The 134215-nt window shown below is 33.2% G+C and overlaps 18 protein-coding genes across 24 annotated transcripts; 7 read left to right on the forward strand and 11 right to left on the reverse strand.

Moving 5' to 3' along the window:
- Window positions 1-9330: 9330 nt before the first annotated feature.
- Window positions 9331-13373, forward strand: LOC108224618 (protein SMAX1-LIKE 4). Its single transcript, XM_017399291.2, has 3 exons — window positions 9331-10804; window positions 11449-11641; window positions 11742-13373. Exons 1-3 carry the CDS (start codon window positions 9519-9521, stop codon window positions 13266-13268), a joined length of 3006 nt encoding a protein of 1001 aa, XP_017254780.1. The 5' UTR covers window positions 9331-9518; the 3' UTR covers window positions 13269-13373.
- A 2401-nt stretch (window positions 13374-15774) lies between these two features.
- Window positions 15775-18124, reverse strand: LOC108224426 (large ribosomal subunit protein uL30w). Of its 2 annotated transcripts, none has more exons than XM_017399048.2 (7): window positions 17997-18124; window positions 17200-17390; window positions 17014-17111; window positions 16871-16928; window positions 16490-16569; window positions 16269-16371; window positions 15775-16178 (listed from the first exon to the last, which is right to left on the reverse strand). In XM_017399048.2, the coding sequence occupies exons 2-7, from the start codon at window positions 17383-17385 to the stop codon at window positions 15963-15965; spliced, it is 741 nt and encodes a 246-aa protein (XP_017254537.1). In that variant the 5' UTR covers window positions 17386-17390; window positions 17997-18124; the 3' UTR covers window positions 15775-15962. The 2 variants fall into 2 exon arrangements, with proteins under 2 accessions (XP_017254537.1, XP_017254538.1); XM_017399049.2 differs by having other exon boundaries at window positions 17200-17411; window positions 17997-18079.
- Window positions 18125-18961: 837 nt separating this feature from the next.
- On the reverse strand, window positions 18962-23699 carry LOC108224719 (choline monooxygenase, chloroplastic). Of its 2 annotated transcripts, none has more exons than XM_017399418.2 (10): window positions 23293-23699; window positions 23138-23183; window positions 21752-21887; window positions 20816-20890; window positions 20506-20715; window positions 20269-20364; window positions 19934-20055; window positions 19726-19819; window positions 19367-19417; window positions 18962-19289 (listed from the first exon to the last, which is right to left on the reverse strand). In XM_017399418.2, exons 1-10 carry the CDS (start codon window positions 23567-23569, stop codon window positions 19149-19151), a joined length of 1248 nt encoding a protein of 415 aa, XP_017254907.1. In that variant the 5' UTR covers window positions 23570-23699; the 3' UTR covers window positions 18962-19148. The 2 variants fall into 2 exon arrangements, with proteins under 2 accessions (XP_017254907.1, XP_017254908.1); XM_017399419.2 differs by having other exon boundaries at window positions 20506-20593; window positions 20793-20890.
- Window positions 23700-24631: 932 nt separating this feature from the next.
- On the reverse strand, window positions 24632-29211 carry LOC135147112 (uncharacterized). Its single transcript, XM_064079742.1, has 9 exons — window positions 29065-29211; window positions 26504-28941; window positions 26343-26423; window positions 26043-26195; window positions 25684-25847; window positions 25459-25606; window positions 25262-25384; window positions 25076-25163; window positions 24632-24988 (listed from the first exon to the last, which is right to left on the reverse strand). The coding sequence occupies exons 2-9, from the start codon at window positions 28565-28567 to the stop codon at window positions 24789-24791; spliced, it is 3021 nt and encodes a 1006-aa protein (XP_063935812.1). The 5' UTR covers window positions 28568-28941; window positions 29065-29211; the 3' UTR covers window positions 24632-24788.
- A 4066-nt stretch (window positions 29212-33277) lies between these two features.
- Window positions 33278-36433, forward strand: LOC108226656 (plant intracellular Ras-group-related LRR protein 6). The gene is made up of 3 exons (XM_017401648.2): window positions 33278-33625; window positions 34541-34710; window positions 35507-36433. Exons 1-3 carry the CDS (start codon window positions 33401-33403, stop codon window positions 36207-36209), a joined length of 1098 nt encoding a protein of 365 aa, XP_017257137.1. The 5' UTR covers window positions 33278-33400; the 3' UTR covers window positions 36210-36433.
- Window positions 36434-36571: 138 nt separating this feature from the next.
- On the reverse strand, window positions 36572-38039 carry LOC108226882 (WRKY transcription factor WRKY51). The gene is made up of 3 exons (XM_017401879.2): window positions 37380-38039; window positions 37084-37206; window positions 36572-36989 (listed from the first exon to the last, which is right to left on the reverse strand). Exons 1-3 carry the CDS (start codon window positions 37883-37885, stop codon window positions 36854-36856), a joined length of 765 nt encoding a protein of 254 aa, XP_017257368.1. The 5' UTR covers window positions 37886-38039; the 3' UTR covers window positions 36572-36853.
- A 2335-nt stretch (window positions 38040-40374) lies between these two features.
- LOC108227573 (glutaredoxin-C4) lies at window positions 40375-43080 on the forward strand. The gene is made up of 4 exons (XM_017402793.2): window positions 40375-40672; window positions 41921-41994; window positions 42605-42703; window positions 42794-43080. Exons 1-4 carry the CDS (start codon window positions 40518-40520, stop codon window positions 42865-42867), a joined length of 402 nt encoding a protein of 133 aa, XP_017258282.1. The 5' UTR covers window positions 40375-40517; the 3' UTR covers window positions 42868-43080.
- A 1952-nt stretch (window positions 43081-45032) lies between these two features.
- Window positions 45033-46537, forward strand: LOC108227572 (homeobox-leucine zipper protein HAT22-like). The gene is made up of 3 exons (XM_017402791.2): window positions 45033-45696; window positions 45825-45904; window positions 46040-46537. The coding sequence occupies exons 1-3, from the start codon at window positions 45364-45366 to the stop codon at window positions 46314-46316; spliced, it is 690 nt and encodes a 229-aa protein (XP_017258280.1). The 5' UTR covers window positions 45033-45363; the 3' UTR covers window positions 46317-46537.
- A 294-nt stretch (window positions 46538-46831) lies between these two features.
- Window positions 46832-50462, reverse strand: LOC108227571 (protein trichome birefringence-like 5). Its single transcript, XM_017402789.2, has 5 exons — window positions 49681-50462; window positions 48702-48894; window positions 48149-48342; window positions 47615-47770; window positions 46832-47372 (listed from the first exon to the last, which is right to left on the reverse strand). The coding sequence occupies exons 1-5, from the start codon at window positions 50385-50387 to the stop codon at window positions 47045-47047; spliced, it is 1578 nt and encodes a 525-aa protein (XP_017258278.2). The 5' UTR covers window positions 50388-50462; the 3' UTR covers window positions 46832-47044.
- A 4179-nt stretch (window positions 50463-54641) lies between these two features.
- LOC108224506 (RING-H2 finger protein ATL43) lies at window positions 54642-56883 on the reverse strand. Its single transcript, XM_017399148.2, has one exon. It carries the CDS (start codon window positions 56125-56127, stop codon window positions 54898-54900), a length of 1230 nt encoding a protein of 409 aa, XP_017254637.1. The 5' UTR covers window positions 56128-56883; the 3' UTR covers window positions 54642-54897.
- Window positions 56884-60373: 3490 nt separating this feature from the next.
- On the forward strand, window positions 60374-66026 carry LOC108224574 (protein OSB4, chloroplastic). Of its 3 annotated transcripts, none has more exons than XM_017399238.2 (10): window positions 60374-60975; window positions 61882-62020; window positions 62716-62797; window positions 63537-63724; window positions 63854-63998; window positions 64085-64188; window positions 64279-64414; window positions 65157-65221; window positions 65354-65478; window positions 65611-66026. In XM_017399238.2, the coding sequence occupies exons 1-9, from the start codon at window positions 60542-60544 to the stop codon at window positions 65459-65461; spliced, it is 1401 nt and encodes a 466-aa protein (XP_017254727.1). In that variant the 5' UTR covers window positions 60374-60541; the 3' UTR covers window positions 65462-65478; window positions 65611-66026. The 3 variants fall into 3 exon arrangements, with proteins under 3 accessions (XP_017254727.1, XP_017254729.1, XP_017254728.1); XM_017399240.2 differs by having other exon boundaries at window positions 60408-60975; window positions 63854-63989; window positions 65611-65750; XM_017399239.2 differs by having other exon boundaries at window positions 60409-60975; window positions 65608-66026.
- A 1363-nt stretch (window positions 66027-67389) lies between these two features.
- LOC108225294 (pentatricopeptide repeat-containing protein At5g18390, mitochondrial) lies at window positions 67390-70052 on the reverse strand. 3 transcript variants are annotated; one of them, XR_010284892.1, is made up of 3 exons: window positions 69928-70052; window positions 68103-69619; window positions 67390-67810 (listed from the first exon to the last, which is right to left on the reverse strand). XR_010284892.1 is itself a non-coding variant. In XM_017400130.2 (2 exons), the coding sequence occupies exon 2, from the start codon at window positions 69607-69609 to the stop codon at window positions 68203-68205; it is 1407 nt and encodes a 468-aa protein (XP_017255619.1). In that variant the 5' UTR covers window positions 69610-69619; window positions 69934-70052; the 3' UTR covers window positions 68068-68202. The 3 variants fall into 3 exon arrangements, 2 of the variants coding, with proteins under 2 accessions (XP_017255619.1, XP_017255618.1); XM_017400130.2 differs by lacking the exon at window positions 67390-67810 and having other exon boundaries at window positions 68068-69619; window positions 69934-70052; XM_017400129.2 differs by lacking the exon at window positions 67390-67810 and having other exon boundaries at window positions 68068-69619.
- Window positions 70053-72625: 2573 nt separating this feature from the next.
- LOC108227499 (villin-4) lies at window positions 72626-88811 on the forward strand. Its single transcript, XM_017402668.2, has 24 exons — window positions 72626-72785; window positions 74821-74941; window positions 75218-75317; window positions 75626-75694; window positions 75778-76014; window positions 76095-76272; window positions 76355-76487; window positions 76756-76918; window positions 77010-77157; window positions 77302-77402; window positions 78389-78544; window positions 79641-79709; window positions 79807-79875; window positions 79976-80113; window positions 80748-80876; window positions 81262-81409; window positions 81552-81559; window positions 82576-82716; window positions 83536-83661; window positions 83747-83812; window positions 87390-87714; window positions 87802-88004; window positions 88099-88286; window positions 88392-88811. Exons 2-23 carry the CDS (start codon window positions 74886-74888, stop codon window positions 88210-88212), a joined length of 2877 nt encoding a protein of 958 aa, XP_017258157.1. The 5' UTR covers window positions 72626-72785; window positions 74821-74885; the 3' UTR covers window positions 88213-88286; window positions 88392-88811.
- A 112-nt stretch (window positions 88812-88923) lies between these two features.
- On the reverse strand, window positions 88924-90218 carry LOC108227500 (replication factor A protein 1-like). The gene is made up of 4 exons (XM_017402669.2): window positions 90095-90218; window positions 89848-89999; window positions 89471-89765; window positions 88924-89374 (listed from the first exon to the last, which is right to left on the reverse strand). Exons 1-4 carry the CDS (start codon window positions 90155-90157, stop codon window positions 89144-89146), a joined length of 741 nt encoding a protein of 246 aa, XP_017258158.2. The 5' UTR covers window positions 90158-90218; the 3' UTR covers window positions 88924-89143.
- Window positions 90219-91254: 1036 nt separating this feature from the next.
- On the reverse strand, window positions 91255-91957 carry LOC108226330 (uncharacterized). The gene is made up of 3 exons (XM_017401272.1): window positions 91814-91957; window positions 91452-91725; window positions 91255-91346 (listed from the first exon to the last, which is right to left on the reverse strand). The coding sequence occupies exons 1-3, from the start codon at window positions 91955-91957 to the stop codon at window positions 91255-91257; spliced, it is 510 nt and encodes a 169-aa protein (XP_017256761.1).
- A 2048-nt stretch (window positions 91958-94005) lies between these two features.
- Window positions 94006-99057, reverse strand: LOC108226331 (uncharacterized). Its single transcript, XM_064080217.1, has 2 exons — window positions 98148-99057; window positions 94006-96911 (listed from the first exon to the last, which is right to left on the reverse strand). Exons 1-2 carry the CDS (start codon window positions 99055-99057, stop codon window positions 94006-94008), a joined length of 3816 nt encoding a protein of 1271 aa, XP_063936287.1.
- Window positions 99058-103971: 4914 nt separating this feature from the next.
- LOC108192895 (putative glucose-6-phosphate 1-epimerase) lies at window positions 103972-109097 on the forward strand. Its single transcript, XM_017359426.2, has 9 exons — window positions 103972-104214; window positions 105352-105426; window positions 106217-106273; window positions 106354-106514; window positions 106627-106767; window positions 107036-107138; window positions 107237-107336; window positions 108131-108375; window positions 108859-109097. The coding sequence occupies exons 1-8, from the start codon at window positions 104122-104124 to the stop codon at window positions 108340-108342; spliced, it is 942 nt and encodes a 313-aa protein (XP_017214915.1). The 5' UTR covers window positions 103972-104121; the 3' UTR covers window positions 108343-108375; window positions 108859-109097.
- Window positions 109098-122477: 13380 nt separating this feature from the next.
- Window positions 122478-125916, reverse strand: LOC108224946 (uncharacterized). The gene is made up of 3 exons (XM_017399715.2): window positions 125617-125916; window positions 125118-125303; window positions 122478-122884 (listed from the first exon to the last, which is right to left on the reverse strand). Exons 1-3 carry the CDS (start codon window positions 125763-125765, stop codon window positions 122656-122658), a joined length of 564 nt encoding a protein of 187 aa, XP_017255204.1. The 5' UTR covers window positions 125766-125916; the 3' UTR covers window positions 122478-122655.
- Between the last annotated feature and the right edge of the window lie 8299 nt (window positions 125917-134215).

The following is a 134215-nucleotide window of genomic DNA, read 5'->3' on the forward strand; positions in this document are numbered from 1 at the left end:
AAGCTGTATATCGTCTAACTTAGAATGGTAAGAAAGCTCTAGGTTATTATTGCAGTGGCTGAACGAGGTACCCAAAACTCCCATCTTAGTTTGAATTTTAAATTTCAATATACATAAATTAATTCATAACTCGAGTTCAATATTGAATTTTAAATTTGGTTCGGCTTTACGTAGTATGAGGTTCCTTATTCGAAAATAAAAGATTAAGTTGAGATGGTAATAAACTCGAGTCCACGATATGAACTTTCCCAAAAATCTTAATAAATTATTTGAATTTGTTTCGTTTACAAGTCCATGTATTATAATCGTAAATGAACCAAACTCTGTGTTCGCTTTTTTTAATTTTACCACATAGTTTAAAAAACATTATCTGTATATATGTATGATGTATGCGAGTAATCCGTAGAAGATGCGGAGGTATTTAGAGAAGAAAGCGAGGGTACGTAGAGTAGGGTAAGAAAGACAGTGATGTGTTTCCCACGCTAGAGCTAGGGCTAGGGGGCATTAGATACCTTAAAAGTGCTTGGAACCGGGTCACAAGTGTATCAATGTCAAAAGTTGTAAACTATTTTACCAGATCTCCTCCTGCCTTTTCAACTAACTGACAATCTCTGCTCTTTTTCAATTATTTTCTGCATGCCTTCCCACACCACAGTTTTATATACAATCGAATTTTAACGCTAAATTTATTTACGATGAATTTCTCACATCAAATTCATCCTACATGATTTCTGACTATAAATTCATGACGTATTTATGGTTTTAAAAAATATTTTCCCCTAAATATTAAAAATTAAAAATCTCATATGCCAGCTATGACATCCCTTATATCTTGGATCTGGATCCAGTGTTACTAAAATAAAAATAATTTAGAATATTTTTTTTTGACAAAAAAATAATTTAGAATATTCATTTTGAAAAGAAGGCAAAAATAACTAATTTAAAATCTATATATTTTTATAAAAATTAAAAGAAAACCGATTTGACACTGAAAACAGGATCGCACGTACACTTGAGTTATCTAATTGTAGTCTCGTGTACATTTTCTCAAATCTTCTTTTTAGTGACTCAAGTGGTGGGTTTATCCTCTGTTGTCCCGGAAGACCCCAGGTTCGACTCTGCCTCGTCCGAAAAGTATTATAACAGATAAATTTTAGTCTACATTGTCAAATAATATAATAAAATAAAGTTTAGTCTTTATTTCGTACTTTTAGTGACGATTTTTTCCTTCAAATATTTTGCTCAGCTATTCAATTAGTTAATTAGCAAACTTAAGCATTTTTTTTTGATATTATTGTATTATAAAAATTCTTTTTATAGATACAAACTATTAAATTAAAATATACTTGATTCTGTTTTTAACGAAATATGATTGATTTTAATGAAAAAATGTTTCAAGGATGCAAACTAAAACGAAATATAAAGTTAGGGGTGCAAACTGTTGTAAACTATTTTTAACATCAAAGTTAACGGAAAATTTAACGGAATGGGGCAAACTGCTAACGGATTAGAAGTTTGGACGGCGAACTGACACGTTTAGAAGTCTATGTACCAAAGTGTTTTTCGAGCAAAGTAGAGGGTTGCAAAGTGCAGTAAGCTCTTTTATTTACCATGAATTTCTCACATCAAATTCATCCTACATGATTTCTGACTATAAATTCATCGCCGTTTAAACAAAATATTTTCCTCTGTCTCAGTGAAAAATTAAAAATCTCATATGCTAAAATTAATCTCACGCACAGTTTAAACAAGCGAAATAGCGAATCATCAAATCTCTGATTAAAATGGTTTTAAAATAACAATAAGAATAAATAAAAAGTGCTCATCAAAAAACATGAATCGATTGTATATATTAATTATATATTTTTTAATTAAACCAGAGTAGTTAAGAGTAAATAAAAACTACTCATCAAAAAATTTGAAATAAGAGTCGATTGTATATATCTTTTAATTAAACCAGAGGAGTTGAAGTAAAAGACCCAATTTTCAATTTAACAGGGATAAATTTGTAAATCAAGCATTTCTCGAATATATATAGCAAGTCCAAACTGAACAGAAACAAGATGAAACAGGGGCTGGGGTATTATTATGTTTCATAATCAGCAGACACAGAGATTGCAAGTATAGCTATAGATACAGGGCAGAATCGTTTGGTTTTGTTGTTTATATGCAACACACAAGCTGTAGTGTAGATGTAAGAAATAGGGGGCATCGTGAAGAGGCATAATATTCTGAGTAAAAATAGGAGGGAGCTGGCAAGCTTTTTTGTCTATCAATTATCAGCTCAGTTTGTGTAAGCTTTTTATACATCAATTCTGGACTAGCTCATCACTTGTGCAAACTTTAACTCCCTTTTGTGTCTATAAATTCTGTCTCTCGAAAGATGACAGAGTGAGAGTGCCAAAAACAGAATATTACACTCACATACCTTCCAATTATTTTCTCTCTTTCCTGTTCATCGACTTTATTAATTAATAAATGATGTTACTTTCTTGAACAAACTGCGGTCTGGAATATATGGTCTGTGGGAAGATCGTGACAACTAGTGATGCAATTGTATTTGATGAGTTACGGAACTAGAATGTTAATTCGTAGGAGGAGGATTTTGGCGGTACTCCCTCGGTCGGTCACTATATTTTGATTGAAATTTACATGTACTATCTAATTGAAGAAAATAATAAAAATTATAATATTAAATAATATATTTAGTCTATTTTAATATGCAACTTTGAGATTCTGAAAATAACAAAGAAATAAATTTTAATGTTTAATAAAAAAATTATAACATTAAATAATATATTTAGTCTATTATTAAAGAACTACATGTATCTTTTGTTTTCTAGTATCATAATAACTTTTACTTCCTTTATATGCGGTTTTAATTGATATTTTACATAAATTGATCAAATTTTGACTAAATTTAATTAATTTATATATATATCGATTCCAAAGATGAGGTCAAAAATGACATTTGAAAACTGAAACTTAAAATCAGGATTTGTAGTTGCATATATGGTTGCATATGCAACCACGGTATTTTTGAAAATATTTTAAAGAAGATAGTATTTTTGAAAATAAGATTGGAGAAGGTAGTATTTTTGAAAATAAGATTGAAAACGTGGTTATGAATAAAAAAAGCCCAACATTTAATTCAGAATAATTATAATAATTATCGGTCGAAATTCAACCAATTTGATTTTATAAAAGTTTTCTTTTTTACTAATTGACTCTATAAAGTCAAAGAATTCAAATAAATTGAGAAGACTATTACACAAAAAGTTACCAAAGTACTCCCTCCGTCTCAAAATACATGTCACATTTAACTTTTAACTAGTCAAATTGACTCATCTTTGACTATACATAAAAAATTATTTATTTATTATTTTTAAACATAAAAAGTTATATCTTAAAATAAATTAGATATATTTTCTAATGATATTTTTTTGTTTATTTTTTTCAATTATATAATACATATAAATTGCTGTCAAACTATAGCCAATTTGACTAGCTAAAAATCAAATGTGACATGTATTTTGAGACGGGGAAGTATTGAAATTGTTTTCGTGTATAGAATTTCATCCCAAGATTTTGAAGAGTACGATGACAATAACAATACACAACGATAAAACAACATTCAACGCTGTCTATACAGCTCCGACTTGATTTGTTTGTTTTTGGTGTGAAGAACCCCTGGTAATAAAACCAAAAACAACTAATGCCCCGTGTTTTTTATACGGTTTCACTGCTATTCTTGACGCAGCTTTTACCGGTTTCGTTTTGCGTTTTTTGACCGCTTCATTCTCAATATATTACTACAAGAAAGAAATTGCTATAAACGACACAAAAATGGGCGACACAAGGCTCTAACGGTCGCAAATAGCGTTAATTAAATCGACCAAGATCCAGTCATACATACATGCATGCATATATACGTGACCCGTTGTGTATAAATACGTGTTGTATAATTGGTTACACATGAACGCATGGGATTGTTATTACAGCTGGCAAACTTCGTCTCGATTGGCCTAGCCTAAAATATCGTCAAAAAATTCGCTCTGCTACGAGACGAGTACAATTCGGTACTGCTGGTTTGAATACGCGAAGATTAGAATTAGAATTCGTAGATCATCTCATATCATATCGTCTGTATCAGCTCAAATTCGACACGTCCTGTCGACTCGTTTCATCACCATCAAGACGAATCCAACTCGTCACGATCTTTATTTCTTTGAACCTACTTCAGAGCTAATAATAGTCTTATTCTTTTGCTCACCAAACTATTAAACAAGAGTCATGTAATCCACCTTAAAAAAATGTGTTCCGCAATAAAATGCTTTATTACTGGATATTTATATTATATTATTAAAATTAATTTAATATCTAATTCTACTCAGCTATTCATAAAATCTAATCGATATCAGTTTTATTTATTAGGTAATAAATTAATAAAATTAATCAATAAAATAAGAAGAAATTAATATCGATAATTCTACAGTGATGCCTATTTTATTTATTTTTCTTTTGCAAAATACCTATTTTATTTATTACTGTACATAACAAATTAATAAAAACTAATTAATATTTATCTTATTTATTACATAATAAATTAATAAAAAATAATTACATCACTTAAAAATTTAGTAACTCGCCAAGTTATATACTAGTTGAGTTAATCAAGACTCACCTTATCTCGTATCAAGACACCTCTAACTGTTACTACTATCGCCATCCTTTGTAACTTTTCACCTTTCAAAAATTGAATGGAGATTCTTCGCGGTCTTAATAAAGAGAAAGGAAGATTCAGACACAGCGTTAACAGTAAAACAACGAGCTAGAGTCCCAGAGATCATACATTTGCTGTCAGTTAAGCAATTGTTGAAAATATGACATAAAATGAATTTGAAACTTTATTACTGATATTTTTAAAATTTTACATAAACTGGTTGTCAACATGATATCAGAACTTTGATTTAACACACAGTTATATTACTAACCTTTAGAATCGGGTTCTGTCATCAACAATATATCATGTATAGAAGTTGTAAGTAAAGGAGTAATATGAATAAAGACATGGTGCATCGGGATCAGAGCAGAAAGAGAAGGTGGCAGCAATGATGGGGGTTAGGGTGGCATCGTTTTGCATGCAGCAATTAGATGAAATCAGGATGACAATGGAGGAAGAAAGGAACAAACTGAGAGAAAAAAGAACATCTTTTCTTTTCTTTTCTTTTCTTTATCTCTTTTCTCTTTATTTCTTTCTTTACTTTTCTTTCATTCATTTTACCACTACACTACATGACTCCTTTATCTTTTTCTCCTGCTTCTCTCTTTCACTTTCTCTGCTTTCCGGGGCTTACTCCACCTTTCATCGCTCGCCTAGCTTACTCAGTTTAGACCCCTCTCTATCTCACCCTCTCTTTTCTCTTTGATTTCAGCGTCTCAAGCTTTTTACAACTTATTGCCCTCACCTATTTTAACTTTTCTCCTTCCTCTCGCTCTGCTTACCATCTTCTACACTTATCCGGCAATACAAATCCATATTCAAATTGCGAGCTATATTATGAGATTTTAATAAATTATATTTAATTTTGATTTTATGCAGATTTTGCAAAGAATTGGTATAAGTTTTTACACTTAATATATATTAACGGTCTAACAAATTCATTATTTTATTAAGTCCAAAATTCTTTTATCTAACATATAAAAATAATTATATTTTAATGAATTTTAAACATTCCTAATTGAATATCATCAAAATAAAAAATATAATTTAAAATCCTAAATGTACCAGATTTTGTATCATTATCTAAGATCTTAACTAAATATTCCGAAATTCTTATATATATTAAAATCTGAATTGAATCACATGAATTTCATAAATAATATTTTTTTAAATCTCAAAAGAATACACCTCCTAAATCTTTACTTTTGACTTTACTGGTCAAGTTAAATTTAATTTTGTCTGAATTTTAAAATTATTTTTATCTAATTTTTGGAATCTGAAAAATATATTCTAAATAAATAATCCATATTTTCTAATAATGTATTTAATTTTATAATTATATAATATGTATAAATTTCTATCGAATTTGATATTAAAACAAAACATTAATTTGAAATGAAAATATTAACATAATAATTTTTTGAAAAAAGTGAATCACCTGTTATGCATTTCAGTCGTCGCTTCTAATACCGCACTTATAAGTCCGTCACTTTGTATTCAGTTATACTGTGTTTTAGCTAATTTCAATCAAATTATTTGAAGAAATTTATAATTTATATTGTACGGCAATATCTATATTATACTCCATCCACTCCCATTTCGGTCCAATTGATTAATTTAATAATAGAAATTCTTTATATAATATTATAATTATAATTATTATTTTAAAGATTATGATCAAAATATATGCAATGTATTTTATTTTTTTGATAATTATATTCAATGTATTATAAAATTCAATTTTCAAATTCAGAAAAATAACTAAAATCTTTTATTATTTAAAATTGAAATTTAATCGAACCGACCAACAAATTTTAAAAAGGCCAAATAAATAAGAGGTGAGAGCTGTGGTTGAACCAATTCTAGTATATACTTTTTGAAAGAAGAATTGGACCAACAATTTCCCAAAAGTTTGTTCAAATAGCCACATGTGTATAAGAATAATTAATTATGAATTATAAAATTTGTGTAATTGCAAGTGATATGACTAAAGGAATTTTTATTTTTATATTGAAACAATATAACTTAAGGATTAAAATGCAAGTACCTGGTAACGCAGTTTATCAGGTATTAAAAACTAATCCTTTCTACGAATTCAGTACAAAATATATATTATGTCTGTACCTCCCAGCATAATGAAAAAAGAAATTAATTTATGACGTCATAAAAAAGAAATTAACTGGTCAAGAAAACACAACACAAGTAAAACTGATGTTTACCTGTTTCCACTTTTAGAGGTTGTGGCCCTAAAAAATGTGTCCAACTCAGATGGGCAGTCACTCATAATCCTTTGTTACTTTCTCAAAAAAATTTAACCCCCCAAGAACCAAATCATTTGACTCCCAAATCTGAAGAAAAATGGGCACAAAGGAATCAGTCAATTGATCCTTTTCTTGTGAGTAGAGGAACCTAAGCCATGTTATAGATCATGATCATTTCATTTCCTATACCCCTTTAATTTTACTGATCATGTTCCAATCATTTGTTCACCACTTCTTGACCAAACCTTTTCTTTCAAAGCAATTTTACCTCTATATCTCCATTTTGCTTTTTTGTTATATATGTTCTAAATATATCATAAATTTAAATGAATTTTGCAAATCGAAATCGTGTTTGAAAAATAATGTTATCTGATCAAATTCAAAATATTTATATAAACATTTTAGGTAGAGCTCTTGTCAATATGTGTACAAGGTGTGAGGTGCAGGCACAATGAATTTTCCAAGTTTGTTATATGTAAAGGCATCACTTGATAAAACTAAAAGAAAAGGAAAAGAAATGTCCCACCTCATCACATTTTGTTCATCTCTTTTCAGCTTTTCTTGTATTTGAAAGGACACTAATCAGTTTGATCTTAGACTCTATGAGGCTTTTAATGATAAGCTGCAGGAGATCATACTATGATTTATTAAAAAAGTACTAGTATTCAATCAGTTTATTACTTGGGACTGCTTGCCAAAGCTTGTTAAGTGAATTCATGACCAAAGTTAGAGTTCAAATCTCTATAAAAGCCAAACATTGTGCACAATAGCTTATACAACCATAGTTGCTTTGTAAAAACAAGGGATGAGTTGGTCAAGACAGACATTGTCGCAGATCACTTTGTTACAAAATTAAAAAAAAAAAAAAAAAAATCTTCTGCGGATTTTGGAAGAATTCACTTTGTTTGGTCATGGTTAGTTTTGCGCCGTTTGTTACAAAAAAAAAAAAAAAAAAAAAAAGTTCCGAACCCAAAGCCTAAACTAATGTAAGTAGCCTAATCTTATTCTTAAATGGGATGCAATAATTCTACTAATATTATGAATTATTTGTGTGGGCATAAAATAGAATATAGGCAGGACAAAGACAAATGGTTATTGCAGACTGCAGAAAAAAGATGAAATAAATCACAATAATGGTAGCCTACTGGATAGGAGAGGAGACAGATGATTGCTTTTTGGGTACCTGGGGAATAAAACTCTGTCTCTCTACAAAGATTGGCGTGAGCAAAACTTTTCTTTCCCACTTCAAATATAACAAGTTGTATAAAACTATGTCTGCTAGTCCCTGTGAGCAGCTCGAAAGATAAAAATCTTAGAATGGGTGATTAAAACGCTCATAGGTCACTTAGACCCGTATTCACGTAAAAATTTAGATGGTTGTATCAATCACTTGTCGAGAATTTAAATCCGAAAACAATGCAGATGTTCTGATGTACTAATCTGTGATTTGTATGCAGAGGTTAGCTCCTTGAAAAATGATGAGAACATGAGAAAGGAAATAAAATAGCACTTTGCTTTTTTATCTTTCATCACAATAATCTACTCTCTTTCCCTTCCTTTTTTTCCTCTTTACCACTTTATACCAGTATATTTTGAATATCTGCTGGCCTGTCTGTCCATTCAAAGGCTGGTCTGTGAATTTCTTTTTATTAAAGCAGTGTTCAATTACTCTATTTTTCATAGTTAAATTTTTTTGAATGGGGTGCTTTGTAGTGGACCCTGATTTACATAAAGTTGTGTCATTTGCATGAAAGAAAAGAATGACAATGTGTACTATACATTAGTACCCCTACATATTTGGTTTGGATTGAGATCTTCTGTCTGCAGCTTTTCATTATCTTGCTGCTAAATTTATCTCAGTTACCAATATTTACCCCATGGTAATATTTATCATGACTCCGCAGGACTTTGTTTTCGACACAATCTCTGCGTTTAAGATTCAATTAACTCAAATGCAACCCGAAACGAGAACACAGAAAGCTAAATATACGACTATTAACGTTCAAAAACACGATCTGAAACCCGAAATGACCATTCATATGTGATAGTGGCATAGCCCCGGGAGTCCAGGATAACTAGAATGATCACTAATTTAAGCTTTTGCACTAACTCAACTTTAACAATAATCCATAGAGTACACTTTCCAGGAGCAGTCAATCTAACAATAAACTCAATAGAGAAAGGGGGAATCTTAAGTTTTATAATTAATAGTAATTTATAGTTTGCAGAAAAGAGAGACAAAAAGAAAAAGGGAAAAGTAATTACCCAATAAATAAAAAAGTTAGAGTACAAAAAAAAGGTTAAAGAAGCATGAGTAACAAGTATAAAGAAGGTGGTTAGTGTTCTAGTCTAGTTCTGCTTACATTCCTCAAGCTTTCCATATATTCTCTTTAACTTGAGTCTTGAAAACTACAAGGGGAGGGTGTTTTTGTGAAGGAGGTTTTAAGTTTGTTGAAATCTTGATTAAGATCACATAGGCTAGTGAGAAATTTCAAGGTAAAATTGTGGGTGGGGGGTGTGTCTTTGAATAAGTAATGCGTGCAGGAGCAATAACAGTTCAACAGACCCTCACTACTGAGGCTGCTTCTGTATTGAAGCATTCTCTCGGCTTGGCGAGGCGGCGAGGCCATGCTCAGGTGACTCCATTGCATGTAGCCACCATACTTTTGAGCTCTAGAGGGAGTTTGTTGAGAAGGGCTTGTCTCAAATCTCAGTCACCACAGTCTGTGCATCCTCTGCATTCCAGAGCACTTGAGCTTTGCTTCAATGTGGCTCTTAATAGGCTTCCCACCACGCCTGGCCCTCTGCTCCATGGACAGCCTTCGCTGTCCAACGCTCTCATTGCGGCGCTTAAGAGGGCACAAGCTCACCAGAGGAGGGGCTGCATTGAGCAGCAGCAACAGCAGCAGCAGCAGCCTCTTTTGGCTATTAAAGTGGAGCTGGAGCAGCTTATTTTGTCTATTTTGGATGATCCTAGTGTGAGTAGAGTCATGAGGGAAGCTGGTTTTTCGAGTACTTTGATCAAGAACAACTTGGAAGAGTCTGCTAATTCAGCTTCACCTGTTTTTCAGTACTGTTATAATAGTAGTACTTCAGGGGGGGTTTATTCATCTCCTTGCTCTCCTAACTCGACTGCTGAGGCTACTAATTATCCGACTAATTTCTTGCATACCCAGTTCTTGAATTACTCTTCTGAGCAGAACCCACTTTTCTTTTCACCTCTAAAGAAAGTTCAAGAATCGGAATATGTCAAGGAGGAGGATGTCAAGTTGGTTTTTGAGGTCTTGTTGAGGAAGAAAAAGAGGAACACTATTATTGTTGGAGATTCAGTGGCCATAACTGAAGGTCTTGTTACTGAAATCATGTCAAGGATCGAAAGAGGCCGGGTTCATAGTGATGTTCCAGAAGAACTAAGATCAGCCCATTTCATCAAGTTTCAGTTTTCATCCATCCCATTGAGGTTCATGAGAAGAGATGAAGTGGAGATGAACTTATCAGACCTTAGAAGAAAGGTGGATTCTCTTTCTCTAGGAGGAAGGGGAGTGATTATATTCACAGGTGACTTGAAATGGACAGTCGAAAACCATTACGATGATTCGAGAGAAAACAAATACAGCCCAGTTGATCATTTGGTCTCAGAGATAGGAAGGCTGCTCTTTGAGTACAGCAACTCAAACACAAAGGTCTGGCTAATGGCTACTGCAGATTACCAAACTTACATGAAGTGCCAAATGAAACAACCTTCACTTGAGATGCAATGGTCTCTTCAAGCTGTTTCTGTTCCATCTGGTGGACTTGGCCTGAGTCTCAATGCCACTAGGTGAGTAAGCTAACTACTTTATTAATCAACATTATCTTTAGTTAAAAGTACTTATGATGTGTTTCAAGATTTATTGTTATGACTACCTTGTATGATCATACATGTACTGTCTAATGATAGATATATGAGTTAGGATACCATATATGGTTAGTCTTTGAAGGCACCTTTAGTGTCTATCTGATATATAAGCTTTGTTTGGTCTGAACAAAGGTCAGGACCATGTCATTACTGGTAAAAAAGTAAGGTTGGAGGGGAGACAATAATGTGAATCATCACTGTCCTTCCTTTCTTGCCTGCTTTTGTCTATATTCATCACTTGTGACTTGTATTTGGTAAACAAGAAACTGGAAATGGAGGAAATAAACAAAACATACCTGAGATTCTGATACTGTTTGTCCTCACTAAATTACAATGCATACATAATGAGATTTTGAATTGTTTTTTTGTTTATTTGTTGTTTTCACTAATAACATTTCACTGATGATCATCTGCAACTATAGATCTTGCGTTAAACTTTATCTAGGATTCTAGTTAGATACATTACAAATAGACGTGTTTCGGATTTGTTCAACTGATCCTTAGTAGTAAATTCTTAGTAGTCCATATAATGGGATCATAGCTTAACTGACTGGTTTATGATCTAGTGTACATGAAACAAGAATGGCCCCGTCTCAAATGCTCGAGAGAAAGCTTTTCACCAGCAAAGAGGAAGTAGATGTGTTCACTTGCTGTGCAGAATGCACTATCAATTATGAAAAAGAAGCTGCTTTGTTCAAATCAGGCCAGCAAAACAAGCCTTCTTGGCTCGTATCACAGAGTTCTGATTCCCTTCAAAGGGTAAGAATTGTCCGCAGTTAAAATATCACATTTATCTTGGAGATGATTACAGTAGCTTATTGATGATTTAGAACTGAATGTAATTAATTTTCTACTTCAGGATAATCTCGCTGAGTTGAGGAGGAAATGGAGTAGACTATGTCATAGCCTCCACCAAGGCAGGATTCAGAACCACATGGATTCTTCTTTAAGCCATCGAGGTTTAATTGGAACAAATCAGTCATATACGTCAACACATCCATGGTGGCCTAATAAGAATAGCACATCTCCAGACACTAATTCAATCTCATTTGCAGATTCAGGGTTGAAGCATAATCGTGTAAGTGGCAGCACTATTCCACGCTTCAGACGACAACAATCATGTCACATTGAGTTCAACTATGACCGCTATAACAAACAAGTAGAGGAACCAAACTTGAATTCTCTGAAAGACGGGGAAGGAAAAGAAGAGATAATCACACTTGCTCTGGGTAACATTCGACCCTTGGATTCTGGGAATGATGAACGGAAGATCCAAGAAGCGGATTTATGCAAAGTGCTGCAAGAGAATGTGCCATGGCAATCAGAAAAAATTCCTTCAATTGTTCAAGTCCTGATTGAAAATACCAAGAAAGAGAATACTTGGATGATAATTCATGGGAGTGACTCGATAGGAAAAAGAAGATTAGCTCTTGGAATTTCAGAACTAGTGTTCGGATCATCTGACTACTACTTGTGCATGAACATGAGTGATAAAGGAAACAAGACGGCCTCGTGTTCTAAAATACTTGAAAGGGCATTGAGAATTCACGAAAAGCTTGTCCTTTTAGTAGAAGATGTTGATTTAGCTGAACCTCAGTTCTTAAAGTTTCTGAGGGAGGGATTTGAGACGGGGAATTTTGGCGATACAACTAAGAAGACAGATTGTGTATTCATCTTAACAAAGGCGTCTCATAAGACGCACCAGAGTGAGGACAAGGAAAGCAAGACATCAGTCATACAAATGAAGCTGGAGCTCAACGAAACAAGTCCTAGATTTGACCAAAAGCGCAAACTGGACTATGAATTTTCGGGCAGGAGCAAGTCTGCAAGGTTCAATGAGAAGGAAATAGAGGGCTTGATCATTAGTGAAAATTTGAAGAACAAAAAAGATCTAAGTAGAGAATCAAGCTCTAACACCCTCGATCTTAATCTCATGGCTGATGATAATGATGACGATGGAGATGACAAAAAAGACTCACTTTCGAGTGACCTTGAGACTTCACTCAAGTTTCTTGAAACCATCAAAAACCAGTTTGTTTTTGATCAAGAATGTCGAAAAATGAAGGACACATTCTTGCACAAGATCAAGAGGGCATTTGAGGCGGCCAAACAGGACGTCGATCACGGTGAATTACAAGTTGAGGAGGCAGTTTTGGATGAATTAGTAGGGGGGTGTGATCAGTTTCTGGAGAATTTGTTTGATCAATGGTTAACAGACATTTTTCGATCAAATTTGAATTCGGTTAAAAATGGCGGGAAAGAAGCTGGGAATATAATTAGGCTTTGTTTGGGTGACAAAAAAGAGAGTGGGGGTATACAGGAGGGGGGTGGTATACAAGAGGATGGGTTTAAGGGTTCAATTCTGCCCAAGAAAATCCATTTCTAAGTTAATTTCTGTAATGTCTTTAATTACTAGTCTTTATTTCTCTTTTGTAAAAAAACTTCTGTTGCAATGTCCCTATGTATCTAACTAATCAATGCTCTTTTCTTACGTCTCTCGCCTTTTCCATATTTGAGTAGTTTCCGTAACAAACCAAATCAAACATAACATTTTCGTAGTTTATGCAAAATGGTTATACGAGAGAAGGTGAGATGTACGCAGTATCTTTAATTCCGAAAATAAAAGTAGTCGCCTCAGGGTAGGAGTGAACAACGATTTTTTGGATTAAAAAAAGAAAGAAGGGATTATAAGTAAAAAGTGGTGAGAAACGAAAGAATAATATAAATTGAAGTTGAGTTGAGGAAAGGTCTTGATCAGCATGCCACTTATGGTCTGCTATCGGCGAATCTTGATTTGATTTTGGACGTATTTCTTGGATTAAGGGCTAGACAATAAAGAAAACTTGACCACTTTTTTCTTTGCTGCACTTTTGAATTCTAGATGTACCCAATGTGAACCTATCTTTATGTCCATCCCTGTATATATAATCCACACGTTTTATAAGCTCTTTTTCACAAAATTAAACTAAAACTCTAATTTACGCGCGACATGGAATGTAGAACAAAATATGTAATAATAGATGTTCGTCGAGATCCATACGACCCACTCTAATTTACCGCGACTGAATATATTACAACAAGCATCTCGATATATTACAACATGTTTTTGTCAGGGACCGAACCAGATTCTACATACTTATCAGTTATCGGCATGAAACACAAAGACACAAATCTGAACATGAAAACAAAATCCCCGCTGAAAGATTAAATTACAAGGGGGATACGTGGAAGTCATTGACAACAAGTAGGGCTACTTAAATTAGGCTAAACAAAGCTATCTCTAACACAAATGATCATTACAAAGCCATAACAAAGGCATCCATGATGAAGAAATTTGCTTTTGACTGCAATCACTAGCCAATCCATTCAGATGTTTGGTTATCCTGGTAGGGCACAAGTGATGATAGCCAAGGAAAAGGGAGATGATCATAATTGTTTCATTGCACAACACACAAAACACACTAACAATAACATAGACCCCTCTCCTTTTCATTGCATTCCAATCTTACTTTTGGGTTCAAATGCTTGTCTTTTTACTATGCATTTGATTAATTTGACTGAAAAGAGCTCAACAAATGAAACAAGGCATGATTACATCTAGCGGCGGATGTGGGGGGTGGGGTGGGGGTAGGTGTGCCTTTCTATGATAGGAAATTGCAATAATTCTCTAGGTGTAACAGTTGTAGTAGTATTTGTGGTGTTAGAATAAGAATGTGATAGTGCAAGTGTTACAAGGATCCTTTATACATACTGATGAAACGTATTATAGTGAGTTTAGGCACAACTTGACCCTGGCCAGAGCCAACTGAAGGATCAGTAAACCGTTTCAAAAGTCTCTAATTCTAGTCTCTCTGAGAGTATTAACATGTTTGCGAGTTGCTTCCAGGAGACGCCGCGGAGCAATGTGAATCTCGGGGCCTAACCTAAAATGCTCAAGGCAGCAACTCATCTACTACCCAGAGCCATAGTTAAACAATGTGAAAGTTTTTGCATGGCAGGGAGTAATTCTAACGAGAAACAATAAGTAATCATCAAAGTACACTACTTCATGCCATTTTGCTTTTACATTACAAGTTTCACTAGAGGTCGACCAACTAATTAATGATCTCACGCAAAGTGGAAAATCAAGTACTAGTACTACATAAATTAACAACCTTTGATGTATTAAAAAAATTTGTCCATCACAACATTATAGAGATAATGTATACTTAACCCGTCGACCTCGATTAATTACTAAAAAAATTTAATCTCAGGGCTATTAATTTATTAATGTAAATGAACATGATTTTCCTTGGGAAGTGGTTACAGAAAACCAGACAGATGATAAAGCTGTAATATCCTATATCTAATAATATCTATAATGAAGTATTGATTTAAGGTTCAACGAATCAAGTAACAGCTAATTTCTTTTATTAATTGGACCAAGACGGCAACAACATAAAAAGAATGATAGCATTATAGTCAATATCATTTGAATTTTAGAGTTCCACGACAAATAAAGAAACCAGTATTATTTATACATACATTATACAACTATTAGAAGTTGAGAAAATAAGAAGTGCCTCTGTACTTTTAACATAGAAAACTTAAAACTAAACTTAAATATGCACATCAAATTTCATATTTATAAATCAAAAACAGTTTAGGACACTTGCACATATGCATATAGATGAGTACGCCAAAGAGCTGAGAATCAACTTCTCACTTGGGATCAGTTACAAGCTGGGAATATATTTGTTTGATTTTTGCACCCACTCAGTTCCTGGAGCTCCTTGTAAGTTGTAACACATGATGGAAACGAGATATCGACGATGAATTAGTAACAGGGGATAAAATGTTGGCCTATTAAATACATCAGTCGCTACTTACTGACAATTATTGAAGTTTTAGACTTAAAAACAAAAGCATGAGAAAAAATGCATTCATCCCTGAAAGGAACCAAGTAACCATAAAATTCAACTTATCACCAAAATTTTACTAAAGCAAGGATAAAACTCAAATTACAGTCTAACACCAGGCACTAACAGTAAAAATGTAAACAGAGTACCACCAAAATCAATATAGTCCACCCAAGAGAAAGCTAATTCATCCTTCTGATGAGCTCATTGACAAAGGCCTCACGATTACCAGCATCACCTCCCTCAACATAGTGGTTTCTTTTCTTCTTCAGACCACCAAGTGGTGCCTTAAGCTGGAATGGCCAGAGGAAGTTGTTTGCTTCCTTAAAGTGAGGTCCAACAGTCATAATTTCATGGATCAAGTCTTCAACACAGAGTATTCCAAACTTCCCCAGAGCCTGTGTCAATCACACAATAAAATACACAGCCAAAATAGGAAACTTTGTGATGCAAGTATCTACCAGGATCTGATAATTTCTCCAACATACCTGCTCGACGATGGCATTGTCGGTCAAGGCAATTCTCTGTCCTTTAAGTTTTCCATGACCCCTTTTGTAAATCAACTCTTTAACACTTTTCAGGTTTGGGTATCTGAAAGGGAATGAAAACAAATTAATTACATTGCACAACAAACTTTGCAAGTACCATAAATTGCATAAACTGCCCTCAGTCAATTGATGTTCGCTGTCTAAATAATTAGGTTGCTTACCCATAGGTAACATATGGCTCCACCCTGTGCAACATGTTAAGAGTTGCTTTGTTTACTTTCAAGAAAACACCATTGAATATCTGGAAACAAGAGGTAAAAGGGTCAACTTTAAGTTATTATGTAATACACATTTTTGTAGGCAACTGTTCATACAATCAAATCACACTTCAGAATGCTGCAAGCCTCTCCCGATAAGACTATCAACTATTTGAGGTGTATCTACTACTACTCGGCAACAACACGTGTGTACTTCATACAGTTACGAACATAATTTGATGCTAGTGCACATACTTTTTTGAAGGCACTATCAACATTATTCTAATTGTAGATTACAATATTTATTAATCTAAGATGGGAACACCAATGTCATAATATTTTTACCTGCCTCAATCGCAGAAGTTGCAAGATCTTCTTAGTCTTCGGGTCAATGGCATTGATACTATAAGTTCAAATAAACAGAATGCATCAGCTTCCTCTGACATTCTATTATCAGAAATTGAAAATTTTAAGATATGATAACATACCCTCGAATCCTGATGATAAACAACAGCTTAGGCTCTGGGCTAACATAAAAACCACCCTTCAATCTTGCCTCACGCTTCAAGTCTATCAACTCTCTATCCTGGAAAAAAAGAGAGCTGATGATGAGAAACTTTTACATTTAAAACACATACTAGCATTGCACACACTAGCAATAACATCAGTCGTACCTGCTTCGCATACTCTACTGCGTATCCCTTAGCCCGATTGAAGAACAGCTTCCTCTTCTCTAGATTCTTTTTCTTGGTAGCTTCGACCTCTTGCTTCTTTGCAAGAGCCCATTCATCCGCCCTCTTCTGCTTTTTCAAGAATGATTCTGGAACCACAGCATTTCCCTTCATTTCTACCTCAACCATTTTCTCTTTACCATGTAAAAAACAAACTACAAATCAGAATCACAAAATTCACATTTCAATATAAAAAGAAACCCAAAACAAAACCTTCTAGAAATCAATTCAATTCTCCAAAACACACATCTACACAACTAGAATAACCATTTAACAATTTAACGTTCCTTGCCAATGCTCTTAATCCCCTAGAATAACCACTAAAGCAATCCATTCATTCGGCATCTCAACTTAACCGATCAACATACATTCATCCAATTAAAACCCTTCAGGAAACTAATGGCAACTAGAAATGGCAACTCCACATTTATTAGCCTCGTCGACAAATTTATCGATATCAAAAAAAATACAAACCAACACACCACCAAATTATAGACAGCGATCCGAATTTTAACAATCAGTTATATCAGTCTATCAATTCATAATAACATATCTGAGCTCACAGCAACTATCTACTTAAATCAAAATTACACACAATTATTCAGCATATGATTATTTATTTTCTATTTTTTTATGTACAGAAATTAAATTAAACAAACACAACATTCTGTAAAACCACATATAGATTTGCAGACGTGATGTATGTATATAAGTATACAAATTTTAGTATACGTTGGTACCTGGGTGCGAGTTGGAGAGAGCGAGACGCAGAGAGAGAGATCGTAAAACCCTAATGTAAGATGAGAATGATATAAACCAATGTTAACCCTATTTTTGGACGGTGGGGATCGCCTGTTAGAGATGATTTAGTATGAGCCGTTGGATTATATAAGCTCGTTTTGATGGGCCGTCTTGTATGTTTGTCGGTTTATGGGTTATCAAGGAACGGCCCATTATCTGTTTGACTTTTTTTTAAAATAATTATTATCTGTTTGACTTGTTTAATATGGGGTGATAAAAAAAAATTTATAGACGTTTATTTTAGCTGGCAATTAGGAAAAAAATGGTTTGTAATTTGAATATCGGATAAGTATTTCTTTTTTTTCAATAACTCAAGTAACTTTTATTAAGTTAATTTAAATATCTTATAAAGGCGATTGTAGAATTTTGGGAATAATTTAACTCATTTGTTATCACACTCGATAGCAAATATTTTTTCCGGGAAATAGATTTTTTTGCCACTCAAGTTATTGTGTTTTTAGAAACTTACCACCGGGAAAATAAGTTTTTTTGCCACTCAACTTATTTTTTTCGGGAAAATAATTTAACCTTTTTGCTATTTAACTTATTGTTTCCGGGAAAATTTAGAAACACGTTTAGTTGAGTGGTAAGTTTTTAAAAACACAATGAGTTGAGTGGCAAAAAAATATATTTTTCCTATTTTTTCCTGTATTATATAATTTAAACTTAATTGTACATGATTTCCTTTAAACATACTTAACATAAAAGTACATTAATTTTAAAATAAAATATTGGAACAAATACTTCGAGTAGGTTCAATTCTTGTTCACCACAGATAAGTATTGGAACAGATATAAAAGCACATAAGGTTAAATTGTTAAAAACTATACTTTGAATTTTATGGTATTCTCCTTAGTTTCACCAAAACTTGCAAATCACATCAAACAACAGTAACAAAACATCAGAAAACAACAGAGGAACGAACATGTATGATGCATCTCACGTCCAAACATAAAACCAGCAGTGGGCAGAACATGACCATAAATATTTAAGTAGTCATGTTATCAGAACGAACTTGCTAACAAGTTCCATATAAGTAAGAGAATGAACTATCCAATCATCCCAGCTCTCTATAGTCTCTACAATTTCAGTTACTCATTTACGAGATTCTTGTGCAACAGGCAATGAAAGTGATGCATGGCTTTCTCAATGGCTGGTGCATAGCGGCCACTTGAATATGCAGGTGATTCAAGACCTTTCTGAACAGCTTCACATAAAAACGTATCTTCATCCTGGAAATAGATTCCACCTCTTAGAACTAATATATTTACAGATATTTAGTATAGTGAAGGACTAGACTTGATTTTACCTGGACGTTCTCGCTGTCTTTCAGACTACTTTCAATGAATTCTTTGTCATCCTGCAATAGCACAAATTATTGTTTATTGGCTTTTTAAGTAATGGGAAACTTAGTAATTACATCGCAAACAAAGGTTGGATAAATTAATGACAATAATCCTAGATACCAGAAAGCTATTATTCTGTTGACATTATTTTCCCGTGAACATTTCACTTTCAAACATAACATTTAAACTCGATTTTGAAAATCCCCCCAATTATTTTTTCTTAACTTGGCAACATTAGTTCCAGACCATTTGTATTATTGTTGATATAATGCTCATTTTCTTTCATTAGTCACTGGTATATCAAAGTATATTCAAAGGTTACCTTAAGATTGGGATCAAGAAAGTAATCAAATATCACTTGGCATTTCCGCGGTCCAAGGGGTAGTACTAGATTAGTATCCATCCAGGGCCCATATCTGAGATCTCCAGATTAAAGCACAAGTGAATTTAAGAGAATGAGACAAGAAGGCAATGAATATAAAGTAAACTGGCACAACCAGATCACGTATAGCAGCGCTAAATCCACTGACCTATTAATCATAAAGTTGGGATAAATAAAAGCATATAGAGCTTTTGATCCAAGCCGATCAGTATCCTCGTGACTATCCACTTGACCACTATAACACCTTTGTATACTAACCTTCTCAAATACCTACTTTCGCAAATTGTGAAAAGTTAAAAAGAGAAAATAAGCAGAGTGTGAGGGAGAAACAAAACCACTTGAGAATAAGTTCAAACTAGAACAAAAATTAACTAAAGGTGAACTAAGAGTCTGCATGTAGACTTTTTAATGATGTAAATCAATATACAAGTTCAGTACCATAAATAACAAAGGATAAACTAAGAGTCTAAGAAGGATGCATACTGAGGTGGAATATGATTCAAGATTAAGGCCAGATGCAAGACCTTTATGTGCATATGGGACATGATATCCACCATCCAAGTAGTTGTCGCAAAATACCTGCTAGACAATAATGGAGAAGAACAGCTGAAATAGGCAAATAGCTATATAAAAAAGAGTAATCCCCGAAAGTTAAAGCATGAAGTCTCTTGGTACATACATGACTGTCAATAGGAAAAGGCTAAAAAAAGAGAATTTGACCTTCCAGTTGCATTCAATGATGTATTCCTGTCTACACAGATAACTCAGTGATGAATCCACTCCATTGACACTCAGGATCTCTGATGCACTACCAAGCCATTCAGTACCCACATTATCAAGAGATTGTTGATGTGGAAAGTGTTCAGATTCTAAATTCAGAAGAATAAATGGTCCCCAACTAGCTACTCCGAGGGGAACCAATCCGAATTCCTAATTCCATATGTCAATAAACATCACCAAAATTTTTCGATCAGAAAATGTGGCTATAGCCTGGGATTAGGATGCACCTACAATTAAATTTGCTGCATACTTTAACGTTGAAATTCTGAATACCCGTGATTCTAGTTGCCTTGAGAAGTGTTCCATCTAATCCATATGTCCATCCCTGCAGAAGATTATCCATAAATTTATCCTTTCCATTTTCACCAGCAAAACATATCACTCCTCTTTAATTACAGAAAACATCAATGAAAAAGGCCGGTTCAGTACACTGACCTAAATAATAAATAACAAATGTTCCAAGAGTTTTAACAAGTAATAACCTCATCATCTCAAATTTGGCTTACAAAAAAAGTTGTTCTCAAGTCAAAGAAATGAACTTGACAGATCAAAGAACTAACACTACATCAATGTATTATAGATATCAGGAGACATTAAATTGAATAAAAATTCAACGACTAACATGTATAATTAGCCAGCCATGATCAATTCTGTTATTTACTAGAAGAGCATGCTACATAGTTCAGATATAGCTCGCTTCACCCATAGAGAACCAATTAGTGCAATATAATTTGTAGAAGTTGGACCAAGTGCAGATTACATGCACTATATGTTCAAACATGAAAACCATATGCTGGTAAATATGTGCCTTTGAGAAAACATATTCTATCAAGTATCAACTCTAGTCATATCAGATAATTAAAAATGCAGCAATCAAGTGTTAACAACTAAAACTTGTGAATAGTATGACAAGACACAGAAAATGAAAATACAAGACTTGACATACTATAATTTTTCCTTTATGATTTGAATTCCTCTAATATGGGATCCAGTAAGTCCTAATCTCCTAATTCCACTAATTGAAGGATCCACAGAAGTCCTAACTATAACTTAAAATAACGATCATAGATGTAAGCCCCTGAAAGTTAATCTCACAAAACATAGGACTACAGTTTTAGTGCAGAAATTAATTAGAACAGGCGGGCAAATTCTGTCAGAAAGTAAAGCGGAGCATTAATAAACTTACATGATATGGGCAAGTAAAGCAAGCCTTCTTGCCACTTTCAAACGCAATAAGGGAGGCATGATGGCGGCATACATTGTGAAATGCATGTAGTTCACCATTATCATCTCGACACACCACATACTCTATGTTTCCTAACCTGCCACGGTTTATCATTCACCCACATCCGACTATTATATAACAAAAAAACTATTACAAAAATCATTTGTGTAAATAAAAAATACATCATATTGTTGCATGAGGTGACATGCCAAGAATAGTTGTAGCATTATAGACCAAAATTTATTTTTTCAAATTAACTTTCTATAAACATAATTAATGTGTTATCATGTCGTTGGCATCGATGCAAACACGTGATATAGAGAGGCTATGCAATATAAAAAACTATGCTTAATAATTGCAAATATGATGACTAAGCTAGTAATCCTAGTGTTAATTAAGCCAACCAACAGTTTGTTACAAACAAAGAAAAAAAAATGTTATTGTTCTTTTTAAGAATATGTCCCGACAGAATGCTCCATGATTAATATTCATGGTTGCTAAGCTGCATTCATGTAACTTCTAGAAGCCATATTTCATTTTAGAACAACACTGTCAAAGACACTTTATATACAGTCGTGGCCTTGATCTTAGTTCACAGAATTCTAAATATTTATAAGCTTGTAAAAATGGGTGAAACGGGTGCGGTTTATGCCACATCTTCACTCTTTAGAAGAGCAGGCTAAACAACTTTATATAGTTAATTGTGTGCAAAGTGGAGATTGACAAGGAAAGTGATCCGTGACACTTAAAGTAATAATCTGGACAGCAACAAACAATCGTCCTTGCACTTTTTGGCAACTCCTTCCTACAGCATATACAATCATAGACTTCAAGCATTTTTCCATGAGACCCTTCAACAATTCCTGTGGCCTGTCACTACATATGGATAGAACAACATATCTCCAACTCCAAGTCTACCCTTAAAAGTTAAAGACTCTAAGAAAAAAGTTGCAAAAACATGTAGGGGCGCCTATTTTTTCCGTGTCCAGCGATTACTTCCTCTTATCTTTGCACACAATATTTGAACTTCATTACTATCATGTAATGTTAGGTTTTTGTCCCACATTCGGTTGTGGGAGGGGCAGAAAACTGAAATATAAGTCAGCCAGAACAACTTCAATAGTAACGAGGCTTTTTGGGAGGTGCCCAAAAACAGAGCCGTGCGGGCTCGGCCCGGTCCCGTATCGGTTGTGGGCAAACACTTTTCACGAAATTCATAAGATTACCTATTAAACCCCAACTCCTCAATAAATAACTATCCTTAAAATCAGAAAATTCTATTTACCTATCGAGATAATTATACTGGCACAGGAAAAAATTTATTAATTTATCGAACAACGAAAATACCTGCCAGTGAAGAAATCGCCTACTTCTTTAACCTGCTCACTATACCCTGAAATCATCAATCAATCTCCCCATTAACACACAAATACCCACATAAATACAAAAACGAGTCCAAAAAAATAATAAATAAAATAGTACTCCTCCATAGTGATTGATACCTACGGCCTGCCAGCCCTTGTAAAAGACGCGATCAAGTTCAAGAGAAAGAAAAGAAGGGTGAGTGTACCAAGAGCTAGGTGGGGTCAGCGCTTTTTCAATTGGGATTTTAGGATTGAATTCATCAACTAATAACCGAGTAGGAGTCTGTGGTGATGAAACACAAGATATTTTTGAAAGCGATCGAGGGGATTGTGAGAATGGGCTTGTTTTAGTTGCAGCAGTGGTGTTGGAAGTTTGAAACAAGTGGAGAGGCTTGACAATCATCATAGTCGTCATCAATCCCTGGTGTGTTGTGACTTGTGAAGAGAACAAGTGGTTGACCTCGATGATACAGAGTGAAGAGTCTGTTTTACTATTATAGAGCCGGTTTTATCATGTGGCCGCAACCCGCAAGATTCTACTCCATACTAGATCAGTAGATCCTTTATTAAATACTAGATCCCAGTTTATTCCTCTCTCTGTTACTAAATAATAGTCGCTTTTACTTTTCACACGAGGTGCCATAAAAACGTATTTTTTACACGTTATTTTTAAATTTTTCTTTTTTTGAATAAAAATATAGATATCAAACTTTTATTCAGAAAAAAGAAAATTTGAAAAATAATACGTAGAAATATATTTTTTGTACACCTCAAATTACATGCACAAAGTCAAAGCGACTGTTATTTAGAAACGGAGGGCGTAATTATTGGTGAGAGTTTGGTCAACTTGACTATAAAAATTCAAACAAGACAGATAAATTGTGACGAAGAGAATATATGATTTTAGGTTATTTGATATGTTCATTTTAATTGATATTTGATATGTTAATTTTATTTCATATTCGGATACTTTCTCCGCCTTCTCATTTGGCACGTATTATAAAATTAATGTATAATTTGATAATTTATTTTTCAAATTAATTATATATATATATTAAAAAATTCATTTAAAACAAAATTTAAAATAATCTGTGACGCTATTATTTATAAAAATCTTAAAATACGTGTCATCACGTAGATATGCGCTAGACAGGATTTTAACACTCTTGATATCAACTAGAGCCAAGCAAAATTTTTAAATTTGCTGCAATTCACCATCAAGCAGCAACCTAAAAACAGGCAGAACATGACCATATATTAATTGAAGAATTTTGATCAGTTTATGGTGATTCCCTGCACAAATTGCTCACAGTCACAGAATTTATTTTATAGAACATCTCTAGCAACATCTGTTTTCATTTCCATATAGGCCTTGGAAGTGGTGCATGGCCTTCTCAGTGGCTGCTTCATAGCGACCACCGGAATGTCAGTAATTCAAGTCTTTCTGTAAACCCTAAAAGTTAGGAATGGACAGTAGTTTTGGTTTGCTAAATAGAAGGCTATGATAATTCTACAACAATTTTTACACGAGCTATTTTTAAAAAACCTACACAATATAAATGATTTTTCTTTTGCACTAATACTCACTTTTGTTTTCTTTCTCTCTTCAGTAGGAAATTACACAGGGAGACCGACTAGAACATTATTGATCTTTTAACCTTAATACGCTGCTTTGGCTGGACAGCCATCGACATTACTTGCAACCTGTTTGTTATTTCCGTAAATGATGGTCTAACTGCTGGATCAGGTGACCAGCACTCCTCCATCAGCTTTCTCCACTCAGCATCACAGTGTGCCGGTATAGGCGGTCTAAGTGTGTTATTTACGATTCCACCTTCATAAGATATACAAATACAACATAATACATATTTAGGATCATGAATTGGATATCAACAAATGAACGATGGAAGGAAGACTTTACCTATGATGGCGCCACAATGCATATTTGCATATGGCTCATCCCCTGCCAGCATTTCCCACATTGCAATGCCAAAAGAGTAGACGTCGACCTGGAAAAATGGTAAATAGATGGTTATGATGTACTATTAGAAGCCCTGACAGGTGTAATTGTTTGTTCCCATGATTTCATGATTGAGTTTGAACTAACCTTCTCAGAGACCCGACTACTGCTACCGTCGAGTAGCTCTGGAGCCATCCATGGGAGAGTTCCTCTCACTCCCCCTGAAACAAGTGTGTTACGCTTGATTCTTGACAGTCCAAAATCACCAACCTGGCGAAAAATGAGCACAGAGTTACGACAGATAAAAGTAAAAAAACAGAAGATAAAAAGTTGGACTAAGGCACCTTGCATATAGGCCGTTTAGGATCTCCCAAATTGACGAGCAAGTTATCACATTTCAAATCAAAATGAACAATATTTTTCATATGTAAATACTCCATTCCAAAGGCAGCGTCCCTTGCTATCATAAGCCTTTTACGACGGTCTAGTGCTCTGCATAATAAATATATATAAGGTCATGTGGATAAATATTCTGCAAAGGATGCAAAATCAGGAAATGATCAAGTTACCTTTCCTTCTTCAAGAGAACATGTCGCAAAGATCCATTGACCATGAACTCAGTAACGGTAGCTAACGTACCCTCAGGTCCATCAGGAACCACCCCGTAAAATGCTACCACATTGGGATGATGAAGTTTAGACAGGATGTGAGCTTCTCTCCAGAAATCTTTGATCTTTCAGAAGTAGTAATATCATCAAGTCAAGAGATATTGTTGCACTTCTCAATTTCTCTAAAGAAAATAATATGTTCATCTGGTTTTGCGATATATAGTTTTAATATAATTTATTTCCAAAGTTAGGTTGAATTAAACTTATAATTGATAACATATAAGGTTGCATATTTACAAAGTCGGTAAGAAGAAACTCACCAGGCGCTCTTGCTCTGATGATCTTCCAGCAAAACAGCTCTTTTTTATTCGTTTAATAGCAACATCTGTACCCCTCCATTTCCCATGATAGACTGTTCCATAGGTACCTGATCCTAACTCTTGTAACTCTTCGAGATCACTATTCCTTATGATCTGAACATCACATGATTTTATAAAAGAAGACATATCTGAATCAGCTTGATTGCAGTTCTAAGAAAGCATATTATATTTTCAAAGAAAGTGAATCAGGTGATGAATCAATGGGAGGGAGGTGCTAGATTAAAGGCCCAAATGTTTAACCTGAAGATTATAAATGCCTGCCTCCATTTCAGCTATCACGGTATCACTGATAGAATTACCAACATCAACACCTGTAGGATCCTAAAACCGTAGAATAACAAGTTAAATCTTTCAAAAAGGCTTCAATATAACCGATATCTAAAAAAGATCACGAAAACTACCTTGCACTTAGTGTCTAGGTTGAGGGGGTCTGATTCTGTATCACTTTCACTAGGTTCATCTTGTACAAATTGTACAACTCTGGGAGTTAAAGACATGTCAGGAGGCATGTTGTCAGTTACATCTTCAACAATAACTGACAGTCCTGACATTTTACTTTCATCGTGATCCTTCGAATGAACAGAGTCAACTAATGTGGTGGAATCTTTTATTTCAGCATCATGTTGTCTATCATTCACAACATCATCATAGGAATAAGCTACTTCAGCAAAAACAGGGTCCTTGACTAGACTAAGCTCTGACAGATTTGTCACAATCTGATCATTGTCGTCCAAGATTTTTCTGATACATGATCCATCTCGTGATGACTTGAGAAGATCAATTCTTAAGTTTGTACTGCAGTGTCGGTTCGACAACTTAGGTTCAATTCCAAATACTTGTTCACCTTTACTAGCATTTCTCTCAGCAGTATTCTGATTTTGGCCCAAAAGAGAATCGTCGTCAGTCATGAAATTTATCAAATCTTGATCACAATCGTTACATGTCTTTCTAGTATCTGACGCCTCCAAATTAATAAAATCTTTGTCCAACACTAACTCCTCCTTGCAGTAGTAGTTTGGTCTATTTTGTTGCTGCAATTCTAATTGAGATATTGTGCGATGATAAGACTGTGGAAGGCTGTAGTCAGATAATAGATCAGTTGCATTCTGATAAGGGACATTTCCGGGTGCTGATATTTTAAACTTAAGTTTTTCAGCTTCCATATCTCTACCTTGATCATATAGTGGAGAAAATGATTCAAGTTCTATAAGGGGGGTAACATCCTTGTTGCTGGATCCTCCCATATTTCTGTCTTGATGATGCCAATAGATATTCTCATTTGCTCTACTTTTTGAAGCACACAGAGTATTGCCTTCACAACCATCTTTTAATGTACCTACCTCATGGATCTTCATAGGTGAATTGTTAATAAGAACTTTCATCTGCTGCAAGCACGCAGGAGATGAAGGTGAATGGACAAGTCGTTTGGTTCCAACACGTGGTGAACTGCAAACCTGAGGATTAAGATTGGAGAGCATCATATTCCCTTTAACGGGACTCCCACTATCCTTAATCTCCCTTGGATGAAATGTAGCCGGAGAATCTCTTTCGTACTTAGGACTATTACCTCCCCAACAGCTTGACAGACTCTCTGTGCTTGAGCTTTTATTAAGATTTTGGTCTTGCATACCATTAAGAGCAATGACATATTGATAATCTGCATCACTCTGCTGCACTTTCCGTGTACCAAGAAGACAAGAGTTTTCAGAGTCATTAGTAGATACAAGAAAGATCCTCAGCCTTTGGGAGCTCTTCTGAAGATCATGATATTCATCAATCATAAGATGCAGATCCTCATCAGACGATACAGAAATAAGTGCATCAAGATCTTCCCCAGGGAGTTGGTATTTAATAGTATGAGGCTGATTACATATTGCCAATGTTTTCCGCATGAGTTCCCTATAAGTAACACTTTTTCTAATGGATATGATCCGTGTGTCACCACCTGCATATCTAAGCTTCCCATCATTAGGCCTTGGCAGAATTCTTCCCCCGTAGCTACAAAGAAACTTCATCTTCGCAGAGAGCGGATACCCCTCCTTAACTCCAGAGTTATATCCAAATGTGAGCTGGTGTGATTTAGGAGAGCCTGATTTATGAGGTGGTGAAGAGTACTGGTATGAAAAAGGAGAATTCACCTTATTCCCAGGACTCCTAGGACTTTCAGTAGCTCGATCATACATACTTCCATTAGAAAGCGATCTTTGTATAAGTGCTTCAATTGAACCACCCTTTCTAATATACACAAGGTGCGGATCATTGTCAAGATTCATTCCCCCCTTCTGCTGATAATGATCCATGTCACAGCCTCCACATTTTTGTGCCGCAACACGGTCCCTGAGAAATTCGGGTGAAAATTCTTCACCGGTTTGTACAGAAATGTTGAGTAGACCTCTATTGTCTCTATAAAAACAAACATCTTCCTTGGACTTTTCACCTGAAGTCCCAGGGACTTCACTTGCCATTGTGATCCCCGGATATAGTCTACAACCATTAGAACATTAAGATGTTAGCTATATTCTCCAACTCCAACTTCTCATCAAGAAAATACGAACATTAGGCCCTTAGCTCTATATTCTTCCAAATTCTCATAAAAAATATACGAACATTAAACCCTTAGCTCTGTATTCCTCCAAATTCTCATCAAGAAAATACGAATCTTCTTCGTAAAATTTCTCCTTGAAATTCAATTGATAAGAGAAAAAAAATCATTCGAATCAGGGTTTAATTCAGAGAACACCTAAAATCACCCAAAGATCTCGTAGAATACATAGTATCTTGAACAATGTATCAGCACAAACAGGAACTAAAGCTGCAAGAATCCTACAATATCGACCACCTGCAAATACCAATATATGTAACAACATATGACACAAATTCATGTTCATGCACATACAATATTAACAACATAATTATGTGGTAATAATAGCGAATAATTCATATATGTAATTCTTTTTCTTACCTTCTTTAAGAGCAACAAGATGATGCGTAGGTAATTTGTGGGACATCTAAAATTTAATGTGGAAACCAGGGTTTTTGTTTGTTCTTCAGGTCACAGGTAGATGGAGAAGCCTGTCTTGCAGAGTTCGGAAGAAATGGCTTAAATAACGCAGCATCAATCTTTCTATATTTTATTTTAATTAATGATTAATAATTTTACTGTAATCTATATATTATGGGGGTGTGTTTCTATTCTTGCTGTTAGTCTTTTGTAGCCTGGAAACTTGCCTTCTTACACAAAAAATTCCATCGTTATTTCATGACTGGTTAATTAATCAATTTATCTATTTGATAATTCGTTAATTTATGACTAATCAATCAATTGGGCATTTATTTGAGTATAAAATTAATCATCATAACAAATATAAATATAAAATTGCTTAATTTTTATTATAAAAATTGTAAAAATATGTTATAAATTATTTTCCTTTATAATAAGTGCAATATATACAAAAATGTATATATTACCCAATATTTTGTGCAGGTTTTAATTAAGTACTCCCTCCGTCCCAGTGAATTGTATACAGTTTTCTTTTTGCAACATCCCATCAATTGTATACATTCCAAAAGTAGTAAATTTTTATAATATAAAATATCATTACACCAACTACTTTAGTTAAGCAACTACTTTACTCGGTCGGGGTTAAGGATGAGTTCTTACAAAGTCCGACTAAATGGGTCATTAACACAAAAAATATTGTTTCTGGAGGATCCAAACACCGGATATGATTCACCCTGGGCCTTGGTCGGGCCCGGATATGACTTTTCTGGATCATGCTTTTTAAAGTTTTTCCCAATCGAGTGGCCCGTATTTTCAAGTTTTAACCAACGCTTCTGGACCTTTGGTCGTCAATAAAATTTATTAATAATAGTACCGATTACTATAATAGAAATGGAAACAGATATTAAAAAATATATATAATCCTAAGAACATTTTTTCCCATATATATAGTACATATACGTTGCTTTATAATCATCTTTACTCGTAATATACTTTTCCATGCCAACCGATTTTTTATACTCTGTATGTTTCATGTAATTTCTTACATTCCAATTTTTCAAAAATAATAAATTTTTAATATAAAAATTAATCTAACCTATTATTTTCATCCACTTTTATAAATATATCAATCAAATATTAATAAATTCCACCTATATTCACTATATCCATTTTTCTTTAATTTGTCCATTATATTGTGTACTTTTATGAATCTTCATGCCTAAACGCGCGATATAAATGGGACTTTCTCTGTCCACTTCAATTATCTACTTTGAAAGACAAAACTTTTAAAAAAATATAATTTGATAAATTATTTTGATTTTTTTAAATAAATATTTATTATTTATATTTTTATATAAAAATTTTATAAAATTATATTTTGTATGCGTTTTAAAATATGTGTCGAACAATTAAAAAGTGGACACAGAGCCCAAAGAGAATAGAGCCCGACGGTTATACTCGTATATTCCTCGAATATGCCTCATCTGATCGAGTCCTGACATGCTTATTTGTCGTGATTTGATTTTTATTTTCTGCTAGCTCTAAAATATATTTATTATTGTTACGCGAGCAATACCAAGAACTAAATGACATAAGCATGTTTTTTTTTTCTCCTTCAATCATCAAGAATCGGACTAGTATTGCTCTTTCGCAGCTGAGTGCTCCTCCCGTGTTTTGCTACAAGGGCAAAACTCAACGGTGGTCTAAAAATTCAAATTTAGATCGATTTCAGTCTAAATCCTCGGTCTAAATTTTGGTCCAAATTTAAGTCGGTGAACAGGCCCAAATTTAGGCCGGCACTATTCACTGGCCTAAATCTTTTTAATAATATAATAATAACTTTTAATCTTTTATATATTTAGTTAATTAAATGATTTTATGTTGATATAATTATTAAATATTTATAAATTATATTTAATATATTTTACTTAAATAATTATATATATATTGAATATGAAATATAATAAAATTAAATACTCTCAAAATAATTCAAATTCACAACACATTAAAATGCTCGATTTCAACAATTTCTTGGACGACATTGAAAATTTAAAAATAAAAAAGTTCATATTGCATTTCGAGATGTATTAATTGAGCATTTGTGGGAACGATATATTAATTCGGAGTAGTATTGAATCTTTGTAAATTTTATTTTAGTTAATTAAATAAAATGTAAAATTTTCTTTTATTTTCTTTGTTTAACTGTAATGTTTTTCTAATTTAATGAATTTATTATTAATATTCATATGAAATCTTATATTATTGTTAAAAGATTATAATAATAATATAAAATTGTTAAAAGAATAAAATATTAATATATGAATTTGGACCAAAATTTAGGCCAAACTGTTGGAATGGAAAGATGGTTCGGTCTAAATTTGGACCAAAATTTAGGCCAAAAACTGGTTCCACGGTTGGAGATGGCCTAAATAATACTGTACAAATTATTATTTCTAAATTTCTGAATAAAATCATGATATAATAATAATTTAAACTTCAAAAAAGATTTATTATCGTACCAGGGACTGAGTAGTAATTACTCCTCGTTTTGCTAAACTGAAAATTCAACCGTACGTTTCGCGTGTGGGACCACTTCACATCATAACCCTCCCACCTTATCACCTCGTTTTCCAGCCTTCAACACTATGCCTTTCATTATCGTTATTTAAAAATATACTCCCTCCGTCCCAAAATAGTTGTCACATTTCTATTTTTGTTGGTCAAATTGACCAAATTTTGACCAAAGATTATAAGTCAATCCCTCATCATTTTAAAAAACTGAAAATTACTTCTTAAAGTAGATTAAAAGTTATTTTCGGTGACATGTTTTTTTTTTTTGTCAATTAATAAAATATTAATAAATTTTAGTCAAACTTTAGTCAATTTGACCGGCACAAAACCAAATATGACAACTATTTTGGTACGGAGGGAGTAGTAAAAAGAACCAGATATATATTGAGTGTCCGGTTGTACTTCGGTCCTCTCATTTTGTATCATGTTTTAATTTAAAACTGTTTTTTCCAATTTTATAAATTCCAAATTTATTATAAATAATAAAATATAAAGACTAAATAAATTTAAATTTAATATTTTACTCATTAGACTCATTTTTTTATATTGAATTATCGGACGATCCCAGCTCTCTAACCGTTTTTATTATTTTATCTCCCATATCTTGTTTATTTTTTTAATTTATATTCTCAATCCAAATATTTATTAGGTATGACGGGCGAATTCATTATATAAAATAACATGATACCGAACCGTGAGGAAATTAATGTTGGATTTAGGAATCTATGTGCTGCCAGTTTTCCTTGACAAGTATTTCAAATGTACCATCATGCGATGTTTAAATATCGTCTAGTTGTACTTGATCGTTTTTAAGATACTCCTGTGATTGATTATGAATTTCTCTACTTTAATCATTTTGTCATATGTGACTTTTTTAGTAGAAAAGTAGTTATCGCTTATCAGGTGACCGGGATTCACGGGTATATTGAGAATTTATCTGTACACCTTCAATATTACTCCCTCCATCTCATCAGATTGTTTACGTATATTATTTATTTGCACGTATTTTGAGGTTATCGTAAAGTATAATTTCATAACAAATTTTTAATTTTTCCTTTTTTTAATAAAAAATTAAATATCAAATTTTTTTTTCATGAATTTTTCTAAAAATAAATATATAATGTAAGTATATTTTATAAGAGCTTTCAAATGCGTGCGAAAAAGTAATGTAAAGAATCTGATGGGACGGAAAGATTACGTGTTAAAAAGGACATTTTTAAAAATATGAACAAGAGAGAACATGATAAAAATTATATGAGATAATCATATGTACACACTAACAATTATATTTTATTTAAATGATAGATTTCTATTGCTTCTCACCTTATTAATATCGATGATAATGTTGTATATAAAATAATTTATACCATTCAAAATCTTCCAAAAAAATAATTGTTCGTGTGCACTCCCAACAAACTCAAATTATATTTGATTATCTATGCTGAAGTTTGCAACCATGGAAGATGCTCCTGACCAGGGGCAGCGTTGACTTAACGAAGATGTATAGTGGGCACGTTTAATACGGGGTTGTACTTTGTGTAACCCCGTCATGCACACGTGTGTTGTACCTCATTTGTGCTTCTCCGTACTATCCCTTCCGCTCTCCCTCCCTCGTATCTATATATGTATATGCCATCCATCACTTGATAACTACACAAACATCAACTCTCCCCCCCCTCTCTCTCTAGAAAGTTAGCTAGGCAGGTTGAAGAAATAGATAGTAAAGATGATGAACGTGCAGCAACAGCAGCAGGATGGAATAACAAGCAGTACTAGGAAGGATTATGGGATGAGGAGGACAAGGTCGCTGCCCACGAGCTCAAGGGAGGAGAAGCCACAGTCAGTAGATTTTGTCTTGGATTTGAGTGGAATGTCTCTGGACTCGCTTCCTAATCCCTCTATTAATTTAGCACTCATCTCCAAGTTAGACCTCTCCAATAACAACCTTCAGGTACTACTTCACTATATCTCCTTTACTTATGACTAGTAATATTATGCAATGACTATTGAGACTAGTACATCAACCACACATCATGCACACCATGCAGCATATACCAGCAGTGCTGTTTCAACCAACATGATTGATTTGTCAGCCACATCAGCAGCTGAGTTGTTACAGCTGTTAGTTAGAGGAACAATAGATACAGTTAGTGATAGAAGTTGTATATATAGAAGTTAGTTACTCAGTTAGTGGTGGTCTTCTGTATATATACTCAACACCACACTGTATAGCTTATCTTTTCTTTCCATACAGTTTGTAAAACAATAGCTTAAGTCTTCAATATACAGAGCTTTCTCTGCAACTTTTCTCTTCATATAGCAACATACTCTGAATTTCAATAATGACGATATCGATACCCTGTGTGTCTCTTCCATCTCCGCCCTTGTATGTTGTATGCCATGTTGTCAAGTTGTGACATGATTGTTCAATAGTATAAGATCATTTTCTACCCTTTGTTTGTTCAATTTCAATTAATATTGGCAATATTTACGGGATTTAGATTAACCGGTTACTTAAAATGAGAGCAGACCTGCCAAAATGTCAGAGTATATTGTGCGTTTTTGGCAAGCACACTTCTTTCGATAATAAGTCGATTTCTACTTTTCCTACCCCGTTTTTATAGAGCCAGAAGCACTTATAAGAAGCTGAGAAAACTAACTTTTGTTCAAGGACTTCTACTTATTTCTAAAACAATTTAATCACTTATAAGTCTTAATTTACTTCTCATTTCTAGTCAACTACATAACTTTTAAGCAAGAGATTTTTATTTTTATTTTTAAGTTTATTCAAACGGCCCATTATATGTATATAATTTGTGCATTTATTGATTAGTTGTGGTGCTCATGTATATTGTTGAAACTGCAGAGCATACCAGAGTCATTAACAGCAAGACTCCTGAATGTTACGGTCCTGGACGTGCACTCCAATCAGCTGACAACACTTCCAAACTCAATCGGATGTTTGTCCAAACTCAAGATTTTAAATGTCTCCGGCAACCATCTCCGCTCCCTCCCCACTACCATTGAAAATTGCAGGTAATTCTTTTTCTAACTCCATTTATATATTCAATCTGTCTCATCAAACCACTAAAGAGTCCTTCCACATTTCTAAGTCAATATAAATACTCCGTATATCATGCTAATCCGGAGAGCATGCAAGTTAATCCGAACACCCGGTATAAAAAATTCCACGAGGAAGGCAGTAGTAGAGTATATAATATGATTATATGAGTACTGATATACGTTGACTATTGCAATTTGCAACTTGATAACACCGAGCGCTAATATGCTTTTGGAAACTAACGGTGACATATATATTATTCTATGCACGAGACAATTCATTTTCAATGCGTAGTTGTGTAGTAGATTGAGTATTTTTTTACTCTAGAGGTTTTAGTTTGACAAAATGGTCGAGCTTATTAAATTCAACTAAAATGACCCCAACTATTTAGACCCGTTGTTTGGCAAAAATATATTAAAGTCGTAGTTTAAGTTTTACGCTGTTGTGTAAAAATCCTAATTCTGAAGAAGTAAATAGAGTTGTTTGTCATTTACTTGGAGCCTTCAACATTGATGCAAAGCCTATAATTAGTTGATGTAATTTTTTAAAATTCAGCTAATTTTTCCTAAACAATGACCTCAGGATCATGTAATATCACCCTGGTGAAATTATCAAAAAAGTTGAGGGTTCAATCTTCTAAAGATAAGAAGAGATAACTTTTTATGAATCAAAATTGAAAATTTCAGAAAAGATCATCAGCACATATATATTTTCTTATACCAGCAGCTTCTGCTTCCAATTTTATTTAATTCTTGTACTAAACTTGAACAGATCACTGGAGGAGCTAAATGCAAATTTCAACATGCTAACAAAAGTGACAGACACAATAGGGTTTGAGCTCATCAACTTAAAGAAACTCTCTCTCAACTCAAACAAGCTTGCTTTCCTCCCATCCTCCACCTCTCACTTAACCAACCTCCGCATCCTAGATGCCCGTCTCAACTGCCTCCGATCCCTCCCCGACGACCTCGAAAACCTGATCAATCTCCAAGTCCTTAACGTGAGCCAAAACTTCCAGTACCTCACAACCCTACCATACTCCATAGGCCTTCTCATCTCCCTTGTTGAACTTGACATCAGTTACAACACGATCTCTACCTTACCGGACTCGATAGGGTGCTTAAAGAAGCTCCAGAAGCTCAGCGTCGAAGGCAATCCTTTGGCTTCCCCGCCAATGGATGTAGTGGAGCAAGGGTTGCAGAGAGTCAAGGAGTATTTGAGTGATCAGATGAATGGTGCACATATGAAGTCTCTGAGGAAGAAAACATGGATGGGTAGATTAAAGAAATACGGAACTTTTGGGGGATCTAGCAGAGGACTTGATAGAGTGAATCAAGGTGATCAAGGACTGGAGAGACAAGGTTTTATTATGAATCCTAATCCTACTGGTTATAGCAGCATTCAAGCCATTGCTTCACCTAGGTACTTGAGTATGTTTTCACCGCGTCGGCTTTTCTCTCCCAAGAGGTGTTAGAATCAAATTACTAGTTCCATCAATTGTATATAATGCATGATTGTATCTGTATGACTTATGAGTGTATGCTTTTAAATTTTTTGGGTTTCTGCAAATGCTTACTCGAATGGAGCATAAAATGACTTGTATAGTTGTATGTATATCAAATTCATTTTGATATATTTGAAATTTCAGTACAAGCCTGCGCAGTGTTCAGCCAGCCAGACGAATGCTTTTTGATGTTTAGAATTCGACAATTTATTAATGCCAAGGGATGCTGCAATCTCTGCAGAATGATCAACGTGGTAAAACTGTATTTAAAATAGGTTTCGAACAGATTTGGTTCGACATGGATATCACTATTAGCTAGGAAAGCGGGTAAATTCTGTCAAAATTAGCAATTTTTCTGGTAATAATAAGAAATTTGAGCCGGGTGAAAATTCATCTTGTCACCTACAATTTACAGGAATTTATCAGATCAATGTGCATAAATGTGATATCAGATCAATGGAATACTGACTATCTTCGACTCCTCCTCCTCGTTCTTAATTCTTCTCTCTGCAAGTCAAGTCTACTAAAAGATGTTCCTGTACGAGCCACCTGATCGGTTCTTCGATCACCTGGACTTTACTAGCAACATTCAAGATCCCCGCCACTGAGCTGAGTCAAATTCCAGGCGACCGGTGATTGTGTTCTCCTTTATACGTCACAATCAGAACCATCGAATCATTTTTGTCCTTGATTACATGCTTTCTAGCAGAGCATCCTGTTACGCTATTGCATTTGTAGTATCCACCACTACTGCAAATCACATCAATTTCACAATTTAATCAAACAATTCAAGTATGAACAAACATACAAAATAATGGACACAGTGAATGATCGATTGACTCACCGCAATGAGGACCCGGTGATCGACTTGTGGTCGTATTTTTTCCAAGAGTACTCATCTGATGGAATCGATAACGATGATGATCCTTTGAGTATTCTTATTCTTCGAGTAATTTCAATCTTTTTCCTGAAACCAATTATAAGAATTTCAATACAAGCTCACTATATATGTAACTTCTTGATCACGCGATAACAATATTTATGAGAATATAATATCATTCCTGCCAACATCTTCAGGTTTTGGGAGAATTGTTCGTTAATATGTTATATTTAACATATTTTAAGGCATATTTCTAATACCTTCTTTTGCAACAATGACAACCGTGCGAGCTCAACCGATCGCCAAAAATCTGTTCAATTTCACGGCGTCTTTTCCGATGAGTAGAAGGAAGAGGAGGCTTCGCCGACGAATAACTACTCTTCATTGCCGGCACCACTGCGCTGCTCCCCGAAAAATTCGGAGAAATTTTCCGCTGCGAAAAAGGCAGCGGAGGCTTCGCAGACGAATAATTCCTCTTAGCTCCTCCACCAATCAATGCTCCTAACTTCCCATTCGAAACCGTAGCTTCCTCTCCGGCGATCAACAAAACTTCCGAGGAAATCGAAGATTTAGCGCTCTTACATTCTTCAGCATTAAGTTTAAATTGGAAGCTCTTTTGTTGAGCTTGATCATCATGAGAATAGGATGAAGTAGAAGTAGTGGATTGATCAGCCGGTCCGCGACGAAACCGGGCGTGACCGGTCCGACGAATCGAATGATTTATGTAATTGTTCATACCTCGATACACATCGACTTCAACAGCCATTACAACAAAGATTGAATAGAGTAAGTAGAGAGAGAGGTGGAGATTGAAGATACCAAGGTGAAGAGGAGTTCATGTCTTGTAGTAATAGAAGGTTTAGTATTTTAACTTGCGCAAAAAGTCAAAGATTCAATGTTTTTATCATCAAACGGTTGAGATTAAATTGAAGTGATTTAGAAGGAGTTGAATAATCGACAGTATACAAAGTTGACGAGTATATCGCACTACCCATACGACTTTTTCTTTTTTATACTCTGTGTTTCCCCGACATAAAATCATTATTATTTTGGCTGTCGACTAATTTAGTTCTCAGTTATTATTGTGTTAATTATTGTTTATGTAGTATATTAATGATTTAATCATTAAATGATGTTCTATCAATTAAAAACCTGGGTAATTACTAAATACATTTTTAACTGATATATATAATTATAATTGATCTCATTAATTTTTTACTATCTTATTAGTTTTGATGTATTTTTGTGTCAAACTATTGGTCTTTTTAATATTTATATAAAAATAAAAGAATATGTAATATGATTTGACTTTATGGTTCGCATTATATATATTGAATGTCGTCAATCGTCATACTACATTAGTTGGATTGGTTCGCTGGTGGATTCGTATCATAAGGCCACAAAATCTCCACAATTAAGAAATGGAAAACAGAAAGTTGACTTGATAAATAGGAGTATGTGGTTTGTATATGAGTGCCTGAGTTCAACAAAATTGCTCGGTGATATTGCATTCTTTATAAGCGAGTAGGAATTGACTAAGTGGGAATACACGTGTGTTTTCACAATTTATATCTCTATATTTTTCTAATTTTGTTTCCATTACATTTATCTAATTTTGTTTGGTCGATAACATGGTTTAGGGAACAATTTAGTTGACCTATTTCATTCAAGATTTATAAAAAAAATAATCTAAAATAAAGATTTTTTTAATAAATTAGAATATAATAATCAATATATAAATAAAATTATTTTAAATATTAATCAAGAATTAATCAGAATATATTTTTTAAAGAATATTTAGAACAGCTGTCAATAGTTGATACCAAAAGGAGCTGCTGGGCTGCTAACGTTTACTGTATTATTAAAATATTTAAATAATACGATCAAATATAAATAATATTACGTACGCCCTTCCATTATATATACTATATAGTGCACATGAAACAGTTGACTAACCTGTTTATACAATTCTTCCTAATACAACCTGTGCATTGTTTTTATGTAATTTTTTTTATAGATATCATTATGAAACTGCTGGATATATATCAATATATAGTTTTGGATTCAAATGATAGCAATTATTCTTAGAATAATTCTCAAAATACTAGAAACAAAGAAGGTGGTGTAAAGAGTTTAGTCCTGCCGCCGACTTATTGGCAAGGTAAGAATTCGTTTCTCGCTCCAATATTTAGCGGGCATCATATGTTTTTTATTTGATTATTTTGTTATATAATTTATGTCCTCTCTTTTACATATTTTTTTTAATTCTTATATAATTTAAGGTCCATATAAAAATAATTTGAGTTATTATCTTAATAATTTATAATTGATCATTTTATTTTTAAAATTATAAAAACTAACGATTAAAAATATTATTTCTATATACCTCAAATTGGGTTAAAAGTGGAAGCCTATGTGAAAATTGAAATAGAGACCGAGGAGTAACGCATCTGAAGAGCATTCCGATTGGCTCTCCCGTATGTTTCCCTATCCTCATAATTTAGGGAATTTCTTAATTTTTTATCAAAACTGAAGCTACATCCGAAACCCTAAAATAAGGTTTAGTTTTAGGGACCAAAACTCAAACTCCATATTTGGGGACTCACTGTACATACCCCATCCTCTTTTCTTTCATTTTTTAGTAGGGATGGGGTAAGATAGGATGGGGAATGAGATGTGGAAGATTTTTAAATTTATGAAGATAATTTTGGAGAATTACTAAATTTAGTAAGAATATAGAAATATGAATGCTATGAGCAACCTAAAGGTCGTTAAGTCGTTTAGTTGGTGTGTTTAGTGACCACTTATATGTTGTTCGTTCACATATCTTAAATTCCAGATACCGAGATATTGGTTTTTAATTAATATCTAAAGGATTAGTGATATTGGACTATATGAGGGTAATAAAAACAAATTTTTAGATTTTTATCATTATTTAAGTAATCATATATTAATATTTAATAAAAAATTAAATCTATAGCGTAAAAATATATTATGATATAATAATTTTATTAATATTTTTAACTAGTTCAAATTATTTTAAATTAAATAAATGGTTTGACTTCAACCATCAACCAATTACACGATATTCTCTTATCCAACCTCCTGTCATGAGTAAATACATCTACTTGTACTTGGGCCTTGATGCAACTTACCACTACTATTTCAAACCAGACTCTCACATCACTAGCCCAAACTCAAGCCCAACAAACATCTTCAAGATCCGTTGAAACATTTAAAAACAAAAAACACAGACTCGCAAACAGAACTTGACTTGTAATTTGTAAAACCAGACCCATCTTCATCTCAGTTGAAACTTCAAATTTCATTTAACATAGAGATCAGATCTGTATAATTTACCCTCAATACAAATAAATCTTGTGAGAAGCTCAACAAAAATGGCGAAAATTTCAAAATCAACCGTAGTAATACTACTAGTATTGACTGTGGCGGTGTCCATGTCAAATGGTGTGGAGGCGAATGCATCATCGGAGTTCGTGAAGCAGACGATATCATCTCACCCCATCGTCATCTTCTCCAAATCTTACTGCCCGTATGTTTTAAGCCTAATACACTTTTTACCGTGACAACAATTATTCTGCCCTATTATACTCCCTCTGTTTATCTGGATTCTATACGTTCACTGTTTGATACGCACTTTAATGTTTCTATAAAATATGGTTTTATGACTTATTCGTATGGTCCTGTAACTTATTTTCAAGTTTTCTTTTTTCCTGATATAGAACTATATATTTAGAGAAGCATTAAAGTGCCGCTTCCCCTGTGTATACAACTCAGGGGGGCGGAGGGACTATGTATTATGCCCTACTTGTATAAGCTTGTTGTTTAGGTGTTTGTGAGGAATAATTTCGATTAGGTTTGATTATTTATGTTTGTGATCAAAGCAATTAGCTACCGAGTTAGGCTTGTACACAGTGGCGGATCCAGAATTTTACTAAGGAGGGGGCTTCATTAGTATTAAAAAAAATTGCCGAAGGGGAAGCACACTAAAGACTGAGGTTTGGAGGCAGAGCAATGAGAGAGCAATTTTTTTTAATCTTTTCACTTCACGACATCCAAGTCTGGTATATTTAATGTAAATAGTTTTAGTTAATGGGCTGGGCTCAATATGAAAATGGATGCACTCATTTTAGTTGGGGTGGGCTCATTGCATAAATAGACATATTTTAAAAATAAAATGAAGGTGGTATGGACTCAGGGGGGCTCAAGCCCCCAGGGGGGCTCCAGCCCCCTGAGCCCCCCTTCTGCATCCGCCCCTGCTTGTACAGCGTTTTTATAGCACTGCGATGAGGTTAATTTTAGTGTAGCTAGTTCATGAATGATGTAAATTTGAAGAATAAATTTTGATTCCTAATAGATTGATTGAATTGTGTGTTTATCAGCATTGTATCAGGACAACTGTATACTACTTGATGTCGTTGTAAGTTGTGTTTTGTATTTATTTCTGTTGTTATGTTTCGGAATTATTGGTGTTGCTTTGTTTTGTCCTACATAACTACTATCCGGTAATGCAAAAGTCGAGAAATTATTTGCTTTATTTTTCATTTAGCAATATACAGATTCTGATAGCTTTAATTTTATAATGGAGATGCAAAATTCATTTTCAATACAAAGTTATACTCGTACTATATAACGTTGATCCTTTATTATCAACTTAAACAATCTGTTTACTGATTCGATGTTAATATATTGTCGGACTAATTGTTTTTTGTATACATTGTTTCATAACTTGATATGTACTGATATTTTATCAGTAATCACTTTGTCTCCTAATGTGCAGGTATTGTAGAAAGGCAAAATCTGTTTTCAAAGAGTTGAATCAAGTGCCATATGTTGTTGAGCTCGACGAGAGAGGTTTGTTATTTTCTCATTAAGCGGCTTGGTGCCTCCTGTCATTGATAAACGGGGCTTCCTGGGGAAAACTGATATGGACTTTTAATATAAAAATGTTGTGCTAAAGAATGATAATCGAAATCTTACAAGAGATTGGACTTTGAATATAAGAAAGTTGTATACTAAACAATGATAATGGAAATCTTGCAAGAGTTTAAGGGGGGAAGATACGTGTAGAATTTCGTTTATGATAAATGAACTCTGTGACAGGGTTGGGACTTCTAATCCCATGTTCGTTGTGTTCAAATGGGTAGATTGAAATGGGAACCTCATTTCCGTTAACGGTTAAATCATTACTACAGGTCCTTGGGTTTCAAAATCATTCCCATTCACCCTCATTTCCATCAACAATCAAAAAGATCACTCCCACTCACCCTCATTCCTATCAACCCAAATATCCCAAAGTTTTTTCTTTTGATTGTGCTAGATCGATTTTGATGTAATTGTCATCTTTTGTAGAACAATATCTAATCTATATATTCCCTGTTGGTGTAAGTTTTATCATGATCCAGTGAGGCTTCTATTACTTGATTGTAAAAAATGTTGACATGTAATGATTTATGTTTTACAGGAGATGGCTGGAATATACAGAGTTCTTTAGGTCAGCTTTTTGGGAAGCGTACTGTACCTCAGGTATTCATCAACGGAAAGCACCTTGGAGGCTCAGATGGTAACTTCATAATCTTTGCATACTTTTTATGAATCTTTTTAGCAGTTCATACACTGTATAATCGCATAAAACTTTGAATCATTGTAACAGATACAGTGGCTGCCTATGAAAGTGGAGAACTGGCCAAGCTTCTAGGAACTTCCGCAACAGGCAAAGAACTTTAAACCAAGAATGTCAAACCAAATTCCGGTGATAGTAACAGCAACTTGATATGTTATGCCTGCAATACATGTAAACCATATGTATGAAAAAGTTCCAAATGTAACTATCACCAGTGCACATTAGTGTCACGCTGCTTATTTTTATTATGGCTAATCATGGTCACTTGAATCAAAAGACCATTTTTCATTTAAGCTTAATTGAGAATCAGTTGTATCTATTCTTGTTGACGATTACATAGATTAAAGCCGTACATAATAATCGCAACCTCGTATTGCCTTCATTTTTTATGAATTGCCTTGTTTTTATTAAAAGCTTCTTGTTGCATTAGAAGTTAGAACTATGTATCTGTGCATTTGATGCTTCTTGTTGCATTAGAACTATGTATCTGTGCATTTGATGTTTTAAAATATTCTAAAGTTGCTTTTTACATAATGGTAGAAAAATTTGGCCAAGTAAAATCAATCATGTTATACAGATATGAGAGATCATTATATCGGAGGACAAGGACTTGACGTCTTGACATGCATTTTAATATTTCATTAAATTACAATTCCATAAATTATTGAATTTTTTTCTTTCTTAATAAAAAAGTTTCAATAAAAAAGAAAAAAAATTAAAAATAGATTATGAAAATTGACTTTATATTCATCTTAGAATACGTCTCCTCCCGATGGGAGAAAAATTTGTGATTATGCTTCCTGGACCATAGCTTGTCGTTTAAGTGTAGTTTATCTTGTCGTTTAAGTGCAGTTTATCTGATTCTCGTAGTTTGCAGGCCATTGCATGAGTCCGTGGGTTTATCCGGTGCGCACCTAAAAGGGTAGCAGCTGCGGATTCCTACGTTAAAAAAAAAAAATTCATCTCGAACACTAGAAAAAACAATATACAATTGAACGGGACAGAGATGATGGCCCTGTTTGGGAACTAGCGGTTACCTGTCAGTAGATTGAATTAGATATTTTGAATAGTTGATTTAAATAGATGTTTTGACTAGTGGATTGAATTAGTGTTTTCTTGTTAAACTGTTTGGTAAATAGTTGTTTGATGAGCTTTTTGTGACACATACCCAACCGCTAACCCAAAAAGCTCCTCAAACTAGCTTTTTGAAAATTAGCTTTTTGAGCCCAAACCTCTATTTCAATCCACTAACTACCAAACACTAACATTAGCGGATTGAAATGGTCAAAACTCTAAAACACCCAAAATCTCTAATTTACCCCAAATTTTTAACTTTCAAACACCCCTGATATTATTAGAGATGAGATAATTTGGACCCCGATATTACTAGAGATGAGATAATTTGGAATGGAGGAAGTATAATTAACGTTGTTTCCTTCGCACATCACACATTTCATATCAATTTTGTAATGTTTAATAGCACATATTTTATATAAAATTAATTAGCGAAGTGATATTCTAGACCCGATAATATTATATATTCATTTTTTTTTTCTCTTTTTTAATTAAAGGTACTATTAAGAGTCGTTCTTCTAGTGTTCAGTTTTGAGGAGTAACCGACGGTCAAATTGCTCCATTTTTACTCAAGAATGTCAATACTTTAATGGACTGTGAACCCATCAAAGACGACAAGTAATAACCAATCATTCGACTCTTTGACTGTGACCAACAGTTATTACTGTCATTATTTCAGTAATCAAATTCAAAGCACCACGACTTTGCCCATACAAACACCGTTTTAACTTGATTACTCAATGGAACTAATCACTTTACTTCATTCTTAAGTATTTTCCGTTAAAGAGTTACTCCTATATGCTCTCCTTTTTCCACACCAAAAAAAAAAAATTAAAAAAAATGTAGAGTTACTGAATGAAACCTGATTTTTGCTGCATGTACAACACTTCACATCATCTCAAAAAAATAAAATAATAAATCAAATATATAACTGATGTTATATTTATCTAACGGTTTGGCTAGTGTGTGCCCATGGGCACATGCTAAGCGCGAAAATTTTTGTATTTGAGAGATTTTGATTGGTGTGGTTGGTGTATTTGCAGGGGGGTCCACCATTATCATGAGATAGGAGCCAATCAAAATGATCCAAGCCCAAAATTTTCCGCGCTTAGCATGTGCCCATGGGCACACCATAGAAAAACCCTTTATCTAAATTAATCATAGCCAGGACTGGGTGTAATGAGAGACCCTGTAAAGAGCATGAGTCAAATGGCCATAATATTCTTGTGGAATTCATTCAAGTCAACCATAAATGAGGAAGTTATATGTTTCCTTCCATGTCACATAATTCTAACGCATGCTTTTAAGTACCCTCTCTCACATATAATTAAACTTTTGTTACTCAATTAACACATTTAATTACTACTAATCTCATTTCCTTGTTGAGGAGCACCCCAGTTATTTATAACTCTCCTCAGTTAATCTTGTATAAACTCCTGTTTTCCCCACCTATCATTTCCCATCTCCACTTCTCTTGATTTCTTTTTAGCCTCCCTGTCTACACACACGAAAACACACAGTTGACAATGGAAGATGAGGAAATGGGATTGGGACTGGGACTTTCGATTGGTGTGGGAGATGAATATGTTCCGAAAAGGGATCAGCAGAAGAATAAGCGTGTTGCTGAGTTTTGCTTAGATCTTGCGTTGCCACTTTGTTTGGAACAGGAAGGGAAGGAAGGGATGAACTCCGAATATAGCAAGGCGGAAGGATCAATCTCATCATCAGAAACATGTAAATTTAGAGATTGTGGCGATGATATGGAAAACAAGAACAGCAGCAATAAAAAACTTAGGCTTACTGCAGGACAGACTTCTTTGCTTGAAGACAGTTTCAATCTGAGTAGCACCCTTAACAAGGTAATTATGAATCTTAATTTTATGCATGCAAGTGTGTGATGCGTTATGATGTGTGTAATCATTATGAACATGGATTGATCATATAAAAACTGAATGGCAAGTTGATATGTTATAAATTAACAATGCAGGCTCAGAAGGAAGCACTGGCAGAGAGGTTGAATTTAAGGCCACGCCAAGTTGAAGTCTGGTTCCAAAACCGAAGAGCAAGGTATATGCATATAATTATAATATTGTGACGGATTTGGTTATTGTTTCAAGATCACTATATTAATGTTGTTAGTGTGTGTGTGTGTGTGTGTGTGTGTGTGTGTGTGTGTGTGTGTGTGTGTGTGTGTGTTTGCAGGACTAAGTTGAAGCAGACGGAAGTTGACTATGCGTTCCTGAAGAAATGTTGTGAAAGCTTAAGTGATGAAAATCGAAGATTGAAGAAAGAATTACAAGAACTACCATCGGTAAAGGTCAAACAACCACCAGTGTACATCCAGCTTCCCAAGGCTACCACACTAGCAATGTGTCCCTCCTGCGAGAAATTTGTTCAATTTGGCGGTGATCCAGATGACGACGACACAAATAAAACGACTGCATCCATTGCCAACAAATACCAAGGTCATAAACACTAATGAGATCCACAGCTAGCTTAAACTAAGAAACTATAGTCAGGAAATGTGACAGAGTTGGTTTTAACAATATAACCATGCAGATGCAGTTATACATGACATATCTGCCAGACACAGTATTACTTATGCATAATATAGTTTGCAAGAGTTCTTGCTTAGAGAATGGAAGACCTGACCCTTATGCAGCTTGTGTAAATTTTTACTGATCACATCTTGTTTATTAACTCTGTATTTACTGGGAAGGTTACATCCTATAATTAAGAAATGGAATTGGATACCTATGAATTAAACTAAATGACCGATCATACATAGCTTCGATTTACGTTTTATCTATTATATAATATATCTCTATTGAATGTTTAGTTGAAGTTATTTCCTTTTGTTTATGTCAAAGAGTCAGATCCAAATCAATAGAACCAGCCTCTCACATCTTCTTAAAAGGCACGACCAGGGGACGATTAACAAATTGTAAGAGAATATCTGGCATCTAGTCTGGATTCTAATTATAAAACAATAAATTGAATTTAAAAGGAAAATTTCTTCTTTTTAGATTGATAATTCTGTTAATCTCATTTACACAAGAAAATGCCATTACTTTGCTCGGCTTACTGGCTCGGGTTTCATCTATTACCCTCAATCCTATTTTCGGGATCCAGAAAATTCTTGATGAAAATACAACTACATAGGTGGACAAATCAAAAAGTACATTACAAACAGAGTATAATTGGTACTTATCTAGTCCGGAGTACCAAATTGGCATATATTAGCTCATTCCATGCATCAGGAACCCCTGGAAGACACCAATGGCTGCAATCTTGGCGCCGGGTAGATATCTTCTTACCCTCATCCATTGTTCTGTTCTTCCCATAAACTGATGGATGGCCGTCCTTGCGAAAATTTGTCAACTTTGTTATGTTTAATAGTACAACTGGAAATTTCATTTCATGGATCACATCCTGCACAATTTTCATTTTTACTGGATAGTCATCCAAAATAGCTCCAGATTTGATGAGTTCAGTCTCCCCATTACAAGATCCGCCTGAGTCCCAGTCTCCACCTCTGAATTCAAATATAGAAAATATTAATAACAAATGTTTAATGATTAATGGTTTCCAGTTTGGTTATGGATATGTCAATTGAATCAACCAGTGTCACCAGAAAAATGTTCAGAGCACAAGAACTTTTGTTTTGGACACCGAGCACAAGAACATAGTTACATAGCTATTGAAAAATAGTAGATGCAGTAAGGAAAACAAAAGAAGGTTTTTCTTCTAACAACTGGGAGAGGAAGGGGGGGTCACCTAAAGTGAGCGGATGAGTAACCACGATAAAAGACTGATTTTCCCGCATCCACATTTTTATCGATCCACTTTGCCCAGGTACTCATCGATTTCTTGTAAGCTTCAACTGCATCAAACTTGGGATAGACATAGTCACCCTCCTTAAAATAGTTTTTTCTGTAAAAACAGCATCTCATTACACTTCAGAAATATATCACTAGTAAAAGGTATCATAATAAAATTTGTTAGGTTTTCGTACTCTCTAGCTAGAAGCACACTGACATAGAGGAAGAATTTAATATTGGACCAAATTTGCGGCAAGTTGGTTTTAGCTTATGTTGCATACCATCACTTAGATTTTTCGGGATATGCGACAAATTTAATAATATCAAATTATTTTTTAATATATGGAAAACAATCATTCATGGTCAACAGAGTGCTTCCTTAGCTTACCGCAATCATAATCTGATATAGTTACATCAAAATTCAGGCACTCTTTTTGAACACAGGTTCATGTATATTAATAACATATATAAGCTGCAAATTAGATTTTACCCCCTAGAAGTCTTTCCATGAGTCCACCAATGCCCCGTATTGAAGATAAGAATGTCAACACGTTTCCATCGATTAGCTGACTTGTCAATCTTGTCAATTGACAGAGTTGGGTTGTTGTTTCCTTGACCATTGACACGGGTGCCTTCCCTGACAAGGAAATGAGATCGTACAAATTCCACTGTGCAGTTATAATCCTGGCCAAGCAATTTTAAAGTATAACAAAGTATCAGTTCTGTTCACCCTGTCTATGATATTGTAGTATGTGCTCAAATTAGGGAATATTCATCATAGTGTGTTACAAATGCTGCTTCAATAGTCAACAAACTGAAATTGTAACTCAGAAACACCTCAAAAAGTCGACCAGTAGAAGATGATTCGGCACAAATTAGAATATTTTATGAAGAGGCTCACTCAGTTTCAAGAGGGCCGCAAATTTTGTCCTCATTACTATATCATTATTAAGTATCTATCTATTCCAAATATTCGTTACCAATATACTGCATATAACCACAAACAAAAATGTAATGTGTAGATACTAGATATTTATTTATACCTCAAATTTGAAAATGTAATATCCTCTTCCCTTCGTTATTTTGTAGCCATGGATTTCATACATTTTACTCTTATTTGATAAGCCTTCATAAAGCATGCACAGTAGTGATTCAAACTGATTTCTGTTCATAGAATCCCCCACCAGCATCAACCTTTTCCCCCTTAGTCTTGTCAAAAAGTCTGTTGCATTAAACCTATACAAGTAAGGTACCCAAACAAAAGAAAAAAATTCAGATGCATAGAAGTAATTCAAATTATTCAAAAATGGTAGATGAATCTGTTACTCAATCTTTTGAGGTGATTTAAGACGAGCCAAACAGATACAGGATACCCATTCATAAAGAACATAAATTTTAAACACAGTATAGTCAAATGAACTGCAACTGTTTTAATAATTATAAATAGTGGATAAATGATCAAAAGAGGATACCACTTGATAATGCAGTAATCGATATGCCAATCCCAAACTCAGACCCAAAATAGGATACTTTAAGTACAGTCTCACTTAATTTGGGTAAATCATAGTATTGAACTGCAATAGAAGTTTCAAATATATCTTTCCACTCAATAATGGTTGTCTGATACCTTGTACCGCAGGTGAAGGACTCTTAAACGGATTCTTGAATAGCATCAACTCGCATTAAACACAAAACATCAGATGTACTCCAAGAACATGTATTTCCTCCTTTCTAAACTCACTTATACATTTAACTTAATCATTTTTGTTTGTTGAATCCTCATTCTTTGTACCTACATAATCAATCAGAGTAAGCATTTTTTTGGTACATACTGACTAGTGAGTTACATTAACATACTCGATTATTCATATTGGCCATAGCTAATGCGAATTCAATGACTTTGCAAGTGTACTAGAAGAGAGACTAAAACTACCAATAATCTAAAAAATATCATTCTAAATGTGGAAAGCTGGAAATAAAGACAGATATTAATATATTCGAAAATTTAGTAAGTTCACTAACCTAGGAATGTCACAACCATTAGGCTTCCATCTCCAATGCGTATACTGAGAATCTTTTCTCCCATTTCTTTGACAATCATAAGCCTCATCAACAAAAGGACAGCTCCCTGCTTTATAAATTGGATAATTTTCTTCATCTTTAACCCAACTCCCTGTATACAAATCACAACTTACCTTCCATTTAACACCCTCTGTTACATCACTAGCACTAAAATCTGAGATATTTTCAAGAACTGAACTTTCATCATCTTCTTGAAACCCCTTTGGATTTCTTAAATTTCCAACTGACCCGTTTGAGTTTCTTGAATTGGCAATCAACCCTTCTGAGTTTCTTGAATTCTGAACTGAGTCATTTGAGTTTCTTGAATCCTGAACTGACCCATTTGAGTTTCTTGAATGATCAATCAACCCTTCTGAGTTTCTTGATTTCTGAACTGACCCATTTGAGTTTCTTGAATCCTGAACTGACCCATTTGAGTTTCTTGAAAGATTTTGACTGACTGGAACATGAATGTTGAGAAGATCTTCAGATCTTGTGTTGAGAGAAACAGAGAGAGTTGAATAGTAGTGATCTCTGTAGAGAGAAAGGTTAGGCTCGAGAGCTTGTTTAGAGAAGTAGAGAAGACTGACAAGGAAGAGTGTGAGTAGCAAGAAAGTTGAAATGGCGTAGAGATTCTTCTGAGTGGAGAAGAAGAAGATTGTTGCCATTATTTCTCGGAGTTAGCATCTTACTTTGTTTTCTTCTTTCCTTTTTTGTGACGGTTGTATCATTAACTCAACCTGTCTTTACCTGATGAAAAATATAAAGACAATTGAATTTATAAATAAAATTTTTTAATTTTTTAAACAAAATTAGTACTTAAACTTTTACAAGTTAATTACAAAACTATGTAATACAGTTGTCAAGAATTAAGTGGCATTTTGAAAGAAAATAAATTTAAAATTGTGCAAAATAAATTTTATGCCATTAACCAGACATGTTGGAATTGGATGTAAGAGCAACTTAAGCCATTTAAAAGGGAATGCCCAAAATGTGTTAACAATTTAACATGTCATTCATGTATACTTTATTCACCTAAATTTTGCCGACATGTAAAAGAAAAGTCGCCCGATACTCTTCCTCTCTTCCATTCTCCGGTTCTTCAACTTTTCAAGTTTTAATAGCTTGTATATATAAAATATTCCGGTCTAGAATTTTAGATAACCAATCTAAAGAAGAGGAATATTGAAAAACACCTTTCCAGTTCTCTAAATATACATAATTAATACTGTATCACTTAATATTTCTGTTCATAATTATTAAAAATATGTTTGTAAATACTCTTTTGACTTTAACCGGATCTTCTTATGACTAAATGGAAATCGTTAATGGATATTAATATATTATCAACATGTCAAGAAAACGACATATGTTATTTATTTAATTATGATAATATTAAAAAATAGTGTATAAAATTTAAATAATATTTTTTTTAAAATTTTTCCGAACATATATTTACTATTTAGAAATATTTATGTAATATTTATTATTATTTTAATAATATAAATAATTTCCATTAAGATCTGTGATCAAGATATATAGGACATGTGCTTCGGTTATCACTTTTGTATTTGAGCCTGAAAATGATGGACAACTCTGCCGGTACCTTTTGCCTCCCCGGTTTTTATGCACCAAAAATAGGCTTTTTTGTACTGGACGGATTTTGGGTAATCTAGAACGTGGGCTGGGCTGGGCTGAATGGGGTGTGTCGGGTCGAGATGTGTAAAAGTGCTGCATTATTATTCTGCAATAGTACAAAGCAAACAATTCTCTGGTCAACTCAAATCATCATCTTTAATAATTGATTTCCAGATTTTTGTTATGAATGCAATTATGCAATCTAATCCTAGAGAACAATATATAGTACTCCCTCCGTTTCTTTTTTCTTTTCTTGTTTGTGATGTCGGTACCGTTCATAACATGAGATAAATTACTAATTTACATCTAATCTATAAAACTAAATATAATCATGAGTCATCTTGTTAGATTCGTATTCACAAGTACTTTAATACGATGAAATTTTTATATTTAATGCTACTACAAAATGAAAGATATTAACGATCAAAAGTACGTGTTGGCAAACATGAAAAGTACAAACAGGAAAAGGTATTTAGAGACAGAGCGAGTATAGATTAATAGGGGCCAGTTTAGTGATCAAAGTCTAAAGACAATCAGGGGGCCATTTGGTGTGAATGTGCGATCAAGTGTTTGTCTCATTGACTTGTAGGCTACTAGCACTCGAATTAGGCATTAATATGTAATATGTTTAATATTTGTTAAATTTGTGGATACTGATTTGAAAAATCTATTTTAATGATTTTTAATATCACTGTGAAGATGCACAGTTAGGTGCTACATTTTATTTTTTCATTGTGATCGAACCTAAACATGTGCTCGAGAGATAATTGTCCGTACACTGATAATAGATACATGGATTCTCGAGAAAAGAGGGGTCATGGTGGTCTCCTCGGACCGCCCGGATCTCACGAGTGAATCGAAAGTTGGATCTCACCTAAATCGTCTCATCTATCTTTTTGAGGAAAAATTTAGTTTCAAACTCCGGTTCAAACAGGAAAGAGTACGCCATGTTGATGTGCCCGGACACAATGATGCAATTATGAGGGTCGCGCTCTACCACTGAGCTAATAGCCCGTTGGGAGTCCGCCATGCCAAAAGCGAGAGAAACCCATCCCCTCTTTCCTTTTTTCGTCCTCATATCGCCACATGATGATAGGACGATGTAAAAAAAGATCCTATCAACTTGTTTAGACCTCGGATAAAAAGCTCATGAGATTAGTCTTATTCCACCGTTCCAATAACAATATAGCTAAATAATAAGATAATATCCTGATCATGTTTTAATGTACTAATTTTACGGGTAAAAACTAAATTCTGTTTTTTTTCCCCTTCCAATCCATCCAACTATATTTAAAAGCATCACCAAAAATAATTACAAAGAATGTCGTTGATATAAAAATAATGTTGCAATTACTGAAATATAAGTTTTTATTATATTTATAAGGGCAAATCCAACAGTGGCCTAAAAGTCCAAATTTGTATCAGTTTCGGTCTAAATCCTCCCAATAGTGACCTAAATCTTGGTCCAAATTTAGACCGGTGAACAGTACCGGCCTAAATTTAGGCCGGCACTATTCACCGGCCTAAATCTTTTAATAATATAATAATAATTTTTTATCTTTTGTATATTTAGTTAATTAAATGATTATATGTTAATATAATTATTGAATATTTATAAATTATATTTAATATATTATACTTAAATAATCATATATATTAATTATGAAATATAATAAAATTAAATATTTTTAAAATAATTCAAACTAACAACTCATTAAAATGCTCGATTTCAACAATTTCGTGGAAGACTTCGAAAAATAAAAGAAATAAAAATGCTCATATTGCACTTCGAGATGCATTAACTGAGCATTTGTCGGAACAATATATTAATTCGTAATAGTACTGAATCTTTGTAAATTTTATTTTAGTTGATTAAATAAATGTTAAATTTTCTTTTATTTTTTTTGTTTAAATGTAGTGTTTTTCTAATTTAATGAATTTATTGAGTTAATATTGATATGAAATATTATATTATTGTTAAAAAGATTAGAATAATAATATAAAAATTGTTAGACGAATAAATTATTGATATATGAATTTGGACCAAAATTTAGGCCAAACTGAAATGTAATGATGTTTCGGTCTAAATTTGGATCAAGATTTAAGCCAAAAACTGGTTTACGGCCTAATAAAGATATCCGGAAGTTGTACGTGATCTACTCATGTGCCGCAAACAAAAAGTAGCTGCAAGTGCCAGGCCAGTCACTTTAACAAATAACAGTACCATGAAAAGAAACGTGATCCATGGACAGGGCCTCCGTTCTCTCTGCGAACATTGCTCCGATCATATCTTGTACTTGTTGCATCTCCGATTGTCAAGCTCTTTAAATAAATTTTTAATCGGTGAAAGTAAAACAAAACAGTTTCTTTTCCAAAAAAACAAACCATAACCAAATAAACTAAAATACAGTTAGGGAAAAACATCAAAATTATAAGAGGTCAAATTAAAAAAATACTGATAATAACACACACATTATAATTTTATACTAGGATTCGCAAAAGAAAAAAAAATCAAATTAATTAGATTTCTTTTTTCCGAATATCTTTTTTTTGTAAGAACCTTTTTTTCTTTTTTCTGGATATCTGATGGTACTATAAAACGAAATTTGGAATTTTCTATTAAATTCGGCCTCCTTGGAGTGACTCCTGCCGGAAAACCCGCCTGAAACACACATTTGCCTAAAGCATAACTGTCCTTGTGAGCCACAGTACTGGAATTAATCCCTGTCGTTGTATTGTCGCCTCTGTCCATTATGCTAACAGATTATCTTAATCTACAAAACGTGACACGTGATTATGATAATTCATGCTATATGTCACATCTACGAGTGAATTAGCCAGGAGCTGTATATGCTAAATGCCTCTAAACAGTCTTGACCCTTGAACAAAAATTCCACAGAACCAACTATAATTGCTTTCAAGGTTAAACAGCCATGAACATATAACATGCTTTTTCTGCAAAAAGTTTACTGTAATATTTTTTTGACAATTCTAAACTTTACAAAATCATATAATTACATTCATGAAATATTGAAATGTAAAAATATGTAAATTTTTTTTAAAATTTGCTCGATACCTCAAAGATTTGAATTCTACGTACATCCGAATTCAACAATTTGTTGAATGTTTAAACTTCTGGATAGTTCTAGTGACCGTTCTTTTTCTCTCATATTTTTTCATGCATTTTTAGTTATATCATTGTTCATCAACTGATAATTTATTATATTATTTTAATGAGTGAGTACTAGCATATATATTTACGTAAAGGACGTACTACTAACCACTGTTAAAAAAACAACTACATTAAGGAACTGGAAATCATAGTATCAACAACACTTGAACTCCCTCTCTACATTAAAATTCACAATTTCTAACTCCAGCAAAAAATAAATTTAAATTCTAAAGAGAAATTTGTTAATCCCAATTATATCCCGTAAACTAATCACCTCGTTGGACTAAAATAAATCTGTGTATAATCATGTATACAGATGAGCCGAACATACACGTACCTACCGCTAAAAAATTCTACCGCGGTAAAAACTAGGGATCAAGAGCAGAGCGTAAAACAGGTGGGGGTAAAATGGTATTATTACTATGATGATGATTCGTAGTATCAGAAACCCAAGCCAACCACCTCGAAACGAAGCCCTCTTGCTGTCTCTGTCTTTGCTGTTGTACCTCATTACTCATCAACCTCTTCCTACTTATTATTTCCGACACACTTCTCTCTTTATTTACCATTTTGCCACTCCCCCCCTCGCTTCTCTCCGACGCCGCCGACACTCTCCGGCTCTCGCTCATCAACATCTCCGACTTTATGTAGAGCAAGTCCGACGGCCTGACGTCGCTCCATCGCTGGTGGCTGACGTCGGCGGAGGAGACTATGATGCGGTGGTGGAGACGATGGTCTAGTTGGTGGCTTGTTTCGAGCAAGAGCTCGTCTTTTCGGGGCTTTTCGAAGCAGCCGATTGAGACGGAGCTTGATACTACTTGTTTACCCGATGTTATTGAACTGTCGAGGGAGAGACGGGAGGTTATTTGTTTTTGGACGGTGATTTGGAGGGGTTTGGTGGTGCCCTTTTCGCCGGCTGAGGAGTGGCGGCCAGATGTTCGATGAAATGCCGCAATGAGTTCTTGATCTTGGAGGGGGTTGAGTTGGGGCTGGTTTTGAGGGAGGATTGTGGGTTTGTTGTGCTCGATTAAGAGCACGTCTTCGGGCTCGACTCGGTGGCGACAGAGTGGGCAAGTGGAGTGAGCGTCTAGCCATGTGTCGAGACATTCAACGTGGAATGCGTGCTTGCATTTTGGGAGTAATCGTAGGACTTCTGAGGGCTCGTAGTTTGTTAAGCAGACCGCGCATTCTAGTCCGTCTTTTTGGCCTTTGAGTGAGCTGAAGCGGAAGACTGGGAGGAGGTCTATGATGTTAGGGTCGATTCCGGAGTTTTTACGATGAGTGTAAGGGTCTGTGCTGGTTCTTGAATTGCTGGGGTAGGCATCATTTGCGGTTTTGCAGTGTTTGATATAGAGAAATATGAGGAATGTGATGGAGAAAGCGGAGATAATTGCACCCACAATTATGTGTATGCTTGGTTTCAATGGCGGTTTGTTTTGATTCTGGCTCGAATTCAAATTCGAATTCTCATTCTGGGGTAATGGTGGAGATAACACAGGAGGGCTGGAGTTGGATGAAGAAGCAATGGAATCATTTTTTGCTTGAGAGAGAACAAGGGTTAGAGTGAGGCAAAGTAAAATGCACAAAAGCCTGATCATTAGGAAAATCAATGAGGTTCTTGAAAGCCACTAACCCTGGCCCTTGTTGGCAAAGGAAGAAGAACCCAAAAGTGCAGTGAATCTTAAATGATGATAGTATAATAAGTAAGGGAAGCTGGGAAAAATGCATAAAAAGAATGAATGAGAAGGATGGCTTGGTTGGTATGTGGGGGATAGAGGTATTAAGATTCTGAGAGATGGGTTTTCACAAGAAAGATAGATACAAAAGTAGGCAAAGGACAAAACCCATCCAACTGACTTGGTTTGGGCCAGGTTTTGGTGGAGGTTGGGAAAACCAAGAATAGTGGAAATAGACATGACATTTTTTATAAGAAAATGAAAAAGAAGAATGGCATGTAGTTGTCTTCTCAAGAAAAGATAGTCTCTTTTCCCCTTCACTTTATGGAGGACAAAGAAGCTTCAACTCTGGTAGAATTCCAATCAAAAAGCCAGGCTACAAGAGACACAATCTTAGCTTTAGTCTAGAGATACCTATCTCAAGGCCTATAAACAAATGAAGGAGAAGGTGGTGATAAGACAGCAGTGGAGTTGAGTTGAGTTGGTTTGTTATGGGATTTCAGGAGTGGAGTGTAGAAAGTAGCAACAGGATGAATCAAAAAAGGGAACTATTTTTTAACAAAGTGGGCTAAAAAGAGGCATCCACTTGAGCTATTTAGTGTGTTTTGTAGTGAAATGTAATGTTACTGATGTATGTTTTGTAGCTTGTTCAAGAACTGTTTCCATGTGAGAGGTGTGTCACATGTTTGGTGCTCTACTGATGAGCTAGCCTAACTGCAAATTGGCCCCTGATGAGGCGTCTCTGTGGTAATTACTCGTGACCAATCAATTTCATGTGCTTCTCGCTTGTTGGATTTTACTTGTTTGCAACAGAGGCCATGTCATTCAATACTTAAATCAGTAAGAACGTGAATCTTTGAATTAATAATTATGGAAGGGAGGCCAGGAATATATTTCATCATTTTTTTAATAAATAATGTCGTGCACTGTGACCAAATTAAGTAACAAAGAAGCATATCTTTACGGTGATGATTAAATGACGATTAATTAGACCCGTAAGTACAAGATTTTTTTTTCTTCAAAATAATTAAATGAAGCTTACATATTTTTATAAAGATGATTAAATGACATGACAAATTAGATTCGTGAATGCACAATCCTCTTTTTAAAGTAGTTGAATGAATGTAGTTATTGAACTGAACCTAGTGGTAGTACGGAGATTGTATGTTCGGTTATGTTTTAGAGAATTTAATATTGACAATAAATAGTATTTTAATTGTTGCTTTATTAAACTGAACCTCGTATACTCGTATAATAAAATTTCTAAACAGTAATACTCCTATCATTTAATATTCTAATAATTATAAAAAATTATTATAAATATAATATTTATGTGAATTATATATCATTGAAATCATAATTTATTTTATTATAAACATATTATTTTGTTAAAATATTCTTACAGAGCGATCCCACTGTACCGTGGGATTTATAATGTACTCCCTCCGTTTCAATTTACATGTCCACTTTCAAATAAATTTTTTGTTTCAAATTATTTGTCCACTTCAACTTTCAATGTAAAATCATATTTCCAAAGGCAATTCTACTCCACATATCTCTTATTTATATTTTCTAGATCAATTTCACTCCACATATCTCTTATTTATATTTTCTAAATCAATTTCACTCTATATATTTTGATCATTGAATGTAATTAATTTGCGAACAACCATTTTTTTAAACTGTGTGATTTTTTTAAAATGAAGAAGGAGGGGGTCGTCAGACTTTCCCCTCCCAGAAGCTTGCCTCTTTTAAAAAGGCTTAATTATCTAGTTGGTCACTGAAGTGGACTTAATGTATCAAGTTGGTCACTGAACTCAAAACGGTATCAAGATGGTCACTAAAGTGGTTATAAATATCAAACAAGTATCTTGAAATATGAGTTAAAGCAGTAAAAATATTATTTATATAGTTTTAAACATTATTTTTGAATGTTACCAAAACCAAGTAAAAGGTTATGATTTCTAATATTTATGATAATATATTTAAATTTTATCAAATTTATTTATTATTTATTTTTAATTAAAACAAAGAAATAACTATATAATAAAATATAAATAATAAATAAACTTGATAATATTTAAATATATTATTTTAAATACTGGAAGTCATAACCTTTTAGTTGGTTGTGGTAACATTTAAAAATAATGTGTAAAATTTTATAAATAATATTTTTACTGTTTGAACTCATATTTCAAGGAACTTGTTTGATATTTATGGTGACTATAGTGACCATCTTGATACCGTTTTGAGTTCAGTGACCAACTTGATACATTAAGCTCACTTCAATGACGAACTTGATAATTAATCTTTTTTTAAAAAGAGGAAAGAAGGTTTAAAGAACAAACTACCTGCATATACAAGATTTCGGACCACGGTAACACCAACTCGAATATCTCTATCCATATGGTGATGAGTAAATGACGATTAACTAGATCTGCAAGTACATAATTTTTATTTTCGAAATACGAATTTTTTGTATTTTATTTAGTTAAGCGACAAGTTTTTATTTTCAAATGAATATTGGAATTCATGTCGGCAGTAAAAAAAATGCATAAAATTAAATGAGACAAATGGTTGGTTATTTCGTATCTAGAATCGAAACTGTTGTCTGGTTAATTTGATTTTCCCAAAAGTTGAGATCAAAAATATAATATCATTTAATCCAAATGAATATAGTATATGTGAATTAGCAAAAATAATATACCTGCACATTTTGCATGATTAAATTCAATATCACGTTATATAGGTGTAAATTTTCAGAGCAGACATTGTAATAATGCAAAGACAACTAAAACGAGTTTCAAATTGTTTTGATATAAAACTGTAATGATAATTAGGATTTGATATGTTGACTCTTTTAAGTATTGAAAAGAAACATACTTGATAGGAAATCTGAAGCATTAACCTTGGCAAGTCGAAATACTAAAAAAATTATTATATTTTAATAATATTGTAAATAAAATAGAAGTTATAACTAAAACTAATGGAAAGTAAAACATTTTAATCAACTCACAGAGTAGTATTTATTTGACAGTAGTCCACGGTCCCAAATATTTATATTTTTTTATCAAGATGACAACTTTTATTGATTTTTTTTAAGTAACAGATATTTTATTCAAAAAAATAAAAAATATCAAAATATTGAATTGTGCACTGCATCTCATGTTCACTCGTTGCATCGTCTGTTTTTGCTAGGGGTCTAAATGAGTCGAGCCGAGCCGAGCCGAACTCTAGAGTGCTCGTGTATCGTTTGTTAAAAAATTAGCGAACTCGAACTCGAACTCGAGCTTGGATCGAGCCAAAAATATTGTTTGAGTATCGACTCATTAAGGAATAACATTGTTCACGAACGGCTTGCGAACCGCTCACGAACATGTCTCACGAGCTGTTGCTCACGAACCGCTCATTAACTTACGCTCACAAACATGTATCACGAATTTTTGCTCACTAACTGCTTATTAATTTTGTTCACGAGCTTGTTTAATAAACTTTGCTAACGAGATAGCTTATGCTTATAAATTTATTTAAGAGCTTGTTTGTTATTTAATATAATTAAAAAAACATTAAAATTCTAACAATATTTTAATTTATACTCTAAGAAATCATAAATTCATAATAAACCATCCATTAATAAAACTCCCACATCCTTATCCAAAATAAAAAAAAGGTTCGACGTAAATAAATTAAAATAGAACATAATTGTTTGATAAATAAATTGAAATAGAACATAATTGATTGTAAATATTAGCTGAACCATGTTCACAAGGCACGGGGCACGCTCACGAGCCAAGTTCACTGGTCGAGTTCACGAACCATGTTCACGACGCTCATGAGCCAAATGAGCCAAGTTCACGAACAATGTTCACGAACTCATAATTCGAACTTGTTCGCGAACTATCGAGTCGAACTCTATTGTGCTCAAGTTCAGCTCGTTTATAAAACGAATTTTAAAATTGTGCTCAAGATCGACTCGTTTATGAATCGAACCGAGCTGGTGTCCTAGGCGTAGAGGAACCACACCAATCCATCCCGAACTTGGTGGTTAAACTCTACTGCGGTGACGATACTGTAGTGGAGGTCCTGCGGAAAAATAGCTCAACGCCAGGTTGAAAAAGAAATAAACGAGAAATCAAAAAGTCGTCTTATTCAAAACCCCAATTATGACATCCCTCTTCTCTCACTTTACACCTCAAAACGCACCGCTCGAACCGAGCTTTTTTCGAACCGAACACCGAGCGGTGGTATCAACTCATTTGCTGCACTAGTTTTTGCCACTCATAACCTAAAACCCTTGTGCCCGGCCCTCTCTAAAACCCCAAAGCTGTTAAATCTCATGGCGATTTCCTCCTCATCCGCCATGAATTTCATAGCCACTACCACTCGTTCAATCTCTTCTAAACTCCTCTTCTCACCCTCCATCTTCTCATTTTCTTTAAATCCCCACCGTTTGATTTCATACAAATATCCCATTATAATATCTCGCTCACTCTCCACCACAATGACCCTCTGGGAAACCCACCACAAACCCACCTCCAAAACGCCTAAATCTGATGACCCTTTTGAGCAATTGGGCCCAAGATCAGGTTTTGAGAAGAAAGAATTGAGCTTTGCCAGGCCAACTGAGATTCCCTGGCAGAAGAAAGTGTCTAATTTGGTTAAGTTAATTGGTTGTATTCAGGCACCGGTTCGGTTTCATGAGTTGCCTGATGGGAAGACTTGGGCTGCTACTGTAATTTCTCAGGAGAAGAAGGGGTCTGTTTCTTTAAGGTATTTTTTCACATTTTCTTCGTTGTTTGTGTTTGTATAATGTGTATGTAGGTGGGTGTCCTAACACAAACTAATTTAAGGCTCCGTTACCCTGTATGTTTCATGTTGAATTTTTATTGATTTTGCGGCATTTGTTTATGTTGAAGATATAATATGATCACATTAAGCCCTTTCCCTAACAGCCTGAGGTTTTAACGTTGACTTAACATTTTAACTTCAGGAATATGTTCTTTTTTTTTTTTTTTAAATTTCTGATGCTTTTGTTTAGTTTAGTTTCATGAAAATATTTTCTTGATTTTCAAGCATTTGTTGGATTCCAAAAGATAAAAACATCTTCCAAGGGGGAACCCCTTTAAGAAGTTCAATAATATGTAGGTTAAATCAAGTTAATTTCCTACTTGTTTCTGCCATGATAAAAATTATGAGGATGGTGAGAGTGTTTACAAATTGGAAAGTGCTTTTCTCTTTTAGACTGGGGAATTCATTTTCCCTAGAATCATCACATTTCAAAATTTGTCACCAACAGATTTAACAAAAGCAGGAATATTCGCATAAAAAATATTTCAGATGCTTTCATTCTGTCATAAATCATATTTGTATATTTAAAGAATGAATCATGCAGGTAAGCTTAGTTTGTAGTATAAGATGGTTTTTAGAAGGAATTAACTTGTATTTGCATAAGTGCGGATAAAAATACTAGTGCAGGCAAGCTTAGTTTGCAGTATAATACGTGAACTTGAGAGTTCTTGGGAACTATCACACAAAGCAATCATAATTATTGGTCACACAACAATATTCCCCCTTCTAATTATAGTTGTGATATTGCCATAATGTATCCTCTTATATTTTTCCTTGATTTTTACTGTTGATATCTGATTCCCTATAGGATGGTCTATTTGTTATCAGGATTCCATTACTATTTGAAGGCGATCTAGCACATATTGCTGCTTCTCATTTAAAGGAGAAAGATTATGTTTATATAGATGGACAACTAAGTGCGGATTCCCCCCCAGTTGCTTTGAAATGCGAGCAATCAAGTTTGCAGGTAATATATAAGTGGCACAGTTCTATAGTATGGATATTAGGAAAGCTAAGCAAAGAACCCAATTGTAGGTAGTCGTAAGAGAATTCTTGCAGTTAGCTTCACGTGCTTCTGACTGTTTAGTTATGGGCAAGTGTACAGATGATCAATTCCTTGTCTGACAACTTTCATATTTATAACGTGGAAGTAGTTATGAATATGCTTCAAGTGTTCCTGCCTGGATATTATCTCATCACCCTGTATCAGTGAAGTAATTGTTTGGTTCATTATCGGTTGATTGAACCACTTAACCTGCATTTTAGGAGACAGATATAGACCAGAGTGTTGTAGCATTTAATTGTTTGCATGACCAATTTTTTTTCTAATAAGTTTTGTTTCCCTTTACCATATCTTAAATCACCTTGTGTCTCCATCTCAATATCCAAGATCCCAACTCCCAAGAATAGGCTTCCAATATTTATTAGGCTACTGCTCCGGAATATCCCACAAACAATGACCTTCAAGAAAAAACACATATCATTCTGTTTTATATTAAAAGTGTACTATTTTTTATGCTAGATGCCTAGATCTGATTTTCCAGCAGTTTAGACCTAATGCTTTGACATAAATCAAGCAGTTGACACATTATTTCAGATATATTCACCAACTTTATTATATGATTTTAATTTATGTTACCTGACCATGGGTTTATTATACAGGTTGTGGTGCATAATGTCAACTTTGTGGAAGGTTCTTCATGGAAGAAAAACTTTAGTGATAGCAAAATTATGGTTCCTTTAGGTAAATGTTTTTACTTGGGAAACAACTATTGATTGTGGGAGGTATAACTTATTTTTCTACCAAAATATTATAGAGGTGAAAGACAACCATTAAAAGTTCCCGAGGAGACTCTTTTATTGTTTTGACTTGATATAATTGCTGTAGACAAGGTTTAGTCCAAACATTTGTGCATTTGGAAAAATGCACTTATGTTTCAAGATTAGAATTTTTTTTCATTTGTACGTGATTTTAAGTAGTCCAGGAGTTTAGAATTTGTTGATGATTGTTGAGGGAATGATTCATAGAGGTTTATATTGAACATGACTCTTCCGATGACCTATTATCTTTTATAGATAAGTTTTTTATTTAGCAAACTGCATGAAAGATAGAATAAGTTTCTGAGATCTCATGTCTTAGTTATTTTAATTGATAATAAAAATCCTTCGTCAATTTCAAACATATGTCAGAGCTGAGAGGATAATATATTTTCATTTTCTTAAAATACTCTTATGCTTGTAGAATACAATACAGCACCTTTGACTTTTAGACATCCCTTGTTAAGCCCAGTGGGTCATAATGGATTGGAGATATGTACTTACAATCCCAAAGTTAGCTTTTGCAGTATGAGTGGATGAGTGGTAAGCATGATTAAAATACCTATCAGTGTTAGAGTTTAAACCTCTAAGTTCAGGTTTTGCATAACTTATTCATTTAATATGTCAATTCATTTCAATTGATTATTTATTTATTTTTTATGTAGAAAGTTTTGAGCGTGATGACACTCTTCAAAAGAAAGTAAGCAGGGATGATGATTACCAAAGGGAAGAAAGTGTTAAGGACAGCACTTCACGGAAAAAGGAAAGTGTTGAGGAGTTTAAGATCTTGGACCAGTCACTCCTAGATCTCATAACAAATCCTCAAGAATGGTGGGACATCAGGTTGAAACAGGTGCTGTATACTAATTATTTCATTTAATCAGGTTGTTAAACACACGGGAAACAATCTTAAAATGCTTGCGACAAAATGAGATAGTCTCCTCAGAATTAAAACCTTTTATGATTCTTCAAACATGGCTAGGCCAATTCATCTGCGGCATATGAGCACAAGGTTGATGGCAAGGTTGTTCACATTAATGAGTCTACTCCAGACTGGATTAAGAAGGAATTAGAGAGTTTGCCATTTGATCGTAAAACTGAAAAGAAAAGCTCTAAAGGTGGTCGTGGTACGGTTTACTTGTTCTTTTAGTCTATACGGGACTTAGGTTCTGTTGTTAAGCCATAATGTTGATCTTTGTTTCTCTCAATCCAGTTAGTATGAACAATAGTGGAGAACTCATATTGAACTCATGGAGGGACCTTCTTAAAAATTCGAAGCAATGGCGTGATTATCGAGATAATAAGCTCCAAGGATTGGTGACCATTTCTCCTGTTTTATTGTCTGTACAGATCATGTATGCCTAAAAACTTCACACTCACTTTAAAAAAATATAAAATATACTCCAGGTGAAGCCAAATTACCCAGATTTTAAAAATAAGGATAGTGGTGCTGCGCTATGGCTAGATAGGGCTCCAGATTGGGTATTGCCAGGACTTGAAGGACTAGAGTTTGATGCTCCACTGCAGAAGGGGAAAAAAGCAGGTGATGGCATGAATTTTTTTTGCTGTGTCATTAGCATTCTAAATTTGTTCTCTTTATTCATTTATAATTTCCTTTTGGATGCAAATTGAAGGAGAGAGAAACTTTGCCTAACCTAGCAGCAAACCAATAATAACATAATCATCAATTGGATCAATACTTCCAATTGAATACTAATGAGTCAAGGATCTCTAGTTAGCAGATCCAGTTTCTTGGCTAGCTTCTTTTCTCGTAACATATATTAGGCTCTTATAAACGGTTTAGCTGAGACGGACGGTAAGATGTTGACCGATCTTCCACTTTTAAGTTCAGATTATACTATATCCCAGTGGATTTGTTTTACACTAACTGCAGTTGGGACTTTTTGTTGGAGATTGAAGTATCAGCAATACGCAAATGCTTAAAGACAACCTTGTTTCCAATGCAGAATTAATAATCAATTTATTACTCAGTTGACCTGTTGAGTACTCGAGGTTATAGGATTAACTCAATATGCTTAATTTTTGCTTGGATTCGGTTATAACTTTTAAGAAGAAAAGTTTGAACATTGGGAATGGTTGTATTGCCTGTCAATTATTTGGTCTCTTTCATTAGTATTTGTGTTTCGGGCTTGTTTTAATGATGGCTATTCTAAAAATAGTCACTTTTTTCACTCAGGGAAATATTCATAGGCTTACTTTCCCCACCGTACATTCTAAGTAAAGTTTTAGTTGAAAATAACATGATATTTTTCTCCTCAATTCAGATGATGACTCTTGGAAGGACCTGTTAGAAAATTCAGAAAAGTGGTGGGACAACAGATTGAATAAGGTACGCTAAAAAATCTTTTCTCAAGATTGTATGATTGCAGAAACCAGGATCTGGTCATGGAACCTGCTATAACAAACAGTATCAGTAGTGCTAATTTGCCATTTTACTGGTTGTGGACTTTTTTTTTTGTAGAAAAATCCAAAAGCTCCAGACTTTAAACATAAAGATTTAGGCACAGCATTATGGCTTAGCGACACTCCAGCTTGGGCATTGTCCAAGTTGCCACCTCAGAAAGTTTAACTACAAAATGTTGCTAGGTAAGAGATAGAGTAACATTCTTCGTTTTTACTTCCCGCCCGCTTATACTAGAATTTGTACGGTGATACTTGATTATTGCTGAAAACATATATTGCCTTCACTTATTAGATGTTTTTTCTTCATGGTAGCAGGTAGATTGATGCCTTCATCATGTATTATGCAAGTAAAGATCAGCACCAGACCGAATTTGATCACTGTGAAAAGTTTTGGTAATTTATGACGGCACACCCTATATACACCTAATCAGTTGTGGATTAAGACCGCTATCAACTTCATGTTCCTGGGACCCAGGATGAACTCGTCCACACGCGCCCATACATATATACAACTAAATCTTTCTTGAGATGTTGAAATTCTTTATGTACATGAGTAGCTTTACTTTCAGGTTCTTGTGGTTTTGTGTTGCATTCTGTTTTAAAATAGAAAAATGAAAAGCATTCCAATGAAAGTCATCTGACAGCTCTTGTGGTGTAATCTCAAAAGTGTGCTGTATAATTTTAATATATATGATGCTTAGAAGTTGAGTATAGTTGTCAGTTATGGTTCACATGATGTTAATTTGGCCCAGGTATACATGATAATATTGTTCGATTCAGTCATTGCGAGACCAGAAGCAATCTGGATTTTTGTTTACCACAGACTGAGTTGAACTAAGGTTGTCTCTTAAGTCTTATCTATAAGTTCAGAAAAGTGGCTAAAATTTTTGGCCGACAGATTTAGAACACCGGCCAAAAGGTTGGTAAACGGTCAGACAAGGTAATTTACAGTGGTTGATCAAATGAGTTTCAATTCGTTTTTAGCATATAAAAGTTTAACTTGGCTAATAACAGTATGTTTATATGTAAAAAAGCTAAATACATCTAATCAACGAAAAATAACTACATTTATAAAACCAAGAAGTTACAGTTATTCTGGATGATTGTGTATAAAACGAACAGTTCTGTATAGTACTTGAGCTAATAGCTAGGCAAAATACCATCTGTCTACAGACCATCGACACAGTGTAGATGGCCTACTAACAGAACCAAGTCCCACCGCAGCTGCAGCTACCGGACCAACTAACAGTGGAATAATGCTTACAACAAATCAGAAGAAGGCAACGCAGAAACAATCCTGAGAATTTTACAGAAATCAAGTGAAGGAATGCTGTCTACTGCTGTTGTCGGTTGAAATTAACTGACTTTAGAGAGCTCCAATCATGATTCCTTGCGTTCCTCTGTCAGGATGTGATAGGAGAATTTATGTAAAGCTAGAAGAGTTAGAGATCTTCCTGGTTCTGAAAGGCTGCCATTTATGGTCTGATCAAGCAACTAATTCCAGTTGGAGCAATTGATAATAAATAGCAAAGCAAAACTTTAAATTTATAAATGCAGTCAAATGATTCATGCTATATGCTAATATATCCACAACACTACAACAATGCCTAGAGGATTACACAAAAAAGAAAACGTAGTGTACCTGCTGTGCTGTTGATGAGAATCAGAGGAAGCACAATGAACATTTTAACTATAAACTGATAAATTGTTATTTACTATAACATAAGGAAGATTGTGACCAAATTTATATGTACCTAAAAAACTCAAAGAAATATAAGAGTAAGAAAAATGGAGAACAATGAAGCCAAAAAAAAAACCTTGAAATTGGAAGAACAGCGCGCAAATGATAGCAACAGAGCAACTGCTGACAGACAGCGATGGTATCAGCCAGTGAAGTCGATCAATTTCCAATTTCTTATGTGCGTCTGTTTTTTTTTTTTTTTGACGAAATGTGTGTCTGTTTAATTACATAGCAACTTTACTTTTTTGAAGAACATTTATTGCTAAATATGGAAACTTCATAAGGTAATATATGTAAGCATTTGAGCACTTAACATGTGTGACCACTGACCACCATGTACTAAGTGCTTGTTTGGTTGACATCTAGATATGTGGGGAGTAGAAGTTCCTAGGAAGTAGTATTTGATGAAACTGTTTGGTTGACATTAATTGGGGAAGTGTAAGTTCCTTGGAATTTTAAATGCCTACAAAACATAGGAAGTCATTGACCTAGACCCCCCTTGGTAACTTGCACTTCCTGTAGGAAGTTAAAACCTATCTATCAACCAAACACAAATTTTAACTTCCCATTTATTATAATTTCCATAGTAATTTCAAATTACATAGGATTTAACTTCCTATTGGTAACCAAACAAGCACAGCCTCCTAACCAAAGAATCGCTTGAAAAGGTACTCAAGGGCTAACTACAGCAGCCCCCGTACTCACTATCTATTACGGTAGTCTTAATTGATCACCATTCACCAAGCCACTAAGTTGTAAGATGTCCGCCAAACCCTGATGGTGAAATAACCAAGTATATACAAACAATACTTAATCAGTGGACTATGAAACATACATAAAGCAAAGCCGAATGACTTGAACCAATGCACGGAACAAATAAAAAAGAGGAAAGGCCACTATTGACAAATCATAGTCAAAAGAATATCTTTTTAAAAACTTCTCATAAGCAGGTTTACTTAATATCAACAACACACCAGATAGGAGGATTAAATTGTCAATGAAAATACTAGAAGTATGTGTACAAGCAGAGAGAAATAAAAAACTACAGTTAGGATTTGATTAGTACCTTTAAAAAATGTAGAAGTTGGAAATCTAATAGAATAGAGAAGAAGAGGATGTATATCAATTCTATTTCTGTATCCAGAATTAAATGTACAAACTTTAATTTAGATTCCACGGAGAGATATTTCCAACTGCTCTATTTTCTTGGCAAGATCATGCTTTCCACAAGTCTTTAATCCATCAGTAACCATGTCGAAGTTTCTAGACAAGGGTGATAAGTTTAGCTCAGTCATCTCTACCAAATAATTACCAGCCTCAACAAATCTACTGCCACGTACAGACATTCTTATTAGCATGGTATAAACTGGTCGATTTGGTGGATGCCCCTTTACCTTCATATCACTGAAAAAGCTATAAGCATCGTCAAACTGTCCTCTCCTACACAGACCCTTCAATATAGGAGCGTACAAACTAGGAAACGGCTTGTGTCCGTCCTCGATAGATTTATGAAGAACTGCAATAGCGTCATCAATCTTATCTGCTTTTGAAGCTGCCATGATCATAATCTTATAGGTATCAATATCCGGAGAAAACCCCAATCTACAAACTGCATGGTAAATATCAATGCAAAAACCTAACTCCCCAGATTTGCATACAGCTTCTGCTAGAGAGTTAAACGTTGCAACATCTGGCACAAAACCTTCTTTGGTCATTTTCCTCACCAACCCTTTTGCTGATTCGATATAGCCTGCATTTAACAACCCATCAATCAATAGATCCCGGCCACGGACAGGTGGGTTGAACCCCTTCTGGCTCATCTCTTCAAGAAATTCTTGAGCTTCTTTCAACTTCCCTGCAGAGCACCATCCATTCACTAGAACAGAGTATGTCTTTTTGTCTGGGACTCCACCTTTTCGGACCATTCTCCGAATCAATGCATAAGCACCTTGGAAGTTCTTGACCTCACAGAGGGCATATAGCAATGAGTTGTATATTTCAGTAGTTTGGGGGCAGTTGAAGTTCTTCAGTCGATTGAAGAGCTCAACAGCCTGGTCTATGAGACCATGTTTACCATATTGGTCTATGATGTATGATACAACTGATGGTGATAACGGTATTTCTTGGGTCTTCATTTGGTGCGCAACCTTCCACATAGTTTCCCAACACTTAGTCCGAGCAAGAGTCTTCAGAAGTTCTTCAAACTCAAGTGTGGTTGGGTCATACTGAGGATGTTGGGTCCGCGCCCAATTAAAAAACCGAAACGACTCAGATCCACAATGACAACAATTACGGAGCACACGATACACCAACTCAGAATTGACTATACGAGATATACACATTTTATTGAGCGTTCTCTCCATGTAAATGTCACGACGAACCACATTTGATATATGATGTACAGTCGCAAAGTAATCATCATTTGAAACTCCCCCACCGCCTCTAACTTTACTACCCTCATTATCTTTAAAAACGGGACTTGTCATGGCACCAAAACTTCTATACACAACAGCATTGGCTCTTGTAACATTCAAAACCCTCTCGTAAAAACAGAGTCTTGCGCGAACCAGCATCTTCTCGAAGCTATAATCCATTATAGTGCACACAAAAAAAAAACCAATGAACACTAGTTGGATACAATATGATGTTCAATTGCTTCATCAATTCTTCCAAACAATAATATATAAACACAATCAATAATGTCTAATAAACACTAACCCATTCATATCTCTATCAGAAATTAATAGGCCCATATACAATAATGCAAATGAGTACATATTTAAGCAAGAACACAAATATTGGGCACAAATGTAAATTTATCAAACATTTGATAAGAAAAGTGTGATTATCTATAACGGTCGAAGATTAAAGCGAAAAAGATAGATACGTACAGTTACCTGAGGAGATGGGGCGCTGGATTGACCCTGGTTTCTCACAAAGCGCGGCAGCTATGAAGATTCTGAGAGTAGCAAAACCCGGACACAGTGGCAATTCCGATTTAATCATATACCCGAAGGTCTAATTTTTTTATAATTTGAAAAAGATATTTGTACATTTATATAATTATATTAGTTAATTGAAAATTATATTTAATGGTTATTTTTTGAATTTATTTTTGAAAAGTAAACAGAAAAGTAGTTTGAGTAAATTAGTTTTTATTGAAACACATATAAAAAAAAAATTTAATGGTCCAAATTCTTTTACTTCTCTGTAATAATCATTATAATCAGTCTGGATGCATGGATGTAGTATATAATTCCAATATGTGAAGAAAATAAATATTTCTAGACAAATTATTTGAATAAATTTCAAACTATCATACATAGGTTAAAGAAAATTATCATATATAGGTTAAAGAATAATAATGTATCACCTCAATTTGGTATACCAATATTTGCAAATCTTCATATAATAAATTAATAAGAAAATTATGGAGAACTCATTTAATATTAAATTTATTCTTTAAATATATATATTTAAATTTAATTTAATATTTATTTGATGAGTCCGCATATCCAAATATAACCGCTTTAGCATCTAACCTATATAAAATAATGCTTATCTTGAATATCATGGAATTGCTTCCAAAATATGATCCCCGAGACCCCACCCCACCAATCCAAACCAAACCAAATTATATGATACTTTTGAAAGTGCTATGCTCGTTGAAATTAGGGATTTTCTCATAATTATCCAATTCTAATTTATTCTCCGCAAAATATTACATCCTTTTCAAATATTTTATATTTTAAAAATATTTGTTAAAAAATTGAGGCAACCAGTTGTAACTTGCAATCAGATGCAATCGCGCACCTGTAACTGTAAGTTAATCGAGAAAAGTCAAATAAATTTGTTTATTTGATTATTAATGTGTTTTGACCCTCGCCGCTAGGCGCTAGGGGTGAACAAAAAACCGTTCAACCCGCAAGATCGACCCAATCCACCTCTTATTTCGGCCAAACAAACTGAACCGTTCCAAACCGAAAAAATAATTGGGTTCATTTTTTATCAACCCGAATAGATTAGGTTGGGTCAGGGTTTTTAAATTATTAACCCCGACCAACCCGAATAGAAATTTTTTGTTGCTTTACATGACAGACACAGAACTTGATTCAGAAGACTTAGAAATTGATATTACTGGATAGTGTGACTGGGGCTTGAAACTTGAATTCTGTTTAGTGTCAATATTAATTGTTAAACTATATAAATGGGCATTCACTGACATGGCTTCTGTTTTCTGTATTTAAGTAGTTTTTTGCTTAGTTTTCTTGGTTATCAGGTCACATATGTAGACCACAAAAGTGCGGATTATGTGTTGTCAGGCGTCTGCTGGTTTAAATTTAAGTTTTTCGCATACTTAATTAATTATTAGTTAATTGTAATATTTAAGGTGCGCTATTGAAAATTTGTACGTATGTTCTCGATATCTATTTGACGGGATAAAACTCAATAAACCCGATCCTACCCTACCCGACCCGACGTATGAATAATAAGGTTGAGTTGAAAATATTTTATAGGGTTAACGGGTTCGAATTTTTATAAACCGATTATATTGAGTTGGGTTGAATTCTCGCCTCTAATCCGATCAACTCGACCCGTGTTCACCCCTGCTCACCGTGCACATCTATCCTTCAAAACTGAATGACTGAAAAATCAATTTAACCTTTTCATATTATTATTTAAAGCAAGGAAAGGAAAAAGCAAATTCTCACCCTAATTCGTTACAAAGCAAAGGGCGGTGGACTTCACCCCGTATTCATCTTTCGGCCTTTCCCTAGCCGAGAGCAGTCGGCGCCGCCCATTTTCTGAGGGCTACGTGCTGCAAATAAGGCTATCCAGAGTGTCTACATTTCAGAAAAGCCTTTTCAAAATAATCTATTTATCTACTTATATATATAATTTTATATTTATAAAATTATAAATCAAATATATTATACAAAAATCAAATTAAAATCAAAATACATAATTTTAAAATAAATATTTATTTAAACTACGGACCCGTGCCTCGCACGGGCTTTTATGCTAATCTCTCGAAATTTTAGAACAAGATAATCTAATTTGAGGGGAGAGGTGTTATTTTTGAAGTATTATTTCCCTTACCAACTGGATAACAAAGCACACAGTGCCTCCTCACCTGTGGGCTGTCGCTGTCCTGTATTTATTACCGCCCTTCCAATTTAATCCCAATTCCCAGCTACGTCTGGTTAAAGAAAGTTATCTCTAACGTTCACATACAGACGGTATGCTATAATGCTAGGCACAAATATGAATTTTTATTTAAATATTAAATGGAATAAATTTCCTCCGAATTTGCTTTTATAGAAAAAAACGTAATTTAATACTCATAATCTCATATTATTCTTCTACGTAGTATCAATGATCATTATAATTCCATCGAATATTCTCAAAAACTAATTTATCATTTATTTAACAAAATCAATCACTTTATGAATTAAACTATTAGAAATTATTTCGACTTTACGAACTAAAAATTCGGAATCATTCCGACCTAATAGTATTAGTACATAAACTGTCTGCGTGGGGCCGTATTTGGGCAGCTATTAGTGATAAACACGCCTGGCAACTCATCATCATTCTCCTCTTTCCTTTTCTATTTTTTTCCCTTCTATTCTCTCTTTTCTCCACCATCTTTCCTTATTTTTCAACTCATTCTTTTTTATTAAATCTCCACAACTTCAATTTCACTTTCAATCTGTGTGCGTCGTTTGATCTGTTCAATCACTTCCAGGTATTAATTAATTGCTTCGTTTCCAAGCTAATCTCAGTTTAATTCGATGACTGCTTAGTTAAATCACTTGATTTTTTATTTTTAATTTTGAATAACTTGTGTTTGGGAGCTGATTAGTTGTTGTTTGTGTAAGTGTGTATGTATGATCTCGATACACAGTTGGTGAGATTTGGCGTTGATTTGATAAGTAGGTGCTGCGTTTTGTGCGTTTGGTTAGATGAAGTGCCTGATTTAGGATGTAGTGTAGGTTATTTTTACGGATCCGTGGGAGTTTTCGGGGAAGTGTGGCGGTAATGAGTGGCATTGCTCAGGGAATTGTGCGGAATGCATTATGTTTCGGATGTGTTTGTAGGATGTAGGAAGTGTATTCGACATTTAGCTGCAGTTGTAGGCGTGTTTCGTTTATTAGATGATACTGTCTTGCGTGGTTCGTAATTTAGGTACTGATTCGTTAAATGAATATGAATTGATAAGTGGAGAATAATGTACATAATTAAATTATTACGTGACATGACATCACAACTTGGAAAGCAGACACGACAGATCGCCTAGTGTCTAGTTGCTTATTTCTTAGTATTAGCCTAATTCGGTGCAGCATTTATAGTACGATAGTCTTGGCTATAATTTTAAGCAAAGTAGTTGTTGCCAAGTATATTAAGTTACTAGGTTCTTATTTAGCTGTAGCGGTTGAAGTATAGAAGATGATTGGGTGCTGTCTTGTGTGCTTTGTAATTTTGTTATGGAATTTGTAAATGCATATGAGAAATTGGCGGAGACTAATTTACATAATTAAATTAATACATGACATGGCAAATTGGAAACCAGAACATTACCCAGTGTCAAGTTGCTTTTCCGAAAGTGTTAGCCAAAGTAGCATTTATAGTACAGTAGTCTAGGCTATAACCTTCAAACAAAGTAGTTGGCGCCAAATATATTAAGTTACCGTGTTCCATATTTAGCTGCACCGGTAGTAGTATACAACATCGGTGGACACTATATTATGTACTTGTATTTTATTTACCGAATTTATTATATGTGACATGACAAATTGGAAACCTCAATACGTAACGTTACCTAGACATCTCAAAGGACATGATTATACAATTATACATGTTCTGATGTTCATACAATTTATTGGAGAAAGGAATACATGACTATTTCCATTTCTATAATACGAGTACAGAACTCAGAAATTTTCAAAGAAGTAAGACTATATTTCCCAGAGATCACAAAAAACTTTAACGAAATTGTAAAAGCATATGAATGAAATAGTGGAGAATGTTGTAAATAATTAAGTTATCATGTGACATGACAAAGTGGAAACCAGAACACAACAAGTTACCTTGATATCATATGAAGCATGACAATACAATTAAATCTTGAGCTTAGAGCAGAGAAGCTTTACTGATTCTGTCAGGCATCTGAGCAAATTTTCTTTTATATAAATGAATGATTAATTGATTATATTAATTAGATAGGTCATTGGAAAATGTGTGTTGTGCATTTCGTATGTTTTTATTAATGATGTGGCATCTCTAACTAGGAACTGCAGTCAGGAGCTAATAATCTATAATGGTGCTAAACTGTTATAATATATTGTTGTTATGTACAGATTATTCAAACTGTTATTAATGTTTAATTAACTTGAGAATCAAAACCAGTGTACAGTAAATTATAATATTTAATCAGGTATTCATGTAGGAGGGATAGATTTTAAACACTGACTAAGGTTATTTATAAAATTTAGGTTTGAATTGATGGAGCTGTTAAGCTTGTGTAGCTATTTATGGGTCTAGCATCCAATTGAGTTTAGTACACTGAATACTTTTCCCACTTTGGTTAGTTGATCATCACTGTAATAGATGTTGGTAGCATACATTCACAATTCACTTGAAATGCGTTATTCTATACATGTTTTTTAGCCTGTTTCGTCACTTCATATAATTATGTGATATCATTATCCCGTACATGTTTAGCGTACCATTAAGTCTTGATTGTTAGTAACTCTTTCTGTACTATGCTTCTCATTACATAGGTTCAGGTGGTAGTTTCACAGTCCCGATAATTTCAAATTTCCAAAAAGAGATTAAAAGAACAGTTATGGCTGTTTCCATGAGAGATTTGGATTCAGCCTTTCAAGGAGCTGGGCAGAAGGCGTATCCTTTGGTTTACAATTATTTTTCTTGCATCATATATAAACATCTCTGTCTCCATTCTGCTACATTTGCATATGAATTCCCCTTCACAGGTATCTTAAATTTTTAGCATTGCTGTAGAAAGTATAGGTGGGTGGTCGTTTCTGCAAGAGAATTGCTCTTTACTCTTTATACAAATGCAGCTAAATTTCTGTTGTTGTGCCAGTTAAAGCATATGGTTTATATTTTCCTGTTTTTCTACTGGAAATTTTTCGTGCTATCCTTGATATTGTATAGCGGGCTAGAGATTTGGCGCATTGAGAATTTTCGCCCGGTACCAGTGTCGAAAACTTTACATGGAAAGTTTTTTACTGGGGATTCATACGTGATTTTGAAGGTGATTGCTTCAATAGATTACATAAATGTTTTTCTATCTTTCCATGTAATTATATGAATTGGTTTATTTCTTAACTAAATAGCTCTAAAAGAATGAATATATCTGTTATCCTCCTTTATTGACTATTATGGCGTTGCATGTCTATGTCATTTGCTAATTTGCTTTGAGCTCTCTAAAATGTCTCACAATTTTGTGCATTTTATTACTCACTCTTATGGGCATCTAATGGTAAAATATAACACCGTAGTCAATTCCTTTCTGTTTCACATTTTATTTATTATGAGGTTAATCCTGCGTACTTATTGCAGACAACTGCCTTAAAAAGTGGCGCCCTACGTAATGATATTCATTATTGGATAGGTAAAGATTGTAGTCAAGTAAGTACTTACATCCATGGCTTTCAAATCTTCTAATCAGAAATATATAGTTACCGTTGAAGCTAAAATGCTGTTGTATATAGGATGAAGCTGGAACAGCAGCAATAAAGACTGTTGAACTGGATGCAGTTCTTGGAGGGCGTGCTGTTCAATATCGGGAAGTGCAAGGCCATGAAACTGAGAAATTTCTTTCTTATTTTAAACCATGTATCATACCTCAAGAAGGCGGAGTTGCATCTGGATTTAAACATGCTGAAGCTGAAGAATATAAGACTCGTTTATATGTGTGCAGAGGCAAGCATGTTGTTCAAGTGAAAGAGGCAAGTCTGATACTGCTTTAGTGGCCAGGGCATTTTAATAAGTTATGCCAGTTTTAAGCCAGCCTCTATGTTATTTCCAGGTTGCCTTTGCTCGATCCTCTCTCAATCATGACGACATATTTATACTTGATACGGCGTCTAAGATTTTTCAGTTTAATGGTTCCAACTCATCTATACAAGAGAGAGCTAAAGCATTGGAAGTAGTTCAGTACATTAAAGATACGTATCATGATGGAAAATGTGAGATAGCTGCCATTGGTAAGTGGATAATCACTATAAATAGGAGATGCTAGCTAAATAATGCTAAGCATTAAAATAATTTCCTTTTAATTATGTCTAGAGGATGGGAGACTAATGGCTGATGCTGATACTGGAGAATTCTGGGGTTTATTTGGTGGATTTGCTCCATTGCCAAGAAAATCGGCCGCCGAAGACGCTAATAATATTTCTGATGTTCCTACAAGACTTTTTGGGTACAAAATCCTCCTCTTGCTGATTTTATTCTTGCGTTGTAGTCATGCATTGTATTCCCATATATCCAATTTGCTTATCGATCTATATATCTTGTAGTTATGATCTACCATCTCCTTAATACTTATTCTCATCTTTGTAAGGCTTCTAGACATATATGATTATATGCATTTTTATAAAATGAATACAGTATACAGAAAAAGCAAGATTTGATAGTCATTTACCACATAGTTATACCTATTCTTACAGTCACGTGTTTGTTCTTTTAAGTATTGTTAAGGGGCAGCATGAACCTATGGATGTGGATTCCTTGAAGAGGGAGCTGCTCGACACTTATAAATGTTATCTATTGGATTGTGGGTCAGAAGTCTTTGTGTGGATTGGAAGAAATACTTCTCTTGATGAGCGCAAAAGTGCAAGTGGAGCTGGAGAGGTACTGCCTCATTATGCTTGTTTACTTTCGCTTCTTAATATTTATTATGCAAATCCCGCCATCCATTCACTGTAATAATTGCATTCTATAGGAATTACTTCGTACCGTTCCTCGGCCGAAAACTCATATAATTCGTGTAATGGAGGGATTTGAGACAGTTATGTTCAGATCAAAATTTGATTCTTGGCCTCAGTCAACAGATGTAACAGTATCTGAGGATGGTAGAAGCAAGGTTGCTGGTGAGTTAACATTCCACTATTGCTTCTAGTACCCAGGGATACATTATTACAATAGATGCTGTATAACTTCCTATTCTAATTTGTATACAATCTGCTTTTATTGGTATTCTGATGTTGTCAAGTTTCGTCTTAATCATTATGTAGCACTTCTGAAACGCCAAGGGCTGAATGTGAAAGGCCTGCAGAAAGCTACTCCCACTAAAGAAGAGCCTCAACCTTATATCGACTGCACAGGAAACTTACAGGTATTGGCAAGAAAGATAGTAAGTCTGCTAAAACTGAATGATTGCTAAATGAATCATAGGAGCAGGAGAAGTAGGTAGAGTAGTCAACTGATGGGGAAAATGCTACCGAATAAGTTAATGGCATTGAACTTCTAGGCATGTTTATTCATTATTTGTAGTCATCTTACAGATATTCTCGCTCGTATCCATTCTTGTCACGGTGCTCGACTAGTCATTTCCAAGGGTTGACTGAAGAGGTCGACTAACAAATTGTTGAAAAGTCAGTTGACTTGGGCGACTAGGCGGCCAACTTCTGGACTAGTTGATTGACTGGTGCAAAATCTCATCCAAATTGAATAAAATTATTAACGTATTTAATAGAATCCTAATCAACAGAAGCAACTATAGCATGCACATACTAATCACTATTCTTCCTCTCGCCTTTATTCGCTGTTGAAACAAAACTTGTATGTAATTTGCGTGTATAGTCAGCTTATCTGTATGCATATGGAATGGAAAAAAGATATGTTCATAAGTAAATAATATCTATCTTGTCATTAATATACATATGAGAACGTTGGACTTTTCTCGTGGAAAACCAGTAAACCACATGTATAAGATATATATAATATATACAGAGCCGTGCTTGAGATTCAGAATGCCCTGTAAAAAATCTAAAAAGGTGCCCTCATAATTTTAAAAATATGAAAGCATACAAAATAATAAAAATCAACTGAAAATTGAAAAAAACAATATAGCGATCAACACACTTACCGACATGACAACTATATCGTATCTTGTGCTAACATTTACATTTCAATCCTTGCATTCTGTCTTTTTGCACTTGCTCCGACTTTTCATTTCCTGCAACTCTTTTTTTTTGCTAAATCATTTCCTGCAACTCTTTTTTTATTGATGCTGGCACTTCCTATCTACCAATGTGCATTAGGACAGTATCTTCATGGAATCATGGTTTATTGCTAATTTCATTGCCACCATTATTACAGGTGTGGCATGTGGATGGTGATGCGAAGACTCCTCTTTCAGATTCCAACATATCAAAATTTTACAGTGGAGACTGCTATATCTTTCAGTACACATATCCTGGGGACTCTGGTGAGGAATACATCATAGGGACATGGTTTGGAAATCAAAGTGTTGAGGTGATAACCGCTTATGCCTCAAACTGATACTAAGTTATTATTCATCCCAGTCCCCAATAGTAAAACTGGGATAAATATTAGTCATCAGTCGTTTGGTTCAAATATATCAAATTAATCGCTTATTTCAAAGTCGACTCAATTTAGTCACTAACTTATTATGCAAACCATCTGCCAGTGACTAAATTGATACTAAATATTAACTTTTTAATGACCAAGTTGATTCAAATTTTCAAACTGGTAACCAAACTGAGTCAATTTTGAAATGAGTGACTAATTTGATATAGTTTGAACCAAAGGAGTGATAACTTTGATATATATATATCCTATAAAACTACTAACATAAATATTATCAAACAAGTAGAAAAGCTAGACCAGTAAAAAAAACGTGCAAAAAAAGGAGAGAATGTAGCTTAATTTTTATATATTGTGTGTTAATTGGCAACCCAAGTACAAATAGTAAGGAAGGCAGATAAATGTAACTAAACAAACAGTTTAAAGAACCATTATATGCTCATCAGCTCATGTACCTCGGAATTTAAAACCACTAATGAACAAGCAGGGTTTTTGGAGTTTGACCTTCCTAATGTAACATGAAAACTATAAAAACTAAACACACTATAACACTACATTGTAACTTGTTACTTGATATAATTTTCAAGAACACGTAGTTCTCCCTTCTTCCTCCCTCACGAGCTATCTGTTTCTATTGTAAAGTTCAATAAGACATCTTAAATTATATATGCTTCGTAAATCGTAATCTATAAAATAGTACGAACTTGCAAATCTCTTTTACTTCTGAGCCTAATGTATTCCCTGGACTATCTAGGTTTAGCTTATAACAAATGATCTGTTCTATTAATTATGTGGAATTATTGATATACACTAGGATGGTTGATGTGTAACAACATAATTTTTAGGTTTGAACTGATCATTTAAGATTTGTAAATTTAATTAATGTATGCTGATTTGTACTTATGATGCATCAAAAGAAGATACAATTCTAAAGTGTAATTAATCAATATTTTCTTTTTTCTATTTAAATGTCACACAAACTACAAGTCTACTAATTTTTCCTGAAAATTTGCTAACACTACAGGAAGATAGAAATTCAGCAACTTCACAAGCAAACAAGATGGTTGAGTCGTTAAAGTTTTTACCTGTCCAGGTAATCTTGTTTGTTTTTCACATTTTCTTGTCTGGAAGTGATTAATGAGTTTTGTGTCTATGTCGTTATTAATTTGTTTTTATATATGGTCTTTTAGGCACGCATATGTGAAGGAAATGAATCTATCCAGTTCTTTTCAATTTTCCAGAGCTTTCTTGTTTTTAAGGTATGAACGAATATGTATGCTGAAAGAAATTGTACTTAAGTTCTTTCCTTAGTATTCAGTTGTTTCAATAACTGTACGTCCATTTTTATAATTCTTTAAGGGCGGTTTTAGCGAAAGATACAAAATGTATATAGCTGAGAAGGAACTTCCAGATGTTACCTATTCTGAGGATGGGCTAGCTCTGTTTCGGGTGCAGGGAACTGGACCAGAAAACATGCAAGCAATTCAAGTTGAAGCAGTTAGTCCTTTCTTTTAATTTTCTTTTTTGCCCGAATAAATAATAGGTTCTTACATTTTATTTTTCTTCGCATACATTTGGTATTTGTTAAGAACGAAACGGTGATATAATATGACAACTTATATGTATCATTAGCCCTTCACAGTTTTTGATACAGGGAAGGACTTAAATATAAGAAATTATGGGATGATATCGACGAAAAAAGTAAGAAGTTAGAAATACGGTCACCGAGCAAGGGTTTCTCAATCGCATAAGAGAGGGATTATATTGACAGTGACCACTAATAAAGAGAACAACTTAAAACTCTGTAATCTGTTGAATATGTAGGAAATACTGGACCACCTTCATTTGTATTCTTAATTTCAGAAAGATTATCTAAAAAAGGTTATAAAAAAAATCCTTTGAGAGCTGACTTTTTTTTATGCCACAAAGATGATCCACCCTTCCAGGTAATGTGGTGAAGTTACTTTGTGTCTATTACTCATGAATAGTGAAAGCAAGTCAATTTATATGCTTACCACAGGTGATCATTGTTGCATAAACCGTTTATTATCCTATTCTCTTTTGATCAATATGTCTAATATTTCTCATATTACCCTGAAGAAATTTTATCAGTCCTTTTTTTTGGAATCAGGTTGCTTCTTCTCTAAATTCTTCCCATTGTTACATATTGCACAATGGATCTTCTGTCTTTACCTGGTTTGGCAACCTTACAACCTCAGAGGACCAGGAACTTGTTGAGAGGTTGCTGGATCTGATAAAGGTTTGAAATTATATAGATTATATCTTTCATTTTGTCGTTAACTAGTATCCTTGAAAGATTTTTTTAATTCTCGTAAAACCTGGTCTTAGTTATTTAATTTTAACTGAATCTGATTGCTAGACATATATGCTTCTTCCTGTGGGTGAATTAGTAATATTTGACATGCCCCACATTTCATCTGAAAACACATTTTCTACAGGAAAAAATTGTAAGTTTTTGTACAGAACAATCAAGCACCCAACTTTATAAATTCTTGATAGACACTAAGTAGCACCAGATAATTATTCGAATAATTGCCACCTATCAGTCCAGTTTCATTACTAGTGGTGCTTTGATCCTATCTTGTCCAAAATAATTTCTGCTTATTCAGTTACGTGTTGTACAGCCAAATATGCAGTCCAGATTACAGAAGGAAGGCTCAGAATCTGAGCAATTCTGGGATTTGTTAGGGGGAAAATCTGAGTACCCCAGTCAGAAGGTCGGCAGGGATGTTGAAAGTGATCCTCATTTATTCTCGTGTTCCTTCTCAAATGGTTAGAAGAACTATCTGTATATATCATAACATTTATCTTCATACTCTGCTGCAGCCCCACTCACGCTTGTATAAATTATAATTTGTTCTCTTTGTTGTGTGCATTTTATTGGTTGCCTCTGGAATTGACTGCTGATCTTCAGATTTGAAGGTGCGTCATTCTCTTGTATCTGTTCTTTGCTATCTAAATATAACTATATGCTACCTGGCCTTTTATGCTGCATCAAACATGATTCTTAGTCCCAAAGTTTCAGATGTCTTGGAAACTGTAGACATGAACAGATATGCCTATGAATGAATAATAAAGTAAAGAAGGGAATGACTACAGACTTATGACAGTGTGCTTCAACCCCAAGTAACTATGTGCACGTATCAGTAACAGAGTTGGATATGATTTGTGCATCCTAGTTCCTAACCAAACCACATCACATTTTTCTGTGGATCTTTTACATTGCGTGGACAATTGATCACTTAATACAATTTCCTGCATTAATATAACCCTAAATCCTCAATAAAAGTAAATATGTTGGTGTCGGAGACTGTCTTGTTATTCAGGTTTTATTTAGCATGGTTCTGTTATAAGATACAGTAAACATATAGATACATTTTGACCTGCAATTGACATTTTCATTTTTGTTATTATCTATATGTCTAACTACATGGGTCATTTAAGGATTGCAACATTTATGCATAGATTATAATAATTATTGCCATATGCAACAAAACTTGATAGGAAAAAAATGGTGATAATACCATAAAAGCAGAAATAAATTGCAATCGCAAATTAATACTCCCTCCGTCCCTCCCATTTCTTATCAAATGGGTTGGGCACGGAGGTTAAGAAATATGTATAAAGTAGTGGAAAAGAGAAAGAAAAGTGGGTGAAGTGGTGGGACCCATTGATTTTTAATGTATAAAAAGAATAAAGTGGAGTAAAAGTAGTGTGAAAAGGAAAGAAAAGGGGAGAAGTGGTGGGACCCATTGACTATTTTTGGTAAGTTTTGAAATGTAAAGAATTGGATGGGACACCTTAAAAAGGAAAGTGTAAAGAAATGGAAGGGACGGAGGGAGTATCTCTGTATTATTCGTAATATCGGAAAGGTATTCAATCCTAATATATGAAATTGAATCTTTGCTGAGTTAAGGCTGAAATATTTATGTATGCAGGTGAAAGAGATTTACAACTTTGACCAGGATGATTTGATGACTGAAGATATCTTCATCCTGGATTGTCACTCTGATATTTTTGTCTGGGTGGGGCAACAGGTCAACTCCAAATATAAAAAGGATGCTCTAACTATCGGAGAGGTAAGGGTTGACCCATTAACCGGATTCTTTCCTGATTAAAGCTTATCTCTTCATTCATTAAACTGCTGTATTTGATTCTAAACCTGTTAAGGTAATAAACTTACCTAGTAATATGCAAGACTTAAGCACCTGTGTGGCTCTCTATTTTGCTAGTATGTATCAAAGCTTTGATTGATAGATGTTGCTTAGGAGTTCTGATCAATATATACTGAAAACTTACAAAATGTAAAATACTTTATATATCACAATGCAGCTTCCTCTTCTTTTTTTTTTTCCCAATTAATTTAGGATACTCAAACCCTTATATTTTGTCAAGTTTGTGTGTCATGAAAGTAAAAGGAAATTGTTTATTTTTTAATCTTTACGTGTTTATATTATTGGGAAGAAGAACTTTGTTTAATAGAAGTTCTAGTCTAGTACAAAAATTAGAAATAGAAAATGTAGGGATAGATGTATTTAGAAAATCAAATGAAAATATTGACCACAAATCCACAATCAATGTTTTGAAAAGTGCTAGACAGAGCAGGTAGTCAACCAACCTTAAGTCTGAATATATATGGTATAATATTCTCTTAAATTATGTATATAATATCTGTGATAGAATTGTGATGTATAGTAAGTGGAAAACTTATACATGTAGGAATTTGGAGATAATCAAGTGAAATCTTTCCTGCTACCCCAAATTGCTATCCTCTTTTGCTTTTTCACACTTTCCTAATTTCATAATTGACCCTCGAGTCAATTGGGTAATATTTAATGTACATGAAACTGCAATACTGTGTCTTTCTTTTTTATAATTTATTTCTACGTTTGCTGCAGAAATTTCTTGAACATGACTTTCTCTTAGAAAAATTATCTGGTCAAGCACCAATTTATATCGTAACGGAGGGGAGTGAACCAACATTCTTTACGCGTTTCTTTACATGGGACTCCACAAAATCTGCAGTAAGTTATATTTATTTTTTCAAATTCAACGTATAATTAAATAAACAAAGTTAACTCTAGGTTTAATATTATCACACGATTTCAGATGCATGGAAGCTCCTTCCAGAGAAAACTTGCTATAATAAAAAACGGAGGGACTCCAGTTATGGATGTAAGTCTTCTTTAGTTCTTTTACTAGTATTGAAATATGTGTATTTATCACTATATGCCAACTTCGGGTTATGTTATTGAACTATCCCTTCCACTTTCGTAGAATGTGGGAACTGTGCATTGTCATTTATATTGCGAAGTTAGTTTTAAAATTTTAGTCAGGTCCCTATATTTTAACCCAAATGTGGCAGCACAATTTTCGTGTTCTAGTGACAGAGCATATGTTGTGACACTTATATGCTGTATAGATCTTTGGCAACAATTGTTTTGCTCCTATGTTTCACCTAAATGCTCAATTTGCTAGAGGCAGTTGTGAATGGTTTGCTGAATGTATTGGAATATAGTTGTAGTTTAGAATAAGCTATGTAGGTGATCAGATCAAATGTCAATCTGCTCAGTTAGGAGTAGAGTGACTTGCCCCCCCCCCCCCCCCCCCTCGCAACCAACCATCCTAAAATAGACAATACAGTTCATAGCCCCCACACCCCTATGATATGCCCCTTTTATCCCCGACCCTCTACAGGACCTGTCCTAGGTGAGGTCATGTATAGCCTCAGCTGCTCATCCCACATCCTCCCTGAAATTACACACCTAGAGGGGGAGTGAATAGGTGTTATGGCTAATATACCCGATTTTTATAAGTTACCAAATAATTAATCTGTCAATGACAGCCTGCTGTGAAGTTTCAGAGTAAACAGTTAGCATGCTAATAAGATAAATGCAATGCAGAGAATATAAAGCAGTATGCTAGCAACACCAAGAATTTTAGCCAGGTTCGACCCCTAACCCTAATGGTCTATGTCCTGGTCCCCTACCAACTGGTTAGAGATTATATTATTAATCAATAATATTAACAATTACAATGATTCAATAATATAACTCCCTTTCTCCCTTGTTCCTGTTATCAGCCTGCTGAAACCCCTGAACCACGAACCAAAAGCCTACCAAGACCTATACTTCTCAAGTATATTCTCCTAGCTAACTAGTTCCCTTGTTTCACAAGCTGGATACACAGCAACAAAACATTACACCTTGAACAATACAATGAATAAGTGTAATACAACCGAAACTATGAACTCTCAATATAAATATATATACGAATATAATCACTAGAGCTCAAGGAAAGATTTAGCAATGTAAAGAGTTGTATTTCAGAAAGCTTGGTGTGTTCTCCTTGTTCTCAAAACCGAAATCACACTCAAGTATTTATACATCACACTAACGGTCATAATCCAACAAATTCCCAACGATCTTGGTAACAACCTCACGTTTAAATTTGATTTGAATAATGAACGTTTGGATGACATAAGTTTACTGAGTAAAAGATAATCCACGTTTGAAATCAACTCAGTAAAGTATTTAAATAAAATCCGTTTGAACCAAAATAGGAGTTGTTAAAAGATAAGATTTCTTTGAGAGAAAATCTCCTGTTAGTTAGGAAAACGTTTTTTGAATGAAAACTCTTTATAAACTGAGCTCTAATATTTATATAAGATATATACAAATATTAGAATCCTTACAAAGTCGTTTCCTATTAAATCTCCATGAAAATAGACTTTGATCTTTATCAGATTGTTTCTCTGTTCACGCTATAAGCCTGCTGATAGCTTGTAAATATCCATGTAAGCTTGCTGACAATTATAATCATGCTGACATCCTGAATTACTGTTAGTCCGCACAAACAACCTTTGATAGCATGCTTACACATATCAGTTTCATGTTATTAGCTTGCTGTTAGTGTCATCATCAAAACCTTGAGAGTATCACTCCCTCTCTTCCTTAACCCCCCAGAACCACAGTACTCTCCTTACTAAAGCCAATGCCTGTCTCCTACGAATGTGACCAAACCACCACGTATGTTATTTGGACTCTTATTTTTGCCTCGAGTACCTTTGTTGGACACTCGACACTCGTACATAGGTATGGTCACTTGGACACTTAATTAATGCCAAAAACATGTAAAACTTACAAAATGTTCTAATACTTGGACACGTATCCATGCTGGACACTTCCACCCATGTGCAAGTAACAAAGATCACTACAACATCCCTTCCGTTACTTCCTCTGAAATGGGTGGGGCACAAAGGTATGTGGTTCTCATTTGAGCACTATATATATATATATATATATATATATATATATACATGTTCCAGAGAGAACCATTAGAGAGAGAACCATAGAACCCTTACCTTATTAGGTAAGGGTTCTGCAGCAGAACTTAAGTATTAGTTGGGGTTCTGCAGCAGAACTTCACAAAAAAAAAAGTCAATATCTATGAATTATATTTTTTTAAATTATTTTTGAACACACACAACGATGAAAAAACATGAAAAAAACATGTATTTAGATTTAGATCCTAAAAATCTATTTAAAATTTAGGGTTCTGCAGCAGAACCCTAGTGGTTCTATGGTTCTATTTTAAGGAGTGGTTCTCTCTTGAGCGCGACCCTATATATATATATATATATATAGGGTTGCACTCCACACAGAACACTTTAAAAAAAGAACAACACAGAACACTGTCATAACACTTCATTTTTCACAAATAATTATTTGTTAAGGTTATAACTACATAGCTAAACACTAATTAAACTTGATATATGAAATCTAACATCCAAACTCATCCAAATTATTGATATGAAATATTATAGAATCCTATACAGAATCCAGAATAGAATCATATAAATATATTTTTTGCATGATTATTTTACATAGAATCATGTTATTTTTAATAAATATTTTTTATTAAACATGGTGGATACTATTATCATTCATAAAAAAACGTTATTCAGCTTAAAATTTGAATTTAATTCAAGTTTTAGATGAGATTCTATATTGGATTCTAAAGTGTTCTGTGTTGTTCTTTTTTTAACAGTGTTCTGTTTTGAGCAATGTCCTATATATATATATATATATATATATATAATATTTGATTCTGAGGAACTGATACTGCATATTGGCTGGCCTGAATGATTCCTCTGGAATACTGCAAAAGATATAGGAAGCTATATTAAAGTGGCGGTTTAAGAATTTATACTGATATAACAAGAGTCAGATATACAGGAGACGACTTTCTAGATATAACTATCCGTGCAGGAATGCAGAAACTAAAGCTTGTAGAGTTTATTGTTTCATTATTGTAGCAGAAGATCTATTACATGATGTGTTATTGACAATTTTCACCAGTATTGGATTGTAAAGTCCCAAAACCATCAATAGAGAGATAACTAATTAAACTGGTTGTCAACAAGCCTAGTCCCAAAATTATACTGTAATTCTTAGGTATCCTGACTTAAATATTGAGCGACTTGGTGATTATCATTCCCTAATCCAATTCCATTGGATTTTACTGTCCACAGGACTGATAGTAATTTTGTGCACCCTAGGAACTTTATCTTGGGTGATTCGGTAATTCACCCATAAATCGTGAATGATAATGTTGGACTTGTCATTTTGACTGTTTCATGACCATCACAATTTTATGTTGTGAGACCATGTGATAACAGTGTAAATGATATGGTTCTTTAACTCCTGGTGCTAATTTTTTACCTTTTATTTTACATCATTGTTGCATAAAGAAACCGAAGAGGAGAACACCTGTATCATATGGAGGAAGATCTGCTGCTTTGCCAGAAAAATCACAACGTTCCAGAAGTGTGACATTCAGCCCTGAGCGAGTCCGTGTACGGGGCAGATCTCCTGCCTTCAATGCACTAGCCGCTGCTTTTGAGAATCCTAATGCGAGGAATCTGTCGACTCCTCCGCCAGTTGTAAAGAAGCTTTACCCGAAATCTGGAAGCCCTGATTCGGCAAAATCGACTCCTAGATCATCAGCTATAACAGCATTAACGTCAAGTTTTGATAAACCAGCACGAGAAACATTGATTCCCCGCTCAGTTAAAGGTAGGAACTGCTCAAGTATTTTAAAAGCCAACAGGCTTTTATTTTGACATCTAAAATTGAAGTGTTATCCTCTTATGCTGGGTGAAGTGAGCCCTCAGGCAACAATCCCAAAACCAGATACAGAAAGCAAGGAAAATGTGATGAGTAGCAGAATAGAATCCCTAACAATACAGGAGGATGTGAAGGAAGGTGAGGCTGATGATGAGGAAGGTGTCACAACTTACCCTTACGACCGTCTCACTATATCATCAGCGGATCCTGTAAAAGACATTGATGTGACCAAAAGGGAGGTATAGTACCTCTGCCAAAAACATTACTTTGCAAAGAGTGTATTGTCTATTTCTTCGATAAATTTTACTAAAGCTAAAACTTTGCTGTACCCAGACTTATCTCACGTCACAGGAGTTCAGAGAGAAGTTTGGAATGACGAAGTCTAGCTTTTATAAGTTGCCAAAATGGAAACAGAATAAGTTAAAAATGGCGCTTCAACTATTCTAAATTTTGTACTGCATCTGGTTGTGTCTAGCTTCTTACAGCTTAGATTGTGAATCTGGAAATCATTTTTGAAACAGGTAAGCTTCTCATCGTAGGCACTTCTTAAACCTATTATCAACTGTTGCTTCTTACTGAACCTGCATTTCAATCTTATTGTTGCTTATATAATTCTTTTTGCGCAGGGGGACTTGTTTCCCGTAAGGGACATCGTCAGTGCATTTTTAGCTGCTTCTGCTCCCTAGAAGCCTTTTTACATGAAAATTGGATATGGCTCCAGTTTTTTCTTTAAATTTATTTATCATATTGTTGGTCTGATTCTTCTCACATATATTCACATTTTTCTTTCAAGTAGTTGCATTGATGGTATATTCTTTGCGGTCTCCCAGTGTGCCGGAGCTTAATTTTTGCATTTGTGCTCCCCTATTTTCTTTATTTTTTAGTCATTGGTTTGGAAAGGGTGCTAGAGTTTGCAGAAATTATTTTTGTAGAATTGTAGAGTGAGGATGAAGGCGTGTATACCATTGTAAATCCATATAATTATTACTCATTTTTTTGGGTATTGTAAAGTGTGATTTGTTTATTTAAATATTTTATAGCTGTCACTTGTCACATGTCGCAATCCTGTTACTTTATGTTACAAACTAGTTGTCAAAGCCGCGCTTCGCGGCGGCATAAAATAGTTATTCATAAATTATGAAATAGAATATTATAAAGAAGTTGTAATAATAGTGGCGCAAATATTGTAGAAATACGTAAAAGATGAAAATTTTAATATAATGTAAAATAAACTATCCACTACTGAAACCAAATAGCAGTTACCTCAAATTGTATGATTGAGACTAAGTAATGTTATCGTATCTAAATCTTAAATTTAAAAATAGGCTTGTATAGAATTAAATTTAAAAATAGGCTTGTATAGAACAATGTTTGATTTCTAATTTGCGTCTCCATTATCATTAGCAGCATCATCATCATCATCATCATCATCCAGCACCACCATCTTCCTCCTTTTCCTAACCTCGACAGTAGGTTTCACTTCACCTTCCACCTTGTTGCCGCCACTTTCCTCTGCGTCATCTATCATGCTTGCTTTCCTTTTCCCACATTCGCGAGGAGGTTCCATTCCATCATTGCATGTGAGTTTGTCTTTGACATTGGCACGAATCTACATATATTAAATTGTGTTAGAACTAACAGTAAATAGGATATCAATATCGGGAGGAAGATACTTTCATTATATAGTTATTAACTATGAACATACCTCAAGGGCCTTCTTTGACTCATATTCATGTTCCAAACACTTCCTTGGCTCATATATCTCAGACACGGTGTAGTTTGCATATCCTTGTTTGAAGTTATAATGATTCAATCTCAACCTGTATATGAATTCCTTGCCTATAAGTGTATTTAGCTCTTTGGGAAGATCACTATCGCCGGAAGTCAATTTATTAACCAATTTTTTGGCGGAAGTGTCGAGTAAGCGCTCGACTATGTTGTTGAATAAAGTGAGAGTTGTAGTTCCAGTGTGATCTTTAATGTGTACGTGTACTTTGAACCTGCAAGTGCAAGAATTGAAATGTAAATTGAATACGTCAAACATGAATCTCTAACGCATACCGAGAGAGTAAGACAACTTACATCACAAGAGGATAATCAATAATTTTGTTACAGCACTTGTAATCTCCGTCCTCTGCTTCGACTTTTTTCCCACATGATTTGCAGGCTACATAGTACCACCCAAATTGGTTATCGATCTCAAATATCTCCCCTCTCACGGTAACAACATATTCCTGTTTAGACGTTTACAAAATGTAATATCAGTTACCGTACGGAGCATATATGTCAAGGTGTATGTTGTTAGAAGTTGGCAACGAAAAAGTGTTACCTTCAGATCCTCACTCCACTTGGAATCCACCAGCTCTTTAATACTCATCCGGTGAAAGAACATCTTTTCTTCGAGTGTGTATTTATTTGAATTAGAGCTCTCAATAAACTTCAATTTTGTAGAGTGTCGTGCAAATCTCTCTCGGAGTGTCATCACATATGGGATGTCCAAATTCATGTATATCTTGCTGTTGTTTGTTGAGTTGAAAGAGACGGCACCTGTCATGATATCATTGAGATGTAAGATGATTGGAATTAAGCTAAGCATATGTATGTTGGTTTTTGCCTCTACTTAATAAGTCCTTTTTATAATTTTTGTAATTTTTTGACAGGATATAGATAAATAGCTAAAGAATAGTAATCAATGTAATTCTAAGTAGTTAAGAAATATTAATCTTAACAGAAATATAATAGTTAAAAATTATGAAATTCTAAGTAGTTAATAAGTAGGAATATTAAAAGAGAAGAGAGATAATTCTAAACAGTTAAGAAATAGTAATCATAAAAGAAATATAATAAATAAAATCTATGAAATTCTAAGTGGTTAAGAAATAGGAATGTTAAAAGAAATATAATAGTTAAAATATACGAATTAAACATGAATATAATTATTATTGTTTTAAAAGAAATATAATTATTAAGAAACATGAATCATAAATCAAAAAAGTGAATACTTTAATTTGACGTGGCGTTTCTAGAAGAATTGGATTTAATCTTATAATTTTCTTAATTAAATTTATAATAAAAGATAATATTATAATCTAAAAATCATAAAAGGAGTAGAATTATATTTATTGCTTAGAATCCCATTTATTATTTAGAAAAGGAATAGAATTATATTTATTTAATAGAACAGTCACAGAACAAATATATATGTCATGTTAAAAGGAACTCCATTGGTGGTTGTTACCTTTGAATTTCTTAATTGTCGTTGATGTAACAATTATGATATGAGGGCCGTCTTCTTCTTTGTATATTTTTGGGTCGAACTGCTCGATGTGCTTTCCCCACAGAGTAATAGTTGCATTGACTGAGCTGTTGAAAATTAGAAAATTGGATTCATTAGCTGTCTGTGAATAAAGCATACACATATAATAGATTTGGGTAGTTTGTTGATGGTCGGAAGAGCGTGTGTTTTTGGTTCTATATACTGTGTATAACTTACTGGTTTGTTATGATATGAAGATCTCTCTTCTTCCAGTTGTTCCCTACGATATCAACTTCGCCAATACCAGACAGAAGACCCACAACATCTGCACCATTATCATAGAATGAATATTAGTTTTGTAATGGTTGGATGTCCAATTATGCTGATAGATTTCTCCGTGAATGCGTATGTAAATAGATTTGCTTTAAACCTGTTAGTATAGCTGGGTCATTCAATCTTGATTCAATGTCATCAGGCATCACAAACTGGAAGCCATGCCTTGGAATCTGAACAGTGTCTTCTTGAAGCTTTTTCGGGGATGTTGTAGCTAAGAATATGCACTTGAATTCACTTGAGAGAGGCCTGTAATCTCCTGTAGCTTTTACGACTTGCAGATTTTTGATGCTATAAGTCGATCCTTCCTGCAGAAGATGTCTAAAGCGAGAAGCTAGGTGTTTCTTGATTGTTGCATGCATGAGGTTTTCCTGCAACAAAGACTCAATGTATATAACTCTGGTGGGTGTAATCTTAAATAGATGTAATTTGCAGATATATATAATCATGTGGACATACCTTCTCGTCGATGAATATCATGTCAATACTAATGAGTTCCCCATTTTTCTGAGGATTGGTTGAATCCCAGAGTCTGCAGATCCTTACCCTGATTCTCCAGGTGTCATGAGTGTCGTTTAAATCTTTCAACATAGTGTATTCCATTGTTAAGGGTATGATGGTTTGCTGTATAAAAATCGAGGTGCTGTGTGTTATATGTAGGGCTGGTTGTACATGAGTTGGTTATATAGAGGTTTTTTTAAACAGAAGAGTAGTCAGAATTGTGCATGGAATCAGACTTCTGTGTGGACTCTGTTTTCTAATCATGGGGAAGTAGTTTTCTAATAAGGCTTGAACTTGTTTTAATGTAACTGCGAAGTCTAATCACGTTAGGTTCATATTATTATCCTAGTCAGGAGTGTGGGATGTTCTTCTAGTCAATCACTATGAAGGAATGAAAATAAATATAACAAAAAACCCCTCAGAGCACTGATAGGATTTGATCAATATTCAAGTTCTAAGCTGCATTAAAGAGCCATGCCATGCCTTACTTTTTTCTGATTCTGATGCTCTGAGGTTGGCAAGTTAGATTTAGTGATGCAAATAGAAACCGGAAACAAATAATGCATATAGTGTTTAATTTATTTTTAAAAATAAAACGAAGTTGCTGTATATATTTCAATAGTTTAATAAATTGTTATAAATAATTCTTTTGTCAAAACTTTTTTAAATTTTAAAAAACATGTATATTAAACAGGGTTTGTTTTTATTTTGATTTTTTTGCGACACAAATAGGTTATAATTTATTTTTAATAGAATATTTACATCGATTATGAAATTTAATATGGTAAATTTTTTAGGTTTCTCATAAAGTTTTTTGAATAATACATTAAAAATGTATATTATTTCTCACATTTATTTTTGAATTAGTAAAATACCTATATTTTATTTTTACATTAGTAGTTGGAAGATATGCTTTTATTTGTTTTTTAAATATTTTGTTTAACTGTCAAAATTGCTTAGATATTTTGCGATATAATTGGATAAGAAATATAGAATTCTTGTCAATAGAATAGAAATAATAAATTTGTAAGCTTCGATTATTGAATTAATTAATGATTTTGGTGTTCATAAAAATATGTTGACTACAAATGACAAAATTTTCTTAAACATATTGTCCAAAATGTATTGACATTTAATTAATATATTATCATATATTTAATTATGTTATGTGTGACCATTAATTATATACTGTAGGTGTGTGTTATTCACTGACTTTAGATTTTTAAGGTTTGTAGAATTCTTGTATTGTGGAAAAAAATGCAAAGGAATCTTATATGGTTTCACATATAAATGGCCACATTAATCACGTGGAAGCAAAATTTTTTTTTAAACAAAATAGTATTGAAGCCATCTGGATAGGGAAATTGTACTCAGTGATTAGCTGAAGCTTCCTTAAAGGTCATCAATATGTATAGAGATAAAACTCCGTGGCTGCATTACTATCCCTGTGCAATCATAGAACAAAATATGCGGACATTATGTGGCATCTCTACTATCATTTTTCCATCAGAAACCACTAACATAAGTTAGATTTCAGAAGATGTTTAAATCTCTATTAGAGCATAGACGTTTTGCTCCAAATAGGAATCTTGCAGCATAAATTGCAGCACTGGACATCCCAGTAGTTTGATGTAGAGATATGATCAAAAGAAAATAAAATTATAAAGTTTGTCTTACATTAGTAGAGAGTCAGGATTTCTATAATGCTCACATAATGAGTACATTAAAGGGAGAATATATGTGTAAGACAAATTGCCACATTTATCATAAAACCAATGCTTGTTTTGGGATAATTTGACATTTCCGCTTCATAATCTTCATTTCTAAACTTCTCCGGTATTGAGGATGTTATCACCCTCCTATCAGCAGCATGGAAAAACAAATGAAAGCATTAGGATAATATGAATACAAGTATGAAACATATATAAACACCAATCCTGTGTCAAATATTTCAATTTTCATATACTATCAAAAGAATATTCCTGAAGATAAAGAGGAAATAAGCTATTAAGTTTGAGGATTAATTAGGCAAATGATCATAATCTAAAATTTTATGTTTAAGTCCGTCGTGAAGTAACAATAGTTTAGACATATTTCCTTCTCCAGTAACATATAACTGAAGGCAACATGGTGTATAATATAAGTCTTAGTTAGGAGAGTTGGCGTACCTCTGTGTTTTCGATACATGGTGTAATATCCTCGAGAACTTCTTTGTAAACAATATTCTTTACAAAGGTTCTATCCGCCATTTCTTTATCAGCATTCATAATGATGAGTCCTTGTCTTGATGTCGCTCGAGATATAGCAACATAATACTGGCCATGACCGAAAACTTGGTTTGGAAGATACAGGCCGACGTGTTTGAGAGATTGTCCCTGGCTTTTATTGATTGTCATGACAAAACAGGGTGATACTGGTAGTTGTCTTCTGTTTAGTTTGAATGGCAATTTTGAATCGGTTGGGGACATAATAATCCGTGGTATTGTGACGTTCTGGCCTACATGTGTGCCTGAGATAATATCAGCCCTGATTGACCATTTGCCTAAACGGGTGATAAGCAATCTAGTTCCATTGCACAAACCTTCTGTCTGGTTTAAGTTTCTGAGTAACATCACCGGAGTCCCTTCCTTCAGTTGTATGTCATGATTGGGAACACCGGGGAATTTCAAGCTGTGTAAAAATTCTGATGTACACAATTGGTCGTTATGTTCAGTTTTCATGCTTGCTTTGCATATGCTGTCCGAGCTCAGATATGTTCTGCTTTCTCCAGGAATTGTACTCATAATCATCTCATTCAACTCATGGACTGTTTCGTTTTTTGGTGTCAGTATTGCTCGTTCTGTCAAATATTCTGGATCATTATATTTCTGCAAAAGAGAGGGATAGATAGCTTGGATTATAGCTTTCATTGGATCTTCACATGGGTCTCCGCACAAATCTGGTGGTATTTTGACCAGTTCTCTGTCTATATCATCATAATTCGATCCATTTCCTATTTGTAACATCCAGTTGTCAAATGTCGCAATCTCTTCTTTATCAGCCTCGCTTATTTTTCCACTATGGAGCCTCATATTCTGATTCAGCTCGTATACTCTGAAGTGTGGCCATAGATAAGATGAAATTAGGGATGCATCAATAATTTCATCTTTTGTTCCTTTGGGAACTACGGGTAATATTTGACGAAAATCGCCCCCACATACTATTGTAAGCCCACCAAACGGCTTATCGGTGCTATGCTCAAATCTGGTTCTTAGGATATCCCTCAAGGACTTGTCCAGAGCTTCAAAACAAAATTTATTTGTCATCGGTGCTTCATCCCAGATGATTAAAGAGGTCTTGAGCAGTAGTTTAGCTAAAGGGCTTCCGTGGCGAATCTCACAAGTTGACTCTGCTGTGATGTCAAGTGGGATATGGAAACGTGAATGGGCTGTCCTTCCATTAGGCATCAACAATGCTGCTATACCTGCAGTTGCAACAGGCAATACAATTTGCGATCTTGATCTTAGGTTTGAAATAATTGTGTTCCATAAATAGGTCTTTCCAGTACCACCATGGCCGCTAATGAAAAATAATCTTCCTTCGTCATTCTCAACAGATTTTAATATTGCTTCATAAGCTACTTTTTGGCAAGTGTTCAGAGCAGCATACAGATTTTCATGTTGTACCTTTAGTTTTGCAGTGTCATAATCCAGCTCTTCATTCACCAACCTGTTGCTTGAATCACTTAGTAATGATGTGTTAGGTTGAGGCATTCCGTCTATGTCTCTTAAACTTTTTCCAGACTTCTGCATTAGAGTTTCTAGTTCGACCAATGTATATGCTTCTACCTGTTCTTCAGTCAGTTTGAGCCCTTTGTTGTTGAATCTTTTCCTGTGTAGTGACGTTATATCTTCTGACAATGCAATGAAGCAATTTTTCCAAAGATGTGATGCGTCTGAAACTTGACAGTGTATGAGGATGGTGACAAATAGATTGCGCAGTTCATTGCCAGTTGCCCAGCCTGCAGCTTCATTCAAGCAGTCAATCCATTCTTTGTCATCATCCAGGAGTCCCAAAGCATAACATGCAGCTTTATAAGTTTTATACGTTACCCCATTCACCGTCCTTATACATTTGAAGGAAGTGCTACCTTTGACAAAGTTGAGAAGCATGCGCATGTAAAACCTCTCTCCAGATGAAGGATGAGCAAAATAAATTCTGCCAACTGATATGCCTTTTTTTCTCCTTGTCCATATTTTTTCTTTGGCGTTCCAAACCCAACGTGTTGGAAAATCTGAATAAGTCAATTGACGCGCATCCTCGTGAATTTTGTTCGTTTCTAGCCATTCTGTGAACTTGGTTTTGTCTACTCCGGGTCTATTAAGGACATTCTCGACACACTTGTCTTCTTCGAATATTATTGTATGTTCACCAGGGAGGTGGAAAGGTAATCTTTCAACTGATGGATGTCTATGATTTATGTCAAACTGGAAGATTCTCCAGCAAGCTTCAGCGGCTGATATGTATCTACAATCAAGGTATGCTTTGATCTCATCTATTCGTTCAACTGTATCAATGGATTCAAATGTGGCATTTGCTCTATCTGGCCCTTTGTTGACGTACTTGAATAGATACTTTATGGACCTTGAATAATTGCAGACTTCAATATTGATATGTGCATCAAATTTGACAATTAAATTCCTGTTGTAAGGAACCACAAAACGATTGTCTAAAAATTTACCATTTTTCTTGATATGAATACCGGTGTTCCGTCTCTTGTATATCGGGAATCCATCAGAATCAAATGTTGTCTTGTCGTTGTATTTCTTTGGAAAGTGTTTTGTACACTTGCCGTTTGCCATACACGGGGAGTTTTTGTTGAGCTTTCCACATGGTCCATGAAGCATAAAGTTTTTCACTGCATTATACCCATCAGGATCAACATTGAAGTCCGGAATTTCAGCGCTTACAATTTCATCGATTCGTGATGCTGTAGGATTTTTCATTACCGGATCCAAGAAGAGTAGAATGTGTGCATGCGGTAAGCCTCTTTTCTGAAATTCAATTGTGTATAAACCTGTAATAACAATATATAATACAATAATTAGTAAACGTTAAATAGATTTAACTAAATAATTGAGTATTTCCCATTCTGATCATATTAACACAGGCATAACATAAATTGTTTACCCTTGTCCATGTTTTTCCATTGAATTGAAATATAACATAAGATCTATTGACATATTTAAAATTACCAGGCTTCAAAAGCCTTCTATATTGTTCCCAAACAGTTTTGTGGATTCACATGGCTGCAAATATGACCAGCAACAAAATTTTGTTTGTTAATATGTAAAAAGTTGAGCTTTTGAAAGAAACTATATTTTGTTAACAGTTGTGTAGTTTAGTAGTGTTAAGCCATTAATGACCCGCGCTGATTTCAAGAAAACTCTTTATAGTTCCATGCAAGTCTCGTATTTTTTGTACACTTTCCTACTCATTTTTAAGTACTTATGATAAAGCGACAGTGATACTGATTGATCCTGAGCCGGAGCTGGTTGAGAATATGTAGTCTGCACAACAGGTTGTGCACCATAAGATGCAGCAAGAGCATTGCTATAGGCTGGATCTTCAGTCCCTTGATATGCTCATAAGCAACGGTTTTTAAGATTGCCTAGCATGTTATTATATATTCTGCGTTTGTTGGTCCCCAGGTTTTATGCTGATTAGATGATTATTTTTATTGGTTATTATTAACTCAAATTCCAACCTAAACTACACAATCAAAGCTGTAGTTTTATATAAGAGGGGCTAGAAACAGGTTTATGGTTTGTCTTGAAACATTAGTGCAGGTATTTAATTTATGAGAATGATTAAACCTGTGTAGAATCTGGTAATTATGGTTGTAGTGTGCAGAGTTGTTTTTTTTTTTGCCACGAAAGAGTTGTTTTTGTTTAAGTGTATATATATATATATATATATATATATATATATATATATATATATATATGGTAGATAGCCTTTTAGTTCTCTAGATATGAAATGTGTAGTTATTTTGATTCACAGGGCTGATTTGTCATAAAGATACAGGGAAAACATAAACTGGAAAAAAGAAAGTGCATTATTATAAGCTATAGTTATTGGTGGACAATTCTCTACGCCTCTATTTATATTATAAGCTTGTAATTACATAGATAGAGACGAAGCATGATTTATTTTCTTTTCACACAATATAGGTTACTCAACATAAAAGAGGTTGATGAATTGGATACACACAAAAACATTAAAGGCTACTACTGAAAGGAAAAGAACTTACTTGCAATTATTTTTCCAAATGGTTTTTCTTTCTTCAGATCTTGCATTAGTTGGAGTAGTTTTATGTGGAAAACCCGGCATATGATATCCAACCTATTGTTGTCATCTTTCTGCCCAATTAATTCCAGCATGTAATTTATTTCTGGCCACTTCGGGTTGCAGGTAAAAGTTATAAAAAGATCTGGATAACCCGCCCACTTGCAAATAGCCATTGCATCTTGATAATTTTGTACTCTGTATCTGGGGGCCCCGGTGTGTGATGAAGGCAGGATAATTGACTTCCCCACTCTTGAACAATTCGAATCACCTCTATGAACGGCATCCATTAGTCCTGAGTAGAGGTCTGACCTTAATTTATTTTGATTCAGTCGTATCCAGCGAAATCTCTCTTCTTCAATTGTCATGTAACAATCCACTATATATTGTTGCAGGAGTCTGCCGCTTCGAAGAAGAGTGTGACCCTCATTCAATCTTTGTTGTAATCTAAAGCAATAATACTGGCACATTGTTAAATTTTTTCCATCTCTTAAAGTTATTCCAAGTCTATATCCATCTTCACCATAGGGATGTATTAATGGATATGTCATGGCCATGTAGCTTGGATGTAAATCACTTATTTGTTCTGGACCGCGAGTTTTGTGGTGTACAATAACATCACGTTTATAGTTTTTCTTATCAATATCACCCACAATCAAGCCACCTATCTCGGAACTTGTAGGCATGTCATATTGCCGACCATCTTGAGCTCTGTTGCCAGGAATTCGCAATTGAAAGGAAGTTTCTGGTCCATTTTTATATCTGTCTCGAGCCTTCCTGAAGGATTCAACCAAATGATTTTTTTCATCCAGCATTCTAGATATTTGAGAGACAATTTCTTCATCAATGTCTTCATTGGGACCATTCTTTTCCATTGTTGCTATTCTATTTCTAACTTCATTTTCAGTGTCGTAGATATAGAGCTGTGCATATTTTGGTCGTTGATCTTTTTCCGGGATTAATGAACCAATAAAATGAATATTTACACCACTTACTCGAAACACAAACGGACCTCTCCTTCTATTTATAGCACTGTCGACTCGGACTCCCAAAGATGTCATTGCAAACATGCAGTTATAAGCCCTTATGTTTTCCATGAATTTGATTCCCTTCTTTCCAGATTCAGGTGATTGCAAGTACTTGAGTAATTCTGGTGGTTGCCTAAGTAATGGTATCTGCACACGTCCTTCCGTGCAACAAAATGTAAACTTTGGTTGTAAAGGAGTGCGTGTTTTTTCAATCCGTTCTTCATACCATAACATGGCACCACAATATGTGCATACATATGTAGGTGGTCCAAAGTTCCATGGCTTTTTGTAAACCCCTGTTGATTGATGAAATGAGAATATTATGAGTACATGTTAATTAAACTAACCTACAAATTCAGTATTTTTATATTACATTTAATAATATTGGGTACTATATGTGATATGGAAGCAAGAGCATACATTCAATAACTATAATAAATGGCTGCAAAGACCGGTTAAAAAACTTGTTTAAACTGACCATTGAATCTATGTGCAGTCTCGGATGTATTTGCTTCCGGTAGTGTAGACTCCAGTTCCATTTGGGTAGAATTTTGTCCAATATTTTCTGCAATAAATTTAAAGAGGATACTTAATTAAATTAGCCTACAAATTAAATTACAAAAAAACTTGTAGATACATCAATATTTTTATATTACATTTAATAATATTGGGTACTATATGTGATACAGAAGCAAGAGCATACATTCAATAACTATAATAAATGGCTGCAAAGACCGGTTAAAAAACTTGTTTAAACTGACCATTGAATTTATGTGCAGTCTCGGATGTATCTGCTTCCGGTAGTGTAGACTCCAGTTCCATTTGGGTAGAATTTTGTCCAATATTTTCTGCAATAAATTTAAAGAGGATACTTAAATAAATTAGACTACAAATTGAATCACAAAAAAACTTGTAGATACATCAATATTTTTATATTACATTTAATAATATTGGGTACTATATGTGATACAGAAGCAAGAGCATACATTCAATAACTATAATAAATGGCCGCAAAGACCGGTTAAAAAACTTGTTTAAACTGACCATTGAATCTATATGCAGTCCTGGATGTATCTGCTTCCGGTAGTGTAGATTCCAGTTCCATTTGGGTAGAATTTTGTCCAATATTTTCTGCAATAAATTTAAAGAGGATACTTAAATACACGTTCTAATCATGTATGTTTATATTCATTTATAGTTATTTTTGTGACTATTAGTTTCTAAAATTATACAAAGATATATTCACATATAAGCTTGCAACCGAAAAGAAATTTATAAATAATTATAATACCAACAGAACTTGTTTAAAACTGACCATTGAATCTATTTGCAGTCGTAGATGGATTTGCTTCAGGCCGTATAGAATCCACTTCCATTGGGGTAGAATTTTGTCCAATATCATCTGTTAAAAATTTGAAGAGGATTGTTAAATACATGTCCTGCTCATGTATGCTGATATTTATATATAATTATTTTTATTACAATTATTTTCTAGAATTATACAATTTTTATGTTAATATATAAGCTTGCAACTGAAAAGAAATTTATAGTTTGTTGACTTTACCATTTCTTTCAAATGATTCAGTAGGAGTCTGAAGAATCATTGCCCTCATTGTACGTGTGTAGTATTTGACAATTATGTCCATGGAACTGATGCGTTGTTGCAGGTCATTTTTGAATCTATTCTGGATGAGTGAAATTTTCCGTCTAAATCGTGAATGCTTGCATATCTTCTTCTCTATGAGCGTTTTGTTATGATTGGCACGTGATGGATGCTTCTTAATCTGCATTTTAAGAATCCTTTCTTGGCGTGCTAAAGCTGAGATATGTCTTCGCAAATGTTGCGTTTGTGTGGAGATATCATATCCATCCATAGTTGAATGTAAAAATTCTGTATTCTGTAAAAAATAAGTTAAAAATATTGTCAGAAAAATGCTCTGCCATACTGTAACACTGATCATAACTGAGCAAGCAATATAATCGAATAACAGGAAGATCTATTGCAATTTCACAACACAACATGAATGACAACAGGGCACGATGGGCATGTCAAAATACAATATTTATTATGAGTACATGATGCAGCATTTAGTTTTTAAACCTTAAAAGTTCAGAATAATTAAAAACTGACACATGGCAGAGCCCTGTCTGAAGTGTTGTATTTGCTCAGTTTCTGCAGTTGTGAGCATCATTAATAGAGGATCTTCTTTTCTTAATATGCCAGCATTGGTATGACAGATTAATCAGATACATCACTGACCAAGTAACGGACATTGGGGATCAAACTGTTGAATAAATTCTTAAAGAACATAATGTAAATAAAGCGTAATATAATATGTACATAAGATTCTATCTAGTTATTTTTATTTTAAACATCAGCTTTGAGATTGTGATACATAATTTAGAAGTCTAATAAGGTTGCTCACACTTTTACTGAACTCTCAGGGATTAAGTGAAGGAAGAACGGTTGTTGCAAGGCGCAAAGGCAAACTGGAAAGATTGATTAGGTGGGTCGGAACCTTTTCAACTCAGAAAAGCGTTTGTTGGTTACCTTATGAGATAAGGATGTCATCCATTTATACGGCTTGAGACTTCTGACCAGCTTTTGTGTACATTCATTATTTTGTAGACAAAGATTATATACAGGGATATGCTTATACAAAAAAATAAATGATCAATGCTTTAGATTTGAAGCTGTAAGTGGGTGTCTGGATAATAGGAGGCCGGGTTCCTTAGTCCCTTTCAGTTTTTAAATAGAGTGCTATTGTGTAAGTAGTTATTATCAATAAATAGCAGCTACATGGACCATAGTTCTATATGGTTTTACCTCTTTACGACATTCATCTCGGTCTTTAGTAAATATCTTTTCGAGGTTAATAAAAACTTGATTTTGCTGACTTACAGAATCACACAAATAGAGAGGCCTCTGGTATGGCCTGTGGTATCCCTGTTTTAGTGTTTGAATACATGTGTGCTAGAGTTATCGCAGGAACTAAACATATCATGTATTTCAGATAAATAACTCTCTTTTTAACAAATAATATCCTCACTTTGTTCCAAACTTCTGTTAAACTGTCTTGTAGAATCGATTCCCAGAGGCCGGAAATAATCAATATTAAGCTAACCTTGACATTAAGCTAACCTAGACAATTACACAAACAGCTTGCAGTAACCAACATTCAACAAACCTTTAAATTGATTGAGAAAAACATAGAGATTATTATGAGCAGAAAACAGGAACAGGTGGTGATTTTAGACTATGCTTGCTGCAAACTTAAGTCTCTTCAATCAATATTTTCTCACATAAAGATTATCTAAAATTCATATTCCAATAAAACTGACCAGGTGCATCACATACCAGTTGTTTCATCAAATAGCACTTGCCAATCGGCAGGAACAGGCGAAGAAGCTGGTGGTTCCAAGTTCAAAGAAGAATCAACAGGTCTTTCCCATTGACTTATCCCAGACTTTTCATTATAGTAATAAAGTCAACCGCTTGCAGGATCACATGCCTCAATCTACATTATGAAGTAGACAAAATTACAATATTAGTAGAAAAAGGAAGAATGACGGGCCCTGCGAAAAAATAAGTTTGTATACATATTTGATACAAATTTATGTGGAAACTTTAATAAAATAAAATTGAATAAAATAAAATTGAAGATAAAATTTTAGTTATGTTATAAATCTTCAATATATAAATATATAAAGAATTTTATTACTTTTAGAATTTGATAAAAAAGAATTGTATTACCTTTAAAATTCGATTCGATAAAAAAGGAGTGTATGACCTTTAGAATTCGATAAGAAAATAATTGTATTACTTTTAGAATTCTTGGACCTTATTTTTTTGAATTAGAGTTATATTTTCTCTCCGAAATTCAAGAAAAATCAGAAGACTGAATCGAGCAATTCTGGAGACGCCCGCATCCTCCTTTATATATATATATGATTTGGACTTGGCTTTGTTATAGACCGCTGCTTGTGTGTGGGGACATTCGTTGATGTGTCTCATATGTAGCTGTTCAATGTACACGCGGAACACATATTTCTGGTTTTATTACAATTGAGAAGATTGATGAGGACATATTGAATAAATAGCCCGGCCTAGTTACTGTATGTACCTAGGTAATGGACTAATGGTGGTGTTTGAATTGATTGAAAGAGTACAATTTCACAAAAAAACAATGGTCATCTAACAATACTTTTTGGTTAGATATTTATGGAAGAAATTTTTTGTACATGTATCTGATCAATAATGTGAGTATGTCCGCGAATACTTTATGAATATCGTAAAAACAAAGCCCGTGTAATAAATTCATGGTGATTTATTTTTCTTATTATTTTTTTTAAAAATAATTGGACTTCTGAAAAGTTTGAAAAATCATAAAAACAAAGCTAATATAATAAATTCATGGATTTTTTTTTGATATAAGTGGAATTCCGGAGAGTTCGAAGTAGAAGGTTAAATACCTGGTCATTATAACATGAAAATCACTCCTCATTTGTAACATTTTCAAAATATACAGTTGTTATTATCTTCTTTCAAGTAATTCTTTTTTAATGAAAATTAACGGATTACGGAGACGGTATATTTAGTATTTATTATGTGTAAATTGTAATTATAATATTAATTTTGTTATAAGTGAAGCACGTCGTTACAGCAAATAAATCTTAAATTCTGGATTAAGACTCGGAACAAAATAATCGAAAAAGAATATATTTGATTAAAACGTGACAATCGAAAAAGGATAAAACGGTAGACACATCAGTCTCATATTATCCAGGAGTAACATCACGCCACTATTTATAAATAGACTAGTGGTACTATTACCACTTGAAGATTCAGTTGCAATATATACACACAACTTTTGTATCTATATCCACAGGTTATGGGAGTAGCTTGAGAAGATGTCGATCGAGAAGCTTCATGTCGAGGTCGTTAAAGGCATCAATGGCCTCGATAAAGTCGTCCTCCGAGAAAGTCGCGGCAGTTCCGCTGAGGTCATTTCTGTTAATTAATTCACTTAATTAATCGATTTTTGTTTGATATTTGCTCTTTTTTGATTGTTTTGGTGGTTGATTGTGTTTGTTTTTGGTGTGATTTGATTTGTTTTGTGTTTGTGATTTGGTACTTGATCTACTGAATCTCGAATGTTTGCGATTCGGAAGCTGTTGTTTCGGTTTGATTGTTTGGTTATGGGTGATTCCGGTTTGGTTGTTTAATTATGTGTGATTTGATATGAGACACGTAGATTTTGTAGTTGCTGATTTTCGATGATGTCCTTTTAGGAATTGTACTGGTGATGGAATTAGATTTGAGAAGAATATGTAAATAAATAAGACTTGTGGTTAAGTGTGAAGTAGGAAATTGGACTATTTCTAATCGTTTTTTGAAAGTAAAGTGATTAGGAACTGTTGTTTATGGAAATGATGGATTTAGTTGCGGTTGTGGAATTGTGCTCTTCCATTTTTGCTTTAGTAGTTAGTTGGTTAATTTGCCTAGGTACTGAGTTTTAGAGTTGGCGTCTGTTTTTATTTGATTTGTTTTGATATTGGAATTACATACCTTAGTGCGGGTACATTATAGTATTATACTACAGTTAGTAGTACATCTGTAAGTTTTGCTTGGGGTTAATAATTAAGTTGCTTAGTTATTCTTTGGAAAATCACGGTTTTCATAAAAGCGTTAATTTAATAAACAAAAGGAATTAAATGTATTATTCTGTCTTATTGAAGAGACTTGCAACTTTGAATGTGGCACCTTTAGATCAGTGCTTTAGATGCTTACAAGGGAAAATGCTCAAAAGCATCCTAGTGCCAACACCGTGGTCATTCACATTGCTATTAATTTTTCTTTTCTAGTTCTAGGAATCAGTTGGTTTTTCTTTGCTGATTGCGTGCTTTTTGGGTTCAAATGCTGGGCCATAATTTTCAAGAACTTGGTTGCGTATGGCAGCATTGTGCATTTCGGCCTGACCTGGTTACTTATAAATTTTTTATTCAAAGAGCTGTTCACCAATTATATATTTCAGATTGCCTCAGATTGTTCAAAGACGGGTAGATATAATTTCTGATTGTGTTTCGGAGGTTATCACATATTGCAAGTATATATTATTATGTTCATTTCTTGTCTTACAGATATATATGTATGGCGCCCATGTGACTTCTTGGAAAAATGACAACGGAGAGGAGTTGCTTTTTGTCAGTAATAAGGTACTGTGTGCTACATTGCGATTGGTTGATCGATATTAAATAATTGCCTTCCATATATACAATTATGATCGCACAATCTATAATTCTTTCAGTAGATTATGCATCCTAAAAGATTATATCTTTCGGGAGTTGCTAGAAAAAATATATTTCGTTAATTTTCTTGACTGTATCCACTTAGGCAAGGTATGCTATAATGCAGCTTGTACCTTTTCTCTGAGGTCTTTATCAGTTTTTTTGGTGTACAGATGAGAATTTTATATAAATATTTTTTGGTTTAAATTACTTATAGGTTAGATTGTTAGCAACTTAGCATTCTGCATACTGAATTGTTCTGCGTATCAATAGGACTGAATTGTTATTATGTCAATTAGCAAAAAGATTAAATTGTTTTTATGTCTCTTTAAGTTGCGTGTTCCATGTAGGCCTTTTTGTCAGAAGTGTCAGTTGGTCCTTTTTGTTTCAAATTGCCGGTAATTGTTATCTGTTAAATGGGCCCCTTCCTCTAGACATGTGCCAAACCTTTGACCTTCATTCATTGCTTATTTAATTTATGTGAATGACTAGAGCCTGTAAATTTTTCAGATATTTATTTATTTGCAAGTCTAGATTACACTCTAGGAAGTTACTATCTAGTTCCCCCATCTTTGCATGTATCTTCTATGTTGCACTTTAAGGTTCCCTTTTAGACGATCAGATGTTTATACCCTTTCACAGTTGATAAATTCGTTGTAATGTTTTAAGCAAGTGTAATCCTACTAAATTTATGTTTATCTTATTCACCTTTATGCAGGCAATTTTTAAGCCTCCAAAGGCAATACGTGGAGGTATTCCGATATGCTTCCCTCAAGTACGTGTCTCAATGACTATATGATTGCTTGCTTTGCATCGATCTCAAATTTGATTAAACATTCTCTCTTATATACACAGTTCTCGAGCCATGGTTCTCTTGACCAGCATGGTTTTGCTAGAAATAGGGTCTGGAGCATTGATTCTGACCCCCCGCCTTTTCCAACAAGCTCTGCAAGTAAGGCTTTTGTTGACTTGATCCTTAAGCCTTCTGAAGATGATCTAAAGATCTGGCCCCATAGGTGAACTTTGGACTTTACTTGCAATGTTTGATATAAAGAATGCATTAATTGACTGACGTAGAGTCAAACTGATTTAAGAGTTTGTTTTTTGACTTGCAAATTTTCTCTGTAGTTTCGAGTTTCGGCTAAGAATCACACTTGGACCTGGAGGAGATTTGATGATGACATCTCGAATCAGAAATACCAACACTGATGGAAAGCCATTTACCTTTACATTTGCATATCATACCTATTTCTCTGTTTCGGATATCAGGTACTATAAGTTGATTAGGGATGCATGAATAACTATTGGCATTCTTGCCTGTGTGCTATCCATTTTGATTAAAGTATTAAACCCTAAAACATATTATTTTTTGGTAATTGATGAAAATCGTTGAATCATTCTTGTCCAAATGTGATATGGAGATACTAAATTGGTTGGAAGGATTTTCAGCTTGCACTATATCCTTTTTTTAGTAAGTTTCGTGGTAGGGAGGAATTACAGCTTGCACTATATCATTTTTCTCTAAATTTGTGTACAGTGAAGTTCGGGTTGAAGGATTAGAGACACTGGACTATCTTGACAATCTGCAGAATAAAGAGAGATTTACTGAACAAGGGGACGCGATAACTTTTGAATCAGAAGTAGGATTTGTAGTTCATTTCCTTTTTTACTCTGACCTTTATAAGGTTGTTTTTCTGCATGCTTTGAAATGCTGGCCTAATTGAAACTAATTTATTAGGTGGACAAAATATATCTTAGCACACCAACAAAGATTGCAATTCTGGATCATGAGAAGAAGCGGACATATGTGATTCGCAAAGATGGACTTCCAGATGCTGGTTAGAAGTTTTTTCTTCTTACTATATCCTGTGTTAAGTAGTGAAGCCGTAAGCTAAAGTTTATTCTCTTTCTGTTTCAGTGGTTCTGTGTTAATTACCATTTACCCCTTTCTAGTACCTAAATTGTATTGGTACCTTAGGTGTTTCTTAACGGACAACTTTGAAACTTTTGGTAGATATAATTTCTTAGACAAAATTGAAATTGAAATTTGAAAGCTCAAGTACTGCGAATTAGTTATTAAAGTCAGATCTGAAAGTGTTTAAAATTGCATTTTTGAGTCAACTTGTTCATACTGTATAAGGCATTCAGCATTTAAAATTTTCTATTAGTAATTTCTTTTTAAGGAATCTAGCTTTTTAAACTTAATGTTTTACAACACATCAGGTCCTTTCCTGTTCTCATAAAAGTAATACGTTACACACTGCACTAGTTTTAGATAACTTTATAGGGTCCAGGTCCCCAACAATCACGTGCTGTGGACCTTTTACTTGTCCAACGGTTAAAAACCGCTGAATGTGTTAAAAAAATATTATAATCCTGGCCGTTGGATATTCATCCAACGGCCGAAAAACAATACGCACTTAAGGCGTCCCCAGAACGTGATTGCTGGGCCAGGACCCAACTTTATATAGTAAATTCTATTACTGTATCTTTGTTCATTTCTTACTTTTATCTTTGGGTAGATATGTTCTCTTGGAATTCTGAGTTTCTTAACCAACCATGTTTTGTAGTGGCTTTTCATGTTTTAATACACGAAGGTAAAAACTTTAACTTTTTCAACCCTATATTTTAGTTGTGTGGAATCCTTGGGACAAGAGGGCGAAGGCTATTGTGGATCTCGGAGACGATGAATATAAACACATGCTTTGTGTTGAAGCTGCTGCAGTGGAAAAACCCATTACTCTGAAGCCTGGTGAGGAGTGGAGAGGAAGGCAAGAAATCTCAACAGTTCCTTCAAGTTACTGTAGTGGGCAGCTTGATCCCAGGAAAGTGCTGGGCAGCTAAAATATTAAACATGCTGCTCCATGTCGTGTACAGGTACCTACTCTCAATTAAGCCTTCTATAAAACTGTAGTATATTTTAATATAATGGCCGGAAAAGGTTTTGAGAAGAATAGCGAATTTAATATATTACAATCTGTCTCTAAGATATATAGCTTGTTAGCCCAAGTTTGCCTTTGAGTTGGTTAAAATTTCAGAGGAAATGAAGTAAACCATTTGATTTGTTCAATGCCGTATCTTTTTTGTTCTGAAGTTATACTTTGAGATGGAACTAATAGGGCAAGTGTATTGATAAGAATGCGACCAATGTATCATCTGTTTCATAATAAGGGTATATTTGATATAGAGATAAATGATCCTTAATGACTTCGAATTTGATAGATCCATTACATACTTGGATATTGCTTTAGTGGTTATACACATGTATATTGGGTAATGGTTATTTGCAGAAATTTTGTACCTGTACATACATGTTAGATTAATTTCTTTTTTTAAAAATTGTCTGATCTTTTTCTTCAGGTCCTCTGTTGCAATATGGTCGGAACTTGACATCACCTGGCAAGGACTTCTCTTACTTTTTTTTAGCTAGTGCGATTTTCATGTTGAATCTCCAAAAACATGGTGCGGAAGGTGAACTCTTTTGCGCATAAAAATTGTCGAGAATGTTCCTTTTTATTGGCCAGCTGTGGCCTTATATCATACCTAAGAAAACAGATAAATGTATTGCCCAATCAGTAGTACTGATATGTTTTTGGAAATTGTGATTCAGGGCTACCTTAACGGGATAATTTTAGTTCCTTTGTTATAATTAACTAAAACAGTTTCTGATAAATATATACGTTCCAAAAAAAGTCGCCAGAACTGATTATTTAACAACATTAATAATGATAGAAGAGGCGGGATAATCTCTTTCACGTTTGTAAAGAAGAATAGGTGTAAGAGCTGCTTAACTAGCCATCCAAAGTTTGCTCAAGTCTGTAAGAAGCTGATAAAAAGAAATTGCGATCCCCTATTAGATCAATTGAGCGATTTTGTGCCCCACTTTGATACCAACTGCAAAAACGTGCTGCATTTCACTACTTGCACAACCTGCAAACTAAAATTCCCTAAAATATTAAACTATACACACACAAGTCATATATAACGTAATCGTTAAAAATGTGGAAAAATATAACTTTGTTGTTAGATGATGCGCCAAACACCCTACACCCTACAAGTTCCTCACGCAGGCAGTGCACGTTAATTGAAATGATCAAATGTTATTAAATTCCGGCCAATAAACTCCACAAATATTCATCAGTTATATATATGAAAATATCTCTCTGTACCCACTCATCAATTTCGCATATTGCTGGAATGCATGAGGGAAACAAATAATTTTATGTGTTGGAATGTGGAGTAAAGTAGAAGACAGATAAAATTTCATCATTAATAAAATAGACAAGAACATAAATTTTTAATTATGTAATGGTAATTTACTGGATTTTCCTTTAGAGTGATCACATTATCTCTATTTTGAATTATTTCACTGTTTTTTTGTGATAAAATATGATAACTGTTTTTTTTTTTAGGAATTTTTTTTAGATAAAACTTTTCCAAAAAGAGATTTTTCCTTAAATTTTGCATTTTGCATGCTTGATTTGTTTAGTAACTTAAATTTTTTTTGTATGCCACGTTAGAGTTTATTCAAAATCCTAATTTTCAATATAATAAATATTTTTCCCTCCGTTTTCTCTCATTTCTTTACGGTTTTTAATTTTCACTGCTCAAGACGCATTTTAAGACTCCTTTAAAACATAGTTCCGTAACTTATTTTTGAGATTTTTTTTTTGTGTATAAAAATTCAAACATCAAATTTTTATCTAAAAAAAAGATAAAAACTAAATTACGGAACTACGTTTTCTAGGAGCAATAGAATGCGTAAGAGCAAGTCCAATAGGTGTGCTAAATCAAGTCTTAAATCCAAAAATAGGGAATATGGGATAAAATTGCACTCCAACACTATGCTAGTGATGTGCTAAATCACTAGCACAAGCTTCCCCTTCCCTATTTTTAGAATATGCTAGCCACTCCTAAACTATTTTTATCATTAAAATATTCATTTCTCTCTCTTCTCCACATCATTTCCCTCTCTCCTCCACACCAAAGTTGTTTAAATTTAATATTATTATAATAATAGGGAATGAATATAGGGAGTACTATTGGAGCTCATGTGCTAAATCTTGTGCTAAATCACATATTATTTTATAATATTTTTAGGGAACCCCTTAGCATAGTGTTGGACTTGCTCTAACATTCTCGTCCAAAGATAAACTAGGCAGGGTGGGAGTACTTAATTAATATAGAAAGTCAATTCTGGCCAACAGAGGATAAGCCCTTAACCACTTGGGCTATCCAATCGTGCTCATATAATAATGAGTTTAAATAGTCTCTAAAATGGAAAATATAACGGATGTTAAAAAGTTGCTTCTGGCACCATTCTCATGCACATCAGCTTCCACATAAATTAAGATAGATGGATAGATATATAGATCCTGAACAAATCCTCTTAATTACTAGTCTTTGTTCGGCATATAGCTAGGGCTAGGGCATCTCTTCTTCTTCTGTTTGGCCAGAGCTTCGGCAATGCAAAATGGGACATCTGAATACGGGCTCAGTAGATTCAGCTTTTTTAACAGTTCTCTTTTGAGCAGCTTCAGCTTCTTTAACATCGGGTTTTTGAGTTGTTTGCTGAAACAGTTCTACTCGTGGATACAGGAAATCATGTATTCAACTCATTTGTCTTTTAAGATGTTAGCTGAGAGAGTTCTACTATTAGCTGTACGTGGATACAGGAATTTATGTATTCCACTTATTGTCTTCATGCCAAAACCCAATCCAGGTTAGTACATATATAATCGGAAACCCTAGCCTGGCTGCACCTTTAGCTACTTTTTGCAGATTTTGCTTTACCAGATAATTACTATTTCAGTTGCTATATTTACACGTTAGGTTCAAAATTTTGCAATTTTCATGCTATATATATATTTTTGAATATTTATAAGATTCACAATACAGGAAAAAGGGCCAATTTCAATCGACAATTTCGAGCTCATTTATTTTCGACTGAACATGATCGAGATTAAAGACAGTCGAAAATAAAAGGTGGGAGTTAAAATAGGCGACTAGATTCATTCGAATTTGAGCCCGGTCAAAATTTACAACTATTTTCTACCGCCTCTACGCTGGTCGTTTTTGTCCCTTCAAGGTTTGAGCAGGGTTCCCCGGTCTACGTTCCAACTTCCAAGTCGAAAAACACGGAGGTTGAAAATAAAGTGATGAGGGAAATTCGGCCACCTTTTATTTCGGGGGAAAATGCGGGGCACATAAAATAGTTTTCGGTCAAAATTAATCGTTTTTCTTGTATCAACTAATCTATTAATGATGGTCTGCAGTAAATGTCACTCTTGTACATAGAAACTCATTTTGAACCATATGTAAAGCATAACTAGCTGATCTTATTGTGTCACATAATAAGAACTCATCAAAGCTTATAAATTAAGAGGGCAATATGGAGTCAGATTCCATACCACTATAAGCTTCTCATCATTATTAGTGTCCAAATCTGAAATAACGGCGGAAGAAGAATGCCTTCCAGCTCTTCAGCTTCTCATCATTAGTCTTCTCCGAACTGAATGATGTAAAAAAAGCCAGCTGTTAGCAGAAGATAGACATATATAAAATGTGTAATATGCATATACTTCTGTTATGCTTCTAATTAACCTGCAAAGGGTGCCTCAGAAGCTAAGTGTAACAGCAAACTGACATGCAGGGCCGGCCCCTGGGTAAGGCGACCAAGGCGAACGCCTAGGGCACCACTATCCCAGGGGCACCAAAAGATCTATGCATAAGTAGTGTATAATGATAAATTTATGTTTTTATATATTTACATGTTTGAATTGATTGTGTTGTTAATCTTAAAATAATATTTTTCTTAGGTCATTATATATTGATTTGAATGTATGTAAATTTTTCCTTCACGATCTTCAAAACTAGGGACACCATTTTCTAAATTCGTCTAGGGCACCCAAATCCCTAGGGCCGGCCCTGCTGACATGTGACTGCTCCAATATGCCTTCTATGGCCTGGGATTGGGGCAAAAAATGACCAAGTAAAAATGGTCATAGTAACTACAAGTCATTCAAATTCATGCCAGAAACTTGTATGGTTGAAAACATGTTTGAAATCATAGCATGTGCCATATGCTAAACGAGGAAAGATCGATAAAAAAGCTGAAAATTATACTAATTTATTTATGCAGTGGAAGTAAAACAGTACATAAGTTTTAGTCGATTCGAATGAAAATTGTGACCAGATGTGAACCAAAATGAACATTCAATTTGGAATTTGATGAAGATATATACATAACTAAGACCAAATAACTCAATGTCGTGAGTTCAATTTCTATATAAACGAACTTTGAACACACCAATATTTAAAATAAAAGTGTATGAGATATTACATGTGTTTGCTGAACCAAAATGTGAGATGAGAAATCAAAAATCAATTAAACCCCTGATGACCGAAATATTTGTGCGACGGATGTAGTAAATGGTTGAAATTATTATTATTATTATTATTATTATTATTATTATTATTATTATTATTATTATTATTATTATTATTATTATGACTACCAAAAAGTCTATCTATAAAAAAACGAAGGACCCCTGAACATATAAAAAATTTCTCACATAGGCACGTTTCGGAATTAGCTGAGTGGTGTTAAAAGAGGTATAGACACCTCATATAGCATATAAATTTCTCACAATAATTTATAAACTAAAATTTTTAATTATTGTTGTTATCTCAAATAAATTATGATCCGACACTTCAATATTAATGACATATTACAATCTAATAAAATAACCACACATTATAAATCGACAATATTATATTTCAAATTAATAAAAATGAGCCAAAAAATGGGATTTGTCGATGCAACTTTAAATGGTATAGCAATTCAGAAAACATCTAGTTAAAGATAATAACTCAGATTCGACGATTAAATCACTATGTTGTGTTTGGTTGGGGAGAATGGAATGGAATGGAATGAAATGAGTAAAAATATTTGAAACTAATAGAGATAGGAAGAAAGTAGTTTTGAGAAAAAATTGATAGAGTGCAAAATTACTATGATGAGATTTGTGAAGAAATTGAGGATAGAAGAGAATGGAGCATTCCATCTCAAATTAGAGGTGTGATATCTAGATGTAAGGAATGGAATGGAAGAAGGAATGAAATTTTTAAATATTGTGCATAAGATATAGTTCATTTTTCATTCCATTCCTTCCGGAATCATTCACCCCAACCAAACACGAGTAATTCAAATAGTACTGGAAATATCACGAAACAAAAGCATCAACAGACATGCTAATAACCGGAGTCCATAAAATCAAAAATTTAAGCCACTGAAACAAATCAAAATAATACGAATTACAGTTATCCGACATTTCAGAGATACAGCTTAAGCAAATGGTTCTTCTTTGTCCTAGCCCCGCATGTTGGGCACTTTATGCCTTTTTCATTCATGGCCTTTTCAATGCAGGAGCTGCAGAAAACATGACCGCATGCTTTGATGGCCATGGGCAATATGTACGGGCCCTCGCATAGAGGACAGTTAAGCCTAGCAGCTTCATCTTCTTCATCTTCAGCTTCCATAGCCGCTTTCTTTGCAGCTTCTCTATTCTATATAATTAACAACGTATCAAAATTAACAAGCATAGATATGATTAAAAATAACAATTTATATTGATGATTTATGTGCACATTATTTTATCTAGATTATCTGGCAACAAAAAAAAATCTAGATTATAGTAGTTAGTTAATTTCCCCACATCAAAATATTGAGATTATATTCGATTACTTTTATGGTTTGTTTGGAAACTTGAATTTAAAATTCTGAATTTCACAAATGACATGTTTGGATACACAAAAAATGTTAAATTTGAATTTAATTTGAAATCTAAGATACTCGGATACTGGTATAAAATTGAGAATTTCAAATAACACATCAAATCATATTATTTAAAATTCAAAATTTAAAATGAAATACATATTTCCAAATGTAATCTTAAATGAATTAAGTAGAGATGGGTAAGAAAATGACAACTTTTTTCGATTTCATCAGGTACACAATCAAAAAAATTTCTCTTAATTTATTAAATTTAAAATACTAATAAATCAAGAAAAAAATGTAAACTTAGATGAGATCCTTACCTCCAATACCTTGTCTACATCAATTCCTAAAGGTGTTACAAAGACACGCAGTGTATCTAACATCCATGACGGGTTTGATAAATTTCTTTGTATTCCTGCATATTTTTATTTTTGTTAGTAGAGTAGTTGGTAACAATTAATATAAACAATGCTTGTAAAATGAAGGATTAATTCAATCATCTTTTCATTGGTAAGGATGAAAGGTAATAAAAATGAACCTGGAAAATATCTTCGAGAAGTCCCAGCTTCTGCTGTCACCGAATTGGTATTAATCGAGGGATCCATTATCTTCTGGTACAAAGGAAAATGAATAAATAATGGTAATACACAAGAAATGAATACTACATCTGTACATCATAACTAATTAAATTTACTTTTCAACCGATTTAACAAATATACACTGTAAGATCGTGTGTGAATCTCTTACATCCAAAGAAAAAGCAACCTAAGCCAGAACAATTACCTTAATATGATAGATTTGAAGGGGTCTTGCTAGTAAGACGATGGCAATTTTTGTGTTACTGTACGAATGAATTAGACAGCTTATGAATGGGATGTGTATATGTATGGGAGTGGGGAGAGTGATGTATATATGGACAGAGTTAGGTAGGTTCAGGAATGTTCTGGACAGTATTATTAAATTACAAATATATATATATATATATATATATATATATATATGAGTCACACTCTATGGAGAACCACCTTATATAGAGTCTAGTAGAGAACACCTATATATACACACATAAAATTTTTGTATCAATCTCATTATTCGTAAAATATATAATTAGTGAATCAAAAAATAAAGTTTCATTATTTTTTCTTCAAAAAAACGTTGGAAATTAATCATAATATACAAACTGGTTCTACAGTAGAACCATATTCATCCAGAGTGATTCTACAGTAGAACCAAATTTAAAAATCAATTTTTTTTACTTAGATTGTATGTGTTAAATTGTTTATACATGTTATGTATGATTAGTATTCTACATTAGAATCAAAATTTATGCATAAGTATGTCTAATTTTAATATTATTAATGAAATTTTAAAGTAGAATCAAATGGTTCTCCACGGGACTCCATATAAGATGGTTCTCCATGGAACAATAGCCTATATATATATATATATATATATATATATATATATATATATATATATGCATATATATATAATATATATATTATTGTAAAACTTTTATGATATATATGATTTTTTGGAAATTCTAGTTCATGAATAGGGTTTTTATTTCGACCTCGACCATATAGAATATTTTTTATAGATTTTTATTTAATTATCTTTTTGGTAATCTTCAAATATTTTAGATATCTAAAATTTCTCAAAATCTTGTAGTTATTAAATTTTATTTTGTTTTTTAGAAATAGATTATAAGTATTCGAAGTTTTGAAATTTAAGGTGTTAGAGCATTCAAGCAAGAGTGAAATTGATTGATGATTTCTTAAGTTAGAAATTAGCAATGATGAGCTAAAACCAGAGTAGAAATTAATAATGATTTATTAATAGTAAACACAATATATATTATGTTCATTCATGTAATATCAAGATTACTATTAAAATTTTATATAATTTTGAATTAAATTTTAAAAATCCAAAAATCAATTTAATTTCACAGAAGAATTTGTATAAAGACAAGAGAAATGAGTCTCGTTTATTGTATCCACAAAGAGACATGAGAAATGAGTCTAGATACATCGTATCATGTCTTTGTCATGAAAAACATCCAAATTAACCCACTTGTTTATATTGATATTGACAAAATGCTATGCTGATTGCAAAACTTCAAGGAAAAAGATTAATTTAATATATTTTGATCTAAAAAAAATGTATTTTTAGGACATCATAACCGACCGTGAAAGTATGTTAAAGAGTAGGAAACTTTAACATATAAAAAATTATCTCATAAGACATGTCAATTACAAACAATCTTATGAAAACTCGATACACTGTATCCGACATCAATTAGGTAAAAAAAATCTAAAGCCTTTATTAGCACATTAAATTAAAAATATATATACGAAAGTTGCTAACTCCTTTAAACTACACATATGATAGGTTGTTAGGCGGTATGAATTTAGTAATGACTTAAAATGTTATAGATGAATTAGAACCGGCTCACAATGCCAAGTTCATTAAGTTTGTTGGCTGAGGACACAATTAGGTGGGGTGCTTATAGCATTCACAGTGATTATATTTATGTATTTCTTATCTCCTCTAGTTGTGATCATAATCATATAGTCAAGAAACTAAAAACTAGCCATTGATCAATTTTAATCTCTATTTTTAACTATAAAAATCATCGTACATCACAAATCACTATCTTATATATATATATAACATATTTCTAAAATATAAATAAATATAATGTACATGATCTGCAATAATGGACATTCTGTCACCATTATCACCATCGTTCATGACTTGCAATCATCGGTTAGTATCGGTAATAGCCCCCACCTTTTGTCACCTTAACTTCTATCATAACTAGCGACTAATTACAACCATAACACAGCTAACCATAACACAGCTCTGCTAATCACTTGCCACCATCATGGATCTTTTAAAATTATAATTGATCATCAATAATATATAATTCATTTCGAAACTAGATTTGAAATTACAACAATATGCATGGCTATCATAACACGTTATAAAATTTATACATATAGTGAATGTCTTAAAAAACTAATGAAATTCAAATGAATTTTTTTTATTTTCCAAAAGTAAGTTGACTAAATATTAGATTTCATGATTTTCAAATTGTGAAACCATATACATTGCCAATTAAATAAAAGTTAAGGGCCAAGACAATGAGATTGAAGATAGATATAATGTCAAAGAAAAGAAAAAGAAAAGTTTAAACAAATACTAATAATTCAAAACACTCCAGAGAAAATCATAAATTTAGAAAAGCTGCTGAGAATTAAAGTAAAACAAGTCTCCATCTTGTATCACGAGGCCTTAGAAATGAATCCTGAGCAGATGCCTCTTGGCTACGGGGGCCCTGCATTTTGGGCATTCTTGTTTCTTACTGAAGGCTTCTCCCAGGCAGGCACCACAGAAAACATGTCCACAAACTTTGATTGCTATGGGCGCCACGAAAGCGCACAAGCATATAGCACACTTGAGTTTCTCACCAGCAGGTTTAGGTTTCTTAACCTCTGGCGGCGCTGGATCAGTGGACTCCTGAAACAGTTTTTGAATACTGTTAATTCACAGCACAGAGATTTCAAACCCTGATAAAAGTTGATAGTAACTAATTCAAAGCCCTGGTGCACTTCTCTTAACTAATATCTTCAGATCCAGATTATTTTATAGAAAGACTCCATACGTACATGCATCCGATCGAAGATTTATCTCTTTGCCAAAATTATTATGTACTCCCTCAGTTTCTTTTTAGTGGTCACATTTGGTTGTGTGCCGGTCAAATTGACCAAAAGTTTGACTGAGATTTATTAATATTTTATCAATTGAAAAAATAAAAAAAAATATGTCACCAGAGATAACTTTTAAATATACTTTAAGATGTAATTTTCAGTTTTTTAAAATAATAAAAGAACGATTTATAATCTCTTATCAAAGATTAGTCAATTTGACCAACAGAATTGTGACAACTAAAAAGGGTCGGAGGGGTATAAAATGATGCATCAATTATACTTAATTATATGTGTATATATAAAAGATATATGTAAATTTACAAGAGATCTGTACCTTCATTAGCTGGTCCAAATCAAATCCCCAAGGTGCAAGAAGAGAACGCATTGAATCTTTTAAGTCCGCACGACTAATTGTGTTACTTGAGCTCTCAAATATTCTTATTTGAGTATCTCCAGATGTTTCTTGCTGTGTGCCTGCGCCAGCCGAAACATAAGAAAATAGGCAGCCTCAGATAGATAGCTTAAGATGTGTGACAAAAATTTTAACATCTCATTCCATATATGGTACATAGCTGCATAAATCGAAATGGTAATTAAAATAAACCTGAAACCCCTCCCTGATTTTCAGCCGCCGACGAATTGATATTAGTTGATGAATCCATCTGCTGGTGATCTGGTATTAGCAAAAACCAACGCTTGTCATACATAACAAATGAACACAAAATTATCATTCTATTCATTTAAATTTTCACCACTGAATCTTACAAAAATGCACAATCAGAAAGTATATTTGTTGCATACCACACACACAAACAGAAAAAAATAAGTAACAAAACATGTACCCTGAAAGTGATGAACCGGAAATCTCAAAAGATAATAACAAAAAAGTTTGTAACCACAGGAAAACCTCAAATAGCTTATGAAGGTCTTGTGTTGGGATTGATATGTTTATGTACTAGGCGGAGATATCAAGATAAGTAATATTCATTAGTGGGCGGAGATATCAAGATTAATAATATCTACTAGTATCTAAGATCGTGTTGATTTTCTGTAACGGTCATATATATATATATTCATTTTGAATTTTAGAGAGAGGAAGAATTTTATGAAATTTTGTTTGGTAATTCTCCATTTAAATTTGAGTAATAGTATGTAGCTATTGTCCCAAAAAAAATTCCCAAATCAAGTGGCCGATAAATGACTGATTTTAATGGTTTATGTGCAATATATATATGTTTAAACAATAATATTTACTTAACTAAACTTTTGACAATGCTTTAAAATTCGAAAATATCATAAAAATTATTAAAAAATTTATCATATATCTTGAAATCATATCGAATACAAACTAATAAAAATGTAAAGAGCCGGATGTTCAGTTATATATGCCAAGTAACAAAACTAAAATTGATTTTAGTTATGTTATAATTAATTTAAAAATTGCTTAGGATGACCATGTTTGCTATAGTTGTTACAACACAGCAGTTTTTTCAATAATAATTTTTGGTTTTTGTGTGCAAACTCTATTTTGAAGCATACACTGAAAAAGTTATTAAATCGCTCCAAATTTATTTTAAATTTACCTAATTATACACTTAAAAGGGATATTTGCTAATTTTATGTGTACACGTCTCTATATATATATATAATAAACTATAATTCGTTGATTATTTAATATTTTGATTTGAATTTATGAATTAATTAAAATTTTATATTATGAATATATTTTGATATTATATCTAAATTTTTATTTTAAATAAAAATTATATCTAAAGTTATTATTTTTAGACTAAGTTAATTTTGATATATAAATAGACACAGTTATGATACTTTTCTTTTTATTTTCCACTACTTTATATATATTTTAACTTTCATACCCAAACAAAGAGCCAAAGCATATATACATATATAGCACACTTGTCACCAGCAGGTTCAGATTTTTGACTTGCTAAGCAGGAAAACAATATTATTTCACTGCTCTATATATTTTCATCTTCTTCTTTTATATTTCTAGGGCACAGAGAATTCAAGACCGGATTAGAGTTATAATGTATAGTATCTAATTCAAAACCCTGGCTGCACTTCACTCTTAACTAACAAGAAATTAAATTAGCTTCTGTAGATTTTTAATCCATCATTGAGTTTAATAAACAAACAAAATTCATCTGCATAGTTGTTGCATCACATAAAATGAGATCCCGTTGAATTACATATGTGTACATCAAGATTACAAACCCCTCAACATATACAAAGATTACCTTCGTTAGCTCGTCCAAATCAATTCTCCAACACAAAAGAAGAGAACACGTTGCATCTATTAGAACCGAACGAGTAATATCAATTAATTAATAAGCCTGGGATGCTTAAGATAATATCTCCAGGTGTTTCTTGTTAGTGTGCTTGCAGCCAGCCAAGGTATAAGAAAATATGCAGTCACACATTACATATATGGTACATTAGCTGCATAAATCAAAATGGTAACTAAAAATAACCTGAAACCCCTCCCTGAATTTCAGCCGCCGACGAATTGATATTAGTTGTTAAATCCTTTATCTCCTGGTCTGGTATTAGCAAAAACCAATGAAAGCTTGTCATATATAACAAATGAATACAAACTTATCATTTTAAGTACATCTTCCTGTTTCATTCTATTCATTTAAAATTTTATTACTGAATATTACAAAAATGCACAATCATACCGTATAATTCATACATGCCAAAAAAAAAAACAAATCAAACCACACGCCTTGAAAATGATAGAAGTGATAATTATAAAATATAATAAACATAAAATATATATAATTATGGGATCAGGCTTCAAATAACTTATAAATGCATTGGAATGTTATGTATAAAAAATGGATGGATATATCAAGATTAAGTGATGTTTACAATATCTAAGTTTAAATTAATATTTTATTTGGATCGTATATTTACGATCTCTATATTTATATTCTAAAGATAGGAAGAAATTTATAAAATTTTGTTTAGTGTACTCACACTTATATATTTATCTTAAAACTGACATGTTAATAATATCACAAAATAATAACAATCAATTTCTTACTGTGGGAAGGTCTCGAATAGCTTATAAATGCCTTACCAGGATGGGTATGAATATTATAATTAAAGTGAGAAGTTACATCCAATTAATTTTTGTAATGCTCATATATTCTACATATTTTTTGGATTTTAGATGGATGAAAATTTTGAAGAAAAATATTTGAAAGTGCTCGATTTATTATTTTTAGGCTATATACTTTAATATAGAGAAAAAACTTCAAAAACGCTATAATTAATTACTCAATTAGAATTTTTGACCATCTATAGAAATTTGAAAATTATAAAAAGTTTGTAATATCTTATAATACAAATTTGTGAAAGTTGCGTGATCCACTAACTATTGTAGTTGATATGCTGTAATAAACCAAAAATAACATGCAATGATATATGACATGCATATTACATCTCCAGATGTAATGACACTCATTCTCTTCTCTACAGTCCACTAACTATTGTAGTTGATAGGCTGTAATAAACCAAAAATAACATGCAATGATATATGACATGCATATTACATCTCCAGATGTAATGACACTCATTCTCTTCTCTACAGTCTGCAACTGACAGATTCATGCAATGATATATGACATGTATACTCTGAGCATTTATGGAAATAGTCATATCCGGCCATTGTATTCAGTATCCTGCACTGAGCTTCGTACGCGTTGATTCATAACATTACCAGCAGCATTACCCAATAGTTTCATATCCATCTTCCAAATCCAGTGCCTCGAGCTTCTGAACAAGGCTTTCAGTTTGATGCAGAAGAACAAGACATCGAAACATATGTTGCAGTTAAATTTTTCGTCAGCATGAAGGATTTTGAGTATTCTCTATCCTTTAGCTTTGCTAATAAGAATATTTCTGAATCAGCTAGTTTATTAGCAACTTGCCTCTCCTTCATTTTTTTGAAAGGGTCCGGATCCTTGACATATAATTGCCGGGTACTGTTTAGTTAACCTATAGTTTGTGGGTTGTTGGATGAATATTCAGCGGTCATGATTATATTAAAATTTTAACATGTCCAACGCTTCTTTATCGCTGGATGGAGATAATCCATACGACGCTGTATGGGAATATCCTCGTCCTAAAAAAGCATTGGACATGTTGAAATTTTAATATAATCCTGACCTCTGGATATTCCAAAACCTGTGTGTTACTTAACTCCTCCACAGCCATTAATGGCGGTGGACCGCTACCCTTCTCGAAAACCCGACTACTGAAAGAACATGATCGTTTATTATATATTTTGAAGAAGTTGCAAAATATAAAATGATAATAATAAACTGATTAGTCAAGTAAGATCATCATGCACCCCTAAAAAATGCTATTATATTTTGATAGAATTTAAAATATACAGCAAATATCATAGGTAGTTATATTTTAATCAACTCGTCCAATGCGGAGGACCTAGCTGCTTCGACTGACTGAACCCACAGCTGTTTTCTGATATTACACTTGAATATCATCAACTGTTACAGAAATGCCATGTACAGAATAACAATTGTTACATAAATATAATTTCTTTTACAATGATTTAATAATGTGTCCAGTTCTATAGATCATCTATGGCAAATAAGTCTCAGGTAGTTATATGCTTTACTAGTAATCATCATCATCTCTTGATCTAAATAATCGTCTTACAACAGCAGCCCCGGCACCAAGAAACAGAAAGAAAGCTAAAGTATCAAACCCCCCTCCAATTCCAACAGCGACACTAGGACCAGGTGCAAAGAACGAAAAAGGTGACCAACCATATCCACCATAGCCATACCCGTACCCATACCCACTGAGTGGTGGAGCCACAGGGGGGTTGATATAAATATTGGTCCTGATGGAGAAACAGATTGAAACAAGATTAATAATGTCTTCAGGGTTACCTTTATCAATAACTATTTTTCAGAATAGTGCAACGGAAATTATATAATTGAGACATGCCTTCCCATTTTTCCAAAATAATAAACAAAAAACTAACTGCAGTCATCGAAGAACTCAACATATTGGTTCAGAATAGTATCCTGTGCCTGACTTTTATGACCCTCTACAACACAGCTGTTAACATAGTAATAAAAAGCAACACATCTCCTCATTTTATATCAGCAAAAATTTCATCTTACGGGATAAAATTACAGCAATATCATTAATCTATCTTAGATGTACTACTTAAATTCAGAAGAGTGCAAAGGGAACATAAAAAACTGGAAACTTGCTTCATAATGCCCATGAAATAAAATTTCTTTATATGAACAGTAATATGTTATATGTCAAGAGGTGGATAATTTTTACTGGCTTTGTCGAGTAAAGTCCTGATTCACGGGATAAGAAGTTATTATTCTACATCACAGTTGACAAGCATTGACAGTATAATTATCGCCTAGAGGTGCAGATTAGACGGGGAAGATTTTGAAATGTTTACAAACTGAATGTCTGTTGCTCTGTTTTTCCAAGCAAACAGCAAGGATCAAGTTTGCCACCAAAAATCAAATTCTACAAATCCAGTCTGAAAGATATTTTAACTACTTTTCATCAATTTAATTTTCTTCTCTTATATCATTAGCTGTATATACTTTATCATTAGCACTAGACATGCTTTAATAAGAAATTAAGTGTACCTGCCCTTCCTCTCTCTATACTTTATAGTCTTTCTACAAAGTTTACTTACCAATAAAAACCTCAAACTGGTTTTAACGAATAAAAACTCGATAGGCAGTGGCTAGTAATAATCAATTCATTCTCTCATTCATTCCATCTAATTGCTACCAGTGTGAGTGCAAACAAGGAACCAAGCCAAAATCATTCAGCAGGGTCTGGGAAAGGTGATGAGTTTTACACAGACCTTTTGTATCTCGAATCCTATGAGGAGAGGCTATTTCTGAGAGAACTCTAGGCTTCTGAGAAAAAACAAAATTTAGGAAAAAGTTGATGTTGCAAATATTTGGAATGTTAAAAGAATGAAAATATGACCAGCTTCAAGATGGCATTGGATGGCGAAGATACTAGATAGTGGTAAATAGTTGGAAGGTAAAATATAGGAACCCCTAAAAACTTGAAGTTTTGTGATTCATTACATCGAAAAAAACCATATATATGATGTATATTTAAATAAACGGAATTTGGAGGATACAATCTAGGACTGTCAAATCCAGGACTCAAAGTATTATAATGTCCTACCTCTGTTTCCCACAATACACAAAAGGTAATATATTAGTGTCACGGTTTGGAAGGTAATACAAAAATAAATTTCCAATTGTATATTTACAACACTATATGGTAGCTATTATACCTTAGTTAACAAGTGTTCCTGATGGCTGATATTCATAACTCATTAAGATAATTATAACTTTTATGGAAGATGCCGGTTGTAAAACCTTAAATATTCATACACCTCTATATGATACATGCCCTTGCAATTAAAACCTTCGATCTGCCTACAGGAGAATGCTATCCACCAAGCTATAAGCGGAAACCAATATCCCCCATCCCCAATGTGTGCCCCAGCCCCACAATAGGTATCAAAATGAGCCTAGGGGTGCCAAGAAGTTAGGAACTTGGTGACAATCTTTTTGTGCTATTTAGACTACCGGTATGCAAGCAATACAATAAAAAAAATCTGGACTAATCCCCCTCCCAAAGATATGAAATAGTTGACCAACAAAACTCAGCACTCTTACGCCACTAAGGCTACCCTATAACTTTCTTAAACTCCACTGGGACACAATTTTCTCACTCTCTTTTGCAAGCCAAGCAAATTCGTTGAAGTTCGTGCTACGCCTATGAATACTATAAGTTCTGATCACCACTGAGTTATTCCGAAATCCTCTACTCTCACATCCTTCACAAAACCCATGCCCCATTTTGGCAGCAGGGCAGTCATTACAGTTCCCTTCTCATAATGATTAAAGCAAGCAAATAACAAATTAACAACTTTGTTCCTATCTACAAATTACTTTGCATCATATATAACAATCCCAATTCAGAACATTGGTTCTCAATTCAAAGACAATGTATTTTCAAACTAGCTAACCGAAGTTCACGAAACAAATTATACCAAATATCAGATATACCTTGAATTATTAGTTCTTGGTGATGATGCACGGGGAGGAGCTGCCGGTCGAGACGACCGAAACGCCTGACCACCAACTCGACCACCAGACTTGGCAGCTAATGCTGGATCAAATGTACCCAGTGTCAAAATCCCAGCTGCCAATGTCACCATTGCCAATTTTCCCAACTTCTCCTCATAACTTTTCCTGCCCACAAAAAAAAAAAATCATCAACTAATTTTCCAAACAAAACTCAAAAAATTCAAGAACAAGACCATAATCAAAAAAACAATTACACCCAACTCGGCACCATTTTAGCCTACAAACTCTACAACACGCTAATTCATATCACCATCCTAACAAATCACCCTGTTAGAATTTTGCAGCCTAAATACAATAAGTTTGTACTAAAAAAAACCATGTTAAAATATTATATTATCCTCGTAAGCCCGCTTCCAAATATAATACGATCCTCGTAAGCCTGCTTTCTAACACAAACACAGGGTACTTAAATATATACCTGATGGAAGCAGTGGAATCACTTGGTTTATGTTTGCAAGAGATGAAGATGGATTTATTGGGAGTTATTAATGAGGTTTTTGATAAGGGGTAGTGAGTTGAAGAAAGGGAGTTAATTAGAAAGCTTTGCTGTGATGAAGCAAAGGACATGTTTGATCAAAAGTACAACAAGGGCTTTGAATTCTTGATTATCCCTAGTTTGAGTTGTTGCAGTTGTGGATGCTGGGTTTTAGTAGGATCTAGTTAGATTACGTGTGTCTGAAATACAGTTATGAGGCTGAGATAATTTCTAAAATAAATTGTAATAAGAGGATGTTCTGTTTCCAGGTCAGCGGTTTAGTTGCCACGCGGTGTTGTGTTATGCACCGTTAGGTGTGGTCGGTTTATTGCACGTTTGTGTAAAATAACCAGCTGTCATTGTTCCGGAGAAGATTCAATTTAATCGATTACTTTTTACAAATTATAATCTGATTCGATAAAAATTTGATAAAATTCTATCAAATGATTTGGGATTGAAACGAAAGATCAGGTTAAAATAGTATTGAGTAAAAATAATACGAGTTTCAGACATCACTCTTGATATCGTGTATTTGATTGAGTGCATGAATAAATCTGTTTAAATTTCAAAAAATATTAAATATTAATTTTAATTAGTTCAAAATATTAATAAAATTATTTAATAATTTATATTATTGATTTAATTTTTTATCAAGTAATTATATTTAATTAATTAAATAAAAATAAAAATATGAGAAATAAAGTTGATTGTCCAAGAACTAACCTCCGTCATTTGAGCGAGCGTCTAATATACGAGGTTCAAATTTATTTAATCTAACTAAATATTAGGTACAAATCCCTCTTCTTGGTATCAAAAATCGTTGAATATTTAATATATAAGTTTCAAATTATCTAATCTTAATAAATACCAGTTGTGAATTTAGAATGACAAAGCTTATACATGATTTTACAATATTTGAACACCTCCCTCTTATAAAGATTCATATAATTTTGTGTGTTTGAAATATGAATTTCAGTTATTATGTGATTCAAGTTCAACTAAACACCGAATATGCATTTAAAATAGACAAGACTCCTATCTATTCCGCAATACTCAAACCTAATCTACTTATATATATAACTAGTGAAAAAAGCCGCGCTTCGCGGCGGCGTTATGAAATTTTTATAAATCTAGACAAAAAATTGTTTAAGCTACTTTCCCGTCAAACATAACACTAATAAAAAAATTATTATTATTTAGATAAAAATTAATTTGGGCCGCCCTCCCCTGAAACACAATACTTATAAATAATCATTTTTATAAATTTTGATATGAAATAATATTATAATTACATAAAAGTTATTTTGAGTTGTGTTCCCGTTAAACATATCTTCAATATATCTTATCGAAAATAAGAATTGTATATATTACTTTACATATCTTAAATATAAATTGTATTTTATCAATTATTATTAGTTTGAATAAATATAATCCTATTCTTTTAGGATTACTAAATAAAAAAAGAATCGTATCATCTTTAGAATTAAATAAGAAAAGAATTGTAGTACTTTTAGAATTCTTGTACCTGATTTTTTGAATTACAATTATATTTTCTCTCCGAAATTCAAGAAAAGTCAGAAGACTGAATCGAACAATCCTAGATACGCCCGCATCCTACTTTATATATATACTAGTGAAAAAAGCCGCGCTTCGCGGCGGCGTGATAAATTTTGATATGAATAAGTATTATAATAACATAGAAATTATTTTGAGTCATCTTTCCGTTAAACATATCACAAATGAAAAATATTATAATTGGTATAAAAATTTGTTGGAGTGACATCCTGTCAAACACAATACTAATAATAAAATTAGTTTGAACCTCCCTCCCGTCAAAGACAATATTAATCCATAATTATTATTTTTATGATAAAATTAAATACTATAATTTAGATCAAAATTAGTTTGAGCCGCTCTATTATCAAACACAATACCAATAACAAAACATTATAATTTAGATATTAGTTTGAGTCGCCTTATTGTCAAACACATACTAATAAAAATTATTCTAATTATAATAAAATTAAAGATTATAATTGGACAAAAAGTATTTTGAACTGTGGTCCCGTTTTAACAAAAATATATACTATAACATAGATAAAAAGTTATTTTAGCCACTTTCCTGTCAAACATAATACTAATAGAAAATTTATTATTATTTAGATAAAAATTAGTTTAGACCGCCTCCTGAACCCGTAAAACACAATACTGATCAACATTATTATAAAATCAATATATGATTCCTATTTTATATGTATTATTTTATATGTTAATTATTTTTATTTTTTGACTCCTATTTATTAGTTTAGAATTATTATTCTTTTATGGTTCTAATATTTTTGGTATTAGCTTTTTAATGATTATTATCTTTACAATCCTTTATTTTCTATTCGAAATTTAAAAAGATTATAAGACTAAGTCGGAATTAAAAATTGTACGTATTACCTTACAAATCTTAAATATAAATTGTATTTTATCTATGATTATTAGTTTAATTAAATATAATCATATTCCTTTTGGCATTCCTAAATAATTAAAAAAATTGTATTACCTCTAGAATCCGGAAAAAAAAAGAATTATATTAACTTTTGGAATCCTTCAAGTTGATTTTTTATATTATAACTATAATTGGATAAAAATTATTTTGAACTGTGATACCGTTTTAAGAAACAAATATTATAACATAGATAAAAAAATTATATTAGCCACTTTCCCGTCAAACATAATACTAATAGAAATTCTTTTATTATTTAAATAAAAATTGGTTTGGGCGGCCTCCCGGGCCCGTCAAACGCAATACTAATCAAGAATCATTTACATTATTATAAAATTAATATATATTTCCTATTTTATATATCCTATTTTTTTGTTAATTATTTTTATTTTATGATTCCTATTTATTACCTAAAAATTATTACTCTCTTATGGTTCTAATTTTTTTGCTATTAGTGTTTTTTAATGATTATTATCTTTGCAATCCTTTATTTTCTATACGAAATTTAAAAAAAAATTATGAGACTAAATTGAAAATAAAAATTGTAGTTATTACCTTACAAATCTTAAATATAAATTATATTTTATATATGATTGTTAGTTTATATAAATATAATCCTACTCTTTTTAGGATTCCTAAATAAGAAAAGAATTGTATTATCTTTAGAATCCAAAAAGAAAAAAACTGTATTAATTTTTGGAATCTTTGAACATGATTTTTTAAACACAATCTTATTTCTTTTAGTATTACTAAATAAGAAAAGAATTGTTTCATCTTTAGAATTCAATAAGAAATATTAAATAAAAAAGAAAAGAATTGTATCATCTTTAGAATTCAATAAGAAAAGAATTGTATCACCTTTAGAATTCTTAAACATGATTTTTTGAATTATAACTATATTTTCTATCCGAAATTTAAGAAAAATTAGAAGACCGAATCGAGCAATTCTAGAGACGCCCGCATCCTCCTTTATATATATATATTGACTAGTGAAAAAAGCCGCGCTTCACGGCGGCGTCATGAATTTTTTATAAATTTAGACAAAAAATTGTTTTAGCTGCTTTCCCGTCAAACATAATATTAATAAAAAAATTATTATTATTTAGATAAAATTTAATTTGGGCCGCCCTCCCCTTAAACACAATACTAATAAATAATCTTTTTTTATAAATTTTGATATGAAATAATATTACAATTCCATAAAAGTTATTTTCAGTCGTGTTCTCGTTCGCGGCGGGGTTACGAATTTTTTATAAATTTAGACAAAAAATTGTTTTAGCTGCTTTCCTGTCAAACATAATACTAATAGAAAATTTATTATTATTTAGGTAAAATTTAATTTGGGCCGCCCTCCCCTTAAACACAATACTAATAAATAATCTTTTTTTATAAATTTTGATACGAAATAATATTATAATTCCATAAAAGTTATTTTCAGTCGTGTTCCCGTTAAACATATCTTCAATATATCTTATCGAAAATAAGAATTGTATATATTATTTTACATATTTTAAATATAAATTGTGTTTTAACTATTATTATTAGTTTGAATAAATATAATTCTATTTCTTTTAGAATTACTAAATAAGAAAAGAATTGTATCATTTTTAGAATTCAATAAGTAATACTATTCTATCATATTTAGAATTTAATAAGAAATACCAAATAAGAAAAGAACGGTATCAATTCAATAAGAAAAGAATTGTATTACCTTCAGAATTCTTGGACCTGATTTTTTGAATTATAATATTTTTTCTCCGAAATTTAAGAAAAATCAGAAGACTGAATCGAGCAATTCTAGATATGCCCGCATTCTACTTTATATATATATATTGATTGATTGATTGATGATTGATTGATGATGAATTATAATTGTAACATAAAAATTATTTTGAGTCATATTTCCGTTAAACATATCACAAATAAAAAATATTATAATTAGTATAAAAATTTGTTTAAGTAGTTATCCTGTCGAACACAATACTAATAATAAAATTAGTTTGAACCTCCTTCCCGTCAAAGACAATATTAATCCATAATTATTATTTTTATGATAAAATTAAATACTATAATTTAGATCAAAATTAGTTTGAGCCGCTCTCTTATCAAACACAATACCAATAACAAAACATTATAATTTAGATATTAGTTTGAGTCGTCTTACTATCAAACACATATTATTTAAAATTATTCAAATTATGATAAAATTAAAGATTATAATTGGACAAAAAGTATTTTGAAATGTGGTTCCGTTTTAACAAAAATATATAATATAACATAGATAAAAAATTATTTTAGCCACTTTCCTGTCAAACATAATACTAATAGAAAATTTATTATTATTTAGATAAAAATTAGTTTGGGCCGCCTCCCGTGCCCGTCAAATACAATACTAATCAACAAAAAAACCGCGCTTCGCGGCGGCGTTATAAATTTAGATAAAAAAAATTATTTTAGCTATTTTCCCATTAAACATAATATTAATAGAAAATTTATTATTGTTTAGATAAAAATTAATTTGGGCCGCCCTCCCCTTAAACACAATACTAATAAATATTCCTTTTTATAAATTTTGATACGAAAGAATATTATAATTGCATAAAAGTTATTTTGAGTCGTGTTCCCGTTAAACATATCTTCAGTATATCTTATCGAAAATAAGAATTGTATATATTAATTTACATATTTTAAATATAAATTATATTTTATCTATTATTATTAATTTGAATAAATATAATCCTATTTCTTTTAGGATTACTAATAAGAAAAGAATTGTATCATCTTTAGAATTCAATAAAAAATACTATTGTATCATCTTTAGAATTTAATAAGAAATACCAGATAAGAAAAGAACTGCATCATCTTTAGAATTCAATAAGAAAAGAATTGTATTACCTTCAGAATTCTTGGACATGATTTTTTGAATTATAAATCCGAAATTCAAGAAAATTTAGAAGACTGAATCGAGCAATCCTAGAGACACCCGCATCCTACTTTATATATATATACTAGTGAAAAAAGCCGCGCTTCGCGGCGGCGTTATGAATTTTTTATAAATTTAGACAAAAAATTGTTTTAGCTACTTTTCCGTCAAACATGATACTAATAAAAACATATTATTATTTAAAACATATTATTATTTAGGTAAAAATTAATTTGGGCCGCCCTCCCCTTAAACACAATACTAATAAATAATCTTTTTTTATAAATTTTGATACGAAATAATATTATAATTCCATAGAAATTATTTTTAGTCGTGTTCCCGTTAAACATATCTTCAATATATCTTATCGAAAATAAGAATTGTATATATTACTTTACATATTTTAAATATAAATTGTATTTTATCTATTATTATTAGTTTGAATAAATATAATCCTATTTCTTTTAGGATTATTAAATAAGAAAAGAATTGTATCATCTTTAGAATTCAATAAGAAATATTATGGTATCATCTTTAGAATTTAATAAGAAATACCAAATAAGAAAAGAACTGTATCATCTTTAGAATTAAATAAGAAAGAATTGTATTACTTTACGAATTCTTGGACTTGATTTTTTGAATTATAATTATATTTTATCTCCGAAATTCAAGAAAATTTAGAAGACTGAATCGAACAATTCTAGACACGCCCGCATTCTCCTTTATATATATATATTGATAGCCCAACACGTTCGTGTCAAGCCTCCCTCCTGAGCAAATAAATTACCTAGCTCCGAACCCGAGCCTAACTCCGAACCTAACTCCTCGTCATACATATAAAAAAATGTTATTCATGGGACTCGAACACAAGCCCTCTTCATTACAATTACACCACTCAAACCACTTGAGCTACACAAGCAATTAATTTTTTTATTCAAAAGCATTAAACTCATATATTAAAACTGTTGTATTTATATTCTTTTCAATATCTTATTTATTTGAGACAAGTTTTTATTTCAGGTAAGACTCATATGTTTTTTACATGATAGATTACTATCCATAAATTAATTACTTACGTAATAAATTTAAGTTTGAAAAAGAATTTGAACAATTGGGCTCGAGCCATGTTTTAGACTTCAAAATATGGATATAATTCATATTTTAATAAAATTGGACGAATTAAAATCTAACTTAATACTTTAAACGAGTACCGATACAATATTAGAGAAATTTAAGTCATGAATGTGAGAAATAAGCACAAAAACTAAGATTTCGGTGAGCATCTTTGAAAAGAAAAATTGATGGATTTTCAACATGGACTATGTCATTTTTTTTTTAATTATAAAAGGTGACTTATAAATAGATACAATATTTTGAAGAACATGAAATAAGACTGAAAAAATATTTTTATTTAGGTTACTTTTTATTTTAAACTTTTGAATTCAGAATTCGACGTGTAACCAAATCTTTTCAAAAAAAATTTATAGATATAAGAATAGTGATAAAGACATCAAATTTGATGTTAGAAAATATGTCTAAATGATATGATTTTGGTGATATATGAATTTGAAATATTATAACTTGTGATATAAATGTGAATTTAGGGAACTTCTATGTTGTTAATCAAAAGTCAACCAAATAATAATAAAACGTGTTTACGAGACCTGCTAAAAAGAATTGAGTTATAAATTTTACTTGCTTAAAATAAAATAACATTGAGAAATAAGTTTTATATATATTAAAGTCTTAAAACTATAATTTTAATATGTCATCCATCAATGTATAACATGCGAGTTAAATAAAATGATTCAAACTATAATTAAATTAATTAATCATTTACAAATTAAACTAATAAAATATAACTAATTCCGAAATGGATAATCCGACGCGATAAGGTGAAAACTAATATCTGATTAAACGGGAATAGAACAAGAATAATTTTCCATAATCCAGAATATCGAACACCTGATTTGATCTTTAACAATTGAACATGACATGCTACATTGCTCACCCCTAAGAGATAAGAGTATCAAAATATTTAAAAATGTGAGTTTGCACAAAGCTAAAAAAGTAACTATACGACCAATTAAACTAAATATTTCTTATTTTTATAAACTTCATGGTACCTAATTGACATCTACTCTATTTTTACTATTTGAGATCTGGTTTATAACAATTACATGAAAAATCATTAAAAGTCTTAATCAACAAGCTCAGAAAACTAATGATAAAAAATTAATATTTTATAACAAGACAATATTATAACACGCGGCATCAAAGTAATAATCAGCTAATATTTTAAATTAACAAAAAAATATAAGACATTGAAGTATTATATAATTGATATGAAAATTAAAAGGGTAAGCCACATCAAACGTATCAGAATTTTTCGGGTACAATTATAAAGTTAGTAGGTCAATTAATACTTTTATAATAAAGTAAGGTAGGGTCTTTTACATACAATATATGTTTCAATTATTATTTATACAAGGTTTGTGCAACATATGATAAAAAAGAATGTGTTCATAGTCTGTCCATCATATATCACTTAAATATTACACAAACGTACGCTAAAAAAAGAAAATTTAATATAAAATAACGCGGACCACACATATTCATCTAATCATGATTTAGGATATCGTAATTCACATATCAAGAACAAGTTTTCATATTGGATGAAATAATTTAATAATTTTCAACAACAAATCACAGATCTTTTTAATGAGGTATAATATATTTAAATTCTAAAAGTTTCAGTATTAATTTCGAATATAATTTTGAACATGTAGATTAAATGGTAGTGGCCTCTATATCCTAACGAATTTGAATATAGAAAAATCAGTTCAAATGTTGTTTTTGATCTATAATTTTTTTTGAAATATAGTACATATTATTACTATCAATGCTATTATATTGCAAATGTTACATTTCATATTTACATATTCTGTTAAAAATTAAGACGTAATAGTTATGCTCGAAATAATATGATTACACACGAATATTATTTAAAACACAACAAAAACTAGAGTCCCGTGCCTCGCACGGGCTTTTATGCTAGTTTAAAATAAATAAAACTTCTAATTCTAGAATAAAACCCGCAAATGGCTCGCTTACGCTGTTTAACC

The sequence above is a fragment of the Daucus carota genome, chromosome 6 (genome assembly GCF_001625215.2).
Source record: "Daucus carota subsp. sativus chromosome 6, DH1 v3.0, whole genome shotgun sequence".
Taxonomy (NCBI): domain Eukaryota; kingdom Viridiplantae; phylum Streptophyta; class Magnoliopsida; order Apiales; family Apiaceae; genus Daucus; species Daucus carota.

What these genes read in the sequence shown, in the direction of transcription:
- LOC108224426 (XM_017399048.2), bottom strand. Translation starts at nt 17,385, where the DNA reads ATGGTTGAGGTAGAAATGAAGGGAAATGCTGTGGTTCCAGAATCATTC. An exon ending in CAGTAGAGTATGCGAAGCAG is followed by an intron (nt 17,112 to 17,199) that starts GTACGACTGATG and finishes CTTTTTTTCCAG; the next exon opens with GATAGAGAGTTGATAGACTT. An exon ending in AACTTCTGCGATTGAGGCAG is followed by an intron (nt 16,570 to 16,870) that starts GTAAAAATATTA and finishes TCTTGTTTCCAG; the next exon opens with ATATTCAATGGTGTTTTCTT.
- LOC108227572 (XM_017402791.2), top strand. Translation starts at nt 45,364, where the DNA reads ATGGAAGATGAGGAAATGGGATTGGGACTGGGACTTTCGATTGGTGTG. An exon ending in TGAGTAGCACCCTTAACAAG is followed by an intron (nt 45,697 to 45,824) that starts GTAATTATGAAT and finishes TTAACAATGCAG; the next exon opens with GCTCAGAAGGAAGCACTGGC. An exon ending in TTCCAAAACCGAAGAGCAAG is followed by an intron (nt 45,905 to 46,039) that starts GTATATGCATAT and finishes GTGTGTTTGCAG; the next exon opens with GACTAAGTTGAAGCAGACGG.
- LOC108226656 (XM_017401648.2), top strand. Translation starts at nt 33,401, where the DNA reads ATGATGAACGTGCAGCAACAGCAGCAGGATGGAATAACAAGCAGTACT. An exon ending in TCTCCAATAACAACCTTCAG is followed by an intron (nt 33,626 to 34,540) that starts GTACTACTTCAC and finishes TTGAAACTGCAG; the next exon opens with AGCATACCAGAGTCATTAAC. An exon ending in ACTACCATTGAAAATTGCAG is followed by an intron (nt 34,711 to 35,506) that starts GTAATTCTTTTT and finishes AAACTTGAACAG; the next exon opens with ATCACTGGAGGAGCTAAATG.
- LOC108226331 (XM_064080217.1), bottom strand. Translation starts at nt 99,057, where the DNA reads ATGGAAAAGAATGGTCCCAATGAAGACATTGATGAAGAAATTGTCTCT. An exon ending in ATTTGGAAAAATAATTGCAA is followed by an intron (nt 96,912 to 98,147) that starts GTAAGTTCTTTT and finishes TTGTTATTACAG; the next exon opens with GTTTATACACAATTGAATTT.
- LOC108226882 (XM_017401879.2), bottom strand. Translation starts at nt 37,885, where the DNA reads ATGGCTGTTGAAGTCGATGTGTATCGAGGTATGAACAATTACATAAAT. An exon ending in TGTCATTGTTGCAAAAGAAG is followed by an intron (nt 37,207 to 37,379) that starts GTATTAGAAATA and finishes AATTGGTTTCAG; the next exon opens with GAAAAAGATTGAAATTACTC. An exon ending in ATCACCGGGTCCTCATTGCG is followed by an intron (nt 36,990 to 37,083) that starts GTGAGTCAATCG and finishes TGTGATTTGCAG; the next exon opens with TAGTGGTGGATACTACAAAT.
- LOC108192895 (XM_017359426.2), top strand. Translation starts at nt 104,122, where the DNA reads ATGTCGATCGAGAAGCTTCATGTCGAGGTCGTTAAAGGCATCAATGGC. An exon ending in TTCTCTGTTTCGGATATCAG is followed by an intron (nt 106,768 to 107,035) that starts GTACTATAAGTT and finishes ATTTGTGTACAG; the next exon opens with TGAAGTTCGGGTTGAAGGAT. An exon ending in CGATAACTTTTGAATCAGAA is followed by an intron (nt 107,139 to 107,236) that starts GTAGGATTTGTA and finishes CTAATTTATTAG; the next exon opens with GTGGACAAAATATATCTTAG.
- LOC108227499 (XM_017402668.2), top strand. Translation starts at nt 74,886, where the DNA reads ATGGCTGTTTCCATGAGAGATTTGGATTCAGCCTTTCAAGGAGCTGGG. An exon ending in CAAGGAGCTGGGCAGAAGGC is followed by an intron (nt 74,942 to 75,217) that starts GTATCCTTTGGT and finishes GATATTGTATAG; the next exon opens with CGGGCTAGAGATTTGGCGCA. An exon ending in ATTCATACGTGATTTTGAAG is followed by an intron (nt 75,318 to 75,625) that starts GTGATTGCTTCA and finishes TACTTATTGCAG; the next exon opens with ACAACTGCCTTAAAAAGTGG.
- LOC108224506 (XM_017399148.2), bottom strand. Translation starts at nt 56,127, where the DNA reads ATGATCAGGCTTTTGTGCATTTTACTTTGCCTCACTCTAACCCTTGTT.
- LOC108225294 (XM_017400130.2), bottom strand. Translation starts at nt 69,609, where the DNA reads ATGCTGGTTCGCGCAAGACTCTGTTTTTACGAGAGGGTTTTGAATGTT.
- LOC108226330 (XM_017401272.1), bottom strand. Translation starts at nt 91,957, where the DNA reads ATGGAATACACTATGTTGAAAGATTTAAACGACACTCATGACACCTGG. An exon ending in TGATATTCATCGACGAGAAG is followed by an intron (nt 91,726 to 91,813) that starts GTATGTCCACAT and finishes TCTTTGTTGCAG; the next exon opens with GAAAACCTCATGCATGCAAC. An exon ending in TGACCCAGCTATACTAACAG is followed by an intron (nt 91,347 to 91,451) that starts GTTTAAAGCAAA and finishes ATAATGGTGCAG; the next exon opens with ATGTTGTGGGTCTTCTGTCT.
- LOC108227571 (XM_017402789.2), bottom strand. Translation starts at nt 50,387, where the DNA reads ATGGCAACAATCTTCTTCTTCTCCACTCAGAAGAATCTCTACGCCATT. An exon ending in AATGGTTGTGACATTCCTAG is followed by an intron (nt 48,895 to 49,680) that starts GTTAGTGAACTT and finishes TTACTTGTATAG; the next exon opens with GTTTAATGCAACAGACTTTT. An exon ending in TACTCATCCGCTCACTTTAG is followed by an intron (nt 47,373 to 47,614) that starts GTGACCCCCCCT and finishes ATTTGAATTCAG; the next exon opens with AGGTGGAGACTGGGACTCAG.
- LOC108224946 (XM_017399715.2), bottom strand. Translation starts at nt 125,765, where the DNA reads ATGTCCTTTGCTTCATCACAGCAAAGCTTTCTAATTAACTCCCTTTCT. An exon ending in GATTCCACTGCTTCCATCAG is followed by an intron (nt 125,304 to 125,616) that starts GTATATATTTAA and finishes TTTTGTGGGCAG; the next exon opens with GAAAAGTTATGAGGAGAAGT. An exon ending in CCAAGAACTAATAATTCAAG is followed by an intron (nt 122,885 to 125,117) that starts GTATATCTGATA and finishes TTTCTCCATCAG; the next exon opens with GACCAATATTTATATCAACC.
- LOC108224618 (XM_017399291.2), top strand. Translation starts at nt 9,519, where the DNA reads ATGCGTGCAGGAGCAATAACAGTTCAACAGACCCTCACTACTGAGGCT. An exon ending in CTGAGTCTCAATGCCACTAG is followed by an intron (nt 10,805 to 11,448) that starts GTGAGTAAGCTA and finishes TTTATGATCTAG; the next exon opens with TGTACATGAAACAAGAATGG. An exon ending in GTTCTGATTCCCTTCAAAGG is followed by an intron (nt 11,642 to 11,741) that starts GTAAGAATTGTC and finishes TTTCTACTTCAG; the next exon opens with GATAATCTCGCTGAGTTGAG.
- LOC108224574 (XM_017399238.2), top strand. Translation starts at nt 60,542, where the DNA reads ATGGCGATTTCCTCCTCATCCGCCATGAATTTCATAGCCACTACCACT. An exon ending in AAGGGGTCTGTTTCTTTAAG is followed by an intron (nt 60,976 to 61,881) that starts GTATTTTTTCAC and finishes ATTTGTTATCAG; the next exon opens with GATTCCATTACTATTTGAAG. An exon ending in GCGAGCAATCAAGTTTGCAG is followed by an intron (nt 62,021 to 62,715) that starts GTAATATATAAG and finishes TTTATTATACAG; the next exon opens with GTTGTGGTGCATAATGTCAA.
- LOC135147112 (XM_064079742.1), bottom strand. Translation starts at nt 28,567, where the DNA reads ATGGCAAGTGAAGTCCCTGGGACTTCAGGTGAAAAGTCCAAGGAAGAT. An exon ending in ACCTAGACACTAAGTGCAAG is followed by an intron (nt 26,424 to 26,503) that starts GTAGTTTTCGTG and finishes CTACGGTTTTAG; the next exon opens with GATCCTACAGGTGTTGATGT. An exon ending in CAGGCATTTATAATCTTCAG is followed by an intron (nt 26,196 to 26,342) that starts GTTAAACATTTG and finishes TGTGATGTTCAG; the next exon opens with ATCATAAGGAATAGTGATCT.
- LOC108227573 (XM_017402793.2), top strand. Translation starts at nt 40,518, where the DNA reads ATGGCGAAAATTTCAAAATCAACCGTAGTAATACTACTAGTATTGACT. An exon ending in TTCTCCAAATCTTACTGCCC is followed by an intron (nt 40,673 to 41,920) that starts GTATGTTTTAAG and finishes CCTAATGTGCAG; the next exon opens with GTATTGTAGAAAGGCAAAAT. An exon ending in GCACCTTGGAGGCTCAGATG is followed by an intron (nt 42,704 to 42,793) that starts GTAACTTCATAA and finishes TCATTGTAACAG; the next exon opens with ATACAGTGGCTGCCTATGAA.
- LOC108227500 (XM_017402669.2), bottom strand. Translation starts at nt 90,157, where the DNA reads ATGTTCTTTCACCGGATGAGTATTAAAGAGCTGGTGGATTCCAAGTGG. An exon ending in ATTGATTATCCTCTTGTGAT is followed by an intron (nt 89,766 to 89,847) that starts GTAAGTTGTCTT and finishes TTGCACTTGCAG; the next exon opens with GTTCAAAGTACACGTACACA. An exon ending in AGTCAAAGAAGGCCCTTGAG is followed by an intron (nt 89,375 to 89,470) that starts GTATGTTCATAG and finishes TAATATATGTAG; the next exon opens with ATTCGTGCCAATGTCAAAGA.
- LOC108224719 (XM_017399418.2), bottom strand. Translation starts at nt 23,569, where the DNA reads ATGACGACTATGATGATTGTCAAGCCTCTCCACTTGTTTCAAACTTCC. An exon ending in TTGAATCATATTCCACCTCA is followed by an intron (nt 20,056 to 20,268) that starts GTATGCATCCTT and finishes TTGCGAAAGTAG; the next exon opens with GTATTTGAGAAGGTTAGTAT. An exon ending in AAGACAGCGAGAACGTCCAG is followed by an intron (nt 19,290 to 19,366) that starts GTAAAATCAAGT and finishes ATCTATTTCCAG; the next exon opens with GATGAAGATACGTTTTTATG.